This window comes from Rhipicephalus microplus, unplaced genomic scaffold (assembly GCF_043290135.1).
Source record: "Rhipicephalus microplus isolate Deutch F79 unplaced genomic scaffold, USDA_Rmic scaffold_13, whole genome shotgun sequence".
NCBI lineage: Eukaryota > Metazoa > Arthropoda > Arachnida > Ixodida > Ixodidae > Rhipicephalus > Rhipicephalus microplus.
Window position 1 is genome coordinate 23975200 of NW_027464586.1, and position 144179 is coordinate 24119378.

The window sequence follows — 144179 nt, forward strand, 5'->3', positions numbered from 1 at the left end:
TCCACAAGGCGGTGTTTTGAGTCCAACACTTTTCAACCTGGTTCTAGTGGGGCTCACCGAAATGCTGCCACAAACGGCTTATATATATCTCTACGCTGACGATATCTGCATTTGGGCGTCCGGCGTGACACGGCCTCAAGTGCGCGCAGAAGTACAGAAAGCGGCAACAATGACATCGACATACCTTCGCCAGCAAGGTTTGACTATCACCACAGAAAAATGCGCAGCGGTGGCATTTACACGCAAACCGATGTCTTTTTACTCATTGTGCATCGATGGCAGATCAATCCCATATAGCAGCACTCATGATTCTTAGGCGTCATCGTAGATCGTGACCTAACCTGGAGCCCGCATGTCACATACCTGAAGAAAAAGCTAATTGGCATTGAGAATGTATTCAAGTTCATTGCCGGGAAATCATGGGGCCCGTCCGTGCACTCCATGTTGCAGCTTTATGCAGCCCTCTTTCTCCGAACTCTCCGGTACAGCCTTTCTGTCCTGTCCAACACGTGCAAGACTAATATCCGTGCACTGCAAAGTGTACAAGCCCAAGCACTTCGGACATGCCTCGGCCTTCCAAGATGCTCATCGACAGTGTCATTTATTGTTATTGCACAAGAACAACCGGTCACAACGCACATCTTTGTCGAGACGCTGAGAGCGCACATTCGGCATTCATCACGGCTACCGTCACATCATTTAGCGTGTTCGACAGATCGGAGGCCCCATTCCTCGTACGGCAGTATCGTGACAAAATATCACGACATACTACCGCCTGGCTTCAAACTTGCGTTGCATCCAGCAACTGCGCCATGGAGTCTTCGTCAACCTGACGTGCGCTTATCAGTTCCGGAATCTTTAAGAAGGCACGCATGTCAACGCTAGCCCTGAAGCAATTGACTTTGCGTCTGTTGGACGAAAGGTACGACCGCATACATGTTTACACCGATGGCTTCACTAACTCCAACAGCTCCACAGGAGCAGTGGTTGTTCTATCTGAAAATGTGTTGCTTCAGTACAAGTTTTCTCACACCACGACGTCGACAGCAGCAGAGCTCGCAGCATTTCAAGGTGCAGTAAAGTACATTCTTCACCAGCAACATAACTAATGGGCCATCTTTTGTGACTCCAGGTCAGCCTTACAGTCACTACGGTTTGTTATGCAGCACGGGACATGAACAGTCAGTATATCAGATAAGGCACGACTACCACGAAGCGCTCACGGAAGGTCACGATATTGTATTTCAGTGGTTGCCGAGTCATTGCGGAATCGTCGGCAATGACCGCGCGGATGAAGCTGCTCGATCGGCTCATGACCAAGACCAGCGCACGCCCATACCACTCTTGAGAACGGACGCTGCAAGGCTACTACAATCCCTTGCTCGCCGTATATCTCTGCTACAATGGAATACGCACGGTTTCTCCAACACGCACCTGTATTAAATCGACCCAAACTTGCAACTTCGTTTGCCTTCCGGGCTCCCACGATGTGCTGATACTTTACTGTGTCGCATGAGGTTAAGCGTGGCATTTATGAATTCGTACTCTCGTATCCTTGGAATGGCGAGCACTTCGGCATGCAACATCTGCGCCTGCGAGGAAACGCTTGAGCACATTCTATGTCATTGCCCAGCATACCAGACCGAACAACGTATATAGAGGCCAAGCTCTGTCAGCTGGATTCACGGCCGCTTACAGAAGAGAAGATTCTAGGACCTTGGCCGACGGCTTCTCCTACGCGCAAAGCCACGAAAGCCCTCTTGTACTTTTTAAGGACCACCAATCTTCACGACCGCTTGTGAAAGAACTGTGCGAGGCCACGCTGTGTAGTCTCGAGCTGACTATTTATGCTTCTCTTTCTTTCTCGTCTTCTTTTATGTCTCTTTCGGTTTTATTATTCCCCTTTTCCCCCAGCCGCAGTGTAGGGTAGCCAAACGAGCCAAGCTTGGTTAACCTCCTTGCCTTTCCTCTCTATTTATCTCTCTCTCTGTTATATGAGAATAAAACGTGGAAGTGTCTGTCAGCGCCACCAGTAGCCATGGCGGCGAGTGTGGCACACTCTTGCAAGCCTTTTGGCGTCAAATAGCACGTGAACATGTTACGCGTGGGCAGTTGACCAACAGTCCTTCGCATTCAACCTAAAGGCACTAAGTCTGCCAGTACGAGACCCTCGTTAAATAATAAGAAAACAAGTGTACACATAAGGGCTCGTTCTTCCGTGCTTTTACACAAAAATAATAGTTATAGGAGACAATTTTACCAAGGAATGCGTAGGGGAAGATATTAGACCAAGTTATAATGTAAATATGATGGAAAGTGGGTGAAAAGATAGCTTTCCGTGGGCAGGATCCAAACCTGCGACCTTTTAAACGTGGGAGTGTCAGTCAGCGCCACCAATAGCCTTGGCGGCGTGTGTGGCACACTATTTTGAGCCTGTTTGGCGTCACGTCGCGCGTGAACTTGTTATGAGAGGGCAGCTGACAAATAGTCCCTCGTATACAACCTAAAAGCACTAAGTCTGCCAGTACGATACCCTCGTTATTGAATAAGGAAAGACGGGTATACATAAGGGCTTGTTCTTCCGTGTTTTTACACAACAGTAATGAGATATAACAGACAATATTACCAAGGAAAGTATAGAGGAGGATATTAGACCAAATTGTAATGTAAATATGAAGAAAAGTGGGCGAAAAGATAATTTGTTGTGGGCGGGATCCGAGCCTGCGACCTTCGAATGACGCGTTTAGTGCTCTACCACTGAGCTACCACGACAGCCATCCCCCAGCCCCTTTATAAGGTTTATATGAGAATTAATTGTGAGTGTGTCAGTCAGCGCCACCAGTAGCCATGGCGGCGAATGTGGCACACTCTTTTGAGCCGGTTTGGCGTCACGTAGCATGGGAACTTGTTACCAGTGGGCAGCTGACCAATAGTCCCTCGTATACAACGTAAAGGCACTAAGTCTGCCAGTACGAGATCCTCGTTATTAAATAAGGGAAGAAGTGTATACCTAAGGGCTCATCTTTCCGTAGTTTTACACAATAATATTGAGATTTAACAGACAATAATGCCAAGGAAAGTATAGAGGAGGATATTAGACCAAATTGTAATGTAAAAATGAAGAAAAGCGGGTGAAAAGTTAACTTGCCGTGGGCAGGATCCAAACCTGCGACCTTCGAATGACACGTTCGATGCTCCACCATTGAGCTACCACGTCAGCCATCCCCCCAGCCACTTTAAAGGGTCTATATGAGAATTAAACGTGGGAGTGTCAGTCAGCGCCACCAGTAGCCTTGGCGGCATCTGTGGCACACTCTTTTGAGCCTGTTTGGTGTCACGTAGCACGTTAACTTGTTACAAGTTGACAGCTGACCAATAGTCTCTCGTATACAACCTAAAGGCACTAAGTCTGCCAGTACAAGACATTCGTTATTGAATAAGGGAAGAAGTGTATACCTAAGGGCTTGTCTTTCCGTATTTTTACACAATAATATAGAGATCTAACAGACAATAATGCCAAGAAAAGTTTTGGAGAAGATATTAGATCAAGTTTAATGTAAATATGAAGAAAAGTGGGTGAAAAGATAACTTGCCGTGGTCAGGATCCAAACCTGCGACCTTTTAACGAACGCGTTCGATGGTCTACCACTGAGCTACCACGACAGCCATACCCCAGACCCTTTATAAGGTTTATATGAGAAAGTAACCTATGAGTGTCAGTCAGCGCCATCAGTAGCCATGGCGGCGAGTGTGGCACACTCTTTTGAGCCTGTTTGGCATGACGTAGCACGTGAACTTGTGACGAGTGGGCAGCTGACCAATAGTTCCTGCTATAAAACCTAAAGGCACTAAGTGTGCCTGTATGAGACCCTCGTTAATTAATAAGGAAAGAAGTGTATACCTGAAGTCTCGTTTTTTTCTTCTTTTACACAATAATAATGAGATCTAACAGCCAATATTGCCAAGGAAAGTATAGGGAAAGATATTAGGCCAAATTGTATTGTAGTTATGAACGGCTGCATTTCCGAAGGAGGCGGAAAGGTTGTAGGCCCGTGTGCTCAGATTTCGTTGCATGTTAAGGAACCCCAGGTGGTGAAGCTTTCCGGAGCCCTCCACTACGGCGTCTGTGATAATCATATGGAGGTTTTGGGACGTCAAACACCACATATCGATCAATCATTCAATTAATCATTGTATATATTGTTACGGGGTGAAGGCGTCTGAAAAATGCCTTTACTTTCGGTAACCAGGCAGGCATACAATATGGAGCCCGGTCTGCACGAGCTCGCCCTAAACATCGTCCTCTTTTCTACAATGTTCATTTGTGGCGCCCCGTAGCATCACCCCCGGCGGCGAAGGCACCGTCTCGGTGCCTGGTTGGTCTGAGTAAAATCGTTTCAGCCGAGTGACGTGAACAACGTCAGAACACGATCGCGCGCTGGTGGCGTTAAGAGGTTCAATTTCATATGTCACGTCGGTGACTTGGCGCACCACACGGTACGGACCCGAGTACGGTGAAGTCAGTTTTTCGCACAGGCCAACTCGCCGCGACGGCGTCCAGAGAAGGACTGTGTCACCTTGACTGAAGTGGACATCACGATGGCACGCGTTGTAGACCTGTCGTTGTCGTTCCTGGGAATCGCTCAGACGCTGGCGAGCAATCTCACGTGCCTCTAGAGCTCTAGAAATCACATCGCGGGCATATTCTGACGTGTGGCCAACGGCAGGAAGGAGCGTGTCGAAAGGCAACGTAGGTTCTCGTCCGTACAGGAGGAAAAATGGCGAGAAACCTGCAGTGTCATGCCGAGACGTATTATAGGCAAATGTTACAAATGGAAGGGCGGTGTCCCAGTCACGATGGTCGGAAGAAACATACATGGCGAGCATGTCCGTGATGGTTCTATTCAGCCGCTCCGTGAGCCCGTTGGTTTGAGGATGATACGCCGTTGTGAACTTGTGCTTTGTAGCGCAAGAGTGCAATATGTCTTGGATAACTTGTGATAAAAAGTAGCGACCCCGATCGGTAAGCAGTTGCCGAGGAGCGCCGTGGTGTAATATGACGTCTTCTAGAAGAAAGTCAGCGACGTCGGTCGCACAACTGGTAGGAAGGGCCCGTGTGATGGCATACCGAGTGGTGTAATCCGTGGCGACTGCTATCCACTTGTTTCCGCTGGCCGATAAAGGAAACGGTCCTAGTAAGTCAACACCTATCCTATAAAATGGTTCGGATGGGATCTGAATGGGTTGAAGGTGTCCCGCTTTAAGTGTTGCTGGTTTTTTGCGGTGTTGACAGGATTTGGATGAGGCGACGTAACGGCAGACGGATCGGTAAATACCGGGCCAAAAAAGCGACGTCGAACGCGGTCATAAGTTCTTGAAACTCCCAGGTGACCAGCTGTCGGAATATCATGCAGCTGTGCAAGGACAGTCTGACGCATATGTTGTGGTATGACCAACAGCAGCTCAGGTCCGTCAGGATGCATGCTGTAGCGATATAAGACGCCATCTTGGAGCAGGAACATACGGAGAGACGGAGGAGTTGTGGGACCACTAAGCCGAAGGATTATATCTCTGAGGTGAGGATCACGGCGTTGATGATCTCCGATGTTGCTAAACGCGGAAAGTGCCAAAACGCAAGTAGCGTCATCGCTCTCAGAAAGGTCTGCTGGGTATACTGGATGACGCGACAAGCAATCAGCATCCTCATGGTGGCGACCTGATTTGTAGACAACCGTGTAGGAATATTCCTGTAGCCGTAGAGCCCACCGGCCGAGACGTCCACAAGGATCTTTTAAGGACGACAACCAGCATAAGGCGTGGTGATCAGTGACAACCGTGAACGGGCGTCCATACAAATACGGCCGATATTTAGCCACTGCCCAGACGAGTGCGAGGCATTCGCGTTCTGTGATGGAGTAATTTCGCTCTGCTGGCGATAAAAGACGGCTAGCGTATGCAATAACGCGCTCGCAGCCATGCTGTCGTTGTGCCAAAACGGCTCCGATTCCGTGGCCGCTGGCGTCGGTACGCACTTCTGTTGGAGCGCATATATCAAAGTGGCCGAGAATCGGTGGCGTCGTAAGTCTACTCGTCAGTTCAACGAATGCTCTGGTTTGTTCAGGTCCCCACACAAAAGTCACATTTTTTTTAGTAGTTCCGTGAGCGGTCGTGCGACGTCAGCAAAATTCCGCACAAATCTACGAAAGTAAGAACAAAGGCCCACAAAGCTTCGAACATCGTTCGCAGAGGTCGGCACAGGGAAATCTTTGACGGCACGGATTTTCTCAGGATCGGGACGAACACCAGAAGAATCGACAAGGTGTCCAAGGACAGTGAGCTGCCGGCGGCCGAAGTGACATTTGGACGAGTTTAGTTGGAGTCCTGCTTTGCGGAAAACCGAAAGAATTGTTGAGAGACGCTCGAGGTGAGTTTCGAAAGTTGGCGAAAAAACAATGGCGTCATCAAGGTAACATAAGCAGATTGACCACTTGAAACCGTAAAGAAGAGCGTCCATCATTCGTTCTAATGTAGCTGGGGCATTGCATAACCCGAACGGCTTTACTTTGAACTAATAGAGCCCGTAGGGAGTTATAAATGCCGTCTTTTCACGGTCAAGATCATCAACTGATATCTGCCAGTACCCGGAACGGAGGTCGATGGAAGAGAAATAATTTGCTCCACTAAGGCAGTCAAGAGCGTCGTCTATCCGCGGTAGAGGATACACGTCTTTTTTTGTAACCTTGTTAAGATTTCTGTAGTCGAAACAGAAGCGCCAGCTGTTATCCTTCTTTCTCACAAGCACAACGGGCGAAGCACAAGGACTTGAAGAAGGTTCAATGATGTCTCGGGCAAGCATCTTGTCGACTTCTTGCTGAATCACGTGGCGCTCGGTGGAGGAAACTCGATAGGGTCGCCGGTGTACTGGATTTGCATCACCAGTGTTGATCCGATGCTTTACGACGGTCGTTTGACCTAGGGGTCGGTCGCAGAAATCAAAGACGTCTTGATACGACGCAAGAAGGCCACGAAGCGCAGACACATGCTCTGCCGGGAGATCAGAGGCAATCATTCCAGTTATGCAGTCTAGTGTACTACGCGACTGAATACTTGCAGATGACAGTGTATCCTCTGTTAGGGCCGATATGTGGTAGTCGCCGGCCGGGGCAAGGGTTGCAAGGGATATTCCTCGTGGCAGCACTTCAGGGCAAAGTCCAAAGTTTACAATAGGGAGACATGCCACGTTGTTCTTCATTGTGATGATGGTGTGGGGGAACGTAACATTGAGCGAACAGAGTACTGTAGGATTAGGCGAAATGACATAATCGCCGTCAGCCACAGGTGGATCAGAAGAGACGTCGATATACGTCACAGCTCGACAAGATAGGCGAACAAAGTCGGCGGAGCATAGCTTTGGCGGCGCAGGATCAGGAGGGTCAACGGCGTGTGGTAGGACAAGCTGAACAACACCAGCAGAACAGTCAATTAGGGCGGAATGCTCCGACAGAAAATCGAGTCCCAGTATGATGTCATGTGGGCAGTGGTCCAGTACGTAAAACAGAACAGTGGTATGACGTCCAGCAACAGTGACACGGGCGGCACACATCCCGGTGACCGCTGGTGTTGCACCATCAGCTACTCGGACAAGAGTGATCGGAGCAGGAGTGAGCACTTTCTTGAGTCGAGCACAAAGGTTGGAGTTCATGACTGATATGTGAGCGCCGGTGTCAATGAGTGCTGCCACAGAAGTACCGTCAACATTTACTTCAATCAAGTTGTTGTGTCCGGGTATCGTTTGCAAAGGAATTTTGGGTCGGGTCGTCGAAGCAGGCTCACCTCTAGGAGCTGCGCCCGTCAGTTTTCCGAGGACTGGTGGTAGGAGGGTGAGGGGGAGCGACGTCGGTTAGTTGAGCGGGACATGCGTCCAGAGGGCGACGGGGAGCGGCTTGGTCGGGCGGGCCTGGATGGCGAAGCATCATCTTGTGCCGTGTAGATCGGCATCCGAGAGCCAGAAGGGGGGCGTCGGGTGTTGGCATAATGCGACCATGGCTGCCAACCCCAGGAAGTGCGGCAATGACGTGAAATATGGCCCACTCGTCCACAGTTGAAGCAGATCGGCCTGTCATCGGAAGTTCGCCATTCTGCCGGGTTCCGGTAACGTGGGCGGTTGTTCAGTCCGCGGGACATATTAGGTGTACTGGGCAATCGGTAGTCAGGTCGGTTAACGGGGCATAGCGTCTGAAGTCCGGCGTTGGCCAGTTCCTGGCGTACGACACTCTTGATTAAAGAAATCATGGCGCGAGAATCGTCAGGGGCCTCGACTTGGTCAGACAGGGGAGATGCTGCCTCGATTTCGTGGCGCACAATGCGCACGATATTGTCGGAAGCAGCAGGGGCTGGTGCCAAACGGGCGTCCTCGCAGGTTGATGTTGCAGCCGTGTTGGGAAGACGTGAAAAGTGTGGAGTGATACGGCGACTTTTCGCGTCTTCGAAGCGTCGGCATTCATTAATAACGTCGTCTACGGTCGATGAGTTGCGAAATACGAGGAGATTAAAGGCGTCATCGGCGTTCCTTTGAGGATGTGCGCGACCTTTTCAGATTCCGGCATCTTGTCATCAACCTTCCGGCAGAGGGCGAGCACATGCTGTATGTATGTGACGTACGACTCGGTGCCGGACTGGAGTCGGGACGCTAGTTCTTTTTGCGCAGCACGACGGCGCCCGATGGGCTTGCCGAAGAGATCGATGAGTTTCTGCTTACAGATGTCCCAACTCGTGATATCTTCCTCGTGGTTGGAAAACCAAACTTTAGCTGTACCGTCAAGGCAGAAAATAATATTGGCCAACATGAGCGTCGGATCCCAGTTGTAAAGAGCGCTCACCCTTTCGTACAGCTGAAGCCATTCCTCCACGTCGGTACTGTCACTGCCCGAAAATGTGCCTGGGTCACGCGGTTGAGTCAGGACGACGGTGCAGTTAGTTGCAGCTGGATGCGGTGCTGTTGGTTGCTGCGTAGTTGGACGAAGCACGGTTGGGGTAGTCTCCGAAGAATCCTCGTGTTCGTTTTGATCAGGCATCGCACAGGCAGCCAAGGAACGTCCGCTGCGTAGAATCGTCGTGGTGTTGACTGTGGAAAGACCCGCACTCTCCACCAAAATGTTACGGGGTGAAGGCGTCTGAAAAATGCCTTTACTTTCGGTAACCAGGCAGGCATACAATATGGAGCCCGGTCTGCACGAGCTCGCCCTAAACATCGTCCTCTTTTCTACAATGTTCATTTGTGGCGCCCCGTAGCAATATCAAGCAAAGTGGGTGAAAAGATAACTTGCCGTGGGCAGGATCCCGACCTGCGACCTTCGAATGACGTGTTCGATGCTCTACCACTTACATACCATGACAGCCATCTCCCCAGCCACATTATAAGGGTTTATGTGAGAATTAAATGTAGAAGTGTCAGTCAGCACCACCAGTAGCCATGGCGGCGAGTGTGGCACACTCTTTTAAGCCTGTTTGGCGTCACGTAGCACGTGAACTTGTTATGCGTGGGCAGTTGACTAATACTCCCTCGTATTCGAAATAAAGGCACCAAGTCTGCCAGTACGAGACCCTCGTTAATGAATAAGGAAATAAGTGTACACCTAAGGCTCGTTCTTCCGTGTTTTTACACCATAATAATGAGATATAACAGACAATATTACCAAGGAAAGTATAGGGGAAAATATTAGACCAAGTTACAATGTAATGATGAAGAAAAGTGGGTGAAAAGATAACTTGCTGTAGGTGGGATCCGAACCTGCGACCTTCGGATGATGCGTTTGGTGCTCTACCACTGAGCTACCACGACAGCCATCCCCCCAGGCAACTTTATAGGTTTTATATGAGAGTTAAACGTAGGAGCGTCAGTCAGCGCCACCAGTAGCCATGGTGGCGTGTGTGGCACACTCTTTCGGCCTGTTTGGCGTCATGTAGCACGTGAACTTGTTACGCGTGGGCAGTTGACCAATGCTCCCTCGTATTCAACCTAAAGGCACTAAGTCTGCCAGTACGAGACCCTCGGTAATGAATTAGGAAAGAAGTGTACACCTAAGGGCTCGTTCTTCCGTGTTTTTACACATTATTATTGAGATATAAGAGACAACTTTACCAAGGAATGTAAAAGGGAAGATATAGACCAAGTTATAATGTAAATGTGAAGAAAAGTGGGCGAAAGATAACTTGCCGTGGGCGGTAGCTGATCCTGCGACCTTCGAATGACGCGTTCGATGCTCTACCACTGAGCTACCACGACAGCAATCCCCCCAGCCACTTTAAAGGGTTCATACGAGAATTAAACGTGGAAGTTTCAGTCAGCGCCACCAGTAGGCATGGCGAAGAGTGTGGCGCACTCTTTTGAGCCTGTTTGGCGTCACTTAGCCCGTTAACTTGTTACGAGCGGGCAGCTGACCAATAGTTTCTCGTATACAACCTAAAGGCACTAAGTCTGCTAGTACGAGACCCTCGTTAATAAATAACGAAAGAAGTGTATACCTAAGGGCTCGTTTTTCCTTGTTTTCGCACAATATTAATGAGATCTAACAGACATTATTACCAAGAAAAGTATACGGGAAGATATTAAACCAAAAGCTAAGGTAATTATGAACGGCTGCATTTCTGATGGAGGCGGAAATGTTGTATGCCCGTGTGCTCAAATTTGGAGCACGTTAAAAAACCCCAGGTGGTAAAAATTTCCGGAGCCCGAAACTACGGCGTCTCCCATAATCATATGGTGGTTTTGGGACGTTAAACACTACATATCAATCAATGTATATATGAAGAAAAGTGGGTGTAAAGATAACTGGCCGTGGGCGGGATCCGAGCCTGCGACCTTCGAATGACGCGTTCGATGCTCTACCACTGAGCTACCACGACAGCCACCCACCCAGCCATTTTATTAGGTTTATATGAGAATTAAACGTGAAAGTGTCAGTCAGCGCCACCAGTAGCCATGGAGGTGAGTGTGGCACACTCTTTTGAGCCTGTTTGGCGTCACGTAGCACGTGAACTTGTGACGAGTGGGCAGCTGACCAATAGTTTCTCGTATACAACCTAAAGGCACTAAGTCTGCCGTTACGAGACCCTCGTGAATGAATAAGGAAAGAAGTGTACACCTAAGGGCTCGTTCTTCCGTGTTTTTACGCAATGTTAATGAGATCGAACAGACAATAATGCCAAGGAAAGTATAGAGGAGGATATTACACCGAATTGTAAAGTAAAATGAAGAAAAGTGACTGCAAAGATAACTTGCCGTGGGCAGAATCCGAACCTGTGACCTTTTATAGGACGCATTCGATGCTCTACCACTGAGCTACCACGACAGCCATCCCCCCAGCCACATTAAAAGGTTTATATGAGAATTAAACGTGAGAGTGTCAGTTAGCGACACCAGTAGGCATGGCGGAGAGTGTGGCACACTCTTTCCAGCCTGTTGGCGTCACGTAGCACGTCAGCTTTTGATGAGTGGGCAGCTGACCAGTAGTTCCTCGTATACAACCTAAAGGCACTAAGTCTGCCAGTACGAGACCCTCGTGAATGAATAAGGAAAGAAGTGTACACCTAAGGGCTCGTTCTTCCGTGTTTTTACGCAATATTAATGAGATATAACAGACAATTTTACCAAGGAATGTATAGGAAAATATATTAGACCAAATTGTAATGTAAATATAAAGAAAAGTTGGTGAAAAGATAACTTGCCGTGGGCAGGATCCGAATCTGCGACCTTTTAACGGACGCGTTCGATGTTCTACCACTGAGTTACTACGACCGCCATACCCCAGCCCCTTTATGAGGTTTATATGAGAATTACCTGTGGGAGTGTCAGTCAGCGCCACCAGTAGCCATGGCGGCGAGTGTGGCAGACTCTTTTAGCCTGTTTGGCGTAACGGAGGACGTGAACTTCTTACGAGGTGGCAGCTGACGAATTGTACCTCGTATACAATCTAAAGGCACCAAGTCTGCCAGTACGAGACCCTCATTAAAGAATAACGCAAGAAGTGTGTATCTAAGGGCTCGTTTTTCCTTGTTTTTACACAATAATAATTACATCTAACAGACAATATTACCAAGGAAATATAGCGGAAGATATTAAACCAAATGCTAATGTAAATATGGACGGCTGCATTTCTGTTGGAGGCGGAAATGTTGTAGGCCCGTGTGCTCAGATTTGGGTGCACGTTAAAAAACCCCAGGTGGTAACAATTTCCGGAGCCTTCCACTACGGCGTCTCTCATAATCATATGGTGGTTTTGGGACGTTAAACACCACATATCAATCAATCAATGTATATATGAAGAAAAGTGGATAAAGAGATAACTTGCCGTGGGCAGGATCCGAACCTGCCACCGTCGATCGAAGCGTTCGATTCTCTACCTTTGAGCTACCAGGACAGCCATCACTCCAGCCACTTTATAAGGTTTATATGAGATTTAAACGTGAAAGTCACTGTCAGCGCCACCAGTAGCCATGGCAGCGAGTGTGGCACACTCTTTTAAGCCTGTTTGGCGTCACGTAGCACGCGAAGGTGTTACGCGTGGGCAGTTGACCACTAGTCTATCGTATTCAACCTAAAGGCACTAAGTCTGCGAGTACAAGAACCTCGTTAATGAATAAGGAAAGAAGTGTACACCTAAGGGCTTGCTCTTCCATGTTTTACACAATACTAATGAGATATAACAGACAATTTTACCAAGGAATGTATAGGGAAAAATATTAGACGAAGTTATAATGTAAATATGAAGAAAAGTGGGTGAAAAGATAACTTGCCGTGGGCAGGATCCGAACTTGCGACTTTTCAACGGACGCGTTCGATGCTCTACCACTGAGCTACCACGACAGCCAACCCCCAGCCCCTTTATTAGGTTTATATGAGAAATAAATGTCAAAGTGTCAGTCAGTGCCACCAGCAACCATGGCGCCGAGTCTGGCACACTCTTTTGAGTCTGTTTGGCATCACGTAGCACGTGAACTTGTTACGAGTGGGTAGCTGACCATTAGTCCCTCGTATACAACCTAAAGGCATTAAGTCTGCCTGTACGAGACCCTCGTTACTGAATGAGGGAAGAAGTGTATACCTAAGGGTCGTCTTTCCGTATTTTTACACAATAATAAAGAGATTTAACAGAAAAAAGAGCCAAGGAAATTATAGAGGAGGATATTAGACCGAATTTTAATGTAATTGTGAAAAAAAGTGGGTGAAAAGATAACTTGGCGTGGGCAGGATCCGAACCTGCGACCTTCGATTGACGCGTTGGATGCTATACCAGTGAGCTACCACGACAGCCATCCCCCAGCCCCTTTATAGGGTTTATATGAGAATTATTTGTGGGAGTGTCAGTCAGCGTCACCAGTAGCCATGGCGCCGAGTCTGGCACACTCTTTTGAGCCTGTTTCGCGTCACGTAGCACGTCAGCTTATGATGAGTGGGCAGCTGACCAATAGGTCCTCGTATAGAACCTAAAGGCACTAAGTCTGCCAGTTGGAGAGCTTCGTTATTGAATAAGGGAAGAAGTGTATAACTAAGGGCTCGTCATTCCGTATTTTTACACAATATAATGAGATATAACAGACAATTATGCCAAGGAAAGTATAGAAGAAGACATTAGACCAAATTTTAATGTAAATATGAAGAAACTTTGGAGAAAAGATAACTTGCCGTGGGCACGTTCCGAACCTGCGACCTTCGAATGACGCGTTCGATGCGCTACCACTGAGCTACCACGACAGCCATACCCCAGCCGCTTTATAAGGTTATTCTAAGAATTATTTGTGGGAGTGTCAGTCAGCGCCAGCAGTAGCCATGGTGGCGTGTGTGGCACACTCTTTTGGCCTGTTTGGCGGCACGTAGCACGTGAACTTGTTACGAGTGGGCAGCTTACTAATAGTCCCTCGTATACAACCATAAGGCACTAAGTGTGTCTGTATGAGACCCTCGTTATTAAATAAGTAAAGAAGTGTATACCTAAGGGCTCGTTTTTCCGTGTTTTTACACAATAATGAGATCTAACAAACAATAATGCCAAGGAAACTTTAGGGGAAGAAATTAGACCAAATAGTAATGTAAAATGAAGAAAAGTGGGTGAAAAGATAACTGGCCGTGGGCGGGATCTCAGCCTGCGACCTTGGAATGACGCGTTCGATGCTCTGCCACTGAGCTACAACAATAGCCATCCACCCAGCCACTTTATTAGGTTTATATGAGAATTAAAGGTGAAAGTGTCAGTCAGCGCCACCAGTAGCCATGGCAGCGAGAATGGCACACTCTTTTGAGCCTGTTTGGCGTCACGTAGCACGTCAACTTATGATGAGTGGGCAGTTGACCAATAGTCCCTCGTTATCAACCTAAAGGCACTAAGTCTGCCAGTACGAGACCCTCGTTAATGAATTAGGAAAGACGTGTACACCCAAGGGCTCGTTCTTCCGTGTTTTTACACAATATTATTGAGATATAAGAGACAATTTTACCAAGGAATGTAAAGGGGAAGATATTAGACCAAGTCATAATGTAAATGTGAAGAAAAGTGGGTGAAAGATAACTTGCCGTGGGCGGTATCCGATCCTGCGACCTTCGAATGACGCGTTCGATGCTCTACCACGGAGCTACCACAACAGCCATCCCCCCAGCCACTTCAAAGAGTTTATACGAGAATTAAACGTAGAAGTTTCAGTCAGCGCCACCAGTAGGCATGGCGTAGAGTGTGGTGCACTTTTTTGAGCGTGTTTGGCGTCACTTAGCACGTTAACTTGTTACGAGCGGGCAGCTGACCGATAGTTCCTCGTATACAACCTAAAGGCACTAAGTCTGCCAGTACAAGACTCTCGTTAATGAATCACGAAAGAAGTGTATACCTAAGGGCTCGTTTTTCCTTGTTTTTGCACAATAATAATGAGATCTAACAGACATTATTACCAAGGAAAGTATACGGGAAGATATTAAACCAAAAGCTAATGTAAATATGAACGGCTGCATTTCAGATGTAGGCGGAAATTTTGTAGGCCCGTGTGCTCAAATTTGGGAGCACGTTAAAAAACCCCAGGTGGTAAAAAGTTCCGGAGCCCAAAACTACGGCGTCTCACATAATCATATGGTGGTTTTGGGACGTTAAACACTACATATCATTCAATGTATATATGAAGAAAAGTGGGTGTAAAGATAAGTGGCCATGGGCGGGATCCGAGCCTGCGACCTTCGAATGACACGTTCGATGCTCTACCACTGAGCTACCACGAAGCTATCCACGCAGCCACTTTATTAGGTTTATATGAGAATTTAACGTGAAAGTGTAAGTCAGCGCCAGCAGTAGCAATGGCGGCGAGCGTGGCACACTCTTTTAGGCTGTTTGACGTCACGTAGCACGTGAGCTTGTGACGAGTGGGCAGCTGACCAATAGTTTCTCGTATACAACCTAAAGGCACTAAGTCTGCCATTACGAGACCCTCGTGAATGAATGAGGAAAGAAGTGTACACCTAAGGGCTCGTTCTTCCGTGTTTTTACGTAATAATAATGAGATCGAACAGACAATAATGCCAAGGAAAGTATAGAGGAGGATATTAGACCGAATTGTAAAGTAAAATGAAGAAAAGTGAGTGCAAAGACAACTTGCCGTGGACAGAATCCGAACCTGCGACCTTTTATAGGACGCGTTCGATGCTCTACCACTGAGCTACCACGACAGCCATCCCCCCAGCCATATTAAAAGGTTTATATGAGAATTAAACGTGAGAGTGTCAGTCAGCGCCACCAGTAGGCATGGCGGAGAGTGTGGCACACTCTTTTCAGCCTGTTTGCGTCACGTAGCACGTCAGCTTATGATGAGTGGGCAGCTGACCAATAGTTCCACGTATGCAACCTAAAGGCACTAAGTCTGCCAGTACGAGACCCTCGTGAATGAATAAGGAAAGAAGTGTACACCTAAGGGCTCGTTCTTCCATGTTTTTACGCAATAAGAATGAGATATAACAGACAATTTTACCAAGGAATATATAGGGGAAGATATTAGACCAAATTGTAATGTAAATATACAGAAAAGTGGGTGAAAAGATAAATTGCCGTGGGCAGGATCCGAACCTGCGACCTTTTAACGGATGCGTTCGATGTTCTGCCACTGAGCTACCACGACAGCCATACCCCAGCCCCTTCATGAGGTTTATAAGAGAATTTCCTGTGGGAGTGTCAGTCAGTGCCACCAGTAGCCATGGCGGCGAGTGTGGCACACTCTTTTAGCCTGTTTGGCGTCACGTAGGACGTGAACTTGTTACGAGGTGGCAGCTGACGAATTGTACCTCGTATACAATCTAAAGGCACTAAGTCTGCCAGTACGAGACCCTCATTAAAGAATAACGCAAGAAGTGTGTACCTAAGGGCTCGTTTTTCCTTGTTTTTACACAATATTAATTAGATCTAACAGACAATAGTACCAAGGAAGTATAGGGGAAGATATTAAACCAAATGCTAATGTAAATATGAACGGCTGCATTTCTGATGGAGGCGGAAATGTTGTAGGCCCGTGTGCTCAGATTTGGTGCATGTTAAAAAACCCCAGGTGGTAACAATTTCCGGAGCCTTCCACTACGGCGTCTCTCATAATAATATGGTGGTTTTGGGACTTAAACACCACATATCAATCAATCAATCAATGTATATATGAAGAAAAGTGGATGAAAAGATAACCTGCCGTGGGCAGGATCCGAACCCGCGACTTTTCAACGGACGCGTTCGATGCTCTACCACTGAGCTACCACGACAGCCAACCCCCAGCCCCTTTATAAGGTTTATATGAGAAATAAATGTGAAAGTGTCAGTCAGTGCCACCAGTAACCATTGCGCCGAGTCTGGCACACTCTTTCGAGTCTGTTTGGCATCACGTAGCACGTGAACTTGTTACGATGGGGCAGCTGACCATTAGTCCCTAGTATACAACCTAAAGGCACTAAGTCTGCCTGTACGAGACCCTCGTTATTGAATAAGGGAAGAAGTGTTTACCTGACGGCTCGTCTTTCCGTATTATTACACTATAATAAAGAGATTTAATAGAAAATAATGCCAAGGAAAGTATAGAGGAGGATATTAGACCAAATTGTAATGTAAATGTGAGGAAAAGTGGGTGAAAAGATAACTTGCCGTGGGCTGGATCCAAAGCTGCGACCTTCGAATGACGTGTTCGATGCTCTACCAATGAGCTACCACGACAGCCATCCCCCCGCCCTTTATAAGGTTTATATGAGATATAATTGTGGGAGTTTCAGTCGTCAGTCAGCGCCACCAGTAGCCATGGAGGCAAGTCTGGTACACTCTTTTGAGCCTGTTTGGCGTCACGTAGCCTTTGAACTTGTTACGAAGGGGCAGCTGACGAATTGTCCTTCGTATACAACCTAAAGGCACTAAGTGTGCCAGTACGAGACCCTCGTGAATGAATAAGGAAAGAAGTGCATACCTAAGAGCTCGTTTTTCCGTGTTTTTACACAATAATGAGATCTAAGAGGCAATATAGCCAAGGAAACCTTAGGGGAAGAAATTAAACCAAATAGTAATGTAAAATGACGAAAAGTGGGTGAAAAGATAACTGGCCGTGGGCGGGATCCGAGCCTGCGACCTTCGAATGACGCGTTCGATGCTCTACCACTCAGCTACCACGACAGCCATCCACCCAGCCACTTTATTAGGTTTACATGCGAATCAAACGTGAAAATGTCAGTCAGCGCCATCAGTAGCATTGGCGGCGAGTGTTGCACACTCTTTTGAGCCTGTTTGGCGTCACGTAGCACGTCAACTTATGATGGGTGGGCAGCTGACCAATAGTTCCTCGTATACAACCTAAAGGCACTAAGTCTGCCAGTACGAGACCCTCGTTAATAAATAACAAAAGAAGTGTATACCTAAGGGCTCGTTTTTCCTTGTTTTTACACAATATCAAGGAGATCTAACAGAACATAATGCCAAGGAAAGTATAGGGGAAGATATTTAAACAAATTGTAAAATAAAATGATGAAAAGTGGGTGAAAAGATAACTTGCCATGGGCAGAATCCGAACCTGCGACCTTCAAATGACGCATTCGATGCTCTACCAATGAGCTACCACGGCAGCCATCCCCCAGCCCCTTTATAAGGTTTATATGAGAATTAATTGTGGGAGCATCAGTCAGCGCCACCAGTAGCCCTGTCGGCGAGTCTGGCACATTCTTTGAGCTTGATTGGCGTCACATAGCACGTGAACTTGTTACGAGTGGGCAGCTGACCCATGGTCCATCGTATATACCTAAAGGCACTAAGTCTGCCAGTACGAGACCCTTGGTAATGAAAAAGGAAAGAAGTGTACACCTAGGGTCTCGTTTTTCTGTGTTTTCACACAATAATAATGAGATATAAGAAACAATATTACCAGAAAAAGTATAGGGGAAGATAATAAACTAAATTTTAATGTAAATATGTACGGCTGCATTTCTGATGGAGGCGGAAATGTTGTAGGCCCGTGTGCTCAGATGTGGGTGCACGTTAAAAAACCCAAGGTGGTAAAAGTTTCCGAAGCCCTCCACTACGGCGTCTCTCATATTCATATGGTGGTTTTGGGACGTTAAACACCACATAATCAATCAATCAATGTATATATGAAGAAAAGTGGGTGAAAAGATAACTTGCCGTGGGCAGGATTCGAACCTGCGACCTTCGAATGGAGCGTTCGATGCTCTACCTTTGAGCTACTAGGACAGCCATCTCCCAGCCACTTTATAAGCTTTATATGAGAATAAAACCTAGAAGTTTCAGTCAGCGCGACCAGTAGGAATGGCGGAGAGTGTGGCGCACTCTTTTGAGCCTGTTTGACGTCACTTAGCACGTTAACTTGTTACGAGCGGGCAGCTGACCGATAGTTCCTCGTATACAACCTAAAGGCACTAAGTCTGCCAGTACGAGACCCTCGTTAATGAATAACGAAAGAAGTGCATACCTAAGGGCTCGTTTTTCATTGTTTTTGCACAATATCAATGAGATCTAACAGACATTATTACCGAGGAAAGTATACGGGAAGATATTAAACAAAGAGATAATTTAAATATGAACGGCTGCATTTCTGTGTGAGGCGGAAATGTTGTAGGCCCATGTGCTCAAATTTGGGAACACGTTAAAAACCCCAGGTGGTAAAAATTTCCGGAGCCCAAAACTACGGCGTCTCACATAATCATATGGTGGTTTTCGGACGTTAAACACTACATATCAATCAATGTATATATGAAGAAAAGTGGCTGTAAGGATAACTGGCCGAGGGCGGCATCCGAGCCTGCGACCTTCGAATGACGCGTTCGATGCTCTACCACTGAGCTACCACGACAGCCATCCACCCAGCCACTTTATTAGGTTTATATGAGAAATAAATGTCAAAGTGTCAGTCAGTGCCACCAGTAACCACGGCGCCGAGTCTGAAACACTCTTTTGAGTCTGGCATAACGTAGCACGTGAACTTGTTACGACTGGGTAACTGACCATTAGTCCCTCGTATACAACCTAAAGGAACTAAGTCTGCCAGTACGAGAGCTTCGTTATTGAATAAGGGAAGAAGTGTATACCTAAGGTCTCGTCATTCCGTATTTTTACACAATATAATGAGATATAACAGACAATAATGCCAAGGAAAGTATAGAAGAGGATATTAGACCAAATGTTAATGTAAATGTTTATTTATTTTATTTATTTATTATACCCTCAGGGCCAGAGGCATTACAGAGTGGAGTGGTACAGTACAAAGGCATAACATGAGGTAGCATGGTTACAAAAAACGCGTTGTACATAAAAAGGAAAAGGAAAGACAAAACAAATTAGTATTATCGCAACAATGTGGTCACACAAACACAGATTAAACATCAGATATTTCTGCATATACAATATTGGCTAAGGCAGCACGGAACAGTTGGTTATCGGTGATAGCCGCAATTTCAGCGGGAAGGTGGTTCCATTCCCGGGACGAACGGGGCAAGAATGACTGAGTGGCAGATTTTGTATGATAATAGTTAATGCCAACCTTGTGACGGTGGTCAATGCGATGGGAAATGTATAGTGGTTGGGGTAAGAGTTCGTTGCGCAGGAAGGAATGATAATATATTTTATGTAGCATGGTTAACCGAAAAAGTTTCCTGCGTGATGATAAAGAGGGAAGGGAAAGGCTGCTTTTCATTGAAGATATGCTGGCAGTACGGTTATAGTTTGACAGGATAAAGCGAGCGGAATTATTTTGAACAAGCTCGAGAGAAGCAATTAGATTTTTTTGGCTTTGATCCCATACTGATCCTGCGTACTCTAACTTGGGGCGTATTAAGGATTTGTAAAGCGATAATTTTAGTGACGATGGGGCTCTAGAAAAATTGCGGCGTAAACACCCTAACATGCTATTAGCGTTGTTGATGATATGTTCAATATGTGTTGACCAGCTGAGATTAGTTGTAATGTGCACTCCAATGTACTTATATGATGTAACTAGTTCTAAAGCTATGTTGTTTAGGTAATAAGTTGACTGATGCTTGGGGTTGCGGGATACATGCATAACCTTACATTTGTTAATGTTTAATTCCATCAGCCAAGTTTGGCACCAGTTAGAAACAGTGGTTAGGTCAGACTGAAAGATTCTAATGTCGTCACTATTATTAATTTTACGAAATATCAAACAGTCGTCTGCAAACAAATGAATATTAGAGCACAATTTTGAAGGGAGGTCATTAATATAGATAAGAAATAGAAGGGGCCCTAGGACGGATCCTTGTGGGACCCCAGAGCGCACTTCGCGGAAAGAAGAGTTAAAGCCATTAGCATGAACAAATTGGGTGCGGCGGGTAAGGAATGATTCAATCCATTGTAGCACCTTTCTATCAAGGTTGAGGTTACTTAGTTTGTGAAGTAGAAGTTGATAACAGACGTTATCGAATGCTTTAGAAAAATCTAAATAAATGCAGTCTGCTTGAGACGAACTGTCCAGGATAGTGTGCAGTTTTTCAGTGAAGGTTATGAGCTGTGTTTCACAGGAGTATGTTTTACGAAACCCGTGTTGCGCAGGAGTGAAAAAGGAGTTTGATTGGAGGAAATTTACAAGATTTGTGAATAATACATGTTCTAGAAGCTTGCAGCAGGTGCTAGTAAGGGAAATGGGGCGATAGTTAGTAGGAGAACATTTATTTCCGGATTTATAGATAGGAACCACCTTCCCGATTTTCCATTGAAGAGGTAGCGTAGATTGATCGAGTGATTGCTGAAAAATTTTTGCCAAGATGATTGAGCTAGTTGCAGATGTATTTTTCAAAAATTTAGCGTCAACGCTGTCATAACCAGGTGAAGAATGAAACTTCAAATTGCTTATAAGGGTGGCAATACCAGGAGCGTCCATGTTCACTGGTGGCATTTGGACGTAATTGCAGTAAGGTAGGTGTGGCAAAGAGCTGTTGGATTTATGCGAAAAATTGTTTACAAATGTTTCATTAAGGACACCAGCACATTCACTTTCAGAATTATAATCACCATACATATCTAGGAGAGAGATGGAATCATTAGACGTCGGGTTAATAGTGCGCCAATATTGTTTACATTTGATTTTAGCATGGAAGGTAATACATTCGACATGAAATTTTCTTTAGCATTTTTTTAGAACTGTCACATAGCTATCAGAAGCTTCTTTGTAGGCAGCCCATTTTGCATTAGTCTGAGAAAGTTTAGCAGCACGATATAAACGTTTCTTTTTGTTTGATAGGCGTTTGATGCTTGGGTTGTACCATGGGCATTGTGCATGAGTCGTAATGAATTTCGTGGGAATGTACTTATCGGTTAGTCGGCGAACTTCGGAAGAAAACATATCCTAGTTAGTTTGAACAGTTCGCTCATCATAATCCTTCAAAAAACATCAAGGAATACAGCAAGTTCATCATTTATGGCCTCAAAATTTGCTTTTCTGTAGTTCCTTATTATTTTTCTTTTCTTGCTACATGTGTGGGATGGCGCATTGATACAGAATGTGAGTAATGAATGGTCACTTATATCCGGTAAGCAGGTAATGTTGGATGCAAGGTCAGGTGTATTTGTTAAAATTAAATCAAGGGTGTTGGCGGCGTGATATGTTACCCGCGTGGGTAGTGTAACTAATTGTGTAAGCGAAAAAGTCGATAATAGTTGCAGGAATTCGCTAGCTTCGCTTGAAGATGGTGACAAAAAGGGTGGGGCGGCATGCCCCTTTATGTTTGGAAGATTAAAATCACCAAAAAGAAACAAAGGACACGAAGGGAAACGGGTATGAATGATGTTGAGAACATCGTGTAATTCATTAACGAAAGTCGGTGATAAGGAAGGAGGGCGATAACATACACCAACAACGTACTTTTGGTGGCCTACTGTAAGTGAGCTAAATATTATTTCTAGATTGCTGCGCACATGCACAGGCGAAGAAGGAATGTCCTTTGATATTGCCAACAAAACACCCCCTCCACGTTTTTCAGTGCGGTCGCAGCGATAAATTGAGAAGCGGGAGGAATTCAGAAAAAGTTCAGAATCACGCACATGCGCATTAAGCCAGGTTTCAGTTAGGGCGATTATATGGGTGAAAAAGTATCTATGGCAGAAGATAGAGCGTTATGTTTGTTAAGGATGCTTCTTATATTTGTAAAGAGAACAGATACATAAGATAAGATCGGTTGTCCACTGCCCCTCTCGTTTTCTTACAGCGAGGAACTCGAGGCAGGATTAGAAGAATGACGTACACGTGCCGCTTGCGGCCGTATTTCTTGAACGGCATCGGTAACAGGGTCGTACATGTATTGTTTGTTACCGATTGACAACTTTTTATAGTGAAGTTTGAAAAGTGGTGAGCCGGGTTGCCTTTTTCCAAATTCTATTAGCTTTTTCCGCGCTGTACGAGTGTTTGTTGAGAAGTCTTCGGTTACCGAGATATTGTCTTCTTTGAGGCGATTGCGCATAGAAAGTAGTTTTTCTTTAGTCTTATAATTTGCAAATTTCGCTATAACTGGGTGACACTTGTTAGGCGAGTAAGTACCCAGGCGGTGCGCTCTTTCAATGACGCCGGACGGGAGAGTATAATCCGAGGTGTTTAGTATGCCGATTAATTTGGATTCAGTTTGTTGCCATGTTTCTTTGGAATCAGTGATGCCATGAAAAATTAGATTGTTCCGACGGGACCGATCTTCGATTCCGTCAAGGCGGGACTGTAGAAGGTTATTCCGGGAAGTTAATTCTTCAATGGACTTTTGGGCTTCCGATAAACCCTCACTGAGCCTATACTTCTTTTAGAATGAATATGAAGAAATATGAAGAAACTTGGGTGAAGAGATAGCTTGCCGTGGGCAGGATCCAAACCTGCAACCTTTGAATGACGCGTTCGATGCGCTACCACTGAGATACCACGACAGCCATCCCCCCAGCCACATTAAAAGGTTTATATGAGAATTAAACGTGAGAGTGTCAGTCAGCGCCACCAGTAGGCATGGCGGAGAGTGTGGCACACTCTTTTCAGCCTGTTTGCGTCACGTAGCACGTCAGCATATGATGAGTGAGCAGCTGACCAATAGTTCCACGTATGCAACCTAAAGGCACTAAGTCTGCCAGTACGAGACCATCGTGAATGAATAAGGAAAGAAGTGTACACTTAAGGGCTCGTTCTTCCATGTTTTTACGCAATATTAATAAAATATAACAGACAATTTTACCAAGGAATGTATAGGGGAAGATATTAGACCAAATTGTAATGTAAATATACAGAAAAGTGGGTAAAAAGATAACTTGCCGTGGGCAGGATGCAAACTTGCGACCTTTTAACGGATGCGTTCGATGTTCTACCACTGAGCTACCACGACAGCCATACCCCAGCCCCTTCATGAGGTTTATATGAGAATTTTCTGTGGGAGTGTGAGTCAGTGCCAACAGTAGTCTTGGCGGCGAGTGTGGCACACTCTTTTAGCCTGTTTGGCGTCACGTAGGACGTGAACTTGTTACGAGGTGGCAGCTGACGAATTGTCCCTCGTATACAGTCTAAAGGCACTAAGTCTGCCAGTACGAGACCCTCATTAAAGAATAACGCAAAAAGTGTGTACCTAAGGGCTCGTTTTTCCTTGTTTTTACACAATATTAATTAGATCTAACAGACAATATTACCAAGGAAGTATAGGGGAAGATAATAAACTAAATGCTAATGTAAATATGCACGGCTGCATTTCTAATGGAGGCGGAAATGTTGTAGGCCCATGTGCTCAGATTTGGGTGCACGTTAAAAAACCCCAGGTGGTAACAATTTCCGGAGCCTTCTACTATGGCGTCTCCAATAGTCATATGGTGGTTTTGGGACTTAAACACCACATATCATAGAATCAATCAATATATATATGAAGAAAAGTGGATGAAAAGATAACTTGCCGTGGGCAGGATCCGAACCTGCCACCGTCGAATGAAGCGTTCGATGTTCTACCTTTGATCTACCAGGACAGCCATCACCCCAGCCACTTTATAAGGTTTATATGAGATTTAAACGTGAAAGTGACTGTCAGCGCCACCAGTAGCCATGGCAGCGAGTGTGGCACACTCTTTTAAGGCTGTTTGGCGTCACGTAGCACGCGAACTTGTTACGCGTGGGCAGTTGACCAATAGTCTCTCGTATTCAACCTAAAGGCACTAAGTCTGCGAGTACAAGAACCTCGTTAATGAATAAGGAAGGAAGTGTACACCTAAGGGCTCGCTCTTCCATGTTTTTACACAATACTAATGAGATATAACAGACAATTTTACCAAGGAATGTATAGGGAAAAGTATTAGACGAAGTTATAATGTAAACATGAAGAAAAGTGGGTGAAAAGATAACTTGCCGTGGACAGGATCCGAACCCGCAACTTTTCAACGGACGCGTTCGATGCTCTACCACTGAGCTACCACGACAGCCAACCCCACGCCCCTTTATAAGGTTTATAAGAGAAATAAATGTGAAAGTGTCAGTCAGTGCCACCAGTAACCATTGCGCTGAGTCTGGCACATTCTTTTGAGTCTGTTTGGCATCACGTAGCACGTGAACTTGTTACGAGGGGGCAGCTGACCATTAGTCCCTCGTATACAACCTAAAGACACTAAGTCTGCCTGTACGAGACCCTCGTTATTGAATAAGGGAAGAAGTGTATACCTAAGGGCTCGTCTTTCCGTATTATTACACTATATTAAAGAGATTTATTAGAAAATAATGCCAAGGAAAGTATAGAGGAGGATATTAGACCAAATTGTAATGTAAATGTGAAGAAAAGTGGGTGAAAGGATAACTTGCCATGGGCAGAATCCGAACCTGCGATCTTCAAATGACGCATTCGATGCTCTACCAATGAGCTACCACGGCAGCCATCCCCCAGCCCCTTTATAAGGTTTATATGAGAATTATTTGTGGGAGCGTCAGTCAGCGCCACCAGTAGCCATGGCGGCGAGTCTGGTACACTCTTTTGAGCCTGTTTGGCGTCACGTAGCCTTTGAACTTGTTACGAAGGGGCAGCTGACGAATTGTCCTTCGTATACAACCTAAAGGCACTAAGTGTGCCAGTACGAGACCCTCGTGAATGAATAAGGAAAGAAGTGCATACCTAAGGGCTCGTTTTTCCGTGTTTTTACACAATAATGAGATCTAAGAGGCAATATAGCCAAGGAAACCTTAGGGGAAGATATTAAACCAAATAGTAATGTAAAATGACGAAAAGTGGGTGAAAAGATAACTTGTCTTGGGCGGGATCCGAGCCTGTGACCTTCGAATGACGCGTTCGATGCTCTACCACTGAGCTACCACGACAGCCATCCACCCAGCCACTTGATTAGGTTTATAATCAAACGTGAAAATGTCAGTCAGCGCCACCAGTAGCATTGGCGGCGAGTGTTGCACACTCTTTTGAGCCTGTTTGGCGTCACGTAGGACGTCAACTTATGATAAGTGGGCAGCTGACCAATAGTTCCTCGTATACAACCTAAAGGCACTAAGTCTGCCAGTACGAGACCCTCGTTAATGAATAACAAAAAAAGTGTATACCTAAGGGCTCGTTTTTCCTTGTTTTTACACAATATTAAGGAGATCTAACAGAACACAATGCCAAGGAAGGTATAGGGGAAGATATTTGACCAAATTGTAAAGTAAAATGAAGAAAAGTCGGTGAAAAGATAAATTGCCGTGGGCAGGATCCGAACCTGTGACCTTCGAATGACGCGTTCGAAGCTCTACCACTGAGCTACCATGAGAGCCATCCCTCCAGCCACTTTATGGGGTTTATATGAGAATTAAACGTGGGAAAGTCAGTCAGCGCCACCAGTAGCCATGGCGGCGATTCTGGCACACTCTTTTGGGCCTGTTTTGCGTCACGTAGCACGTCAGCCTATGATGAGTGGGCAGCTGACCAATTGTTTCTCGTATACAACCTAAAGGCACTAAGTCTGCCAGTACGAGACCTTCGTTATTGAATAAGGCAAGAACTGTATACCTAAGGGCTCGTCATTCCAAATTTTTACACAATAATAATGAGATATAACAGACAATAATACCAAGGAAAGCATAGAGTAGGATATTAGACCTAATTTTGATGTAAATATGTAGAAAATTGGGTGACAAGATAACTTGCCGTGGGCAGGATTCGAACCTGCGACCTTCGAATGACGCGTTCCATGCGCTACCACTGAGCTGTTATGTCAGCCATTCCCCTAGCCACTTTATAGGGTCTATATGAGAAATTAACCCGGGAGTGTCAGTCAGCGCCACCAGTAGCCATGGCGGCGGGTGTGGCACACTCTTTTGAGCCTGTTTGGCATCACTTAGCACGTGGGCAGTATCCAAACCTGCGACCTTTTACCTGACGCGTTCGATGCTCTACCACTGAGATACCACGACATCCAACCCCCCAGCCAGTTTATAAGGTTTATATGAGAATTGCACGTGGAAGTGTCAGTCAGCGCCACCAGTAGCCATGGCGGCGAGTGTTGCACACTCTTTTGAGCCTGTTTGGCGTCACGTAGCACGTCAACTTATGATGGGTGGGCAGCTGACCAATAGTTCCTCGTATAAAACCTAAAGGCACTAAGTCTGCCAGTACGAGACCCTCGTTAATGAATAACAAAAGAAGTGTATACCTAAGGGCTCGTTCTTCCATGTTTTTACACAATACTAATGAGATATAACAGACAATTTTACCAAGTAATGTATAGGGAAAAATATAAGGTGAAGTTATAATGTAAATATGAAGAAAAGTGGATGAAAAGATAACTTGCCGTGGGCAGGATCCGAACTTGCGACTTTTCAACGGACGCGTTCGATGCTCTACCACTGAGCTACCACGACATCAACCCCCAGCCCCTTTATAAGGTTTATATGAGAAATAAATGTGAAAGTGTCAGTCAGTGCCACCAGTAACCATGGTGCCGAGTCTGGCACACTCTTTTGAGTCTGTTTGGCATCACGTAGCAGGTGAACTTGTTCCGAGTGGGTAGCTGACCATTAGTCCCTCGTATACAACCTAAAGGCACTAAGTCCGCCAGTACGAGAGCTTCGTTATTGAATAAGGGAAGAAGTGTATACATAAGGGCTCGTCATTCCGTACTTTTACACAATATAATGAGATATAACAGACAATAATGCCAACGAAAGTATAGAAGAGGATATTAGACCAAATTTTATTGTAAATATGAAGAAACTTGGGTGCAAAGATAACTTGCCGTGGGCAGAATCTGAACCTGCGACCTTTTATAGGACGCATTCGACGCTCTACCACTGAGCTACCACGACAGCCATCCCCCCAGCCACATTAAAAGGTTTATATGAGAATTAAACGTGAGAGTGTCAGTCAGCGCTACCAGTAGGCATGGCGGAGAGTGTGGCACACTCTTTTCAGCCTGTTGGCGTCACGTAGCACATCAGCTTTTGATGAGTGGGCAGCTGACCAATAGTTCCTCATATACAACCTAAAGGCACTAAGTCTGCCAGTACGAGACCCTCGTGAATGAATAAGGAAAGAAGTGTAAACCTAAGGGCTCGTTCTTCCGTGTTTTTACGCAATATTAGTGAGATATTACAAACAATTTTACCAAGGAATGTATAGGGGAAGATATTAGACCCAAATTTTTACGTAAATATAAAGAAAAGTGGGTCAAAAGATAACTTGCCGTGGGCAGGATCCGAACCTGCGACCTTTTAACGGACGCGTTCGATGTTCTACCGCTGAGTTACCACGACAGCCATACCCCAGCCCCTTTATGAGGTTTATATGAGAATTACCTGTGGGAGTGTCAGTCAGCGCCACCAGTAGCCATGGCGGCGAGTGTGGCACACTCTTTTAGCCTGTTTGGCGTCACGTAGGACGTGAACTTGTTACGAGGTGGCAGCTGACGAATGATACCTCGTATACAATCTAAAGCCACTAAGTCTGCCAGTACGAGACCCTCATTAAAGAATAACGCAAGAAGTGTGTACCTAAGGGCTCGTTTTTCCTTATTTTTACACAATAATTATTACATCTAACAGACAATATTACCAAGGAAGTATAGGGGAAGATATTGAACCAAATGCTAATGCAAATATGAACGGCTGCATTTCTGATGGAGGCGGTAATGTTGTAGGCCCGTGTGCTCAGATTTGGGTGCACGTTAAAAAACCCCAGGTGGTAACAATTTCCGGAGCCTTCCCCTATGGCGTCTCTCATAATCATATGGTGGTTTTGGGACGTTAAACACCACATATCAATCAATCAATCAATGTATATATGAAGAAACGTGGATGAAAAGATAACTTGCTGTGTGGAGGATCCGAACCTGCCACCGTCGAATGAAGCGTTCGATGCTCTACCTTTGAGCTACCAGGACAGCCATCACCCCAGCTACTTTATAAGGTTTTTATAAGGTTTATATAAGTGGGCTTGGCAGCACCGTGTTCGGGCGGTTGCTCATGGATTTCTACTTTTTCGTCCAGATCGCCCTGCTGCGGGTGGATTCCGTCGTTGGCCCGGCGGAACTCTTCCCACCACGGGGACGAAGAACCATCATGGAAAGCAGCGCCTCAAGTGCCCCTCCCCTACCATGTTGTCAACCGAGTGACGTCAGCAGACACGCTTGAGCTTCAGCATAAAACCCGGAGCCATCTTCAGCAGTCTTTCAGTGGGCTCAGCAGCACCGTGTTCGGGCGGTTGCTCATGAATTTCTACTTTTTCGTCCAGATCGCCCTGCTGCGGGTGGATTCCGTCATTGGCCCGGCGGAACTCTTCCCACCACGGGGAAACATCGCCGCGCCTGCGCCGGACAGCCCCCTCTACGAAGAACCATCATGGAAAGCAGCGCCTCAAGTGCCCCTCCCCTACCATGTGGTCAACCGAGTGACGTCAGCGGACACGCTTGAGCTTCAGCATAAAACCCGGAGCCATCTTCAGCAGTCTTCCAGTGGGCTTGGCAGCACCATGTTCGGGCGGTTGCTCATGAATTTCTACTTTTTCGTCCAGATCGCCCTGCTGCGGGTGGATTCCGTCGTTGGCCCGGCGGAACTCTTCCCACCACGGGGAAACATCGCCGCGCCTGCGCCGGACAGCCCCGTCGACGAAAAACCATCATGGAAAGCAGTGCCTCAAGTGCCCCTCCCCTACTATGTGGTCAACCGAGTGACGTCAGCGGACACGCTTGAGCTTCAGCATAAAACCCGGAGCCATCTTCAGCAGTCTTTCAGTGGGCTTGGCAGCACCGTGTTCGGGCGGTTGCTCATGAATTTCTACTTTTTCGTCCAGGTGGGTGACAAACATTCTGTGTGCTCTATTAGAGACGATTCGCTCACTTTAGTAGTGCTGCCGGGCCCACAGAGTCTGCTTTCTTCATTTTGTGATTGTTTTCTTGTTATTAGGCTACTGCTGTTAACATCAGGTGATGTGGAGTTAAACCCTGGACCCCGCTCAGACTCAGAGTCTGGTTCAGAAGCCACTTTAAATAGCCAGCTCCTCAAGAAAATTCTAAAAGAACAAACAAAGACGAATAAAGTGCTCACTGCTCTTTCTGAAAACTTAAAACACGTAGAAACTACAGTAAGCAACGTACAGGAAAGATTGACCGCCATGGAAAAAGAGTTAGCGCGCCTACAGCAATTTGAGGATAAACTCGCCGAGCATGAGGTGATGACCGTAGAAACAAATAAACTGGTGCGAGAGCTATCAGTTAAGGTAGAAGATTTGGAAAACAGGAGCCGCCGCAATAACATAATAATCTATGGCGTGGAAGAGGGTGATAGCGAACAAAATGCAGATTTACAACAGCGTATTGTTAAGGGCATTTTTAAAGACATCCTCAAGGTGAATGTTACATCTGTAGAACGCATGCATTGAATCGGCAGGAAAACACAAAATCGAGAGCGGCCAGTAATTCTTAAGCTGTACAATTTCTCTGAAAAAATGTTAGTCCTTCGTAAATGCAACAAACTGAAGGGAACAGCGATATCGATATCCGAAGACTTTTCCGCACGAGTTCGGGACCTGCGCAAAAAGCTATGGCAATCAGCAAAGAAAGATCGGGACAATGGTGCTAAGGTCACTCTTGTATTCGATAAACTAAAGATAGATGACGACTTGTACGTATGGGATGAAGCAAAAAATGCAAGAGTTTCCATGAGAAGGGCACGTCACGATGGTCGCGCGGAAAGCAACGCGTGACACCCGCAAGCCGCCACACCGTTTTCATTGGTATGTTTGAATGCCTGTAGCATTGTTAACAAAACTGACAAGCTAGAAGAATTGTTATTTTCGTACACTCCTGATATTGTCGTGATAACTGAAACGTGGCTGCACCCAGACATTCTTGATTTTGAAATTGTTCCTTCTTCATACTGCCTACTGCGGTCAGATCGTGACGGTCGCGGGGGCGGGGACGCCATTGCAATAAAACGTGGTTTGCAATATCGTAGAGAAAAGGGTATCGCGAATCACGAAAGCGTTTGGTGCACAATATTTGCTCACGATGCTCCAGTACTGATCGGTGGCATCTACAGAAAGCCAAATGCGTCTGATGATTACCTTTTACAAATACATGACTATCTGGTTGATAAGGTTACCCCCCGTAGCAAATTGATACTTACTGGAGATTTCAATCTCGCTATTGACTGGGAAAACTTAACAAGTACTAGAAATACCGCCAACAGCGAGCTATTATACGATTTAATGTTCAATTTTTCATTGTCCCAGTTGGTCCAGGAACCAACCCGAATTCAAGGAAACACTCGCTCCATACTAGACGTAGCTTTTCTTTCCGATAAGCTATCCGGTAAAGCCACTGTAGAAGATGAAATATCTGACCACAAAACGTTAATCATAACTTTTAACCTTGAATGCTTAAATACCAAACCCGATGGCACAAATTCACGGATAGCCGTGAAAGACTACACCAGAGCTAATGATGTTTGTGTTATTGATTACCTCGACACAGCACTAGAGACTTTTTCTCTAGAGGAATGTGAGGGTGTTAATGGTATGTGGATTCAACTGAAAAAAATAATTACGTACTGTGAACAAAATTTTATCCCAACGAAACTAAAACGCACACAAAGAAAAACACCATGGATCAATCGCCGTATTATTCACCTTAAAAGAAGGGTACAGAGAATGCGTAAGAAAAAGAGGAATCCAATCATCTTAAAGGAACTTGCATCTCAGCTTAAGGCGGAAGTTAGAAATACAAGACAAACTTTTTTTTTCACATACGTTACCTCGCTTCATGACGGATCAGCCGCAAAAATTTCGGCGTTTCTTGGCACGGCCTGAAAACCCAACAACTGAAGTAGAAATTGAGGGTACTATCGTAAAGGACGCGCAGACCGTTTCCAATGCTTTCAATAGGTATTTTCAGTCGGTATTTACACGAGCATGCGCACCAAGCAGCCCTGTTGCTCCGGTGCATCCTTTTTTAATGCCCGATGTCGTTGTCACTACGGAAGGTATTCTGAACCTGCTGTTGCAGATCGATGATAAGAAATCAGTGGGTCCTGACAATATTTCAAATGTATTCCTTCGACGCTACGCAGAGCAACTATGTCCCTTCCTTGAAGCAATTTTTAAAGCATCCCTGCTAACAGCTTCTTTACCTGCCGACTGGTTGTGTGCAAAAGTTATTCCAATTCATAAAGGCGGGAGCAAGCTGTCCATAGAAACATTCAGGCCTATCTCGCTAACTAGCTGCTGCTGTAAATTATTGGAACATGTAATCAACAAGGCAATAATTACTGATTTAGAAGACAACAACTTATTGCACCCAAACCAACACGGATTCCGTAAAAACCTGTCTACCGTTACTCAACTCTTGGAAATAACGCATGACTTCGTAACTACTATTAACTCACAATTGCAAACCGGCTCCATATTTATAGACTTCGCCAAAGCTTTTGATAAGGTGCCTCACAGTAAATTGATTGACAAACTTGTGTCTATTGGTATTAACAGTAACATAATAGCATGGATAAAAATGTATCTATCAAATCGAAGCCAGTATGTAACCATAAACAACACAGCCTCTGATTCATTGGAAGTTTTTTCCGGAGTACCACAAGGTTCTGTTTTAGGACCCACCTTGTTCCTAATATATGTTAATGATATCTATATGTGCCTTGAGCCTAACGTTAAAATGAGATTATTCGCTGACGACTGCGTGATCTACACCACTATCCGCACAACTGATGACCAGCTTAGACTTAATACCACACTAGCTAATATTGCATGTTGGTGTCTTGAGTGGGGAATGGAAATTAACGTGTCAAAAACAGCTTGCCTTAGCATAACTCGCAGAAAAACAATCCAGCATTTTAGTTACAATTTGGTCGGCACAAACATTGCAACAAACGACGCTGTTAAATACTTGGGCGTTACCTTTACAAGTAAACTGAAGTGGGATGCACATATAAGCAGCACATACACAAAAGCCTATCGCCAGCTGGGGTTCCTGCGTCGAAAACTTGCATTGGCGCCTCCTAATGTAAAGATGATAGCATATAAATCTCTCATAAGGCCGATCCTCGAGTACGCCAGCATTGTTTGGAACCCCCACCAAAAATATCTTTCCGACAAATTAGAAATGGTCCAACGCAAGGCCCTTCGCTTTATCTATTCTAAGTATTCGAGGCATGACAGTGTCACTGAGCTGCACAGGCGCGCATGCTTGCCGACCCTTGCAGCCCGTCGCCGTGTCTCTTCCTTAAAGTTTATTTTTCTTTTGTATCACAACGGTTTAAACATAGATAAAGACAACTATATAAAGCCGCCTAACCATCACTCCCGTCGTACCAACCACAATAAGTGCATTAGACCATTTATGTCACGCTGTGACACTTTTAAATATTCATTCTTCCCGTCAGCAGTGGAAGAGCGGAACAAATTGCCACGTGAATGCGTTAATCATTCCTCTGTAGATTCATTTGTGCGGAATGTAGAAAGCCTGTTTTATGAAGACTAAAAGCAACTTTTGTTTTTTTATGTTTGTGAGCGCTTCCTCTGTAGATTCATTTGTTCGGAATGGAGAAAGCCTGTTTTATGAAGACTAAAAGCAACTTTTGTTTTTTTTATGTTTGTGAGCGCTTCCGAACACACTGATCACAGTACCCCCTGCTGATACCTTGATGTTTTGTGACCTGTCCATGATTTTGTACAATTGCTTTCATCGTACAAGTTTTATTTTCACCATCATCTTGTGATTCTGTTTCTTCCGCTATGTGCGATATTGCCTGGTTTGTACGCGACTGTGTATATTTGCTCGCCCACCCTGTATGAGCCTGAGAAAGGCTTACAGTATTAAATAAATAAAAAAAAATATGAGACTTAAACGTGAAAGTCAATGTCAGCGCCACCAGTAGCCATGGCAGCGAGTTTGGCACAATCTTTTAAGCCTGTTTGGCGTCACGTAGCACGCGAACTTGTTACGCGTGGGCAGTTGACCAATATTCTCTCGTAGTCAACCTAAAGGCACTAAGTCTGCGAGTACAAGAACCTCGTTAATGAATAAGGAAAGAAGTGTACACCTAAGGGCTCGCTCTTCCATGTTTTACACAATACTAATGAGATATAACAGACAATTTTACCAAGGAATGTACAGAGAAAAATATTAGACGAAGTTATATTGTAAATATGAAGAAAAGTGGGTGAAAAGATAACTTGCCGTGGGCAGGATCCGAACTTGAGACGTTTCAACGGACGCGTTTGATGCTCTACCACTGAGCTACCACAACAGCCAACCCCCAGCCCCTTTATAAGGTTTATATGAGAAATAAATGTGAAAGTGTCAGTCAGTGCCACCAGTAACCATGGCGCCGAGTCTGGCACACTCTTTTGAGTCTGTTTGGCATCACGTAGCACGTGAACTTGTTACGAGTGGGTAGCTTACCATTAGTCCCTCGTATACAACCTAAAGGCATTAAGTCTGTCTGTACGAGACCCTCGTTATTGAATAAGGGAAGAAGTGTATACCTAAGGGCTCGTCTTTCCGTATTTTTACACAATATTAAAGAGATTTAATAGAAAATAATGCCAAGGAAAGTATAGAGGAGGATATTAGACCAAATTGTAATGTAAATGTGAAGAAAAGTGGGTGAAAAGATAACTTGCCGTGGGCAGGATCCAAACCTGCGACCTTCGAATGACGTGTTCGATGCTCTACCAATGAGCTACCACGACAGCCATCCCCTCAGCCCTTTATAAAGTTTATATGAGATATAATTGTGGGAGTGTCAGTCATCAGTCAGCGCCACCAGTAGCCATGGCGGCAAGTCTGGTACACTCTTTTGAGCCTGTTTGGCGTCACGTAGCCTTTGAACTTGTTACGAAGGGGCAGCTGACAAAGTGTCCCTCGTATACAACCTAGAGGCACTAAGTGTGCCAGTACGAGACCCTCGTGAATGAATAAGGAAAGAAGTGCATACCTAAGAGCTCGTTTTTTCGTGTTTTTACGCAATAATGAGATCTAACAGGCAATATAGCCAAGGAAACTTTAAGGGAAGAAATGAAACAAAATAGTAATGTAAAATGACGAAAAGTGGGTGAAAAGATAACTGGCCGTGGGCGGGATCCGAGCCTGCGACCTTCGAATAACGCGTTCGATGCTCTACCACTGAGCTACCACGACAGCCATCCAACCAGCCACTTGATTAGGTTTATATGAGAATCAAACGTGAAAATGTCAGTCAGCGCCACCAGTAGCCATGGCAGCGAGTGTTGCACACTCTTTTGAGCCTGTTTGGCGTCACGTAGCACGTCAACTTATGATGGGTGGGCAGCTGACCAATAGTTCCTCGTATACAACCTAAAGGCACTAAGTCTGCCAGTACGAGACCGTCTTTAATGAATAACAAAAGAAGTGTATACCTAAGGGCTCGTTTTTCCTAGTTTTTACACAATATTGAGGAGATTTAACAGAACATAATGCCAAGGAAAGTATAGGGGAAGATACTTAAACAAATTGTAAAGTAAAATGATGAAAAGTGGGTGAAAAGATAACTTGCCATGGGCAAAATCTGAGCCTGCGACCTTCAAATGACGCATTCGATGCTCTACCAATAGCTACCACGGCAGCCATCCCCCAGCCACTTTAGAGGGTTTATATGAGAATTAAACGTGGGAGTGTCAGTCAGCGTCACCAGTAGCCATGGCGGCGATTCTGACACACTCTTTTGAGCCTGTTTGGCGTCACGTAGCACGTCAGCCTAAGATGAGTGGGCAGCTGACCAATAGTTTCTCGTACACAACCTAAAGGCACTAAGTTTGCCAGTACGAGACCTTCGTTATTGAATAAGGCAAGAAGTGTATACCTAAGGGCTCGTCATTCCGTATTTTTACACAATATAATGAGATATAACAGACAATAATGCCAAGGAAAGTATAGAAGAGGATATTAGACGAAATTTTAATGTAAATATGAAAAAACTTGGGTGAAAAGATAACTTGCCGTGGGCAGGATCCGAACCTGCGACCTTTGAATGACACGTTCGATGCGCTACCACTGAGCTACCACGACAGCCATCCACCCAGCCACTTGATTAGGTTTATATGAGAATCAAACGTGAAAATGTCAGTCAGCGCCACCAGTAGCCATGGCGGCGAGTGTTGCACACTCTTTTGAGCCTGTTTGGCGTCACGTAGCACTTCAACTCATGATGGGTGGGCAGCTGACCATTAGTCCCTCGTATACAACCTAAAGGCACTAAGTCTGCCAGTACGAGAGCTTCGTTATTGAATAAGGGACGAAGTGTATACCTAAGGGCTCGTCATTCCGAATTTTTACACAACATAATGAGATATAACAGACAATAATGCCAAGGAAAGTATAGAAGAGGATATTAGACCAAATTTTAGTGTAAATATGAAGAAACTTGGGTGAAAAGATAACTTGCCATGGGCATGATCCGAACCTGCGACTTTTGAATGACACGTTCGATGCGCTACCACTGAGCTACCACGACAGCCATCCACCCAGCCACTTGATTAGGTTTATATGAGAATCAAACGTGAAAATGTCAGTCAGCGCCACCAGTAGGTATGGCGGCGAGTGTTGCACACTCTTTTGAGCCTGTTTGGCGTCACGAAGCACTTCAACTCATGATGGGTGGGCAGCTGACCAATAGTTCCTTGTATACAACCTAAAGACACTAAGTCTGCCAGTACGAGACCCTCGTTAATGAATAACAAAAGAAGTGTATACCTAAGGGCTCGTTTTTCCATGTTTTTACACAATATTAAGGAGATCTAACAGAACATAATGCCAAGGAAAGTATACGGGAAGATATTTGACCAATTTGTAAAGTAAAATGAAGAAAAGTCGGTGAAAAGATAACTTGCCGTGGGCAGGATCCGAGCCTGTGACCTTCAAATGACGCGTTCGAAGCTCTACCACTGAGCTACCACGAGAGCCATCCCCCCAGCCACTTTATAGGGTTTATAGGAGAATTAAACGTGGGAGTGTCAGTGAGCGTCACCAGTAGCCATGGCGGCATCTGTGGCACAATCTTTTGAGCCTGTTTGGTGTTACGTAGCACGTGAACTTGTTACAAGTTGGCAGCTGACCAATAGTCTCTCGTATACAACCAAAAGGCACTAAGTCTGCCAGTACAAGACATTCGTTATTGAATAAGGGAAGAAGTGTATACCTAAGGGCTCGTCTTTCCGTATTTTTACACAATATTATAACGATCTAACAGACAATAATGCCAAGGAAAATTTCGGAGAAGATCTTAGATCAAGTTATATTGTAAATATAAAGAAAAGTGGGTGAAAAGATAACTCGCCGTGGGCAGGATCCATACCTACGACCTTTTAACGAACGCGTTCGATAGTCTACCACTGAGCTACCATGTCAGCTATTCCCCTAGCCACTTTATAGGGTCTATATGAGAAATTAACCTGGGAGTTTCAGTCAGCGCCACCAGTAGCCATGGCGGCGGGTGTGGCACACTCTTTTGAGCCTGTTTGGCATCACGTAGCACGTGAACTTGCGACGAGTCGGTAGCTGACAAATAGTTCCTCGTATACAACCTAAGCATCAAGTGTGCCAGTATGAGACACTCGATAATGAATAAGGAAACAAGTGTATACCTAAAGGCTCGTTTTCCTTGTTCTTACACAATAATAATGAGATATAACAGACAATTTTACCAAAGAAAGTATAGGGGAAGATATTGAACCAAATTGTAATGTAAATATGAAAAAAGTGGGTGTAAAGATAACTGGCCGTGGGCGGGATCCGAGCCTGCGACCTTCGAATGACGCGTTAGATGCTCTACCACTGAGCTACCACGACAGCCATCCACCCAGCCACTTTATTAGGTTTATATGAGAATTAAACGTGAAAGTGTCAGTCAGCGCCACCAGTAGCCATGGAGGCGAGGGTGGCACACTTTTTTGAGCCTGTTTAGCGTCACGTAGCACGTGAACTTGTGACAAGTGGGCAGCTGACCAATAGTTTCTCGTATACAACCTAAAGGGACTAAGTCTGACTTTACGAGACCCTCGTGAATGAATAAGGAAAGAAGTGTACACCTAAGGGCTCGTTCTTCCATGTTTTTACACAATACTAATGTGATATAACAGACAATTTTACCAAGGAATGTATAGGGAAAAATATTAGACGAAGTTATAATGTAAATATGAAGAAAAGTGGATGAAAAGATAACTTGGCTTGGGCAGGATCCGAACTTGCGACTTTTCAACGGACGCGTTCGATGCTCTACCACTGAGCTACCACGACAGCCAACCCCCAGCCCCTTTATAAGGTTTATATGAGAAATAAATGTGAAAGTGTCAGTCAGTGCCACCAGCAACCATGGCGCCGAGTCTGGCACACTCTTTTGAGTCTGTTTGGCATCCCGTAGCACGTGAACTTGTTACGAGTGGGTAGCTGACCATTAGTTCCTCGTATACAACCTAAAGGCACTAAGTCTGCCAGTACGAGAGCTTCGTTATTGAATAAGGGACGAAGTGTATACCTAAGGGCTCGTCATTCCGTATTTTTACACAACATAATGAGATATAACAGACAATAATGCCAAGGAAAGTATAGAAGAGGATATTAGACCAAATTTTAATGTAAATATGAAGAAACTTGGGTGAAAAGATAACTTGCCATGGGCAGGATCCGAACCTGCGACCTTTGAATGACACGTTCAATGCGCTACCACTGAGCTACCACGACAGCCATCCACCCAGCCACTTGATTAGGTTTATATGAGAATCAAACATGAAAATGTCAGTCAGCGCCACCAGTAGCCATGGCGGCGAGTGTTGCACACTCTTTTGAGCCTGTTTGGCGTCACGTAGCACTTCAACTCATGATGGGTGGGCAGCTGACCAATAGTTCCTCGTATACAATCTAAAGGCACTAAGTCTGCCAGTACGAGACCCTCGTTAATGAATAACAAAAGAAGTGTATACCTAAGGGCTCGTTTTTCCTTGTTTTTACACAACATTGAGGAGATCTAACGGAACATAATGCCGAGGAAAGTATAGGGGAAGATATTTGACCAAATTGTAAAGTAAAATGAAGAAAAGTCGGTGAAAAGATAACTTGCCGTGGGCAGGATCCGAACCTGTGACCTTCGAATGACGCGTTTGAAGCTCTACCACTGAGCTACCACGAGAGCCATCCCCCAGCCACTTTAGAGGGTTTATATGAGAATTAAACGTGGGAGTGTCAGTCAGCGTCACCAGTAGCCATGGCGGCGATTCTGACACACTCTTTTGAGCCTGTTTGGCGTCACGTAGCACGTCAGCCTAAGATGAGTGGGCAGCTGACCAATAGTTTCTCGTACACAACCTAAAGGCACTAAGTTTGCCAGTACGAGACCTTCGTTATTGAATAAGGCAAGAAGTGTATACCTAAGGGCTCGTCATTCCGTATTTTTACACAATATAATGAGATATAACAGACAATAATGCCAAGGAAAGTATAGAAGAGGATATTAGACGAAATTTTTAATGTAAATATGAAAAAACTTGGGTGAAAAGATAACTTGCCGTGGGCAGGATCCGAACCTGCGACCTTTGAATGACACGTTCGATGCGCTACCACTGAGCTACCACGACAGCCATCCACCCAGCCACTTGATTAGGTTTATATGAGAATCAAACGTGAAAATGTCAGTCAGCGCCACCAGTAGCCATGGCGGCGAGTGTTGCACACTCTTTTGAGCCTGTTTGGCGTCACGTAGCACTTCAACTCATGATGGGTGGGCAGCTGACCATTAGTCCCTCGTATACAACCCCAAAGGCACTAAGTCTGCCAGTACGAGAGCTTCGTTATTGAATAAGGGACGAAGTGTATACCTAAGGGCTCGTCATTCCGAATTTTTACACAACATAATGAGATATAACAGACAATAATGCCAAGGAAAGTATAGAAGAGGATATTAGACCAAATTTTAGTGTAAATATGAAGAAACTTGGGTGAAAAGATAACTTGCCATGGGCATGATCCGAACCTGCGACCTTTGAATGACACGTTCGATGCGCTACCACTGAGCTACCACGACAGCCATCCACCCAGCCACTTGATTAGGTTTATATGAGAATCAAACGTGAAAATGTCAGTCAGCGCCACCAGTAGGTATGGCGGCGAGTGTTGCACACTCTTTTGAGCCTGTTTGGCGTCACGAAGCACTTCAACTCATGATGGGTGGGCAGCTGACCAATAGTTCCTTGTATACAACCTAAAGACACTAAGTCTGCCAGTACGAGACCCTCGTTAATGAATAACAAAAGAAGTGTATACCTAAGGGCTCGTTTTTCCATGTTTTTACACAATAATAAGGAGATCTAACAGAACATAATGCCAAGGAAAGTATACGGGAAGATATTTGACCAATTTGTAAAGTAAAATGAAGAAAAGTCGGTGAAAAGATAACTTGCCGTGGGCAGGATCCGAGCCTGTGACCTTCAAATGACGCGTTCGAAGCTCTACCACTGAGCTACCACGAGAGCCATCCCCCCAGCCACTTTATAGGGTTTATAGGAGAATTAAACGTGGGAGTGTCAGTCAGCGTCACCAGTAGCCATGGCGGCATCTGTGGCACACTCTTTTGAGCCTGTTTGGTGTTACGTAGCACGTGAACTTGTTACAAGTTGGCAGCTGACCAATAGTCTCTCGTATACAACCAAAAGGCACTAAGTCTGCCAGTACAAGACATTCGTTATTGAACAAGGGAAGAAGTGTATACCTAAGGGCTCGTCTTTCCGTATTTTTACACAATATTATAACGATCTAACAGACAATAATGCCAAGGAAAATTTCGGAGAAGATCTTAGATCAAGTTATATTGTAAATATAAAGAAAAGTGGGTGAAAAGATAACTCGCCGTGGGCAGGATCCATACCTACGACCTTTTAACGAACGCGTTCGATAGTCTACCACTGAGCTACCATGTCAGCTATTCCCCTAGCCACTTTATAGGGTCTATATGAGAAATTAACCTGGGAGTTTCAGTCAGCGCCACCAGTAGCCATGGCGGCGGGTGTGGCACACTCTTTTGAGCCTGTTTGGCATCACGTAGCACGTGAACTTGCGACGAGTCGGTAACTGACAAATAGTTCCTCGTATACAACCTAAGCACCAAGTGTGCCAGTATGAGACACTCGATAATGAATAAGGAAAGAAGTGTATACCTAAAGGCTCGTTTTCCTTGTTCTTACACAATAATAATGAGATATAACAGACAATTTTACCAAAGAAAGTATAGGGGAAGATATTGAACCAAATTGTAATGTAAATATGAAAAAAGTGGGTGAAAAGATAACTTGCCGTGGGCAGGATTCGAACATGTGACCTTCGAATGACGCGTTCGATGCTCTACCACTAAGCTACCACGACAGCCATCCACCCAGCCACTTTATTAGGTTTATATGAGAATCAAACGTGAAAATGTCAGTCAGCGCCACCAGTAGCCATGGCGGCGAGTGTTGCACACTCTTTTGAGCCTGTTTGGCGTCACGTAGCACGTCAACTTATGATGGGTGGGCAGCTGACCAATAGTTCCTCGTATAAAACCTAAAGGCACTGAGTCTGCCAGTACGAGACCCTCGTTAATGAATAACAAAAGAAGTGTATACTAAGGGCTCGTTTTTCCTTGTTTTGCACAATATTAAGGAGATCTAACAGAACATAATGCCAAGGAAAGTATAGGGGAAGATATTTAAACAAATTGTAAAGTAAAATGATGAAAAGTGGGTGAAAAGATAACTTGCCATGGGCAGAATCCGAGCCTGCGACCTTCAAATGACGCATTTGATGCTCTACCAATGAGCTACCACGGCAGCCATCCCCCAGCCCCTTTATAAGGTTTATATGAGAATTATTTGTGGGAGCGTCAGTCAGCGCCACCAGTAGCCATGGCGGCGAGTCTGGCACCTGGCACACTTTTTTGAGCCTGTTTGGCGTCACGTAGCACGTGAACTTGTTACGAGTGGGCAGCTGACCCATAGTCCGTCGTATATACCTAAAAGCACTAAGTCTGCCAGTACGAGACTCTTGTTAATGAAAAAGGAAAGAAGTGTACACCTAGGGTCTCGTTTTTCTGTGTTTACACACAATAATAATGAGATATAAGAAACAATATTGCCAAAAAAGGTATAGGGGAAGATAATAAACTAAATTTTAATGTAAATATGTACGGCTGAATTTCTGATGGAGGCGGAAATGTTGTAGGCCCGTGTGCTCAGATGTGGGTGCACGTTAAAAACCCCTGGTGGTAAAAGTTTCCGAAGCCCTCCACTACCGCGTCTCTCATATTCATATGGTGGTTTTGGGACGTTAAACACCACAAAATCAATCAATGTATATATAAAGAAAAGTGGGTGAAAAGATAACTTGCCGTGGGCAGGATTCGAACCTGCGACCTTCGAATGGAGCGTTCGATGCTCCACCTTTGAGCTACTAGGACAGCCATCCCCCAGCCACTTTATAAGCTTTATGTGAGAATAAAACCTAGAAGTTTCAGTCAGCGCCACCAGTAGGCATGGCGGAGAGTGTGGCGCACTCTTTTCAGCCTGTTTGGCGTCACTTAGCACGTTAACTTGTTACGAGCGGGCAGCTGACCGATAGTTCCTCGTATACAACCTAAAGGCACTACGTCTGCCAGTACGAGACCCTCGTTAATGAATAACGAAAGAAGTGTATACCTAAGAGCCCGTTTTTCCTTGTTTTTGCACAATATCAATGAGATCTAACAGACATTATTACCAAGGAAAGTTTACGGGAAGATATTAAACCAAAAGCTAATGTAAATATGAACGGCTGAATTTCTGATGGAGGCCGAAATGTTGTAGGCCCGTGTGCTCAAATTTGGAAGCACGTTAAAAAACCCCAGGTGGTAAAAATTTCCGGAGCCCAAAACTACCGCGTCTCACATAATCTTATGGTGGTTTTGGGACGTTAAAGACTACATATCAATCAATGTATATATGAAGAAAAGTGGGTGTAAAGATAACTGGCCGTGGGCGGGATCCGAGCCTGCGACCTTCGAATGACGCGTTCGATGCGCTACCACTGAGCTATCACCACAGCCATCCACCAAGCCACTTTATTAGGTTTATATGAGAATTAAACGTGAAAGTGTCAGTCAGTGCCACCAGTAGCCATGGAGGTGAGGGTGGCACACTTTTTTGAGCCTGTTTGGCATCACGTAGCACGTGAACTTGTTATGAGTGGGTAGCTGACCATTTGTCCCTCGTATACAACCTAAAGGCACTAAGTCTGCCAGTACGAGAGCTTCGTTATTGAATAAGGGACGAAGTGTATACCTAAGGGCTCGTCATTCCGTATTTTTACACAACATAATGAGATATAACAGACAATAATGCCAAGGAAAGTATAGAAGAGGATATTAGACCAAATTTTAATGTAAATATGAAGAAACTTGGGTGAAAAGATAACTTGCCATGGGCAGGATCCGAACCTGCGACCTTTGAATGACACGTTCAATGCGCTACCACTGAGCTACCACGACAGCCATCCACCCAGCCACTTGATTAGGTTTATATGAGAATCAAACATGAAAATGTCAGTCAGCGCCACCAGTAGCCATGGCGGCGAGTGTTGCACACTCTTTTGAGCCTGTTTGGCGTCACGTAGCACTTCAACTCATGATGGGTGGGCAGCTGACCAATAGTTCCTCGTATACAATCTAAAGGCACTAAGTCTGCCAGTACGAGACCCTCGTTAATGAATAACAAAAGAAGTGTATACCTAAGGGCTCGTTTTTCCTTGTTTTTACACAACATTGAGGAGATCTAACGGAACATAATGCCGAGGAAAGTATAGGGGAAGATATTTGACCAAATTGTAAAGTAAAATGAAGAAAAGTCGGTGAAAAGATAACTTGCCGTGGGCAGGATCCGAACCTGTGACCTTCGAATGACGCGTTTGAAGCTCTACCACTGAGCTACCACGAGAGCCATCCCCCAGCCACTTTAGAGGGTTTATATGAGAAATAAACGTGGGAGTGTCAGTCAGCGTCACCAGTAGCCATGGCGGCGATTCTGACACACTCTTTTGAGCCTGTTTGGCGTCACGTAGCACGTCAGCCTAAGATGAGTGGGCAGCTGACCAATAGTTTCTCGTACACAACCTAAAGGCACTAAGTTTGCCAGTACGAGACCTTCGTTATTGAATAAGGCAAGAAGTGTATACCTAAGGGCTCGTCATTCCGTATTTTTACACAATATAATGAGATATAACAGACAATAATGCCAAGGAAAGTATAGAAGAGGATATTAGACGAAATTTTTAATGTAAATATGAAAAAACTTGGGTGAAAAGATAACTTGCCGTGGGCAGGATCCGAACCTGCGACCTTTGAATGACACGTTCGATGCGCTACCACTGAGCTACCACGACAGCCATCCACCCAGCCACTTGATTAGGTTTATATGAGAATCAAACGTGAAAATGTCAGTCAGCGCCACCAGTAGCCATGGCGGCGAGTGTTGCACACTCTTTTGAGCCTGTTTGGCGTCACGTAGCACTTCAACTCATGATGGGTGGGCAGCTGACCATTAGTCCCTCGTATACAACCCCAAAGGCACTAAGTCTGCCAGTACGAGAGCTTCGTTATTGAATAAGGGACGAAGTGTATACCTAAGGGCTCGTCATTCCGAATTTTTACACAACATAATGAGATATAACAGACAATAATGCCAAGGAAAGTATAGAAGAGGATATTAGACCAAATTTTAGTGTAAATATGAAGAAACTTGGGTGAAAAGATAACTTGCCATGGGCATGATCCGAACCTGCGACCTTTGAATGACACGTTCGATGCGCTACCACTGAGCTACCACGACAGCCATCCACCCAGCCACTTGATTAGGTTTATATGAGAATCAAACGTGAAAATGTCAGTCAGCGCCACCAGTAGGTATGGCGGCGAGTGTTGCACACTCTTTTGAGCCTGTTTGGCGTCACGAAGCACTTCAACTCATGATGGGTGGGCAGCTGACCAATAGTTCCTTGTATACAACCTAAAGACACTAAGTCTGCCAGTACGAGACCCTCGTTAATGAATAACAAAAGAAGTGTATACCTAAGGGCTCGTTTTTCCATGTTTTTACACAATAATAAGGAGATCTAACAGAACATAATGCCAAGGAAAGTATACGGGAAGATATTTGACCAATTTGTAAAGTAAAATGAAGAAAAGTCGGTGAAAAGATAACTTGCCGTGGGCAGGATCCGAGCCTGTGACCTTCAAATGACGCGTTCGAAGCTCTACCACTGAGCTACCACGAGAGCCATCCCCCCAGCCACTTTATAGGGTTTATAGGAGAATTAAACGTGGGAGTGTCAGTCAGCGTCACCAGTAGCCATGGCGGCATCTGTGGCACACTCTTTTGAGCCTGTTTGGTGTTACGTAGCACGTGAACTTGTTACAAGTTGGCAGCTGACCAATAGTCTCTCGTATACAACCAAAAGGCACTAAGTCTGCCAGTACAAGACATTCGTTATTGAACAAGGGAAGAAGTGTATACCTAAGGGCTCGTCTTTCCGTATTTTTACACAATATTATAACGATCTAACAGACAATAATGCCAAGGAAAATTTCGGAGAAGATCTTAGATCAAGTTATATTGTAAATATAAAGAAAAGTGGGTGAAAAGATAACTCGCCGTGGGCAGGATCCATACCTACGACCTTTTAACGAACGCGTTCGATAGTCTACCACTGAGCTACCATGTCAGCTATTCCCCTAGCCACTTTATAGGGTCTATATGAGAAATTAACCTGGGAGTTTCAGTCAGCGCCACCAGTAGCCATGGCGGCGGGTGTGGCACACTCTTTTGAGCCTGTTTGGCATCACGTAGCACGTGAACTTGCGACGAGTCGGTAACTGACAAATAGTTCCTCGTATACAACCTAAGCACCAAGTGTGCCAGTATGAGACACTCGATAATGAATAAGGAAAGAAGTGTATACCTAAAGGCTCGTTTTCCTTGTTCTTACACAATAATAATGAGATATAACAGACAATTTTACCAAAGAAAGTATAGGGGAAGATATTGAACCAAATTGTAATGTAAATATGAAAAAAGTGGGTGAAAAGATAACTTGCCGTGGGCAGGATTCGAACATGTGACCTTCGAATGACGCGTTCGATGCTCTACCACTAAGCTACCACGACAGCCATCCACCCAGCCACTTTATTAGGTTTATATGAGAATCAAACGTGAAAATGTCAGTCAGCGCCACCAGTAGCCATGGCGGCGAGTGTTGCACACTCTTTTGAGCCTGTTTGGCGTCACGTAGCACGTCAACTTATGATGGGTGGGCAGCTGACCAATAGTTCCTCGTATAAAACCTAAAGGCACTGAGTCTGCCAGTACGAGACCCTCGTTAATGAATAACAAAAGAAGTGTATACTAAGGGCTCGTTTTTCCTTGTTTTGCACAATATTAAGGAGATCTAACAGAACATAATGCCAAGGAAAGTATAGGGGAAGATATTTAAACAAATTGTAAAGTAAAATGATGAAAAGTGGGTGAAAAGATAACTTGCCATGGGCAGAATCCGAGCCTGCGACCTTCAAATGACGCATTTGATGCTCTACCAATGAGCTACCACGGCAGCCATCCCCCAGCCCCTTTATAAGGTTTATATGAGAATTATTTGTGGGAGCGTCAGTCAGCGCCACCAGTAGCCATGGCGGCGAGTCTGGCACCTGGCACACTTTTTTGAGCCTGTTTGGCGTCACGTAGCACGTGAACTTGTTACGAGTGGGCAGCTGACCCATAGTCCGTCGTATATACCTAAAAGCACTAAGTCTGCCAGTACGAGACTCTTGTTAATGAAAAAGGAAAGAAGTGTACACCTAGGGTCTCGTTTTTCTGTGTTTACACACAATAATAATGAGATATAAGAAACAATATTGCCAAAAAAGGTATAGGGGAAGATAATAAACTAAATTTTAATGTAAATATGTACGGCTGAATTTCTGATGGAGGCGGAAATGTTGTAGGCCCGTGTGCTCAGATGTGGGTGCACGTTAAAAACCCCTGGTGGTAAAAGTTTCCGAAGCCCTCCACTACCGCGTCTCTCATATTCATATGGTGGTTTTGGGACGTTAAACACCACAAAATCAATCAATGTATATATAAAGAAAAGTGGGTGAAAAGATAACTTGCCGTGGGCAGGATTCGAACCTGCGACCTTCGAATGGAGCGTTCGATGCTCCACCTTTGAGCTACTAGGACAGCCATCCCCCAGCCACTTTATAAGCTTTATGTGAGAATAAAACCTAGAAGTTTCAGTCAGCGCCACCAGTAGGCATGGCGGAGAGTGTGGCGCACTCTTTTCAGCCTGTTTGGCGTCACTTAGCACGTTAACTTGTTACGAGCGGGCAGCTGACCGATAGTTCCTCGTATACAACCTAAAGGCACTACGTCTGCCAGTACGAGACCCTCGTTAATGAATAACGAAAGAAGTGTATACCTAAGAGCCCGTTTTTCCTTGTTTTTGCACAATATCAATGAGATCTAACAGACATTATTACCAAGGAAAGTTTACGGGAAGATATTAAACCAAAAGCTAATGTAAATATGAACGGCTGAATTTCTGATGGAGGCCGAAATGTTGTAGGCCCGTGTGCTCAAATTTGGAAGCACGTTAAAAAACCCCAGGTGGTAAAAATTTCCGGAGCCCAAAACTACCGCGTCTCACATAATCTTATGGTGGTTTTGGGACGTTAAAGACTACATATCAATCAATGTATATATGAAGAAAAGTGGGTGTAAAGATAACTGGCCGTGGGCGGGATCCGAGCCTGCGACCTTCGAATGACGCGTTCGATGCGCTACCACTGAGCTATCACCACAGCCATCCACCAAGCCACTTTATTAGGTTTATATGAGAATTAAACGTGAAAGTGTCAGTCAGTGCCACCAGTAGCCATGGAGGTGAGGGTGGCACACTTTTTTGAGCCTGTTTGGCATCACGTAGCACGTGAACTTGTTATGAGTGGGTAGCTGACCATTTGTCCCTCGTATACAACCTAAAGGCACTAAGTCTGCCAGTACGAGAGCTTCGTTATTGAATAAGGGACGAAGTGTATACCTAAGGGCTCGTCATTCCGTATTTTTACACAACATAATGAAATATAACAGACAATAATGCCAAGGGAAGTATAGAAAAGGATATTAGACCAAATTTTAATGTAAATATCAAGAAACTTGGGTGAAAAGATAATTTGCCATGGGCAGGATCCGAACCTGCGACCTTTGAATGACACGTTCGATGCGCTACCACTGAGCTCCCACGACAGCCATACCCCAGCCGCTTTATAAGGTGTATATGAGAATTATTTCTGGGAGCGTCAGTCAGCGCCACCAGTAGCCATGGCGGCGAGTCTGGCCCACTCTTTTGAGCCTGTTTGGCGTCACGTAGCACGTCAGCCTAAGATGAGTGGGCAGCTGACCAATAGTTTCTCGTACACAACCTAAAGGCACTAAGTTTGCCAGTACGAGACCTTCGTTATTGAATAAGGCAAGAAGTGTATACCTAAGGGCTCGTCATTCCGTATTTTTACACAATATAATGAGATATAACAGACAATAATGCCAAGGAAAGTATAGAAGAGGATATTAGACGAAATTTTAATGTAAATATGAAAACACTTGGGTGAAAAGATAACTTGCCGTGGGCAGGATCCGAACCTGCGACCTTTGAATGACACGTTCGATGCGCTACCACTGAGCTACCACGACAGCCATCCACCCAGCCACTTGATTAGGTTTATATGAGAATCAAACGTGAAAATGTCAGTCAGCGCCACCAGTAGTTATGGCGGCGAGTGTTGCACACTCTTTTGAGCCTGTTTGGCGTCACGTAGCACTTCAACTCATGATGGGTGGGCAGCTGACCATTAGTCCCTCGTATACAACCTAAAGGCACTAAGTCTGCCAGTACGAGAGCTTCGTTATTGAATAAGGGACGAAGTGTATACCTAAGGGCTCGTCATTCCGTATTTTTACACAACATAATGAGTTATAACAGACAATAATGCCAAGGGAAGTATAGAAAAGGATATTAGACCAAATTTTAATGTAAATATGAAGAAACTTGGGTGAAAAGATAACTTGCCATGGGCAGGATCCGAACCTGCGACCTTTGAATGACACGTTCGATGCGCTACCACTGAGCTACCACGACAGCCATACCCCAGCCGCTTTATAAGGTGTATATGAGAATTATTTCTGGGAGCGTCAGTCAGCGCCACCAGTAGCCATGGCGGCGAGTCTGGCCCACTCTTTGAGCTTGTTTGGCGTCACGTAGCACGTGAACTCGTTACGAGTGGGCAGCTGACCCATGGTCCGTCTTATATACCTAAAGGCACTAAGTCTGCCATTACGAGACCCTTGGTAATAAAAAAGGAAAGAAGTGTACACCTAGGGTCTTGTTTTTCTGTGTTTTCACACAATAATAATGAGATATAGGAAACAATATTACCAGAAGAAGTATAGAAAAGATATTAAACTAAATTTTAATGTAAATATGTACGGCTGCATTTATGATGGAGGCGGAAATGTGTTAGGCCCGTGTGCTCAGATGTGGGTGCACGTTAAAAAAACCCAGGTGGTAAAAGTTTCCGAAGCCCTCCACTACCACGTCTCTCATATTCATATGGTGGTTTTGGGACGTTAAACGCCACAAAATCAATCAATCAATGTATATATAAAGAAAAGTGGGTGAAAAGATAACTTGCCGTGGGCAGGATTCGAACCTGCGACCTTCGAATGGAGCGTTCGATGCTCTACCTTTGAGCTACTAGGACAGCCATCCCCCAGCCACTTTATAAGCTTGATATGAGAATAAAACCTAGAAGTTTCAGTCAGCGCCACCAGTAGGCATGGCGGAGAGTGTGGCGCACTCTTTCAGCCTGTTTGGCGTCACTTAGCACGTTAACTTGTTACGAGCGGGCAGCTGACCGATAGTTCCTCGTATACAACCTAAAGGCACTAAGTCTGCCAGTACGAGACCCTCGTTAATGAATAACGAAAGAAGTGTATACCTAAGGGCTCGTTTTTCCTTGTTTTTGCACAATATCAATGAGATCTAACACACATTATTACCAAGGAAAGTTTACGGGAAGATATTAAACCAAAAGCTAATGTAAATATGAACGGCTGCATTTCTGATGGAGGCGGAAATGTTGTAGGCCCGTGTGCTAAAATTTGGGAGCACGTTAAAAGACCCCAGGTGGTAAAAATTTCCGGAGCCCAAAACTACGGCGTCTCACATAATCATATGGTGGTTTTGGGACGTTAAACACTACATATCAATCAATGTATATATGAAGAAAAGTGGGTGTAAAGATAACTGGCCGTGGGCGGGATCCGAGCCTGCGACCTTCGAATGACGCGTTCGATGCTCTACCACTGAGCTACCACGACAGCCATCCACCCAGCCACTTTATTAGGTTTATATGAGAATTAAACGTGAAAGTGTCAGTCAGCGCCACCAGTAGCCATGGAGGCGAGGGTGGCACACTTTTTTGAGCCTGTTTAGCGTCACGTAGCACGTGAACTTGTGACAAGTGGGCAGCTGACCAATAGTTTCTCGTATACAACCTAAAGGGACTAAGTCTGACTTTACGAGACCCTCGTGAATGAATAAGGAAAGAAGTGTACACCTAAGGGCTCGTTCTTCCATGTTTTTACACAATACTAATGTGATATAACAGACAATTTTACCAAGGAATGTATAGGGAAAAATATTAGACGAAGTTATAATGTAAATATGAAGAAAAGTGGATAAAAAGATAACTTGGCTTGGGCAGGATCCGAACTTGCGACTTTTCAACGGACGCGTTCGATGCTCTACCACTGAGCTACCACGACAGCCAACCCCCAGCCCCTTTATAAGGTTTATATGAGAAATAAATGTGAAAGTGTCAGTCAGTGCCACCAGCAACCATGGCGCCGAGTCTGGCACACTCTTTTGAGTCTGTTTGGCATCCCGTAGCACGTGAACTTGTTACGAGTGGGTAGCTGACCATTAGTTCCTCGTATACAACCTAAAGGCACTAAGTCTGCCAGTACGAGAGCTTCGTTATTGAATAAGGGACGAAGTGTATACCTAAGGGCTCGTCATTCCGTATTTTTACACAACATAATGAGATATAACAGACAATAATGCCAAGGAAAGTATAGAAGAGGATATTAGACCAAATTTTAATGTAAATATGAAGAAACTTGGGTGAAAAGATAACTTGCCATGGGCAGGATCCGAACCTGCGACCTTTGAATGACACGTTCAATGCGCTACCACTGAGCTACCACGACAGCCATCCACCCAGCCACTTGATTAGGTTTATATGAGAATCAAACATGAAAATGTCAGTCAGCGCCACCAGTAGCCATGGCGGCGAGTGTTGCACACTCTTTTGAGCCTGTTTGGCGTCACGTAGCACTTCAACTCATGATGGGTGGGCAGCTGACCAATAGTTCCTCGTATACAATCTAAAGGCACTAAGTCTGCCAGTACGAGACCCTCGTTAATGAATAACAAAAGAAGTGTATACCTAAGGGCTCGTTTTTCCTTGTTTTTACACAACATTGAGGAGATCTAACGGAACATAATGCCGAGGAAAGTATAGGGGAAGATATTTGACCAAATTGTAAAGTAAAATGAAGAAAAGTCGGTGAAAAGATAACTTGCCGTGGGCAGGATCCGAACCTGTGACCTTCGAATGACGCGTTTGAAGCTCTACCACTGAGCTACCACGAGAGCCATCCCCCAGCCACTTTAGAGGGTTTATATGAGAATTAAACGTGGGAGTGTCAGTCAGCGTCACCAGTAGCCATGGCGGCGATTCTGACACACTCTTTTGAGCCTGTTTGGCGTCACGTAGCACGTCAGCCTAAGATGAGTGGGCAGCTGACCAATAGTTTCTCGTACACAACCTAAAGGCACTAAGTTTGCCAGTACGAGACCTTCGTTATTGAATAAGGCAAGAAGTGTATACCTAAGGGCTCGTCATTCCGTATTTTTACACAATATAATGAGATATAACAGACAATAATGCCAAGGAAAGTATAGAAGAGGATATTAGACGAAATTTTAATGTAAATATGAAAAAACTTGGGTGAAAAGATAACTTGCCGTGGGCAGGATCCGAACCTGCGACCTTTGAATGACACGTTCGATGCGCTACCACTGAGCTACCACGACAGCCATCCACCCAGCCACTTGATTAGGTTTATATGAGAATCAAACGTGAAAATGTCAGTCAGCGCCACCAGTAGCCATGGCGGCGAGTGTTGCACACTCTTTTGAGCCTGTTTGGCGTCACGTAGCACTTCAACTCATGATGGGTGGGCAGCTGACCATTAGTCCCTCGTATACAACCTAAAGGCACTAAGTCTGCCAGTACGAGAGCTTCGTTATTGAATAAGGGACGAAGTGTATACCTAAGGGCTCGTCATTCCGAATTTTTACACAACATAATGAGATATAACAGACAATAATGCCAAGGAAAGTATAGAAGAGGATATTAGACCAAATTTTAGTGTAAATATGAAGAAACTTGGGTGAAAAGATAACTTGCCATGGGCATGATCCGAACCTGCGACCTTTGAATGACACGTTCGATGCGCTACCACTGAGCTACCACGACAGCCATCCACCCAGCCACTTGATTAGGTTTATATGAGAATCAAACGTGAAAATGTCAGTCAGCGCCACCAGTAGGTATGGCGGCGAGTGTTGCACACTCTTTTGAGCCTGTTTGGCGTCACGTAGCACTTCAACTCATGATGGGTGGGCAGCTGACCAATAGTTCCTTGTATACAACCTAAAGACACTAAGTCTGCCAGTACGAGACCCTCGTTAATGAATAACAAAAGAAGTGTATACCTAAGGGCTCGTTTTTCCATGTTTTTACACAATATTAAGGAGATCTAACAGAACATAATGCCAAGGAAAGTATACGGGAAGATATTTGACCAATTTGTAAAGTAAAATGAAGAAAAGTCGGTGAAAAGATAACTTGCCGTGGGCAGGATCCGAGCCTGTGACCTTCAAATGACGCGTTCGAAGCTCTACCACTGAGCTACCACGAGAGCCATCCCCCCAGCCACTTTATAGGGTTTATAGGAGAATTAAACGTGGGAGTGTCAGTCAGCGTCACCAGTAGCCATGGCGGCATCTGTGGCACACTCTTTTGAGCCTGTTTGGTGTTACGTAGCACGTGAACTTGTTACAAGTTGGCAGCTGACCAATAGTCTCTCGTATACAACCAAAAGGCACTAAGTCTGCCAGTACAAGACATTCGTTATTGAATAAGGGAAGAAGTGTATACCTAAGGGCTCGTCTTTCCGTATTTTTACACAATATTATAACGATCTAACAGACAATAATGCCAAGGAAAATTTCGGAGAAGATCTTAGATCAAGTTATATTGTAAATATAAAGAAAAGTGGGTGAAAAGATAACTCGCCGTGGGCAGGATCCATACCTACGACCTTTTAACGAACGCGTTCGATAGTCTACCACTGAGCTACCATGTCAGCTATTCCCCTAGCCACTTTATAGGGTCTATATGAGAAATTAACCTGGGAGTTTCAGTCAGCGCCACCAGTAGCCATGGCGGCGGGTGTGGCACACTCTTTTGAGCCTGTTTGGCATCACGTAGCACGTGAACTTGCGACGAGTCGGTAGCTGACAAATAGTTCCTCGTATACAACCTAAGCACCAAGTGTGCCAGTATGAGACACTCGATAATGAATAAGGAAAGAAGTGTATACCTAAAGGCTCGTTTTCCTTGTTCTTACACAATAATAATGAGATATAACAGACAATTTTACCAAAGAAAGTATAGGGGAAGATATTGAACCAAATTGTAATATAAATATGAAAAAAGTGGGTGAAAAGATAACTTGCCGTGGGCAGGATTCGAACATGTGACCTTCGAATGACGCGTTCGATGCTCTACCACTAAGCTACCACGACAGCCATCCACCCAGCCACTTTATTAGGTTTATATGAGAATCAAACGTGAAAATGTCAGTCAGCGCCACCAGTAGCCATGGCGGCGAGTGTTGCACACTCTTTTGAGCCTGTTTGGCGTCACGTAGCACGTCAACTTATGATGGGTGGGCAGCTGACCAATAGTTCCTCGTATAAAACCTAAAGGCACTGAGTCTGCCAGTACGAGACCCTCGTTAATGAATAACAAAAGAAGTGTATACTAAGGGCTCGTTTTTCCTTGTTTTGCACAATATTAAGGAGATCTAACAGAACATAATGCCAAGGAAAGTATAGGGGAAGATATTTAAACAAATTGTAAAGTAAAATGATGAAAAGTGGGTGAAAAGATAACTTGCCATGGGCAGAATCCGAGCCTGCGACCTTCAAATGACGCATTTGATGCTCTACCAATGAGCTACCACGGCAGCCATCCCCCAGCCCCTTTATAAGGTTTATATGAGAATTATTTGTGGGAGCGTCAGTCAGCGCCACCAGTAGCCATGGCGGCGAGTCTGGCACCTGGCACACTTTTTTGAGCCTGTTTGGCGTCACGTAGCACGTGAACTTGTTACGAGTGGGCAGCTGACCCATAGTCCGTCGTATATACCTAAAAGCACTAAGTCTGCCAGTACGAGACTCTTGTTAATGAAAAAGGAAAGAAGTGTACACCTAGGGTCTCGTTTTTCTGTGTTTACACACAATAATAATGAGATATAAGAAACAATATTGCCAAAAAAGGTATAGGGGAAGATAATAAACTAAATTTTAATGTAAATATGTACGGCTGAATTTCTGATGGAGGCGGAAATGTTGTAGGCCCGTGTGCTCAGATGTGGGTGCACGTTAAAAAACCCCTGGTGGTAAAAGTTTCCGAAGCCCTCCACTACCGCGTCTCTCATATTCATATGGTGGTTTTGGGACGTTAAACACCACAAAATCAATCAATGTATATATAAAGAAAAGTGGGTGAAAAGATAACTTGCCGTGGGCAGGATTCGAACCTGCGACCTTCGAATGGAGCGTTCGATGCTCCACCTTTGAGCTACTAGGACAGCCATCCCCTAGCCACTTTATAAGCTTTATGTGAGAATAAAACCTAGAAGTTTCAGTCAGCGCCACCAGTAGGCATGGCGGAGAGTGTGGCGCACTCTTTTCAGCCTGTTTGGCGTCACTTAGCACGTTAACTTGTTACGAGCGGGCAGCTGACCGATAGTTCCTCGTATACAACCTAAAGGCACTACGTCTGCCAGTACGAGACCCTCGTTAATGAATAACGAAAGAAGTGTATACCTAAGAGCCCGTTTTTCCTTGTTTTTGCACAATATCAATGAGATCTAACAGACATTATTACCAAGGAAAGTTTACGGGAAGATATTAAACCAAAAGCTAATGTAAATATGAACGGCTGAATTTCTGATGGAGGCCGAAATGTTGTAGGCCCGTGTGCTCAAATTTGGAAGCACGTTAAAAAACCCCAGGTGGTAAAAATTTCCGGAGCCCAAAACTACCGCGTCTCACATAATCTTATGGTGGTTTTGGGACGTTAAAGACTACATATCAATCAATGTATATATGAAGAAAAGTGGGTGTAAAGATAACTGGCCGTGGGCGGGATCCGAGCCTGCGACCTTCGAATGACGCGTTCGATGCGCTACCACTGAGCTATCACCACAGCCATCCACCAAGCCACTTTATTAGGTTTATATGAGAATTAAACGTGAAAGTGTCAGTCAGTGCCACCAGTAGCCATGGAGGTGAGGGTGGCACACTTTTTTGAGCCTGTTTGGCATCACGTAGCACGTGAACTTGTTATGAGTGGGTAGCTGACCATTTGTCCCTCGTATACAACCTAAAGGCACTAAGTCTGCCAGTACGAGAGCTTCGTTATTGAATAAGGGACGAAGTGTATACCTAAGGGCTCGTCATTCCGTATTTTTACACAACATAATGAAATATAACAGACAATAATGCCAAGGGAAGTATAGAAAAGGATATTAGACCAAATTTTAATGTAAATATCAAGAAACTTGGGTGAAAAGATAACTTGCCATGGGCAGGATCCGAACCTGCGACCTTTGAATGACACGTTCGATGCGCTACCACTGAGCTCCCACGACAGCCATACCCCAGCCGCTTTATAAGGTGTATATGAGAATTATTTCTGGGAGCGTCAGTCAGCGCCACCAGTAGCCATGGCGGCGAGTCTGGCCCACTCTTTTGAGCCTGTTTGGCGTCACGTAGCACGTCAGCCTAAGATGAGTGGGCAGCTGACCAATAGTTTCTCGTACACAACCTAAAGGCACTAAGTTTGCCAGTACGAGACCTTCGTTATTGAATAAGGCAAGAAGTGTATACCTAAGGGCTCGTCATTCCGTATTTTTACACAATATAATGAGATATAACAGACAATAATGCCAAGGAAAGTATAGAAGAGGATATTAGACGAAATTTTAATGTAAATATGAAAACACTTGGGTGAAAAGATAACTTGCCGTGGGCAGGATCCGAACCTGCGACCTTTGAATGACACGTTCGATGCGCTACCACTGAGCTACCACGACAGCCATCCACCCAGCCACTTGATTAGGTTTATATGAGAATCAAACGTGAAAATGTCAGTCAGCGCCACCAGTAGTTATGGCGGCGAGTGTTGCACACTCTTTTGAGCCTGTTTGGCGTCACGTAGCACTTCAACTCATGATGGGTGGGCAGCTGACCATTAGTCCCTCGTATACAACCTAAAGGCACTAAGTCTGCCAGTACGAGAGCTTCGTTATTGAATAAGGGACGAAGTGTATACCTAAGGGCTCGTCATTCCGTATTTTTACACAACATAATGAGTTATAACAGACAATAATGCCAAGGAAAGTATAGAAGAGGATATTAGACCAAATTTTAATGTAAATATGAAGAAACTTGGGTGAAAAGATAACTTGCCATGGGCATGATCCGAACCTGCGACCTTTGAATGACACGTTCGATGCGCTACCACTGAGCTACCACGACAGCCATCCACCCATCCACTTGATTAGGTTTATATGAGAATCAAACGTGAAAATGTCAGTCAGCGCCACCAGTAGCCATGGCGGCGAGTGTTACACACTCTTTTGAGCCTGTTTGGCGTCACGTAGCATGGGAACTTGTTACCAGTGGGCAGCTGACCAATAGTCCCTCGTATACAACCTAAAGGCACTAAGTCTGCCAGTACGAGACCCTCGTTAATGAATAACAAAAGAAGTGTATACCTAAGGGCTCGTTTTTCCATGTTTTTACACAATATTAAGGAGATCTAACAGAACATAATGCCAAGGAAAGTATAGGGGAAGATATTTGACCAATTTGTAAAGTAAAATGAAGAAACGTCGGTGAAAAGATAACTTGCCGTGGGCAGGATCCGAGCATGTGACCTTCAAATGACGCGTTCGAAGCTCTACCACTGAGCTACCACGAGAGCCATCCCCCCAGCCAATTTATAGGGTTTATAGGAGAATTAAACGTGGGAGTGTCAGTCAGCGTCACCAGTAGCCATGGCGGCATCTGTGGCACACTCTTTTGAGCCTGTTTGGTGTTACGTAGCGCGTGAACTTGTTACAAGTTGGCAGCTGACCAATAGTCTCTCGTATACAACCAAAAGGCACTAAGTCTGCCAGTACAAGACATTCGTTATTGAATAAGGAAAGAAGTGTATACCTAAGGGCTCGTCTTTCCGTATTTTTACACAATATTATAACGATCTAACAGACAATAATGCCAAGGAAAATTTCGGAGATCTTAGATCAAGTTATATTGTAAAGATAAAGAAAAGTGGGTGAAAAGATAACTCGCCGTGGGCAGGATCCATACCTACGACCTTTTAACGAACGCGTTCGATGGTCTACCACTGAGCTACCACGTCAGCCATCCCCCCAGCGACTTTATAGGGTCTATTGAGAAATTAACCTGGGAGTGTCAGTACGCGCCACCAGTAGCCATGGCGGCGAGTGTGGCACACCTTCTTGAGCCTGTTTGGCCTCACGTAGCACGTGAACCTGTGACGAGTGGGCAGCTGACCAATGTTCCTCGTATACAACCTAAAGGCACTAAGTGTGCCTGTATGAGACCCTCGTTAATGAATAAGGAAAGAAGTGTATACCTGAAGGCTCGTTTTTCCTTGTTTTTACACAATAATAATGAGATCTAACAGCCAATATTTCCAAGGAAAGTATAGGGGAAGGTATTATGCCGAATTGTATTGTAATTATGAACGGCTGCATTTCCGATGGAGGCGGAAATGTTGTAGGCTCGTGTGCTCATATTTGGGTGCACGTTAAGGAACCCCAGGTGGTGAAACTTTCCGGAGCCATCCACTACGGCATCTGTGATAATCATATGGTGGTTTTGGGACGTTGAACACCACATATCAATCAATCATTTAATCAATCAATGTATATATCAAGAAAAGTGGGTGAAAAGATAACTTGCCGTGGGCAGGATTTGAACCTGCGACCTTCGAATGATGCGTTCGATGCACTACCACTTAGCTACCATGACAGCCATCTCTCAGCCACTTTATAAGGTTTATGTGAGATTTAAACGTGGAAGTGTCAGTCCGTGCCACCAGTAGCCATGGCGGCGAGTGTGGCACACTCTTTTAAGCGTGTTTGGCGTCACGTAGCACGTCCACTTGTTACGCATGGGCAGTTGACAAATAGTCCCTCGTATTCAAAATAAAGGCACTAAGTCTGCCAGTACGAGACCCTCGGTAATTAATAAGGAAAGAAGTGTTCACCTAAGGGCTCGTTCTTCCGTGTTTTTACACAATAATAATGAGAAATAACAGACAATATTACCAAGGAAGGTATAGGGGAAAATATTAGACCAAGTTATAATGTAATGATGAAGAAAAGTGGGTGAAAAGATAAATTGCTGTGGGTGGGATCCGAAGCTGCGACCTTAGGATGATGCGTTTGGTGCTTCACCACTGAGCTACCATGAGAGCCATCCCCCGGGCAACTTTATAAGTTTTACATGAGAGTTAAACGTAGGAGTGTCAGTCAGCGCCACCAGTTGCCATGGCGGCATCTGTGGCACACTCTTTTGAGCCTGTTTGGTGTCACGTAGCACGTGAACTTGTTACAAGTTGGCAGCTGACGAATTGTCCCTCGTATACAACCTACAGGCACTAAGTCTGCCAGTACAATACATTCGTTATTGAATAATGAAAGAAGTGTATTCCTAAGGGCTCGTCTTTCCGTATTTTTACACAATATTATCGAGACCTAACAGACAATAATGCCAAGGAAAGTTTTGGAGAAGGTATTAGATCAAGTTATATTGTAAATATGAAGAAAAGTGGGTGAAAAGATAACTTGCCGTGGGCAGGATCCAAACCTGCGACTTTTTAACGAACGCGTTCGATGGTTCACCACTGAGCTACCACGACAGCCATACCCCAGACCCTTTATAAGGTTGATATGAAAAATTAACCTATGAGTGTCAGTCAGCGCCAACAGTAGCCATGGCGGCGAGTTTGGCACACTCTTTTTAGCCTGTTTGGCGTCACGTAGCATGTGAACTTGTTACGAATGGGCAGTTTACCAATAGTCCCTCTTATACAACTTAAAAGCACTAAATATGCCAGTACGAGACCCTCGTTATTGAATAAGGGAAGAAGCGTATACCTAAGGGCTCCTCATTCTGTATATTATCACAATATTATTGAGATATAACAGACAATAATGCCAAGGAAAGTATAGAGAAGGATATTAGACCAAATTGTAATGTAAATATGAAGAAAAGTGGATGAAAAGATAACTTGCCGTGGGTAGGATCCATACCTGCGACCTTCGAATGACGCGTTCGATGCTTTAGCACTGAGCTACCACGTCAGCTATCCCCCCAGCGACTTTATAGGGTCTATTGAGAAATTAACCTGTTAGTGTCAGTACGCGCCACCAGTAGCCATGGCGGCGAGTGTGGCACACTCTTTTGAGCCTGTTTGGCATGACGTAGCACGTGAACTTGTGACGAGTGAGCCGCTGACCAATTGTTCCTCTTATACAACCTAAAGGCACTAAGTGTGCCTGTATGAGACCCTCGTTAATGAATAAGGAAAGAAGTGTATATCTGAAGGCTCGTTTTTTCTTCTTTTACACAATAATAATGAGATCTAACAGCCAATATTGCCAAGAAAATTATAGGGGAAGATATTATGCCAAATTGTATTGTAATTATGAACGGCTGTTTTCCGATGGAGGTGGAAATGTTGTAGGCTCGTGTGCTCATATTTGGGTGCACGTTAAGGAGCCCCAGGTGGTGAAACTTTCCGGAGCCCTCCACTACGGAATCTGTGATAATGATATGATGGTTTTGGGACGTTAAACACCACATATCAATCAATCATTCAATCAACCAATGTATATATCAAGAAAAGTGGGTGAAAAGATAACTTGCCGTAGGCAGGATTCGAACCTGCGACCTTCGAATGACGCGTTCGATGCTCTACCACTTAGCTACCATGACAGCCATCTCCCCTGCCACTTTATAAGGTTTATGTGAGAATTAAACGTGGAAGTGTCAGTCCGTGGCACCAGTAGCCATGGCAGCGAGTGTGGCACACTCTTTTAAGCCTGTATGGCGTCACGTAGCACTTCAACTCATGATGGGTGGGCAGCTGACCAATAGTTCCTTGTATACAACCTAAAGGCACAAAGTCTGCCAGTACGAGACCCTCGTTAATGAATAACAAAAGAAGTGTATACCTAAGGGCTCGTTTTTCCATGTTTTTACACAATATTAAGGAGATCTAACAGAACATAATGCCAAGGAAAGTATAGGGGAAGATATTTGACCAATTTGTAAAGTAAAATGAAGAAAAGTCGGTGAAAAGATAACTTGCCGTGGGCAGGATCCGAGCCTGTGACCTTCAAATGACGCGTTCGAAGCTCTACCACTGAGCTACCACGAGAGCCATCCCCCCAGCCACTTTATAAGGTTTATAGGAGAATTAAACGTGGGAGTGTGCGTCAGCGTCACCAGTAGCCATGGCGGCATCTGTGGCACACTCTTTTGAGCCTGTTTGGTGTTACGTAGCACGTGAACTTGTTACAAGTTGGCAGCTGACCAATAGTCTCTCGTATACAACCAAAAGGCACTAAGTCTGCCAGTACAAGACATTCGTTATTGAATAAGGGAAGAAGTGTATACCTAAGGGCTCGTCTTTCCGTATTTTTACACAATATTATAACGATCTAACAGACAATAATGCCAAGGAAAATTTCGGAGAAGATCTTAGATCAAGTTATATTGTAAATATAAAGAAAAGTGGGTGAAAAGATAACTCGCCGTGGGCAGGATCCATACCTACGACCTTTAACGAACGCGTTCGATGGTCTACCACTGAGCTACCACGTCAGCCACCCCCCCAGCGAATTTATAGGGTCTATTGAGAAATTAACCTGGGAGTGTCAGTACGCGCCACCAGTAGCCATGGCGGCGAGTGTGGCACACTCTCTTGAGCCTGTTTGGCCTCACGTAGCACGTGAACTTGTGACGAGTGGGCAGCTGACCAATGTTCCTCGTATACAACCTAAAGGCACTAAGTGTGCCTGTATGAGACCCTCGTTAATGAATAAGGAAAGAAGTGTATACCTGAAGGCTCGTTTTTCCTTGTTTTTACACAATAATAATGAGATCTAACAGCCAATATTTCCAAGGAAAGTATAGGGGAAGGTATTATGCCGAATTGTATTGTAATTATGAACGGCTGCATTTCCGATGGAGGCGGAAATGTTGTAGGCTCGTGTGCTCATATTTGGGTGCACGTTAAGGAACCCCAGGTTGTGAAACTTTCCGGAGCCTTCCACTACGGCATCTGTGATAATCATATGGTGGTTTTGGGACGTTGAACACCACATATCAATCAATCATTCAATCAATCAATGTATATATCAAGAAAAGTGGGTGAAAAGATAACTTGCCGTGGGCAGGATTTGAACCTGCGACCTTCGAATGATGCGTTCGATGCTCTACCACTTAGCTACCATGACAGCCATCTCTCAGCCACTTTATAAGGTTTATGTGAGATTTAAACGTGGAAGTGTCAGTCCGTGCCACCAGTAGCCATGGCGGCGAGTGTGGCACACTCTTTTAAGCGTGTTTGGCGTCACGTAGCACGTCCACTTGTTACGCATGGGCAGTTGACAAATAGTCCCTCGTATTCAAAATAAAGGCACTAAGTCTGCCAGTACGAGACCCTCGGTAATTAATAAGGAAAGAAGTGTTCACCTAAGGGCTCGTTCTTCCGTGTTTTTACACAATAATAATGAGATATAACAGACAATATTACCAAGGAAGGTATAGGGGAAAATATTAGACCAAGTTATAATGTAATGATGAAGAAAAGTGGGTGAAAAGATAAATTGCTGTGGGTGGGATCCGAAGCTGCGACCTTAGGATGATGCGTTTGGTGCTTCACCACTGAGCTACCATGAGAGCCATCCCCCCAGGCAACTTTATAAGTTTTACATGAGAGTTAAACGTAGGAGTGTCAGTCAGCGCCACCAGTTGCCATGGCGGCATCTGTGGCACACTCTTTTGAGCCTGTTTGGTGTCACGTAGCACGTGAACTTGTTACAAGTCTGCAGCTGACGAATTGTCCCTCGTATACAACCTAAAGGCACTAAGTCTGCCAGTACAATACATTCGTTATTGAATAATGAAAGAAGTGTATTCCTAAGGGCTCGTCTTTCCGTATTTTTACACAATATTATCGAGACCTAACAGACAATAATGCCAAGGAAAGTTTTGGAGAAGGTATTAGATCAAGTTATATTGTAAATATGAAGAAAAGTGGGTGAAAAGATAACTTGCCGTGGGCAGGATCCAAACCTGCGACTTTTTAACGAACGCGTTCGATGGTTCACCACTGAGCTACCACGACAGCCATACCCCAGACCCTTTATAAGGTTGATATGAAAAATTAACCTATGAGTGTCAGTCAGCGCCAACAGTAGCCATGGCGGCGAGTTTGGCACACTCTTTTTAGCCTGTTTGGCGTCACGTAGCATGTGAACTTGTTACGAATGGGCAGTTTACCAATAGTCCCTCTTATACAACCTAAAAGCACTAAATATGCCAGTACGAGACCTTCGTTATTGAATAAGGGAAGAAGCGTATACCTAAGGGCTCCTCATTCTGTATATTTACACAATATTATTGAGATATAACAGACAATAATGCCAAGGAAAGTATAGAGAAGGATATTAGACCAAATTGTAATGTAAATATGAAGAAAAGTGGATGAAAAGATAACTTGCCGTGGGTAGGATCCATACCTGCGACCTTCGAATGACGCGTTCGATGCTTTAGCACTGAGCTACCACGTCAGGTATCCCCCCAGCGACTTTATAGGGTCTATTGAGAAATTAACCTGTTAGTGTCAGTACGCGCCACCAGTAGCCGTGGCGGCGAGTGTGGCACACTCTTTTGAGCCTGTTTGGCATGACGTAGCACGTGAACTTGTGACGAGTGGGCCGCTGACCAATTGTTCCTCTTATACAACCTAAAGGCACTAAGTGTGCCTGTATGAGACCCTCGTTAATGAATAAGGAAAGAAGTGTATACCTGAAGGCTCGTTTTTTCTTCTTTTACACAATAATAATGAAATCTAACAGGCAATATTGCCAAGAAAATTATAGGGGAAGATATTATGCCAAATTGTATTGTAATTATGAACGGCTGTTTTCCGATGGAGGTGGAAATGTTGTAGGCTCGTGTGCTCATATTTGGGTGCACGTTAAGGAGCCCCAGCTGGTGAAACTTTCCGGAGCCCTCCACTACGGCATCTGTGATAATGATATGATGGTTTTGGGACGTTAAACACCACATATCAATCAATCATTCAATCAACCAATGTATATATCAAGAAAAGTGGGTGAAAAGATAACTTGCCGTAGGCAGGATTCGAACCTGCGACCTTCGAATGACGCGTTCGATGCTCTACCACTTAGCTACCATGACAGCCATCTCCCCAGCCACTTTATAAGGTTTATGTGAGAATTAAACGTGGAAGTGTCAGTCCGTGGCACCAGTAGCCATGGCAGCGAGTGTGGCACACTCTTTTAAGCCTGTATGGCGTCACGTAGCACGTGAACTTGTTACGCATGGGCAGTTGACTAATAGTCCCTCGTATTCAAACTAAAGGCACTAAGTCTGCCAGTACGAGACCCTCGTTAATTAATAAGGAAAGAAGTGTTCACCTAAGGGCTCGTTCTTTCGTGTTTTTACACAATAATAATGAGATATAACAGACAATATTACGAAAGAAAGTATAGGGGAAAATATTAGACCAAGTTATAATGTAATTATGAAGAAAAGTGGGTGAAAAGATAAATTGCTGTGGGTGGGATCCGAACCTGCGACCTTAGGATGATGCGTTTGGTGCTCTACCATTGAGCTACCACGAGAGCCATCCCCCCAGGCAACTTTATAAGTTTTATATGAGAGTTAAACATTGGAGGGTCAGTACGCGCCACCAGTAGCCATGGCAGCGAGTGTGGCACACTCTTTTGAGCCTGTTTGGCATGACGTAGCACGTCAACTTGTGACGAGTGGGCAGCTGACCAATGTTCCTCGTATACAACCTAAAGGCACTAAGTGTGCCTGTATGAGACCCTCGTTAATGAATAAGGAAAGAAGTGTATACCTGAAGGCTCGTTTTTCCTTGTTTTTACACAATAATAATGAGATCTAACAGCCAATATTTCCAAGGAAAGTATAGGGGAAGGTATTATGCCGAATTGTATTGTAATTATGAACGGCTGCATTTCCGATGGAGGCGGAAATGTTGTAGGCTCGTGTGCTCATATTTGGGTGCACGTTAAGGAACCCCAGGTTGTGAAACTTTCCGGAGCCTTCCACTACGGCATCTGTGATAATCATATGGTGGTTTTGGGACGTTGAACACCACATATCAATCAATCATTCAGTCAATCAATGTATATATCAAGAAAAGTGGGTGAAAAGATAACTTGCCGTGGGCAGGATTTGAACCTGCGACCTTCGAATGATGCGTTCGATGCTCTACCACTTAGCTACCATGACAGCCATCTCTCAGCCACTTTATAAGGTTTATGTGAGATTTAAACGTGGAAGTGTCAGTCCGTGCCACCAGTAGCCATGGCGGCGAGTGTGGCACACTCTTTTAAGCGTGTTTGGCGTCACGTAGCACGTCCACTTGTTACGCATGGGCAGTTGACAAATAGTCCCTCGTATTCAAAATAAAGGCACTAAGTCTGCCAGTACGAGACCCTCGGTAATTAATAAGGAAAGAAGTGTTCACCTAAGGGCTCGTTCTTCCGTGTTTTTACACAATAATAATGAGATATAACAGACAATATTACCAAGGAAGGTATAGGGGAAAATATTAGACCAAGTTATAATGTAATGATGAAGAAAAGTGGGTGAAAAGATAAATTGCTGTGGGTGGGATCCGAAGCTGCGACCTTAGGATGATGCGTTTGGTGCTTCACCACTGAGCTACCATGAGAGCCATCCCCCCAGGCAACTTTATAAGTTTTACATGAGAGTTAAACGTAGGAGTGTCAGTCAGCGCCACCAGTTGCCATGGCGGCATCTGTGGCACACTCTTTTGAGCCTGTTTGGTGTCACGTAGCACGTGAACTTGTTACAAGTTGGCAGCTGACGAATTGTCCCTCGTATACAACCTAAAGGCACTAAGTCTGCCAGTACAATACATTCGTTATTGAATAATGAAAGAAGTGTATTCCTAAGGGCTCGTCTTTCCGTATTTTTACACAATATTATCGAGACCTAACAGACAATAATGCCAAGGAAAGTTTTGGAGAAGGTATTAGATCAAGTTATATTGTAAATATGAAGAAAAGTGGGTGAAAAGATAACTTGCCGTGGGCAGGATCCAAACCTGCGACTTTTTAACGAACGCGTTCGATGGTTCACCACTGAGCTACCACGACAGCCATACCCCAGACCCTTTATAAGGTTGATATGAAAAATTAACCTATGAGTGTCAGTCAGCGCCAACAGTAGCCATGGCGGCGAGTTTGGCACACTCTTTTTAGCCTGTTTGGCGTCACGTAGCATGTGAACTTGTTACGAATGGGCAGTTTACCAATAGTCCCTCTTATACAACCTAAAAGCACTAAATATGCCAGTACGAGACCTTCGTTATTGAATAAGGGAAGAAGCGTATACCTAAGGGCTCCTCATTCTGTATATTTACACAATATTATTGAGATATAACAGACAATAATGCCAAGGAAAGTATAGAGAAGGATATTAGACCAAATTGTAATGTAAATATGAAGAAAAGTGGATGAAAAGATAACTTGCCGTGGGTAGGATCCATACCTGCGACCTTCGAATGACGCGTTCGATGCTTTAGCACTGAGCTACCACGTCAGCTATCCCCCCAGCGACTTTATAGGGTCTATTGAGAAATTAACCTGTTAGTGTCAGTACGCGCCACCAGTAGCCGTGGCGGCGAGTGTGGCACACTCTTTTGAGCCTGTTTGGCATGACGTAGCACGTGAACTTGTGACGAGTGGGCCGCTGACCAATTGTTCCTCTTATACAACCTAAAGGCACTAAGTGTGCCTGTATGAGACCCTCGTTAATGAATAAGGAAAGAAGTGTATACCTGAAGGCTCGTTTTTTCTTCTTTTACACAATAATAATGAAATCTAACAGGCAATATTGCCAAGAAAATTATAGGGGAAGATATTATGCCAAATTGTATTGTAATTATGAACGGCTGTTTTCCGATGGAGGTGGAAATGTTGTAGGCTCGTGTGCTCATATTTGGGTGCACGTTAAGGAGCCCCAGCTGGTGAAACTTTCCGGAGCCCTCCACTACGGCATCTGTGATAATGATATGATGGTTTTGGGACGTTAAACACCACATATCAATCAATCATTCAATCAACCAATGTATATATCAAGAAAAGTGGGTGAAAAGATAACTTGCCGTAGGCAGGATTCGAACCTGCGACCTTCGAATGACGCGTTCGATGCTCTACCACTTAGCTACCATGACAGCCATCTCCCCAGCCACTTTATAAGGTTTATGTGAGAATTAAACGTGGAAGTGTCAGTCCGTGGCACCAGTAGCCATGGCAGCGAGTGTGGCACACTCTTTTAAGCCTGTATGGCGTCACGTAGCACGTGAACTTGTTACGCATGGGCAGTTGACTAATAGTCCCTCGTATTCAAACTAAAGGCACTAAGTCTGCCAGTACGAGACCCTCGTTAATTAATAAGGAAAGAAGTGTTCACCTAAGGGCTCGTTCTTTCGTGTTTTTACACAATAATAATGAGATATAACAGACAATATTACGAAAGAAAGTATAGGGGAAAATATTAGACCAAGTTATAATGTAATTATGAAGAAAAGTGGGTGAAAAGATAAATTGCTGTGGGTGGGATCCGAACCTGCGACCTTAGGATGATGCGTTTGGTGCTCTACCATTGAGCTACCACGAGAGCCATCCCCCCAGGCAACTTTATAAGTTTTATATGAGAGTTAAACATTGGAGGGTCAGTACGCGCCACCAGTAGCCATGGCAGCGAGTGTGGCACACTCTTTTGAGCCTGTTTGGCATGACGTAGCACGTCAACTTGTGACGAGTGGGCAGCTGACCAATGTTCCTCGTATACAACCTAAAGGCACTAAGTGTGCCTGTATGAGACCCTCGTTAATGAATAAGGAAAGAAGTGTATACCTGAAGGCTCGTTTTTCCTTGTTTTTACACAATAATAATGAGATCTAACAGCCAATATTTCCAAGGAAAGTATAGGGGAAGGTATTATGCCGAATTGTATTGTAATTATGAACGGCTGCATTTCCGATGGAGGCGGAAATGTTGTAGGCTCGTGTGCTCATATTTGGGTGCACGTTAAGGAACCCCAGGTTGTGAAACTTTCCGGAGCCTTCCACTACGGCATCTGTGATAATCATATGGTGGTTTTGGGACGTTGAACACCACATATCAATCAATCATTCAATCAATCAATGTATATATCAAGAAAAGTGGGTGAAAAGATAACTTGCCGTGGGCAGGATTTGAACCTGCGACCTTCGAATGATGCGTTCGATGCTCTACCACTTAGCTACCATGACAGCCATCTCTCAGCCACTTTATAAGGTTTATGTGAGATTTAAACGTGGAAGTGTCAGTCCGTGCCACCAGTAGCCATGGCGGCGAGTGTGGCACACTCTTTTAAGCGTGTTTGGCGTCACGTAGCACGTCCACTTGTTACGCATGGGCAGTTGACAAATAGTCCCTCGTATTCAAAATAAAGGCACTAAGTCTGCCAGTACGAGACCCTCGGTAATTAATAAGGAAAGAAGTGTTCACCTAAGGGCTCGTTCTTCCGTGTTTTTACACAATAATAATGAGATATAACAGACAATATTACCAAGGAAGGTATAGGGGAAAATATTAGACCAAGTTATAATGTAATGATGAAGAAAAGTGGGTGAAAAGATAAATTGCTGTGGGTGGGATCCGAAGCTGCGACCTTAGGATGATGCGTTTGGTGCTTCACCACTGAGCTACCATGAGAGCCATCCCCCCAGGCAACTTTATAAGTTTTACATGAGAGTTAAACGTAGGAGTGTCAGTCAGCGCCACCAGTTGCCATGGCGGCATCTGTGGCACACTCTTTTGAGCCTGTTTGGTGTCACGTAGCACGTGAACTTGTTACAAGTTGGCAGCTGACGAATTGTCCCTCGTATACAACCTAAAGGCACTAAGTCTGCCAGTACAATACATTCGTTATTGAATAATGAAAGAAGTGTATTCCTAAGGGCTCGTCTTTCCGTATTTTTACACAATATTATCGAGACCTAACAGACAATAATGCCAAGGAAAGTTTTGGAGAAGGTATTAGATCAAGTTATATTGTAAATATGAAGAAAAGTGGGTGAAAAGATAACTTGCCGTGGGCAGGATCCAAACCTGCGACTTTTTAACGAACGCGTTCGATGGTTCACCACTGAGCTACCACGACAGCCATACCCCAGACCCTTTATAAGGTTGATATGAAAAATTAACCTATGAGTGTCAGTCAGCGCCAACAGTAGCCATGGCGGCGAGTTTGGCACACTCTTTTTAGCCTGTTTGGCGTCACGTAGCATGTGAACTTGTTACGAATGGGCAGTTTACCAATAGTCCCTCTTATACAACCTAAAAGCACTAAATATGCCAGTACGAGACCTTCGTTATTGAATAAGGGAAGAAGCGTATACCTAAGGGCTCCTCATTCTGTATATTTACACAATATTATTGAGATATAACAGACAATAATGCCAAGGAAAGTATAGAGAAGGATATTAGACCAAATTGTAATGTAAATATGAAGAAAAGTGGATGAAAAGATAACTTGCCGTGGGTAGGATCCATACCTGCGACCTTCGAATGACGCGTTCGATGCTTTAGCACTGAGCTACCACGTCAGCTATCCCCCCAGCGACTTTATAGGGTCTATTGAGAAATTAACCTGTTAGTGTCAGTACGCGCCACCAGTAGCCGTGGCGGCGAGTGTGGCACACTCTTTTGAGCCTGTTTGGCATGACGTAGCACGTGAACTTGTGACGAGTGGGCCGCTGACCAATTGTTCCTCTTATACAACCTAAAGGCACTAAGTGTGCCTGTATGAGACCCTCGTTAATGAATAAGGAAAGAAGTGTATACCTGAAGGCTCGTTTTTTCTTCTTTTACACAATAATAATGAAATCTAACAGGCAATATTGCCAAGAAAATTATAGGGGAAGATATTATGCCAAATTGTATTGTAATTATGAACGGCTGTTTTCCGATGGAGGTGGAAATGTTGTAGGCTCGTGTGCTCATATTTGGGTGCACGTTAAGGAGCCCCAGCTGGTGAAACTTTCCGGAGCCCTCCACTACGGCATCTGTGATAATGATATGATGGTTTTGGGACGTTAAACACCACATATCAATCAATCATTCAATCAACCAATGTATATATCAAGAAAAGTGGGTGAAAAGATAACTTGCCGTAGGCAGGATTCGAACCTGCGACCTTCGAATGACGCGTTCGATGCTCTACCACTTAGCTACCATGACAGCCATCTCCCCAGCCACTTTATAAGGTTTATGTGAGAATTAAACGTGGAAGTGTCAGTCCGTGGCACCAGTAGCCATGGCAGCGAGTGTGGCACACTCTTTTAAGCCTGTATGGCGTCACGTAGCACGTGAACTTGTTACGCATGGGCAGTTGACTAATAGTCCCTCGTATTCAAACTAAAGGCACTAAGTCTGCCAGTACGAGACCCTCGTTAATTAATAAGGAAAGAAGTGTTCACCTAAGGGCTCGTTCTTTCGTGTTTTTACACAATAATAATGAGATATAACAGACAATATTACGAAAGAAAGTACAGGGGAAAATATTAGACCAAGTTATAATGTAATTATGAAGAAAAGTGGGTGAAAAGATAAATTGCTGTGGGTGGGATCCGAACCTGCGACCTTAGGATGATGCGTTTGGTGCTCTACCATTGAGCTACCACGAGAGCCATCCCCCCAGGCAACTTTATAAGTTTTATATGAGAGTTAAACATTGGAGGGTCAGTACGCGCCACCAGTAGCCATGGCAGCGAGTGTGGCACACTCTTTTGAGCCTGTTTGGCATGACGTAGCACGTCAACTTGTGACGAGTGGGCAGCTGAGCAATAGTTCCTCTTATACAACCTAAAGGCACTAAGTGTGCCTGTATGAGACACTCGTTAATGAATAAGGAAAGAAGTGTATACTTGAAGGCTCGTTTTTTCTTCTTTTACACAATAATAATGAGATCTAACAGCCAATATTGCCAAGGAAAGTATAGGGGAAGATATTATGCCAAATTGTATTGTAATTATGAACGGCTGCATTTCCGATGGCCGCGGAAATGTTGTAGGCTCGTGTGCTCAGATTTGGGTGCACGTTAAGGAACCCCACGTGGTGAAACTTTCTGGAGCCCTCCACTACGGCGTCTGTGATAATCATATGGCGGTTTTGGGACGTTAAACACCACATATCGATCAATCATTCAATCAATCATTGTATATATCAAGAAAAGTGGATTAAAAGATAACTTGCCGTGGGCAGGATCCGGACCTGCGACCTTCGAATGACGCGTTCGATGCTCTACCACTTCGCTACCATGACAGCCATCTCCCCAGCCACTTTATAAGGGTTTATGTGAGAATTAAACGAAGAAGTGTCAGTCAGCGCCACCAGTAGCCATGGCGGCGAGTGTGGCACACTCTTTTGAGCCTGTTTGGGGAAGATATTAAACCAAAGGGGGAAGATATTAAACCAAATTGTAAAGTAAATAGGAATAAAAGCGGGTGAAAAGATAACTTGTCGTGGGCAGGATCCAAACCTGCGTCCTTCGATTGACGCGTTCGAGGCTCCACCACTGAGCTACCACGTCAGCAATCCCCCCAGCCCACATTACAGGGTCTATATGAGAAATTAACCTGGGAGTGTCAGTACGCGCCACCAGTAGCCAAGGCGGCGAGTGTGGCACACCCTCTTGAGCCTGTTTGGCATCACGTAGCACGTGAACTTGTGACGAGTGGGCAGCTGACCAATAGTTCCTCGTATACAACCTAAAGGCACTAAGTGTGCCTGTATGAGACCCTCGTTAATGAATAAGGAAAGGAGTGTACACCTAAGAGCTCGTTCTTCCGTGTTTTTACACAATAATAATGAGATATAACAGACAATATTACCAAGAAAAGTATAGGGGGGAATATTAGACCAGGTTTTATTGTAAATATGAAGAAGAGTGGGTGCAAAATAACTTGCCGTGGGCAGGATCCAAACCTGCCACCTTTTAACGGACGCGTTCGTTGTTCTACCACTGAGCTACCACGACAGCCATACCCCAGCCCGTTGATAAGGTTTATATGAGAATTAATTGCGGGAGTGTCAGTCAGCGCCACCAGTAGCTATGGCGGCGAGTGTGGCACAGTTTTTTAGCCTGTTTGGCGTCACGTAGCACGTGAACTTGTTACGAGGTGGCAGCTGACGAATTGTCCTTCGTATACAACCTAAAGGCACTAAGTGTGCCAGTACGAGACCCTCGTTAATGAATAAGGAAAGAAGTGTATACCTAAGTGCTCGTATTTCCGTGTTTTCACACATCATTGAGATCTAACAGACAATAATGCCAAGGAAAGTATACAGGAAGATATTAGACCAAATTGTAAAGTAAAAAGAAGAAAAGTGGGTGAGAAGATAACTTACCGCGGGCGGGATCCGAACCTGCGACCTTCGAATGACGCGTTTGGTGCTCTACCACTGACCTACCACGACAGCCAACCCCCCGCCGCTTTGTAAGGTTTATATGAGAATTAAATGTGGGAGTGTCACTTAGCGCCACCAGTAGCCATGGCGGCGAGTCTGGCACACTCTTTTGAGCCTGTTTGGCATCACGTAGCACGTCAACTTGTGACGAGTGGGCAGCTGACCAATAGTTCCTCGTATACAACCTAAAGGCACTAAGTCTGCCAGTACGAGACCCACGTTAATGCATAAGAAAAGAAGTGTACACCTAAGGGCTCGTTTTTTCGTGTTTTTACACAATAATAATGAGATCTAGCACACAATAATGTCAAGGAAAATATAGGGGAGGATAATAAACCCAACTGTAAAGTAAATATGAAGAAAAGTGGATGAAAATATAACTTGCCGTTTGCAGGATCAGAACCTGCGACCTTTTAACGGACGCGATTGATGTTCTACCACTGACCTTCACGACAGCCATACCCCCGCCCATTTATAAGGTTTGTATGAGAAATAATTGTGGGAGTTTCAGTCAGCGCCACCAGTAGCCATGGCAGCGGGTGTGGCACACTCTTTTGAGCCTGTTTGGCATCACGTAGCACGTGAACTTGTGATGAGCGCGCAGCTGACCAATAGTTCCTCGTATACAACCTAAAGGCACTAAGTGTGCCAGTATGAGACCCTAGCTAATGAATAAAGAGAGAAATGTATACCAAAAGGCTCGTTTTCCTTGTTTTTATACAATAATAATGAAATTCAACAGACAATTTTACCAAGAAAAGTATTGGAGAAGATATTAGACCAAATTGTAATGTAAATGTGAAGAAAAGTGGGTGAAAAGATAACTTGCCGTGGGCAGGATCCAAACCTGCGACCTTCGAATGACGCGTTCGATGCTCTACCACTGAGCTACAACGTCAGCCATCCCCCCAGCGACTTTATAAGGTTTATATGAGAAATAAACGTAGGAGTGTCAGTACGCGCCATCAGTAGCCATGGCAGGGAGTGTGGCACACTCTCTTGAGCCTGTTTGGCATCACGTAGCACGTGAACTTGTGACGAGTGGGCAGCTGACCAATAGTTCCTCGTATACAACCTAAAGGCACTGAGTCTGCCAGTACGAGACCCTCGTTATTGAATAAGGGAAGAAGTGTATAACTAAGGGCTCGTCATTCTGTATTTTTACACAATATTATTGAGTTATAACATGCAATAATGCTAAGGAAAGTATAGAGGAGGATATTAGACCAAATTGTAATGTAAATATGAAGAAAAGTGGGTGCAAAGATAAGTTGCCGTGGGCAGGATCCAAACCTGCGACCTTCAAATGACGCATTCGATGCTTTAGCACTTAGCTACCACGTCAGCCATCCCCCCAGCGACTTTATAGGGTCTATTGAGAAATCAACCTGTTAGTGTCAGTACGCGCCTCCAGTAGCCATGGCGGCGAGTGTGGCACACTGTTTTGAGCCTGTTTGGCATGACCTAGCACGTGAACTTGTGACGAGTGGGCAGCTGACCAATAGTTCCTCTTATACAACCTAAAGGCACTAAGTGTGCCTGTATGAGACACTCGTTAATGAATAAGGAAAGAAGTGTATACTTGAAGGCTCGTTTTTTCTTCTTTTACACAATAATAATGAGATCTAACAGCCAATATTGCCAAGGAAAGTATAGGGGAAGATATTATGCCAAATTGTATTGTAATTATGAACGGCTGCATTTCTGATGGCCGCGGAAATGTTGTAGGCTCGTGTGCTCAGATTTGGGTGCACGTTAAGGAACCCCAGGTGGTGAAACTTTCCGGAGCCCTCCACTACGGCGTCTGTGATAATCATATGGCGGTTTTGGGACGTTAAACACCACATATCGATCAATCATTCAATCAATCATTGTATATATCAAGAAAAGTGGATTAAAAGATAACTTGCCGTGGGCAGGATCCGGACCTGCGATCTTCGAATGACGCGTTCGATGCTCTACCACTTCGCTACCATGACAGCAATCTCCCCAGCCACTTTATAAGGGTTTATGTGAGAAATTAACGTAGAAGTGTCAGTCAGCGCCACCAGTAGCCATGGCGGCGAGTGTGGCACACTCTTTTAAGCCTGTTTGGGGAAGATATTAAACCAAAGGGGGAAGATAATAAACCGAATTGTAAAGTAATTAGGAATAAAAGTGGGTGAAAAGATAACTTGTCGTGGGCAGGATCCAAACCTGCGTCCTTCGATTGACGCGTTCGAGGCTCCACCACTGAGCTACCACGGCAGCCATCCCCCCAGCCCACAATACAGGGTCTATATGAGAAATTAACCTGGGAGTGTCAGTCAGCGCCACCAGTAGCCATGGCGGTGGGTGTGGCACACTCTTTTGAGCCTGTTTGGCATCACGTAGCACGTGAACTTGTGACGAGTGGGCAGCTGACCAATAGTTCCTCGTATACAACCTAAAGGCACTAAGTGTGCCAGTATGAGACCCTCGTTAATGATTAAGGAAAGAAATGTATACCAAAAGGCTCGTTTTCCTTGTTTTTATACAATAATAATCAAATCTAACTGACAATTCTACCAAGGAAAGTATAGGGGAAGATATTAGACCAAATTGTAATGTGAATATGAAGAAAAGTGGGTGAAAAGATCACTTGCCGTGGGCCGGATTCAAACCTGCGACCTTTGAATGACGCGTTCGATGCTTTACCACTGAGCTACCACGTCAGCCATCCCCCCAGCGACTTTATAGGGTCTATTAGGAAATTAACCTGGGAGTGTCAGTACGCGCCACCAGTAGCCAAGGTGGCGAGTGTGGCACACCCTCTTGAGCCTGTTTGGCATCACGTAGGACGTGAACTTGTGACGAGTGGGCAGCTGACCACTAGTTCCTCGTATACAACCTAAAGGCACTAAGTGTGCCTGTATGAGACCCTCGTTAATGAATAAGAAAAGGAGTGTACACCTAAGAGTTCGTTCTTCCGTGTTTTTACACAATAATAATGAGATATAACAGACAATATTACCAAGAAAAGTATAGGGGGAAATATTAGACCAGGTTTTATTGTAAATATGAAGAAAAGTGAGTGCAAAATACTTTGCCGTGGGCAGGATCCAAACCTGCCACCTTTTAACGGACACGTTCGATGTTCTACCACTGAGCTACCACGACAGCCATACCCCAGCCCGTTGATAAGGTTTATATGAGAATTAATTGTGGGAGTGTAAGTCAACGCCACCAGTAGCTATGGCGGCGAGTGTGGCACAGTTTTTTAGCCTGTTTGGCGTCACGTAGCACGTTAACTTGTTACGAGGTGGCAGCTGACGAATTGTCCTTCGTATACAACCTAAAGGCACTAAGTGTGCCAGTACGAGACCCTCGGTAATGAATAAGGAAAGAAGTGTATACCTAAGTGCTCGTATTTCCGTGTTTTCACACATCATTGAGATCTAACAGACAATAATGCCAAGGAAAGTATACAGGAAGATATTAGACCAAATTGTAAAGTAAAAAGAAGAAAAGTGGGTGAGAAGATAACTTACCGTGGGCGGGATCCGAACCTGCGACCTTCGAATGACGCGTTTGGTGCTCTACCACTGACCTACCACGACAGCCAACCCCCCGCCGCTTTGTAAGGTTTATATGAGAATTAAATGTGGGAGTGTCACTTAGCGCCACCAGTAGCCATGGCGGCAAGTCTGGCACACTCTTTTGAGCCTGTTTGGCATCACGTAGCACGTCAAATTGTGACGAGTGGGCAGCTGACCAATAGTTCCTCGTATACAACCTAAAGGCACTAAGTCTGCCAGTACGAGACCCACGTTAATGCATAAGAAAAGAAGTGTACACCTAAGGGCTCGTTTTTTCGTGTTTTTACACAATAATAATGAGATCTAGCACACAATAAAGTCAAGGAAAATATAGGGGAGGATAATAAACCCAACTGTAAAGTAAATAGGAAGAAAAGTTGATGAAAATATAACTTGCCATTTGCAGGATCCGAACCTGCGACCTTTTAACGGACGTGTTTGATGTTCTACCACTGAGCTACCACGACAGCCATACCCCCGCCCCTTTATAAGGTTTGTATGAGAAATAATTGTGGGAGTGTCAGTCAGCGCCACCAGTAGCCATGGCAGCGGGTGTGGCACACTCTTTTGAGCCTGTTTGGCGTCACGTAGCACGTGAACTTGTTACGAGAGGGCAGTTTACCAATTGTCCCTCGTATACAACCTAAAGGCACTAAGTCTGCCAGTACGAGACCCTCGTTATTGAATGAGAGAAGAAGTGTATACCCAAGGGCTCGTCATTCCGTAATTTTACACAATATTATTGAGATATAACAGATAATATTGCAAAGGAAAGTATATGGCAAGATATTAGACCAAGTTATACTGTAAATATGAAGAAAAGTGGGTGAACGGATAAATTTCTGTGTGCGGACTCCGAACCTGCGACCTTCGGATGATGCGTTTCGTGCTTTACCACTGAGCTACCACGACAGCCATCCCCCCAGCCACTTTATACGGTTGATATGAGAATTAAACGTGGGATTGTCACTCAGCGCCACAACTAGCCATGGCGGCGGGTGTGGCACACTTTTTGAGCCTGTTTGGTGTCACATAGCACGTGAACTTGTTGCGAGTGGGCAGCTGACCAATAGTCCCTCATATACAACCTAAAGGCACTACGTCTGCCAGTACGAGACCCTCCTTAATGAATAAGGAAAGAAGTGTACACCTAAGGGCTCGTTTTTCTGTGTTTTTACACAATAATAATGAGATATAACAGACAATAATACCAAGGAAAGTATAGCGGAAGATATTAAACCAAAATGTATTGTATATATGAAAAAAAGTGGATGAAAATATAACTTGCCGTGGGCAGGATCCCAACCTGCGTCTTTCGAATGACGCGTTCGATGCTCTACCACTGAGCTATCACGACAGCCATCCCCCCAGCCACTCTATAGGGTTTATATGGGAATTAAACGTGGGTTTGACACTAAGCGCCACAACTAGCCATGGCGGCGAGTGTGGCACACTCTTTTGAGCCTGTTTGGCGTCACGTAGCACGTGAATTTGTTACGAGTGGCCAGCTGACTAATAGTCCCTCGTACTTAACCTAAAGGCACTAAGTCTTCCAGTACGAGACCCTCGTTAATGCATAAGGAAAGAAGTGTACACCTAAGGGCTCGTTTTTTCGTGTTTTTACACAATAATAATGAGATCTAACAGACAATAATGCCAACAAATTATAGGGAAAAATAATAAACCAAATTGTAATGTAAATATGAAGAAAAGTGGATGAAAATATAACTTGCCCAGGGCAGGATCGGAACCTACGTCTTTCCAATGACGCGTTCGATGCTCTACCACTGAGCTATCACGACAGCCATCCCCCAGCCAATTTATAGGGTTTATAAGAGAAATAAACGTGGGATTGTCAGTCAGCGCCACCACTAGCCTTGGCGGCGAGTGTGGCACACTCTTTTGAGCCTGTTTGGCGTCACGTAGCACGTGAACTTGTTACGAGTGGCCAGCTGACCAATAGTTACTCGTAATCAACCTAAAGGCTCTAAGTCTGCCAGTACGAGACCCTCGTTATTGAATAAGGAAAGAAGTGTACACCTAAGGACTCGTTTGTCCGCGTTTTTACAGAATAATAATGAGTTGTAAGAGACAATAAAACCAAGGTAAGTGTAGGGGAAGATATAAAACCAAATTTTATTCTAAATATGAAGAAAAGTAGATGAAAATATAACTTGCCGTGGACAGGATCCGAACCTGCGTCTTTCGAATGACGCGTTCGATGCTCTACCACTGAGTTACCACAACAGCCATCCCCCCAGCCACTTTATAGGGTTTACATGACAGTTAAACGTGGCAGTGTCAGTCAGCGCCACCAGAAGCCATGGCGGCGAGTGTGGCACACTTTTTGAGCCTGTTTGGCGTCACGTAGCACGTGAACTTGTTACGAGTGGGCAGCTGACCAATAGTCCCTCGTATACAACCAAAAGACACTAAGTGTGCCAGTACGAGACCCTCGTTATTGAATAAGGAAAGACGTGTACACCTAAGTACTCGTTGTTCCGTGTTTTACACAATAATAATGAGATATAACAGACAATAATACCAAGGAAAGTATAGAAGAAGATATTACACCAAATAGTATTGTAAATATGAAGAAAAGTGGATGAAAATATAACTTGCCGTTGGCAGGATCCAAACCTGCGTCTTTCGAAAGACGTGTTCGATGCTCTACCACTTAGCTACCATGACAGCCATTCCCCAGCCACTTTATAGAGTTTATATGAGAACAAAACTTTGGAGCATCAGTCAGTGCCACCAGTAGCCATGGCGGCGAGTGGGGCACAGCTCTTTTGAGCCTGTCTGGCGTCACGGAGCACGTGACCTTGTTACGAGTAGGCCGCCGACCAATGGTCCCTCATACACAACCTAAAGCGACTACGTCTGCCAGTACGAGACCCTCGTTAATGAATAGGAAAAGAAGTCTACACCTGAGGGCTCGTTTTTTCGTGTTTTTACACAAAAATAATGAGATATAACAAACAATAATACCAAGGAAAGTATAGGGGAAGATATTTGACCAAATTGTATTGTAAATATGAAGAAAAGTGGATGAAAATATAACTTGCCGTGGGCAGGATCCAAACCTGCGTCTTTAGAATGACGCGTTCGATGCTCTACCACTGAGCTATCATGACAGCCATCCCCCCAGCCACTCTATAGGGTTTATATGGGAATTAAACGTGGGTTTGTCACTCAGCGCCACAACTAGCCATGGAGGCGAGTGTGGCACACTCTATTGAGCCTATTTGGTGTCACATAGCACGGTAATATGTTACGAGTGGGCAGCTGACTGATAGTCCCTCGTATACAACCAAAAGGCACTAAGTGTGCCAGTACGAGACCCTCGTTAATGAATAAGGAAATAGGTGTACACCTAAGGGCTCGTTTTTCCGTGTTTTACACAAGAACAATGAGATATAACAGACAATAATACCAAGGAAAGGATTGGGGAAGATATCAGACCAATTTTTTATTGTAAATATGAAGAAAAGTGGATGAAAATATCACTTGCCGTGGACAGGATCCAAACTTGCGTCTTTCGAATGACGCGTTCGATGCTGTACCACTTAGCTACCATGACAGCCCTTCCCCGGCCACTTTATAGAGATTATATGAGAAATGAACGTTGGAGTATCAGTCACCGCCACCAGTAGCCATGGCGGCGAGTGGGGACACTCTTTTGAGCCTGTTTGGCGTCACGTAGCACGTGACCTTGTAACGAGTAGGCCGCTGACCAATAGTCCCTCATACACAACCTAAAGCGACTACGTCTGCCAGTACGAGACCCTCGTTAATGAATAGGAAAAGAAGTGTACACCTGAGGGCTCGTTTTTTCGTGTTTTTACACAATAATAATGAGGTATAACAGACAATAATACCAAGAAAAGTACAGCGGAAGATATTAGATTAAATTGTATTGTAAATATGAAAAAAGTGGATGAAAATATAACTTGCCTTGGGCAGGATCCAAACCTGCGTCTATCGAATGACGCGTTCGATGCTCTACCACTGAGCTATCACGACAGCCATCCCCCCAGCCACTCTATAGGGTTTATATGGGAATTAAACGTGGGTTTGTCACTCAGCGCCACAACTAGCCATGGCGGCGAGTGTGGCACACTCTATTGAGCCTATTTGGTGGCACGTAGCACGGTAATATTTTACGAGTGGGCAGCTGGCCAATAGTCCCTCGTATACAACCAAAAGGCACTAAGTGTGCCAGTACGAGACCCTCGTTAATAAATAAGGAAATAGGTGTACACCTAAGGGCTCGTTTTTCCGTGTTTTACACAAGAACAATGAGATATAACAGACAATAATACCAAGGAAAGGATTGGGGAAGATATCAGACCAATTTTTTAATGTAAATATGAAGAAAAGTGGATGAAAATATAACTTGCCGTGGGCAGGATCCAAACCTGCGTCTTTCGAATGACGCGTTCGATGCTCTACCACTGAGCTACCACGACAGCCATCCCCCTAGCCACATTATAGCGTTTATATGACAATTAATTGTGGGAGTGTCAGTCTGCGCCACCAGTAGCCATGGTGGCAAAAGTGGCACACTCCTTGAGCCTGTTTGGCGTCACGTAGCGCGTTAACTTGCTACGAGTGGGCAGCTGACCAGTAATCCCTCCTATTCAACCTAAAGGCACTGGTTTGCCAGTACGAGACCCTCATTAATGAATACGGAAAGAAGTGTACACCTAAGGGCTCGTTTTTCTGTGTTTTCACACAATAATACTGAGATATAACAGACAATAATAGTAAGGAAAGTATAGAAGAAGATATTATACCAAATAGTATTGTAAATATGAAGAAAAGTGGATGAAAATTTAACTTGCCGTGCGCAGGATCCAAACCTGCGTCTTTCGAATGACGCGTTTGATGCTCTACCACTTAGCTACCATGACAGCCATTCGCCAGCCACTTTATAGAGTTTATATGAGAATTAAACGTTTGAGTATCAGTCAGCGCCACCAGTAGCCATGGCGGCGAGAGGGGCACAGCTCTTTTGAGCCTGTCTGGCGTCACGTAGCACGTGACCTTGTTATGAGTAGGCCGCTGACCAATGGTCCCTCATATACAACTTAAACGGACTACGTCTGCCAGTACGAGACCCTCGTTAATGAATAAGAAAAGAAGTGTACACCTAAGGGCTCGTTTTTTCGTGTTTTTACACAAAAATATTGAGATATAAAAAACAATAATACCAAGCAAAGTATAGGGAAAGATATTAAACCAAATTGTAATGTAATTATGAAGCAAGGTGGAAGAAAAGATAACTTGCCGTGGGCAGGGTCCGAACCTGCGAGCACGAATAACACGTTCGATGCTCTACCACTGAGTTACCACGACAGCCACCCCCCAGCCACTTTCTAGGGTTTATATGACAATTAAATGTGGGAGGGTCAGTCAGCGCCACCAGTAGCCATGGCGACAAAGTGGCACACTCTTTTGAGCCTGTTTGGCGTCACGTAGCACGTTAACTTGTTAATAGTGGGCAGCTGAGCAATAGTCCCTCGTATTCAGCCTAAAGGCACCAAGTCTGCCAGTACGAGACCCTCGTTAATGCATAAGGAAAGAAGTGTACACATAAGGGCTCGTTTTTCCGTGTTTTTACACAATAATAATGAGATCTAACAGACAATACTGCCAAGTAAAGTATAGGGGAAGATAATAAACCAAATTGTAGTGTAAACATGAAGAAAAGTGGATGAAAATAAAACTTTTCTGGGCAGGATCAGAACCTGCGTCTTTCCAATGACGCCTTGGATGCTCTACCACTGAGCTATCACGACAGCCATCCACCAGCCAATTTATAGGGTTTATATGAGAAATAAACGTGGGATTGTCAGTCAGCGCCACCACTAGCCTTGGCGGCGAGTGTGGCACACTCTTTTGAGCCTGTTTGGTGTCACGTAGCACGCGAATATGTTACGAGTGGGCAGCTGACCAATAGTTCCTTGTATACAACCTAAAGGCACTAAGTCTGCCAGTACGAGACCCTCGTTAATGATTAACGAAAGAAGTGTACACCTAAGGGCTCGTTTTTCCGTCTCTTACACAACAATAATGAAATCTGAAAGACAATAATGCCAAGAAAGGTATAGAAGAGATATTAGACCAAATTGTGTTCTAAATATGAAGAAAAGTAGATGAAAATATAACTTGCCGTGGGCAGGATCCGAACCTGCGTCTTTCGAATGACGCGTTCGATGCTCTACCACTGAGTTACCACAACAGCCATCCTCCCAGGCACTTTATAGGGTTTACATGACAGTTAAACGTGGGAGTATCAGTCAGCGCCACCAGTAGCCAAGGCGGCGAGTGAGGCACGCTCTTTTCAGCCTGTTTGGTGTCACGTAGCACGTGACCTTAATACGAGTAGGCCGCTTACCAGTAGTCCCTCTTATACAGCCTAAAGGCACTACGTCTGCCAGTACGAGACCCTCGTTAATGAATAAGGAAAGAAGTGTACACATAAGGGCTCGTTTGTCCGTGTTTTTACACAATAATATTGAGATATAACAGACAATAATACCAAGGAAAATATTGAAGAAGATATCAGACCGAATTGCAATGATTATATGAAGAAAGGTGGGTGAAAAGATAACTTGCCGTGGGCAGGATTCGAATCTGCCACCCACGAATGACACGTTCGATGCTCTACCACTGAGTTAACACGACAGCCATCCCCCCAGCCACTTTATAGGGTTTGTAAGACAATTAAACGTGGGAGTGTCAGTCAGCGCCACCAGACCATGGCGGCGAGAGTGGCACACTCTTTTGAGCCTGTTTGGCGTCACGTAGCACGTTAACTTGTTACGAGTAGGCCGCTGACAAATAGTCCCTCGTATACAAAATAAAGGGACGACATCAGCCAGTACGAGACCCTCGTTAATGAATAAAAAAAGAAGTGTACACCTATGGGCTCGTTTTTCCTTGTTCTTACACAATATTATTGAGATATAACAGACAATAATACCAAGGAAAGTATTGGGGAAGATATCAGACCGAATTGTAATTAATATATGAAGAAAGGTGGGTGAAAAGATAACTTGCCGTGGGCAGGATCCGAACCTGCGTCTTTTGAATGACGCGTGTGATGCTCTACCACTGAGCCAGCACGACAGCCATACCCCCAGCCACTTTATACGGTTTATAAGAGAATTAAACGTGGGATTGTCACTCAGCGCCACAACTAGCCATGGCTGCGGGTGTGGCACACTTTTTGAGCCTGTTTGGTGTCACGTAGCACGTGAGCTTGTTACGAGTGGGCAGCTGACCAATAGTCCCTCGTATACAACCTAAAGGCACTAAGTGTGCCAGTACGAGACCCACGTTAATGCATAAGGAAAGAAGTGTGCACCTAAGGGCTCGTTTTTCCGTGTTTTACACAATAATAAGGAGATCTAACAGACAATATTGCCAAGCAAAGTATAGGGGAAGATATTTAACGAACTTTTAATGTAAATATTAAGCAAGGTGGAAGAAAAAATAACTTGCCGTGGGCAGGGTCCGAACCTACGAGCACGAATGACACGTTCGATGCTCTACCACTGAGTTACCACGACAGCCATCCCCCCAGCCACTTTGTACGATTTATATAACAATTAAATGTGGGAGTGTCAGTCAGCGCCACCAGTAGCCATGGCGGCGAGCGTGGAACACTCTTTTGAGCCTGTTTGGCGTCACGTAGCTCGTTAACTTGTTACGAGTGGGCAGCTGACCAATAGTCCCTCGTATTCAACCTAAAGGCACTAAGTCTGCCAGTACGAGACCCTCATTAATGCATAAGGAAAGAGGTGTACATCTAAGAGCTCGTTTTTCCGTGTTTTTACACAATAATAATGAGAACTAACAAACAATGATGCCAAGAAAAGTATAGGGGAAGATAATAAACCAAATTGTAATGTAAATATGAAGAAAAGTGGATGAAAATATAACCTGCCCTGGGCAGGATTGGAACCTGCGTCTTCTTAATGACGCGTTCGATGCTCTACCACTGAGCTATCACCACAGTCATCCCTCAGCCAACTTATCGGGTTTAAATGAGAAATAAACGTGGGATTGTCAGTCAGCACTACCACTAGCTTTGGCGGCGAGTGTGGCACACTCTTTTGAGCCTGTTTGGTGTCACGTAGCACGCGAATATGTTACGAGTGGGCAGCTGACCAATAGTTCCTCGTGTACAACCAAAAGGCACTAAGTGTGCCAGTACGAGACCCTCGTTAATGAATAAGGAAAGAAGTGTACACCTAAGGGCTCGTTTTCCCGTGTTTTACACAATAACAATGAGATATAACAGACAATAATTCGAAGGAAAGGATTGTGGAAGATATCAGACCAATAGTTTAATGTAAATATGAAGAAAGGTGGGTGAAAAGATAAGTTGCCGTTGGCAGGATCCAAACCTGCGACCCACGAATTACGCGTTTCATGCTCTACTACTGAGTTACCACAACAGCCATCCCCCCAGCCACTTTATAGGGTTTATATGACAATTAAAAGTGGAAGAGTCAGTCTGCGCCACCAGTGGTCATGGCGGTGGAATCGGCACACTCTTTTGAGCCTGTTTGGCGTCACGTAGCACGTTAACTTGTTACGAGTAGGCCGCTGACCAATAGTCCCTCGTTTACAACCTAAAGGTACTAAGTCTGCCAGTACGAGACCCTCGTTATTGAATAAGGAAAGATGTGTACACATAAGGGCTCGTTTTTCCATGTTTTTACACAATAATAATGAGACATAACAGACAATAATACCAAGGAAAAAATTGGGGAAGATATCAGACCGAATTTTAATGAATATATGAAAAAAGGTGGGTGAAAAAATACCTTGCCGTGGGCAGGATACGAACCTGCATCTTACGAATGGCGCGTTCGATACTCTACCATTGAGCTACCATGACAGCCATCCCCCCCGCCACTTTATAGCGTTTATATGACAATTATTGTGGGAGTGTCAGTCAGCGACACCAGTAGCCATGGCGGCGAGAGTGGCACACTCTTTTGAGCCTTTTTGGCGTCACGTAGCACGTTAACTTTTTACGAGTGGGCAGCTGACCAATAGTCCTTCGTATTCAACCTAAAGGCACTAAGTCTGCCTGTACGAGACCCACGTTCATGCATAAGGAAAGAAGTGTACACTTAAGGGCTCGTTGTTCCGTGTTTTTACACAATAATAATGAGAAATAACACACACAAATGCAAAGGAAGTATAGGGGAAGATATTAGACCGAATTGTTTTCTACATATTAAGAGAACTGCACGAAAATATAACTTGCCGTAGGCAGGATTCAAACCTGCGTCTTTCGAATGACGCATTTGATGCTCTACCGCATAGCTTCCACGACAGCCATCCCCCAGCCAATTTATAGGGTTTATATGAGAAATAAACGTGGGATTGTCAGTCAGCGCCAGCACAAGCCATGGGGGCGAGTGTGGCACACTGCTTTGAGCCTGTTTGGTGTCACGTAGCACGGAAATATGTTATGAGTGGCCAGCTGACCAATAGTCCCTTGTATACAACCTAAAGGCACTAAGTCTGCCAGTACGAGACCCTCGTTAATGAATAAGGAAAGAAGTGTACACCTAAGGGCTCGTTTTTCCGCCTTTTACACAACAATAAAGAAATCTAAAAGACAATAATGCCAAGGAAGGTATAGAGGAAGATATTAGACCAAATTGTATTCTAAATATGAAGAAAAGTGGATGAAAATAGAACTTGCCGTGGGCAGGATCCGAACCAGCGTCTTTCGAATGAGGCGTTCGATGCTCTACCACTGAGTTACCACAACAGCCATTCCCCCAGCCACTTTATAGGGTTTACATGACAGTTAAACGTGGGAGTGTCAGTCAGCGGCACCAGTAGCCATGGCGGCGAGAGTGGCACACTCTTTTGAGGCTGTTTGGCGTCACGTAGCACGGTAATATGTTACGAGTGGGCAGCTGACCAATAGTCCCCCGTATTCAACCTAAAGGCACTAAGTCTGCCAGTACGAGACCCATGTTAATGCACAAGAAAAGAAGTAAACACCTAAGGGCTCGTTTATTCATGTTTTTACACAATAATAATGAGATCTAACAGAATATAATGCCAAGAAAAATATAGGGGAATATAATAAACCAAATTGTAATGTAAGTATGAAGAAAAGTGGATGAAAATATAAGTTGCCGTGGGCAGGATTCGAACATTCGTCTTTCGAAATACGCGTTCGATACTCTACCACAGAGCTATCAGGACAGCCATCCCCCCAGCCACTTTATAGGGTTTATATGTGAATTAAACGCGGGATTGTCACTCAGCGTCACAACTAGCCATGGCGGCGAGTGTGGCACACTCTATTGAGCCTGTTTGGTATCACATAGCACGTTAATTTGTTTCGAGTGGGCAGCTGACCAATAGTACCTCGTATACAACCTAAAGGCACTATGTGTGCCAGTTCGAGACCCCCGTTAATGAATAAGGAAAGCAGTGTACACCTAAGGGCTCATTTTTCCGTGTTTTACACAATAACAATGAGATATAACAGGCAATAATACCAAGGAAAGTATAGGGGAAGATATTAGACCAAATTGTATTGTAAATATGAAAAAAATTGGATGAAAATATAACTTGCCATTGGCAGGATCCAAACCTGCGTCATTCGAATGACGCGTTTGATGCTCTAACACTGAGCTACCACGACAGCCATCCCCCCAGCCACTCTATAGGGTTTATATGAGAATTAAACGTGTGAATGCCACTCAGCGTCACCACTAGACATCACAGCGAGGGTGGCACACTCTTTTGAGCCTTTTTGGCGTCACGTAGCACGTTAGCTTGTTACGAGTGGGCAGCTGACCAATAGTCCCTCGTATTCAATCTAAAGACACTGAGTCTGCCAGTACGAGACCCTCGTTAATGAATGAGAAAAGAAGTGTACACCCAAGCGCCCGTTTGTCCGTGTTTTTACACAATAATAATGAGATCTAACTGGAAATATTGCCAAGCAAAGTATAAGGGAAGATATTAAACCAAAGTGTAATGCAATTATGAAGCAAGGTGGAAGAAAAGTAAACTTGCCGTGGGCAGGATCCGAACCTGCGAGCCACGAATGACACGTTCGATGCTCTACCACTGAGTTACCACGATAGCCATCCCCCCCGCCACTTTATAGCGTTTATATGACAAATAAATGTGGGAGTGTTAGTCAGCGCCAACAGTAGCCATGGCGGCGAGAGTGGCACACTCTTTTGAGCCTGTTTGGCGTCACGTAGCACGGTAATATGTTATTAGTGGGCAGCTGACCAATAGTCCCTTGTATACAACCAAAAGGCACTAAGTGTGCCAGTACGAGACCCTCGTTAAGGAATAAGGAAAGAAGTGTACACGTAAGGGCTCGTTTTTTCGTGTTCTTACACAATAATAGTGAGATATAACAGACAATAATACCAAGGAAAGTATTGGGGAAGATATCAGACCAATTTTTAATATATATATGAAGAAAGGTGGGTGAAAAGATAAGTTTCCGTTGGCAGGATCCGAATCTGCGACCCACGAATAACGCGTTCTATGCTCTACTACTGAGTTATCACGACAGCCATCCCCCCAGCCACTTTATAGGGTTTATATGACAATTAAACGTGGGAAAGTCAGTCAGCGACACCAAAGGCTATTGCAGCGGGATTGGCACACTCTTTTGAGCCTGTTTGGCGTCATGTAGCGCGTAAACTTGTTACGAGTGGGCAGCTGACCAGTAATCTCTCGTATTCAACCTAAAGACACTAAATCTGCCAGTACGAGACCTTCGTTAATGAATAAGGAAAGAAGTGTACACCTAAAGGCCCGTTTTCCGTGTTTTTGCACAAATATAATGAGATATAACAGACAATAATACCAAGGAAAGTATAGGGGAAGATATTAGACGAAATTGTATTGTAAATAAGAAGAAAAGTGGATGAAAATATAACTTGCCGTGGGCAGGATTCAAACCTGCGTCTTTCGAATGTCGCGTTCGATGCTCTACCACTGAGATACCACGACAGCCATCCCCCCAGCCACTTTATAGCGTTTATATGACAATGAATTGTGGGAGTGTCAGTCAGCGCCACCACTAGCCATGGCAGCGAGTGTGGCACACTCTTTTGAGCCTGCTTGGTGTCACGTAGCACGGTAATATGTTACGAGTGGGCAGCTGTCAGATAGTCCCTTGTATACAACCAAAAGGCACAAAGTGTGCCAGTACGAGACCCTCGTTATGAAAAAAGAAAGAATTGTACAACTAAGGGCTCGTTTTTTCATGTTTTTACACAATATTATTGAAACAAAACAGAAAATATTACCAAGAAAAGCATAGGGGAAGATATTAGATGAAATTATTTTGTAAATACGAAGAAAAAGAAGAAAAGTGGATGAAAATATAACTTGCCGTGGGCAGGATTCAAACCTGCTTCTTTCGAATGACGCGTTTGATGCTCTACCACATAGCTTCCACGACAGCCATCCCCCCAGCCACTCTATAGGATTTATATGAGAATTAAACGTAGGATTGTCACTCAGTGCCACAACTAGCACTGGCGGCGAGTGTGGCACACTCTATTGAGCCTATTTGGCATCACGTAGCACGGTAATAAGTTACCGGTGGGCAGCTGACCAGTAGTCCCTCGTATACAACCAAAAGGCACTAAGTGTGCCAGTACGAGACACTCGTTAATGAATAAGGAAAGAAGTGTACACCTAAGGGCTTGTTTTTCGGTGTTTTACACAAAAACAATGAGATATAACAGACAATAATACCAAGGAAAGGATTGGGGAAAATATCAGACCAATGTTTTATTGTAAATATGAAGAAAGGTGGGTGAAAAGATAACTTTCCGTGAGCAGGATCCGAACTTGCGACCGACGAATCACGCGTTCCATGATCTACTACTGAGTTACCACGACAGCCATCCCTCCAGCCACTTTATAGGGTTTATATGACATTTAAACGTCGGATTGTCAGTCAGCGCCACCACAAGCCATGGCGGCGAGTGTGGCACACTCTTTTGAGCCTGTTTGGTGTCACGTAGCACGGTAATATGTTATGAGCGGGCAGCTGACCAATAGACCCTTGTATTCAACCTAAAGGCACTACGTCTGTCAGTACGAGACCCTCGTTAATGAATAAGGAAAGAAGTGTACACCTAAAGGCCCGTTTCCATGTTTTTGCACAAATATAATGAGATATAACAGACAATATACCAATGAAAGTATAGGGGAAGATATTAGACGAAATTTTATTGTATATATGAAGAAAAGTGGATGAAAATATAGCTTGCCGTGGGCAGGATTCGAACCTGCATCTTTCGAATGACGCGCTCAATGCTCTACCACTGAGCTACCACGACAGCCATCCCCCCAGCCACTTTATAGCGTTTATAAGACAATTATTTGTGGGAGTGTCAGTCAGCGCCACCGTAGCCTTGGTGGCGAGAGTGGCACACTCTTTTGAGCCTGTTTGGCGTCATGTAGCTCCATAACTTGTTACGAGTGCGCAGCTGACCAGTAATCCCTCGTATTCAACCTAAAGCCACTAAGTGTGCCAGTACGAGACCCTCGTTAATGAATAAGGAAAGAAGTGTACACCTAAGTGCTCGTTTTTCCATATTTTTACTCAATAATATTGAGATATAACAGACAATATTGCTAATCAAAGTATAGGGGAAGATATTAAACCAAATTGTAGTGTAATTATGAAGCAAGGTGGAAGAAAAGTTAACTTGCCGTGGGCAGGATCCGAACCTGCGAGCCACGAATGACACGTTCGATGCTCTACCACTGAGTTACCACGACAGCCATCCCTCCGCCACTTTATAGGGTTTATATGACAATTAAATGTGGGAGTGTCAGTCAGCGCCACCAGTAGCCATGGCGGCGAGTGTGGCACACTCTATTGAGCCAATTTGGTGTCACGTAGCACGGTAATATGTTATGAGTGGGCTGCTGACCAATAGTCCCTTGTATACAACCTAAAGGCACTAAGTCTGCCAGTACGAGACCCCGTTAATGAATAAGGAAAGAAGTGTACACCTAAGGGCCCGTTTTTCCGTCTTTTACAATACAATAATAAAATCTAAAAGGCAATAATGCCAAGGAAGATATAGGGGAAGATATTACACCAAATCGTATTCTAATTATGTAGAATATTTGATGAAAATATAACTTGCCGAGGGCAGGATCCGAACCTGCGTCTTTCGAATGACGCGTTCGATGCCCTACCACTGAGTTACCACAACAGCCATATTCCCAGCCACTTTATAGGGTTTACATGACAGTTAAACGTGGGAGTGTCAGTCAGCGCCACCAGTAGCCATGGCGGTGAGAGTGGCACACTCTTTTGAGCCTGTTTGGCGTCACGTAGCACGGTAATATGTTACGAGTGGGCAGCTGACCAATAGTCCCTCGTATTCAACCTAAAGGCACTAAGTCTGCCAGTACGAGAACCTCATTAATCAATAAGGAAAGAAGTGTACACCCAAGGGCTCGTTTTTCCGTGTTTTACACAATAACAATCAGATATAACAGACAATAATACCAAGGAAAGTATAGGGGAAGATATTAGACGAAATTTTATTGTATATATGAAGAAAAGTGGATGAAAATATAACTTGCCGTGGGCAGGATTTGAACCTGCATCTTTCGAATGACGCGCTCGATGCTCTACCACTGAGCTACCACGACAGCCATCCCCCCAGCCACTTTATAGCGTTTATATGACAATTAATTGTGGGAGTGTCAGTCAGCGCCACCGTAGCCATGGTGGCGAGAGTGGCACACTCTTTTGAGCCTGTTTGGCGTCATGTAGCACCATAACTTGTTTTGAGTGGGCAGCTGACCAGTAATCCCTCGTATTCAACCTAAAGGCACTAAGTGTGCCAGTACGAGACCCTCGTTAATGAATAAGGAAAGAAGTATACACCGAAGGGCTCGTTTTTCCACGTTTTTACACAATAATATTGAGATATAACAGACAATATTACCAAGAAAAGCATAGGGGGAGATATTAGACGAAATTATTTTGTAAATATGAAGAAAAGTGGATGAAAATATAACTTGCTGTGGTCAGGATCCGAACTTGCGTCTTTCAAGTGACGCGTTCGATGCTCTACCACTGAGCTACCACGAGAGCCATCCCGACAATTAATCGTGGGAGTGTCAGTCAGCGCCACCAGTAGCCATAGCGGCGAGAGTGGCACACTCTTTTGAGCCTGTTTGGCGTCACGTAGCACGTTAACTTGTTACAATTGGGCAGCTGACAAACAGTCCCTCGTATTCAACCTAAATGCACTAAGTCTGCCAGTACGAGACCCTCGTTAACGAATAAGGAAAGAAGTGTACTCCTAAAGGCCCGTTTCCGTGTTTTTGCACAAATATAATGAGATATACCTGGCAATAATACCAAGGAAAGTATAGGGGAAGATATTACACCAAATTGTATTGTAAATAAAAGAAAAGTGGATGAAAATATAACTTGCCGTGGGCAGGATCCAAACCTACGTCCTTCGAATGACGCGTTCGATGCTCTACCACTGAGCTATCACGAAAGCCATCCCCCCAGCCACTCTATAGGGTTTATATGAGAATTAAACGTGGGATAATCACTCAGTGCCACAACTAGCCCTGGCGGCGAGTGTGGCACTCTCTATTAAGCCTATTTGGTGTCACGTAGCACGGTAATATGTTACGGGTGGGCAGCTGACCAGTAGTCCCTCGTATACAACCAAAAGGCACTAAGTGTGCCAGTACGAGACCCTCGTTAATGAATAAAGAAAGAAGTGTACACCTAAGGGCTTGTTTTTCAGTGTTTTACACAAAAACAATGAGATATAACCGACAATAATACCAAGGAAAGGATTGGGGAAAATATCAGACCAATGTTTTGATGTAAATATGAAGAAGGTTGGGTGAAAAGATAACTTGCCGTGAGCAGGATCCGAACCTGCGACCCACGAATGACAAGTTCGATGCTCGACCACTGAGTTACCACGACAGCCATCCCCCAGCCACTTTATTGGGTATATATGACAATTAAACGTGGGAGTGTCAGTCAGCGCCACCAGTAGCCATGGCGGCGAGAGTGGCACACTCTTTTGAGCCGATTTGGCGTCACGTAGCACGTTAACTTGTTACGAGTGGGCAGCTGACCAGTAATCCCTCGTATTCAACCTAAAGACACTAAGTCGGCCCGTACGAGACCCTCGTTAATGAATAAGAAAAACCGTGTACACCTAAAGGCCCGTTTTTCGTGTGTTTGCACAAATATAATGAGATATAACAGACATTATACCAAGGAAAGTGTAGGGGAAGATATTAGACCAAATTGTATTGTAAATATGAAGAAAAGTGGATGAAAATATAGTTTGCCGTGGGCAGGATTTAAACCTGCGTCTTTCGAATGACGCGTTCGATGCTCTACCACATAGCTTCCACGACGGCCATCCCCCCAGCCACTTTATAGGGTTTATATGAAGATTAAACGTGGGATGGTTAGTCAGCGCCACCACTAGCCATGGCAGCGAGTGTGGCACACTCTTTTGAGCCTGTTTGGTGTCACGTAGCACGGTAATATGTTAAGAGTGGGCAGATGACCAATAGTACCTCGTATACAACCTAAAGGCACTAAGTGTGCCAGTACGAGACCCTCGTTAATGAATAAGGAAAGAAGTGTACACCTAAGAGCTCGTTTTTCCATGTTTTTACACAATAATATTGAGATATAACAGACAATAATACCAAGGAAAGTATAGGGGAAGATATTAGACCAAATTGTATTTTAAATAAGAAGAAAAGTGGATGAAAATGGAACTTGCCGTAGGCAGGATCCAAACCTGCGTCTTTCGAATGACGCGTTCGATGCTCTACCACTGAGCTATCACGACAGCCATCCCCCCAGCCACTCTATAGGGTTTATAAGAGAATTAAACGTGGGATTGTCACTCAGTGCCACAACTAGCCATGGCGGCGAGTGTGGCACACTCTATTGAGCCTATTTGGTGTCACGTAGCACGGTAATATGTTATGAGTGGGCAGCTTACCAATAGTCCCTCGTATACAACCAAAAGGCACTAAGTGTGCCAGTACGAGACCCTCGTTAATGCATAAGGAAAGAAGTGTACACCTAAGGGCTCGATTTTTCGTGTTCTTACACAATAATAATGAGATATAACAGACAATAATACCAAGGAAAGTATTGGGCAAGATATCAGACAAAATTGTAATGATTATATGAAGAAAGGTGGGTGAAAAGATAAGTAGCCGTTGGCAGGATCCGAACCTGCGACCCACGAATTACGCGTTCCATGCTCTACTACTGAGTTACCACGACAGCCATCCCCCCAGCCACTTTATAGGGTTTATAAGACAATTAAACGTGGGAGTGTCAGTCAGCGCCACCAGTGGCCATTGCGGCGGGATTGGCACGCTCTTTTGAGCCTGTTTGGCGTCATGTAGCGCGTAAACTTGTTACGAGTGGGCAGCTGACCAGTAATCTCTCGTATTCAACCTAAAGACACTAAATCTGCCAGTACAAGACCCTCGTTAATGAATAAGGAAAGAAGTGTACACCTAAAGGCCCGTTTTCCGTGTTTTTGCACAAATATAATGAGATATAACAGACAATATACCAATGAAAGTATAGGGGAAGATATTAGACGAGATTTTATTGTATATATGAAAAAAAGTGCATGAAAATATAGCTTGCCGTGGGCAGGATTCGAACCTGCATCTTTCGAATGACGCGCTCAATGCTCTACCACTGAGCTACCACGACAGCCATCCCCCCAGCCACTTTATAGCGTTTATATGACAATTATTTGTGGGAGTGTCAGTCAGCGCCACCGTAGCCTTGGTGGCGAGAGTGGCACACTCTTTTGAGCCTGTTTGGCGTCATGTAGCACCATAACTTGTTACGAGTGCGCAGCTGACCAGTAATCCCTCGTATTCAACCTAAAGCCACTAAGTGTGCCAGTACGAGACCCTCGTTAATGAATAAGGAAAGAAGTGTACACCTAAGTGCTCGTTTTTCCATATTTTTACACAATAATATTGAGATATAACAGACAATATTGCTAATCAAAGTATAGGGGAAGATATTAAACCAAATTGTAGCGTAATTATGAAGCAAGGTGGAAGAAAAGTTAACTTGCCGTGGGCAGGATCCGAACCTGCGAGCCACGAATGACACGTTCGATGCTCTACCACTGAGTTACCACGACAGCCATCCCTCTGCCACTTTATAGGGTTTATATGACAATTAAATGTGGGAGTGTCAGTCAGCGCCACCAGTAGCCATGGCGGCGAGTGTGGCACACTCTATTGAGCCAATTTGGTGTCACGTAGCACGGTAATAGGTTATGAGTGGGCTGCTGACCAATAGTCCCTTGTATACAACCTATAGGCACTAAGTCTGCCAGTACGAGACCCCGTTAATGAAGAAGGAAAGAAGTGTACACCTAAGGGCCCGCTTTTCCGTCTTTTACAATACAATAATCAAATCTAAAAGGCAATAATGCCAAGGAAGATATAGGGGAAGATATTACACCAAATCGTATTCTAATTATGTAGAATATTGGATGAAAATATAACTTGCCGAGGGCAGGATCCGAACCTGCGTCTTTCGAATGACGCGTTCGATGCTCTACCACTGAGTTACCACAACAGCCATATTCCCAGCCACATTATAGGGTTTACATGACAGTTAAACGTGGGAGTGTCAGTCAGCGCCACCAGTAGCCATGGCGGTGAGAGTGGCACACTCTTTTGAGCCTGTTTGGCGTCACGTAGCACGGTAATATGTTACGAGTGGGCAGCTGACCAATAGTCCCTCGTATTCAACCTAAAGGCACTAAGTCTGCCAGTACGAGACCCTCATTAATCAATAAGGAAAGAAGTGTACACCCAAGGGCTCGTTTTTCCGTGTTTTACACAATAACAATCAGATATAACAGACAATAATACCAAGGAAAGTATAGGGGAAGATATTAGACGAAATTTTATTGTATATATGAAGAAAAGTGGATGAAAATATAACTTGCCGTGGGCAGGATTCGAACCTGCATCTTTCGAATGACGCGCTCGATGCTCTACCACTGAGCTACCACGACAGCCAACCCTCCAGCCACTTTATAGGGTTTATATGACATTTAAACGTGGGAGTGTCAGTCAGCGCCACCAGTGGCCATGGCGGCGGGATTGGCACACTCTTTTGAGCCTGTTTGGGGTCATGTAGCACGGTAATATGTTACGAGTGGGCAGCTGGCCAATAGTCTCTCGTATACAACCAAAAGGCACTAAGTGTGCCAGTACGAGACCCTCGTTAATGAATAAGGAAAGAAGTGTACACCTAAGGGCTCGTTTTTCCGTGTTTTACACAATAACAATGAGATATAACAGACAATAATACCAAGGAAAGGATTGGGGAAGATATCAGACCAATTTTTCAATTTATATATGAAGAAAGGTAGGTGAAAAGATAGGTTGCCGTGGGCAGGATCCAAACCTGCGACCCACGAATGACAAGTCCGATGCTCTACCACTGAGTTACCACGACAGCCATCCCCCCAGCCACTTTATAGCGTTTATATGACAATTAATCGTGGGAGTGTCAGTCAGCGCCACCAGTAGCCATGGCGGCGAGAGTGGCACACTCTTTTGAGCCTGTTTGGCGTCACGTAGCACGTTAACTTGTTACAATTGGGCAGCTGACTAACAGTCCCTCGTATTCAACCTAAAGGCACTAAGTCTGCCAGTACGAGACCCTCGTTAACGAATAAGGAAAGAAGTGTACTCCTAAAGGCCCGTTTCCGTGTTTTTGCACAAATATAATGAGATATACCTGGCAATAATACCAAGGAAAGTATAGGGGAAGATATTACACCAAATTGTATTGTAAATAAAAGAAAAGTGGATGAAAATATAACTTGCCGTGGGCAGGATCCCAACCTACGTCCTTCGAATGAGGCGTTCGATGCTCTACCACTGAGCTATCACGAAAGCCATCCCCCCAGCCACTCTATAGGGTTTATATGAGAATTAAACGTGGGATAGTCACTCAGTGCCACAACTAGCCCTGGCGGCGAGTGTGGCACTCTCTATTAAGCCTATTTGGTGTCACGTAGCACGGTAATATGTTACGGGTGGGCAGCTGACCAGTAGTCCCTCGTATACAATCAAAAGGCACTAAGTGTGCCAGTACGAGACCCTCGTTAATGAATAAAGAAAGAAGTGTACACCTAAGGGCTTGTTTTTCAGTGTTTTACACAAAAACAATGAGATATAACCGACAATAATACCAAGGAAAGGATTGGGGAAAATATCAGACCAATGTTTTGATGTAAATATGAAGAAGGTTGGGTGAAAAGATAACTTGCCGTGAGCAGGATCCGAACCTGCGACCCACGAATGACAAGTTCGATGCTCGACCACTGAGTTACCACGACAGCCATCCCCCAGCCACTTTATTGGGTATATATGACAATTAAACGTGGGAGTGTCAGTCAGCGCCACCAGTAGCCATGGCGGCGAGAGTGGCACACTCTTTTGAGCCGATTTGGCGTCACGTAGCACGTTAACTTGTTACTTGTGGGCAGCTGACCAGTAATCCCTCGTATTCAACGTAAAGACACTAAGTCGGCCCGTACGAGACCCTCGTTAATGAATAAGAAAAACCGTGTACACCTAAAGGCCCGTTTTTCGTGTGTTTGCACAAATATAATGAGATATAACAGACATTATACCAAGGAAAGTGTAGGGGAAGATATTAGACCAAATTGTATTGTAAATATGAAGAAAAGTGGATGAAAATATAGTTTGCCGTGGGCAGGATTTAAACCTGCGTCTTTCGAATGACGCGTTCGATGCTCTACCACATAGCTTCCACGACGGCCATCCCCCCAGCCACTTTATAGGGTATATATGAGGATTAAACGTGGGATGGTTAGTCAGCGCCACCACTAGCCATGGCAGCGAGTGTGGCACACTCTTTTGAGCCTGTTTGGTGTCACGTAGCACGGTAATATGTTAAGAGTGGGCAGATGACCAATAGTACCTCGTATACAACCTAAAGGCACTAAGTGTGCCAGTACGAGACCCTCGTTAATGAATAAGGAAAGAAGTGTACACCTAAGAGCTCGTTTTTCCATGTTTTTACACAATAATATTGAGATATAACAGACAATAATACCAAGGAAAGTATAGGGGAAGATATTAGACCAAATTGTATTTTAAATAAGAAGAAAAGTGGATGAAAATGGAACTTGCCGTAGGCAGGATCCAAACCTGCGTCTTTCGAATGACGCGTTCGATGCTCTACCACTGAGCTATCACGACAGTCATCCCCCCAGCCACTCTATAGGGTTTATAAGAGAATTAAACGTGGGATTGTCACTCAGTGCCACAACTAGCCATGGCGGCGAGTGTGGCACACTCTATTGAGCCTATTTGGTGTCACGTAGCACGGTAATATGTTATGAGTGGGCAGCTTACCAATAGTCCCTCGTATACAACCAAAAGGCACTAAGTGTGCCAGTACGAGACCCTCGTTAATGCATAAGGAAAGAAGTGTACACCTAAGGGCTCGTTTTTTCGTGTTCTTACACAATAATAATGAGATATAACAGACAATAATACCAAGGAAAGTATTGGGCAAGATATCAGACAAAATTGTAATGATTATATGAAGAAAGGTGGGTGAAAAGATAAGTAGCCATTGGCAGGATCCGAACCTGCGACCCACGAATTACGCGTTCCATGCTCTACTACTGAGTTACCACGACAGCCATCCCCCCGCCACTTTATAGGGTTTATATGACAACTAAACGTCGGAGTGTCAGTCAGCGCCACCAGTGGCCATGGCGGCGGGATTGGCGCACTCTTTTGAGCCTGTTTGGCGTCATGTAGAACGTTAACTTGTTACGAGTGGGCAGCTGACCAGTAATCCCTCGTATTCAACCTAAAGGCACTTGGTCTGCCAGTACGAGACCCTCGTTAATGAATAAGGAAAGAAGTGTACACATAAAGGCCCGTATTCCGTGTTTTTGTACAAATATAATGAGATATAACAGACAATAATACCAAGGAAAGTATAGGGGAAGATATTAGACAAAATTGTATTGTAAACATGAAGAAAAGTGGTTGAAAAAATAATTTGAGGTGGGCAGGATTCAAACCTGCGTCTTTCGAATGACGCGTTCGATGCTCTACCACATAGCTTCCACGACAGCCATCCCCCCAGCCACTTTATAGGGTTTATATGAGAATTAAACGTGGGATTGTCACTCAGTGCCACAACTAGCTATGACGGCGAGTGTGGCACACTCTATTGAGCCTATTTGGTGTCACGTAGCACGGTAATAAGTTACGAGTGGGCAGCTGACCAATAGTCCCTCGTATACAACTAAAAGGCAATAAGTGTGCCAGTACGAGACCATCGTAATTGAATAAAGAAAGAAGTGTACACCTAAGGGCTCGCTTTTCGGTGTGTTACAGAAGAACAATGAGATATAACAGACAATAATACCAAGGAAAGGATTGGGGAAAATATCACACCGATGTTTTGATGTAACTATGAAGAAAGGTGGGTGAAAAGATAAGTTGCCGTGGGCAGGATCCGAACCTGCGACCCATGAAATACGCGTTCCATGCTCTACTACTGAGTTACCACGACAGCCATCCCCCCAGCCACTTTTTAGGGTTTATATGACAACTAAACGTGGGAGTGTCAGTCAGCGCCACCAGTGGCCGTTGCGGCGGGATTGGCACACTCTTTTGAGCCTGTTTGGCGTCACGTAGCACGTTAACTTTTTACGAGTGGGAGGCTGACCAATAGTCCTTCGTATTCAACCTAAAGGCACTAAGTCTGCCTGTACGAGACCCACGTTAATGCATAAGGAATGAAGTGTACACCTAAGGGCTCGTTGTTCCGTGTTTTTACACAATAATAATGAGAAATAACAGACACAAATGCCAAGAAAGTATAGGGGAAGATATTAGACAGAATTGTTTTCTACATATGAAGAAAAGTGCACGAAAATATAACTTGCCGTGGGCAGGATTTAAACCTGCGTCTTTCGAATGACGCGTTCGATGCTGTACCACATAGCTTCCACGACAGCAATCCCCCCCAGCCACTTTATAGGGTTTATATGAGGATTAAACGTGGGATGTTTAGTAAGCGCCACCACTAGCCTTGGCAGCGAGTGTGGCACACTCTTTTGAGCCTGTTTGGTGTCACGTAGCATGGTAATATGTTACGAGTGGGCAGCTGACGAAAAGTCCCTCGTATACAACCTAAAGACACAATGTGTGCCAGTACGCGACCCTCGTTAATGAATAAGGAAAGAAGTGTACACCTAAGGGCTCGTTTTTTCGTGTTTTACACAATAACAATTAGATATAACACACAATAATACCAAGGAAAGGACTGGGGAAGATATCAGACCAGTTTTTCAATTTAAATATGAAGAAAGGTGGGAGAAAAGATAAGTTGCCGTTGGCAGGATCCGAACCTGCGACCCACGAATTACGCGTTCCATGCTCCACTACTGAGTTACCATGACAGCCATCTCCCCAGCAACTTTATAGGGTTTATATGACAATTAAACATGGGAGTGTCAGTCAGCGCCACCACTAGCCATGGCGGCTAGTATGGCACACTCTTTTGAGCCTGTATGGTGTCAGGTAGCACGGTAATAAGTTTCGAGTGAGCAGCTGACCAGTAGTCACTTGTATACAACCTAAAGGCACTACGTCTGCCAGTACGAGACCCTCGTTAATGAATAAGGAAAGAAGTGTACACCTAAGGGCTCGTTTTTCCGTGTTTTTCACAACAATAATGAAATCTGAAAGCCAATAATGCCAAGGAAGGTATCGGGAAAGATGATAAACGAAATTGTATTCTAAATATGAAGAAAAGTTGATGAAAATATAACTTGCCGTGGGCAGGATCCGAACCTGCGTCTTTCGAATGACGCGTTCGATGTTCTACCACTGAGATATCACGACAGCGATCCTCCCAGCCACTTTATAGGGTTTATATGAGAATTAAACGTGGGATTGTCACTCAGTGCCACAACTAGCTATGGCGGCGAGTGTGGCACACTCTTTTGAGCCTGTTTGGCGTCACGTAGCACGTTAACTTTTTACGAGTGGGCAGCTGACCAATAGTCCTTCGTATTCAACCTAAAGGCACTAAGTGTGCCAGTACGAGACCCTCAATAATAAATAAGGAAAAAAGTGTACACCTAAGGGCTGGTTTTTCCGTGTTTTACAATATAACAATGAGATATAACAGACAATATTACCAAGGAAAGGATTGGGGAAAATATCCGACCAATGTTTTATTGTATTTATGAAGAAAGGTGGGTGAAAAGATAAGTTGCCGTGGGCAGGATCCGAACCAGCGACTCATGAATTACGCGTTCCATGCTCTACTACTGAGTTACCACGACAGCCATCCCCCCAGCCACTTTATAGGGTTTATATGACAACTAAACGTCGGAGTGTCAGTCAGCGCTACCAGTGGCCATTGCGGCGGGATCGGCACACTCTTTTGAACCTGTTTCGCGTCACGTAGCACGTGACCTTGTTACGAGTAGGCCGCTGACCAATAGTCCCTCGTATACAAAATAAAGGGACGACGTCTGCCAGTACGAGACCCTCGTTAATGAATAAGGAAAGAAGTGTACACCTATGGGCTCGTTTTTCCGTGTTCTTGCACAATATGAGATATAACAGACAATAATACCAACGAAATTATTGGGGAAGATATCAGACCAAATTGAAATGATTAAATGAAGAAAGGTGGGTGAAAAGATAAGTTGCCGTGAGCAGGATCCGAACCTGCGACCCACGAATGACAAGTTCGATGCTCTACCACTGAGTTACCACGACAGCCCTCTCCCCATCTACTCTATAGGGTTTATATGACAAATAAACATGGGAGTGTCAGTCAGCGCCACCACTAGCCATGGCGGCTAGTGTGGCACACTCTTTTGAGCCTGTATGGTGTCAGGTAGCACGGTAATATGTTACGAGTGAGCAGCTGACCAGTAGTCCCTTGTATACAACCTAAAGGCACTACGTCTGCCAGTACGAGACCCTCGTTAATGAATAAAGAAAGAAGTGTACACCTAAGGGCTCGTTTTTCCGTGTTTTTCACAACAATAATGAAATCTAAAAGACAATAATGCCAAAGAAGGTATCGGGGAAGATATTAAACGAAATTGTATTCTAAATATGAAGAAAAGTGGATGAAAATATAACTTGCCGTGGGCAGGATCCGAACCTGCGTCTTTCGAATGACGCGTTCGATGCTCTACCACTGAGCTATCACGACAGCCATCCCCCTAGGCACTTTATAAGGTTTATACGAGAATGAAACGTGTGATTGGCACTCAGCGCCACAACTAGCCATGGCAGCAAGTATGGCACACTCCATTGAGCCTGTTTGGTGTCACGTATCACGGTAATATGTTACGAGTGGGCAGCTGACCAATAGTCCCTCGTATACAACCAAAAGGCACTAAGTGTGCCAGTACGAGACCCTCGTTAATGAATAAGGAAAGAAGTGTACACCTAAGGGCTCATTTTTTCGTGTTTTACACAATACAATGAGATATAACCGACAATAATACCAAGGAATGGATTGGGGAAAATATTAGACAAATTTTTTAATGTAAATATGAAGAAAGTTGGGTGAAAAGATAAGTTGCCGTGGGCAGGATCCAAACCTGCGACCCAGGAATTAGGCGTTCCATGCTCTACCACTGAACTACCACGACATCCATCCCCCAGCCACCTTATAAGGTTTATATGAGAATTAAACGTGGAATTGTCAGTCAGCGCCACCACTAGCCATGGCGGCGAGTGTGGCACACTCTATTGAGCCTGTTTGGTGTCACGTAGCACGGTAATATGTTACGAGTGGGCAGCTGACCAATGGTCCCTCGTATACAACATAAAGGCACAATGTGTGCCAGTACGAGACCCTGGTTAATGAATAAGGAAAGAAGTGTACACCTAAGGGCTCGTTTTTCCGTGTTTTACACAATATTAATGAGATCTAGCAGACAATATTACCAAGGAAAGTATAGGGGAAAATATTAAACCAAATTGTAATGTAAACATGAAGCAAGGTGGAAGAAAAGATAACTTGCCGTGGGCAGGATCCGAACCTGCGAGCCACGAATGACACGTTCGATGCTCTACCACTCAGTTACCATGACAGCCATCCCCCCAGCCACTTAATAGGGTTTATATGACAATGAAATGAGGGAGTGTCAGTCAGCGCCACCAATAGCCATGGCAGCGAGAGTGGCACACTCATTTGAGCCTGTTTGGCGTCACGTAGCACGTTAACTTGTTACGAGTGGGCAGCTGACCAACAGTCCCTCGTATTCAACTTAAAGGCACTAAGTTTGCCAGTACGAGACCGACGTTAATGCATAAGGAAAGAAGTGTACACCTAAGGGCTCGTTTTTCCGTGTTTTTACACAATAATGATGAGATCTAACAGACAATAATGCTAAGGAAAGCATAGGGGAAGATAATCAACCAAATCGTAATGTAAATATGAAGAAAAGTAAATGAAAATATAAATTGCCCTCGGCAGGATTGGAACCTGCGTCTTTCGAATGACGCGTTCGATGCTCTACCACTGAGCTATCACGACAGCCATCCCCCAGCCAATTTTACGGTTTATATGAGAAATAAACGTGGGATTATCACTCAGCGCTACAACTAGCCATGGCGGTGAGTGTGGCACACTCAATTGAGCCTGTTTGGTGTCACGTAGCACGGTAATATGTTACGAGTGGGCAGCTGACCAATAGTCCCTCGTATACAACAAAAAAGAACTAAGTGTGCCAGTACGAGACCCTCGTTAATGAGTAAGGAAAGAAGTGTACACCTAAGGGCTCGTTTTTCTGTGTTTTGCACAATAACAATGAGATATAACAGACAATAATACCAAGGAAAGTATAGTGGAAGATATTAGACCAGATTGTATTTTACATACGAAGAAAAGTGCACGAAAATATAACTTGCCCTGGGCAGGATTCAAACCTGCGTCTTTCGAGTGACGCGTTTGATGCTTTACCACATAGCTTCCACGACAGCCATCCCCCCAGCCAATTTATAGTGTTTATATGAGAATTAAACGTGGGAATGTCAGTCAGCGCCACCACTAGACATGGCAGCGAGGGTGGCACACTCATTTGAGCCTGTTTGGTGTCACGTAGTACGGTAATATGTTACGAGTGGGCAGCTGACCAATAGTCCCTCGTATACAACCAAAAGACACTAAGTGTGCCAGTACGAGACCCTCGTTAATGAATAAGGAAAGAAGTGTACACCTAAGGGCTCGTTTTTCCGTGTTTTTACACAATAATGATGAGATCTAAAAGACAATAATGCCAAGGAAAGTATGGGGGAAGATAGAAGACGAAATTGTATTGTAAATATGAAGAAAAGTGGATGAAAATATAACTTTCTGTGGGCAGGATTCAAACCTGCGTCTTTCAAATGACGCGTTCGATGCTCTACCAGTGAGCTATCACGACAGCCATCCCCCAGCCATATTATAGGGTTTATATGAGAATTAAACGTGGGAGTGTCAGTCAGCACCACCAGTGGCCATGGCGGCGAGAGTGGCACACTCTTTTGAGCCTGTTTGGCGTCACGTAGCACGTTAACATTTTACGAGTGGGCAGCTGACCAATAGTCCTTCGTATTCAACCTAAAGGCACTAAGTCTGCCTCTACGAGACCCACGTTAATGGATAAGGAAAGAAGTGTACACCTAAAGGCTCGTTGTTCCGTGTTTTTACACAATAATAATGAGATATAACAGACACAAATGCCAAGGAAGGTATAGGGGAAGATATTAAACCGAATTGTATTCTACATATGAAGAAAAGTGCACGAAAATATAACTTGCCGTAGGCAGGATTCAAACCTGCGTCTTTCGAATGACGCGTTTGATGCTCTACCACATAGCTTCCACGACAGCCATCCCCCAGCCACTTTATAGGGTTTATATGAGATTTAAACGTGGGATTGTCAGTCAGCGCCACCACTTGCAATGGCGGCGAGTGTGGTACACTCTTTTGAGCCTGTTTGGTGTCACGTAGCACGGTAATATTTTACGAGTAGGCCGCTGACCAATAGTCCCTCGTATACAACCTAAAGGCACTACATCTGCCAACACGAGACACTCGTGAATGAATAAGGAAAGAAGTGTACACCTAAGGGCTCGTTTTTCCGTGTTTTACACAATAATATTGAGGTATAACAGACAATAATACCAAGGAAAGTATTGGGTAAGATATCAGACCAAATTGAAATGATTATATGAAGAAAGGTGGGTGAAAAGATAACTTGCCGTGGGCAGGATCTAAACCTGCGACCCACGAATGACAAGTTCGATGCTCTACCACTGAGTTACCACGACAGCCACCCCCCCAGCCACTTTATAGGGTTTATAAGACAACTAAACGTTGGAGTGTCCGTCAGCGCCAGCAGTGGCCATGGCGGCAGGATTGGCACACTCTTTTGAGCCTGTTTGGCATCACGTAGCACGTTGACTTGTTACGAGTGGGCAGCTGACCAATAGTCCTTCGTATTCAACCTAAAAGCACTAAGTCTGCCTGTACGAGACCCACGTTAATGCATAAGGAAAGAAGTGTACACCTAAGGGCTGGTTGTTCCGTGTTTTTACACAATAATAATGAGATATAACAGACACAAATGTCAAGGAAGGTATAGGGGAAGATATTAGACCGAATTTATTCTACATATGAAGAAAAGTGCACGAAAATATAACTTGCCGTAGGCAGGATTCAAACCGGCGTCTTTCGAATGACGCGTTCGATGCTCTACCACATAGCTTCCACGACAGCCATCCCCCAGCCACTTTATAGGGTTTATATGAGATTTAAACGTGGGATTGTCAGTCAGCGCCACCACTAGCAATGGCGGCGAGTGTGGTACACTCTTTTGAGCCTGTTTGGTGTCACGTAGCACGGTAATATGTTACGAGCGGGCAGCTGACCAATAGTCCCTCGTATACAACCTAAAGGCACAATGTGTGCCAGTACGAGGCCCTCGTTGATGAATAAGGAAACAAGTGTACACCTAAGGGCTCGTTTTTGCGTGTTTTACACAATATTAATGAGATCTAACAGACAATAATACGAAGGAAAATATAGGAAAAGTTATTAAACCGAATTTTAATGTAAACATGAAGCAAGGTGGAAGAAAAGATAACTTGCCGTGCGCAGGTTCCGAACCTGCGAGCCACGAGAGACACGTTCGGTGCTCTACCACAGAGTTACCACGACAGCCATCCCCCCAGCCACATTATAGGGTTCATAAGACAATTAAACGTGGGAGTGTCAGTCAGCGCCACCAGTAGCCATGGCGGCGAGAGTGACACACTTTTTTGAGCCTGTTTGGCGTCACGTAGCACGGTAATATGTTACGAGTGGGCAGCTGACCAATAGTCCCTCGTATTCAACCTAAAGGCACTAAGTCTGCCAGTACGAGACACACGTTAATGCACAAGGAAAGAAGTGTACACCTAAGGGCTCGTTTTTCCGTGTTTTTCACAACAATAATGAAATCTAAAAGACAATAAGGCCAAGGAAGGTATAGGGGAAGATATTAGACCAAAATGTATTCTAAATATAAAGAAAAGGGAATGAAATTATAACTTGCCGTGGGCAGGATCCGAACCTGCGTCTTTCGAATGACGCGTTCGATGCTCTACCACTGAGTTACCACAACAGCCATCCCCCAGCCACTTTATAGGGTTCATATGAGAATTTAACATGGAAGTGTCAGTCAGCGCCACCAGTAGCCATGGCGGCGAGAGTGGCACATTCTTTTGAGCCTCTTTGGTGTGACGTAGCACGGTAATATGTTACGAGTGCGCAGCTGACCAATAGTCCCTCGTATTCAACCTAAAGGCACTAAGTCTGCCAGTACGAGACCCACGTTAATGCATAAGGAAAGAAGTGTACACATAAGGGCTCGTTTTTTCGTGTTTTTACACAATAATAATGAGATCTAACAGACAATAATGCCAAGTAAAGTATAGGGGAGGATAATAAACCAAACTCTAATGTAAATATGAAGAAAAGTGGATGAAAATATAACTTGCCGTGGGCAGGATCTGAGCCTGCGTCTTTCGAATGACGCGTTCGATGCTCTACCACTGAGCTATCACGACAGCCATCCCCCCAGCCACTTTATAGGGTTTATATGAAAATTAAACGTGGGATTGTCACTCAGCGTCACAACTATCCATGGCGGCGAGTGTGGCACACTCTATTGAGCCTATTTGGTGTCACGTAGCACGGTAATATGTTACGAGTGGGCAGCTGACCAATAGTCCCTCGTATACAACCAATAGGCACTAAGTGTGCCAGTACGAGACCCTCGTTAATGAATAAGAAAGGAAGTGTACATTTAAGGGCTCGTTTTTCCGTGTTTTACACAATAACAATGAGATATAACCGACAATAATACCAAGGAAAGTATAGGGGAAGATATTAGACCAAATTGTATTGTAAATATGAAGAAAAGTGGAAGAAAATATAATTTGCCGTGGGCAGGCTTCAAACCTGCGTCTTTCGAATGACGCGTTCGATGCTCTACCACATAGCTTCCACGACAGCCATCCCCCCAGCCACTTTATAGGGTTTATATGAGAATTAAACGTGGGATTGTCACTCAGTGCCACAACTAGCTATGGCGGCGAGTGTGGCACACTCTATTGAGCCTATTTGGTGTCACGTAGAACGGTAATAAGTTACGAGTGGGCAGCTGACCAATAGTCCCTCGTATACAACCAAAAGGCACTAAGTGTGCCAGTACGAGACCCTCGTTAATGAATAAGGAAAGAAGTGTACACCTAACGGCTCGTTTTTCGGTGTGTTACACAAAAACAATGAGATATAACAGACAATAATACCAAGGAAAGGATTGGGGAAAATATCAGACCGATGTTTTTATGTAATTATGAAGAAAGGTGGGTGAAAAGATAAGTTGCCGTGGGCCGGATCCGAACCTGCCACCCATGAATTATGCGTTCCATGCTCTACTACTGAGTTACCACGACAGCAATCCCCCCAGCCACTTTATAAGGTTTATATGACAACTAAACGTGGGAGTGTCAGTCAGCGCCACCAGTGGCCATTGCGGTTGGATTGGCACACTCTTTTTAGCCTGTTTGGCGTCACGTAGCACGTGACCTTGTTACGAGTAGGCCGCTGACTAATAGTCCCTCGTATTCAGCCTAAAGGCACTAAGTCTGCCTTTACGAGACCCACGTTAATGCATAAGGAAAGAAGTGTACACCTAAGGGCTCGTTGTTCCGTGTTTTTGCACAATAATAATGAGAAATAACAGACACAAATTGCAAGAAAGTATAGGGGAAGATATTAGACCGAATTGTTTTCTACATATGAAGAAAAGTGCACGAAAATATAACTTGCCGTAGGCAGGGTTCAAACCTGCGTCTTTCGAATGACGCATTTGATGCTTTACCACTTAGCTTTCACGACAGCCATCCCCCCAGCCACTTTATAGGGTTTATATGAGAATTAAACGTGGGATTGTCACTCAGCGCCACAACTAGCCATGGCGGCGAGTGTGGCACACTCTATTAAGCCTGTTTGGTGTCACGTAGCACGGTAATATATTACGAGTGGGCAGCTGGCCAATAGTCCCTCGTATAGAACAAAAAGGCACTAAGTGTGCCAGTACGAGGCCCTCGTTAATGAATAAGGAAAGAAGTGTACACCTAAGGGCTCGTTTTTTCGTGTTTTACACAATAGTAATGAGATATAACCGACAATAATACCAAGGAAAGGATTGGGGAAAATATTAGACCAAATTGTATTGTAAATATTGCCACGTTCCATTTCCCAAGTTTTTGTTATCGTCCGAAAACACCGCACGATTCTCAGCGCAAACCGCGCCTGCAGTTTTCTAGAAGGTTTCGGACTGTAGTAGATCATTTCGATAAGATCACGCCCACTGTGCGAACGGTACAGATTGTTCTGGAAGCTACGCCACCGCCAGCGATAACGCTAGAACACTCGACGGCAAGAGTATAAATGCCGACGCGCTTCGCCGCTTGGCAGTTGTTGATCGAAGGCCGACGCTCCGTTCGCCGCTATCAGTCTGAGACTGCTATCTGTGCGAGACTGCTGCTGTAATTGGACTTTCTGTTTACCGGGCACGGGTTCGCCCAAATAAACAGTTACTTCCCAACAAGAAGTCTCCTGTCTTCGGCCACGTCACGACCCCGTGACATCTGGTGGAGGTGCTGCTTCGTTCATGTACCGGACGCCCCCGTCAAGCCGTGAACCCAGCCCACGTCGCGGAGAAGACAGCGACGCCAACCAAGAGCAGCGAACAAGCCGCCGACAGCAAGGGCTACCACCGGAGTACGGGCTTCTCCAAGACAAGGCGCGGAAGACCAAGGCCATGACCGCGACTGCAGCGACAATGACAACCGCAGCGTCCCAGCCCACGATGGTCATGCATCAACCCAGGGAACCACCAATTTTCCATGGGTCATCGTTCGAAGACCCGGAGTCCTGGCTGGAGACATACGACCATGTGGCCGCCCTCAACCACTGGGACCATGACGAAAAGCTGCGTCGTGTGTTCTTCTATTTGGAAGACACCGCAAGGACTTGGCTTGAAAATCGGGAGTCCACGCTCCGAACGTGGGATGTTTTCTGCGGCGCATTCCTTCAAACGTTCGCGAGCGTCGCTCGCAAAGAGAGGGCCGCTGCTTTATTAGAGACTCGGGTTCAGCTACCAAATGAAAATGTCGCCATTTTCACAGAAGAAATGACCCGACTATTCCGTCACGCTGATCCAGACATGCCTGAGGAGAAAAAAGTTCGTTTCCTCATGCGAGGGGTCAAACAGGAGCTCTTCGCGGGACTGATGAGAAACCCACCGATAACCGTCCAAGAATTTGTAGCAGAAGCGACCACTATCGAAAAGACCCTGGACATGCGCCCCACACAGTATAATCGTCGCCTGACTGCAGACTGCGCTGCTGCTCAAGCCAGTAACTCCGGAGACCTGCGTGAAACGATCCGAGCGATCGTGCGGGAAGAGCTGCGCAAGCTGTTGCCTTCGGCCCAGCCTCAAGTGGATTCAATTGCCGACATTGTGGGAGAAGAAGTTCGGCAATCGCTTCAAATTCCCCACGCACCGCTGCCCGAGCCGGAAGCTATGAGCTACGCCGCTGCACTGCGCCACAACGCTCCTCCCCGTCCACGCCAAAACGCCCCCCATCGCACTTCTGTCGACAGACGCCACCGCCGCCACCACCCCCACCGACGTCATACCGTTCGCCAGCGGCCCAGCGCAGTGCACCGAGGAAGACTGACGTCTGGCGCACCCCTGACCATCGCCCGCTCTGCTACCACTGCGGCAAGGCCGGACACACATACCGCCGTTGCCAGTACCGACAGATGGGACTGCGTGGCTTCGCCGTCAATGCACCGCGTCCACAGCCAGGAGAACGACCACGTGACATCGCCGACTACCTGACAGGAACTCGGTGGACACCACGAAGCCCTTCGCGTTCGCCGTCGCCCAGCCGCCGCACGTCACCGCACCACCGGCAGTACTCTGGCCCAACGCGGGGCCGGTCTCCTAGCCCGTATCCGGGAAACTAAGGGCAGCAACCGGTGGAGGTGCGGTTGCTGGGCGACGAACTACCGAAGATCCTCCGACGACGACGCCGACGCGACGGAGCTTTTTGAACACAACCCCAACCAGGCAAAGCCCTGAAGGCGAAAGCTCATTTACCGAAGGTGGCCTGACGACGCAGCATGGAAGCAGCGGAACAAGCCGACGCAGCCGTGACCCGACGCCACGCCCTAACTGTAATGCGAGACGGCGAACTAGCGACCTCGACGTTCTTATCGACGGCCACAGTGTGACTGCTCTCGTCGATACTGGAGCCGACTATTCTGTCATCAGTGGGTCGTTCGCCGCGAAGTTAAAGAAAGTTAGGACAGCTTGGAAAGGCCCTGAAATCCGCACAGCCGGAGGTCATCTCGTAACGCCTGCAGGAATCTGCACAGCGAGAGTCACCATTAACGGCCGTATTTATCCTACAGACTTCGTAGTCCTACAGCGTTGCTCGAGAGATGTCATCCTTGGCATGGACTTCTTATGCCTCCATGGTGCGGTCATCAACCTAAAAACAAAGTCGATAACGTTATCCACAGAAGAAGCACTACCGCCGCACACGCCGTCAGGACACCATGCCTTGAATGTGCTGGAAGAACAAGTCACCATTCCGCCTCGCTCAAGCGTCATTATTTCAGTCGGCGCTCCTAAATCACCTGACTTGGAAGGCGTCGTTGAAGGCAGTCAGCATCTCTTGGTCACCCGAAATATTTGCGTCGCAAGAGGAATTGCAGAGCTGCGGGGAGGCAAAGCAACGGTTTTGCTCACGAATTTCAGCAATGAGTACAAACATGTGAACAAAGGAACAACGGTCGCATACATCGAAGAAATTGTCGAAGCCACCAGTGCTTTAGCCCTCGCCGATTCTGCGGAACCTGCTCAGAGGAACCAAGCCCCTCCCATAGCTTTCGACGTCAATCCCAGACTTCCGAACGATAAGCAAGAACAGCTCAAGACCCTGCTCCTGCAATACGAAGATTGCTTTTCGTCGTCATCGAAAATTCGGCAGACCCCAATCACGAAACATCGCATCATAACCGAAGAAAATGCCAGACCACTCCGTCAGAGTCCGTACAGGGTTTCGACGCGAGAACGTGAGGCCATGAAGAGACAAGTTGATGAAATGCTGCGGGATGACATTATCCAGCCGTCCAAGAGTCCATGGGCATCCCCCGTGGTGTTAGTGAAGAAAAAGGATGGGACCCTACGTTTCTGCGTCGATTATCGCCGCCTGAACAAAATCACAAGAAAAGACGTGTATCCCCTCCCACGAATAGACGATGCACTTGATCGGCTCCATAACGCCAAGTACTTTTCGTCAATAGACCTTAAGACTGGCTATTGGCAAATCGAAGTCGACGAAAGAGACCGAGAGAAGACGGCGTTCATAACACCGGACGGCCTCTTCGAGTTTAAGGTGATGCCCTTCGGCCTTTGCTCAGCGCCTGCAACGTTTCAACGCGTTATGGATACAGTACTGGCAGGATTGAAGTGGCAGACTTGCCTTGTGTACTTGGACGACGTCGTCGTGTTTTCCTCGAGTTTCGACGAGCATCTTCGGCGCCTTGAAGCTGTACTTCAAGCCATAAAGACTTCCGGACTCACACTGAAGCCAGAAAAGTGCAGATTTGCGTATGAGGAGCTCTTGTTTCTGGGGCACGTTATCAGCAAGTCTGGAGTTCGTCCCGATCCACGGAAAACAGCCGCCATCGCCGACTTCCCGCCGCCCACTGACAAGAAAGCCGTGCGCCGATTTTTGGGCCTGTGTGCCTACTATAGGCGGTTCGTTAAAACTTCGCCCGCATCGCCGATCCTCTCACTAACCTTACCAAGGCCGACGTGGAGTTTAAGTGGGAAACGCCGCAGGAACACGCTTTCCAGGAGCTTAAACATCGCCTCCAGACGCCTCCGTTACTTGCCCATTTCGACGAATTCGCCGAGACAGAAATACATACTGACGCAAGCAGCGTAGGTCTTGGCGCCGTTCTTGTGCAGAGGGCTGACGGACTTAAAAGGGTTATTAGTTACGCCAGCCGATCGCTATCCAAAGCAGAAGCAAATTATTCCACAACAGAAAAGGAGTGCCTCGCCACCATCTGGGCTACGTTGAAATTTCGCCCCTACCTCTACGGCAGGCCCTTCAAAGTTGTGAGCGACCACCACGCATTGTGTTGGCTAGCCACCTTGAAGGACCCCTCAGGTCACCTAGCACGATGGAGCCTGAGACTTCAAGAATATGACATTACTGTCATTTACAAGTCCGGCAAAAAACACTCCGACGCCGACTGTCTCTCTCGTGCGCCTGTCGACCAACCGCTACCCGACGACCCGGATGACGACTACTTCTTAGGAACGATAACTACCGACGACTTCGCTGAACGACAGAGGGCCGACCCGGAACTTAAGGCCCTAATAGAATACCTCGAAGGCAGGACCGCCGAAGTCCCGAAGATATTCAAGCGCGCACTTGCGTCGTTCTTTCTACGAAACGGTCTTCTACAAAAGAAAAACTTTTCACCGCTTCGAGCTAAGTACCTTCTTGTGGTGCCTTCAGCTCTGCGACCAGAACTCCTGCAGGCCCTTCACGACGATCCGACGGCAGGGCACCTCGGTGTTTCTCGCACGCTCGCGCGGATACAAGAAAGGTACTACTGGCCACGTCTTACCACCGACGTCACTCGTTATGTGAGAACATGCCGGGACTGTCAGCGACGCAAGACACCGCCGACAAGGCCAGCGGAACTTCTGCAGCCAATTGATCCACCTTGCCGACCTTTCCAGCAGATTGGTATGGACCTACTGGGGCCGTTCCCGACGTCGGCTTTCGGAAACAAGTGGATCGTGGTAGCTACCGACTACCTCACCCGCTACGCCGAGACAAAAGCCCTGCCAAAAGGCAGTGCATCCGAAGTAGCCAAATTCTTCGTCGAAAATATCGTCCTACGTCATGGCGCCCCAGAGGTCCTTATCACCGACAGAGGAACGGCATTCACTGCCGACTTAACTCAAGCAATCTTGGCATACAGCCAAACAAACCACCGCCGGACGACAGCGTACCACCCACAGACCAACGGCCTCACCGAGCGGCTTAACAAGACGATCGCCGACATGCTGTCAATGTACGTCGATGTCGAACACAAGACGTGGGACGCCATTCTTCCGTATGTGACCTTCGCATACAACACGGCGGTGCAGGAGACGACGCAGATATCGCCATACAAATTGGTCTACGGAAGGAGCCCGGCAACGACGCTCGATGCCATGTTACCCAACGTCACCGACGAAGAAAACCTCGATGTGAGCGAGTACATTCAACGCGCCGAAGAAGCCCGACAGCTTGCGCGTCTCCGTATCAAGAATCAACAGACGACCGACAGCCACCGTTACAACCTTCGACGACGCTTCGTGGAATACCAGCCCGGTGAACGTGTTTGGGTGTGGACGCCGATACGCCGACGTGGACTAAGTGAAAAGCTTCTGCGACGGTACTTCGGACCGTACAGGGTGGTTCGACGGCTCGGCCCACTTGATTACGAGGTTGTCCCCGACGGCATCACGAACTCTCAACGACGCCGATCGCGACCTGAAGTCGTCCATGTCGCGCGCCTCAAGCCGTTTCATGCGCGTTAACAAACTGAACTAGTGTTTTTTTGTATTATTGTTGTATCGTAATTTATTCATTGTACTTTCTTGCATTATTGTTGTACTTTCATCTTTAGTTAAAGCATCGGGACGATGCCTTTTTTCAGAGGGGGGCAATGCCACGTTCCATTTCCCAAGTTTTTGTTATCGTCCAAAAACACCGCACGATTCTCAGCGCAAACCGCGCCTGCAGTTTTCTAGAAGGTTCCGGACTGTAGTAGATCATTTCGATAAGATCACGCCCACTGTGCGAACGGTACAGATTGTTCTGGAAGCTACGCCACCGCCAGCGATAACGCTAGAACACTCGACGGCAAGAGTATAAATGCCGACGCGCTTCGCCGCTTGTCAGTTGTTGATCGAAGGCCGACGCTCCGTTCGCCGCTATCAGTCTGAGACTGCTATCTGTGCGAGACTGCTGCTGTAATTGGACTTTCTGTTTACCGGGCACGGGTTCGCCCAAATAAACAGCTACTTCCCAACAAGAAGTCTCCTGTCTTCGCCCACGTCACGACCCCGTGACATTATGAAGAAAAGTGGAAGAAAATATAATTTGCCGTGGGCAGGCTTCAAACCTGCGTCTTTCGAATGACGCGTTCGATGCTCTACCACATAGCATCCACGACAGCCATCCCCCCAGCCACTTTATAGGGTGTATATGAGAATTAAACGTGGGATTGTCACTCAGTGCCACAACCAGCTATGGCGGCGAGTGTGGCACACTCTATTGAGCCTATTTGGTGTCACGTAGCACGGTAATAAGTTACGAGTGGGCAGCTGACCAATAGTCCCTCGTGTACAACCAAAAGGCACTAAGTGTGCCAGTACGAGACCCTCGTTAATGAATAAGGAAAGAAGTGTACACCTAACGGCTCGTTTTTCGGTGTGTTACACAAAAACAATGAGATATAACAGACAGTAATACCAATGAAAGGATTGGGGAAAATATCAGACCGATGTTTTTATGTAATTATGAAGAAAGGTGGGTGAAAAGATAAGTTGCCGTGGGCCGGATCCGAACCTGCGACCCATGAATTACGCGTTCCATGCTCTACTACTGTGTTACCACGACAGCCATCCCCCCAGCCACTTTATAGGGTTTATATGACAACTAGACGTGGGAGTGTCAGTCAGCGCCACCAGTGGCCATTGCGGCGGGATTGGCACACTCTTTTGAGCCTGTTTGGCGTCACGTAGCACGTGACCTTGTTACGAGTAGGCCGCTGACTAATAGTCCCTCGTATACAACCTAAAGGTACGACATCTGCCAGTACGAGACCCTCGTTAATGAATAAGGTAAGACGTGTACACCTATGGGCTCGATTTTCCGTGTTCTCACACAATATAATGAGATATAACAGACAATATTACCAAGGAAAGTATTGGGGAAGATATCAGACCGAATTGATATGATTATATGAAGAAAGGTGGGTTAAAAGGTTACTTGCCGTGAGCAGGATCCGAACCTGCGACCCACGAATGACATGTTCGATGCTCTATCACTGAGTTACCACGACAGCAATCCCCCCAGCCACATTATAGGGTTTATATGACAATTAAACGTGGGAGTGTCAGTCAGCGCCACCAGTAGCCATGGCGGCGAGAGTGGCACACTCTTTTGAGCCTGTTCGGCGTCACGTAGCACGTTAACTTTTTAGGAGTGGGCAGCTGACCAAGAGTCCTTCGTATTCAACCTAAAGGCACTAAGTCTGCCTTTACGAGACCCACGTTAATGCATAAGGAAAGAAGTGTACACCTAAGGGCTCGTTGTTCCGTATTTTTGCACAATATTAATGAGAAATAACAGACACAAATTGCAAGAAAGTATAGGGGAAGATATTAGACCGAATTGTTTTCTACATATGAAGAAAAGTGCACGAAAATATAACTTGCCGTAGGCAGGATTCAAACCTGCGTCTTTCGAATGACGCATTTGATGCTTTACCACATAGCTTCCACGAAAGCCATCCCCCCAGCCACTTTATAGGGTTTATATGAGAATTGAACGTGGGATTGTCACTCAGCGCCACAACTAGCCATGGCGGCGAGTGTGGCACACTCTATTAAGCATGTTTGGTGTCACGTAGCACGGTAATATATTACGAGTGGGCAGCTGACCAGTAATCCCTCGTATTCAACCTAAAGGCACTTGGTCTGCCAGTACGAGACCCTCGTTAATGAATAAGGAAAGAAGTGTACACATAAAGGCCCGTATTCCGTGTTTTTGTACAAATATAATGAGATATAACAGACAATAATACCAAGGAAAGTATAGGGGAAGATATTAGACAAAATTGTATTGTAAACATGAAGAAAAGTGGTTGAAAAAATAATTTGAGGTGGGCAGGATTCAAACCTGCGTCTTTCGAATGACGCGTTCGATGCTCTACCACATAGCTTCCACGACAGCCATCCCCCCAGCCACTTTATAGGGTTTATATGAGAATTAAACGTGGGATTGTCACTCAGTGCCACAACTAGCTATGACGGCGAGTGTGGCACACTCTATTGAGCCTATTTGGTGTCACGTAGCACGGTAATAAGTTACGAGTGGGCAGCTGACCAATAGTCCCTCGTATACAACTAAAAGGCAATAAGTGTGCCAGTACGAGACCATCGTAATTGAATAAAGAAAGAAGTGTACACCTAAGGGCTCGCTTTTCGGTGTGTTACAGAAGAACAATGAGATATAACAGACAATAATACCAAGGAAAGGATTGGGGAAAATATCACACCGATGTTTTGATGTAACTATGAAGAAAGGTGGGTGAAAAGATAAGTTGCCGTGGGCAGGATCCGAACCTGCGACCCATGAAATACGCGTTCCATGCTCTACTACTGAGTTACCACGACAGCCATCCCCCCAGCCACTTTTTAGGGTTTATATGACAACTAAACGTGGGAGTGTCAGTCAGCGCCACCAGTGGCCGTTGCGGCGGGATTGGCACACTCTTTTGAGCCTGTTTGGCGTCACGTAGCACGTTAACTTTTTACGAGTGGGAGGCTGACCAATAGTCCTTCGTATTCAACCTAAAGGCACTAAGTCTGCCTGTACGAGACCCACGTTAATGCATAAGGAATGAAGTGTACACCTAAGGGCTCGTTGTTCCGTGTTTTTACACAATAATAATGAGAAATAACAGACACAAATGCCAAGAAAGTATAGGGGAAGATATTAGACAGAATTGTTTTCTACATATGAAGAAAAGTGCACGAAAATATAACTTGCCGTGGGCAGGATTTAAACCTGCGTCTTTCGAATGACGCGTTCGATGCTGTACCACATAGCTTCCACGACAGCAATCCCCCCCAGCCACTTTATAGGGTTTATATGAGGATTAAACGTGGGATGTTTAGTAAGCGCCACCACTAGCCTTGGCAGCGAGTGTGGCACACTCTTTTGAGCCTGTTTGGTGTCACGTAGCACGGTAATATGTTACGAGTGGGCAGCTGACGAAAAGTCCCTCGTATACAACCTAAAGACACAATGTGTGCCAGTACGCGACCCTCGTTAATGAATAAGGAAAGAAGTGTACACCTAAGGGCTCGTTTTTTCGTGTTTTACACAATAACAATTAGATATAACACACAATAATACCAAGGAAAGGACTGGGGAAGATATCAGACCAGTTTTTCAATTTAAATATGAAGAAAGGTGGGAGAAAAGATAAGTTGCCGTTGGCAGGATCCGAACCTGCGACCCACGAATTACGCGTTCCATGCTCCACTACTGAGTTACCATGACAGCCATCTCCCCAGCAACTTTATAGGGTTTATATGACAATTAAACATGGGAGTGTCAGTCAGCGCCACCACTAGCCATGGCGGCTAGTATGACACACTCTTTTGAGCCTGTATGGTGTCAGGTAGCACGGTAATAAGTTTCGAGTGAGCAGCTGACCAGTAGTCACTTGTATACAACCTAAAGGCACTACGTCTGCCAGTACGAGACCCTCGTTAATGAATAAGGAAAGAAGTGTACACCTAAGGGCTCGTTTTTCCGTGTTTTTCACAACAATAATGAAATCTGAAAGCCAATAATGCCAAGGAAGGTATCGGGAAAGATGATAAACGAAATTGTATTCTAAATATGAAGAAAAGTTGATGAAAATATAACTTGCCGTGGGCAGGATCCGAACCTGCGTCTTTCGAATGACGCGTTCGATGTTCTACCACTGAGATATCACGACAGCGATCCTCCCAGCCACTTTATAGGGTTTATATGAGAATTAAACGTGGGATTGTCACTCAGTGCCACAACTAGCTATGGCGGCGAGTGTGGCACACTCTTTTGAGCCTGTTTGGCGTCACGTAGCACGTTAACTTTTTACGAGTGGGCAGCTGACCAATAGTCCTTCGTATTCAACCTAAAGGCACTAAGTGTGCCAGTACGAGACCCTCAATAATAAATAAGGAAAAAAGTGTACACCTAAGGGCTGGTTTTTCCGTGTTTTACAATATAACAATGAGATATAACAGACAATATTACCAAGGAAAGGATTGGGGAAAATATCCGACCAATGTTTTATTGTATTTATGAAGAAAGGTGGGTGAAAAGATAAGTTGCCGTGGGCAGGATCCGAACCAGCGACTCATGAATTACGCGTTCCATGCTCTACTACTGAGTTACCACGACAGCCATCCCCCCAGCCACTTTATAGGGTTTATATGACAACTAAACGTCGGAGTGTCAGTCAGCGCTACCAGTGGCCATTGCGGCGGGATCGGCACACTCTTTTGAACCTGTTTCGCGTCACGTAGCACGTGACCTTGTTACGAGTAGGCCGCTGACCAATAGTCCCTCGTATACAAAATAAAGGGACGACGTCTGCCAGTACGAGACCCTCGTTAATGAATAAGGAAAGAAGTGTACACCTATGGGCTCGTTTTTCCGTGTTCTTGCACAATATGAGATATAACAGACAATAATACCAACGAAATTATTGGGGAAGATATCAGACCAAATTGAAATGATTAAATGAAGAAAGGTGGGTGAAAAGATAAGTTGCCGTGAGCAGGATCCGAACCTGCGACCCACGAATGACAAGTTCGATGCTCTACCACTGAGTTACCACGACAGCCCTCTCCCCATCTACTCTATAGGGTTTATATGACAAATAAACATGGGAGTGTCAGTCAGCGCCACCACTAGCCATGGCGGCTAGTGTGGCACACTCTTTTGAGCCTGTATGGTGTCAGGTAGCACGGTAATATGTTACGAGTGAGCAGCTGACCAGTAGTCCCTTGTATACAACCTAAAGGCACTACGTCTGCCAGTACGAGACCCTCGTTAATGAATAAAGAAAGAAGTGTACACCTAAGGGCTCGTTTTTCCGTGTTTTTCACAACAATAATGAAATCTAAAAGACAATAATGCCAAAGAAGGTATCGGGGAAGATATTAAACGAAATTGTATTCTAAATATGAAGAAAAGTGGATGAAAATATAACTTGCCGTGGGCAGGATCCGAACCTGCGTTTTTCGAATGACGCGTTCGATGCTCTACCACTGAGCTATCACGACAGCCATCCCCCTAGGCACTTTATAAGGTTTATACGAGAATGAAACGTGTGATTGGCACTCAGCGCCACAACTAGCCATGGCAGCAAGTATGGCACACTCCATTGAGCCTGTTTGGTGTCACGTATCACGGTAATATGTTACGAGTGGGCAGCTGACCAATAGTCCCTCGTATACAACCAAAAGGCACTAAGTGTGCCAGTACGAGACCCTCGTTAATGAATAAGGAAAGAAGTGTACACCTAAGGGCTCATTTTTTCGTGTTTTACACAATACAATGAGATATAACCGACAATAATACCAAGGGAAGGATCGGGGAAAATATTAGACCGAATGGAAATGATTATATGAAGAAAGGTGGGTTAAAAGAAAACTTTCCGTGAGCAGGATCCGAACCTGCTACCCACGAATGACAAGTTCGAAGCTCTACCACTGAGTTACCACGACAGCCATCCCCCCAGTCACTTTATAGGGTTTATATGACAATTAAACGTGGGAGTGTCAGTCAGCGCCACCAGTAGCCATGACGGCGAGAGTGGCACACTATTTTGAGCCTGTTTGGCGTCACGTAGCACGTTAACATTTTACGAGTAGGCAGCTGACCAATAGTCCTTCGTATTCAACCTAAAGGCACTAAGTCTGCCTGTACGAGACCCACGTTAATGCATAAGGAAAGAAGTGTACACCTAAGGCCTCGTTGTTCCGTGTTTTTACACAACAATAATGAGATATAACAGACACAAATGCCAAGGAAGGTAAAGGGGAAGATATTAGACCGAATTGTATTCTACATATGAAGAAAAGTGCACGAAAATATAACTTGCCGTAGGCAGGATTCAAACCTGCGTCTTTCGAAAGACGCATTTGATGCTCTACAACATAGCTTCCACGACAGCCTTCCCTCAGCCACTTTATAGGGTTTATATGATAATTAAACGTGGGAATGTCAGTCAGCGCCATCACTAGCCATAGCAGCGAGGGTGGCACACTCTTTTGTGCCTGTTTGGCGTCACGTAGCACGTTAACTTGTTACGAGTGGGCAGCTGACCAATAGTCCTTCGTATTCAACCTAAAGGCACTAAGTCTGCCAGTACGAGACCCTCGTTGATGAATAACAAAAGAAGTGTACACCTAAAGGCTCGTTTTCCGTGTTTTCACACAATCATAATGAGATATAACAGACAATTATACCAAGGAAAGTATAGGGGAAGATATTAGACCGAATTGTATTGTAAATATGAAGAAAAGTGGGTGAAAATATAACTTGCCGTTTGCAGGAGGCGAATGCGCGTCTTTCGAATGACGCGTTCGATGCTCTACCACTGAGTTGCCACGACAACCATCCCCCCAGCCACATTATAGGGTTTATATGACAATTAAACGGGGGAGTGTCCGTCAGCGCCACCAGTAGCCATGGCGGCGAGAGTGACACACTTTTTTGAGCCTGTTTGGCGTCACGTAGCACGGTAATATGTTACGAGTGGGCAGCTGACCAATAGTCCCTCGTATTCAACCTAAAGGGACTAAGTGTGCCAGTACGAGACCCTTGTTAATGAATAAGGAAAGAAGTGTACACCTAAGGGCTCGTTTTTCCTTGTTTTACACAATAATATTGAGATATAACAGACAATAATACCAAGGAAAGTATTGGGGAAGATATCAGCCCAACTTGAAATGATTTTATGAAGAAAGGTGGGTGAAAAGATAACTTGCCGTGGGCAGGATCCGAACCTGGGACCCACGATTTACGCGTTCCATGCTCTACAACTGAGTTACCACGACAGCCATCCCCCCAGCCACTTTGTAGGGTTTATATGACAATTAAACGTGGGAGTGTCAGTCAGCGCCACCAGTGGCCTTGGCGGCGGGATCGGCACAATCTTTTCAGCCTGTTTGGCGTCATGTAGCACGTTAACTTGTTACGACTGCGCAGCTGACCAGTAATCCCTCGTATTCAACCTAAAGGCACTTGGTCTGCCAGTACGAGACCCTCGTTAATGAATAAGGAAAGAAGTGTACACATAAAGGCCCGTATTCCGTGTTTTTGCACAAATATAATGAAATATAACAGACAATAATACCAAGGAAAGTATAGGGGAAGATATTAGACCAAATTGTATTGTAAATATGAAAAAAGTGGTTGAAAATATAATTTGAGGTGGGCAGGATTCAAACCTGCGTCTTTCGAATGACGCGTTCGGTGCTCTACCACTGAGCCATCACGACAGCCATCCCCCCAGCCACTCTATAGGGTTAATATGAGAATTAAACGTGGGATTGTCACTCAGTGCCGCAACTAGCCATGGCTGCGAGTGTGGCACACTCTATTGAGCCTAAGTGGTGTCACGTAGCATGGTAATATGTTACGAATGGGCAGCTGACCAATAGTCCCTCGTATACAACCAAACGGCACTAAGTGTGCCACTAGGAGACCCTCGTTAATGTATAAGGAAAGACGTGTACACCTAAGGGCTCGTTTTTCGGTGTTTTAAACAAAAACAATGAGATATAACAGACAATAATACCAAGGAAAGGGTTTGGGGAAAATATCAGACCAATGTTTTAATGTAAATAAGAAGAATGTTGGGTGAAAAGATAAGTTGCCGTGAGCAGGATCCGAACCTGCGACCCAAGAATTACGCGTTCCATGCTCCACTACTGAGTTACTACGACAGCCATTCTCCCAGCCAATTTTTAGGGTTTATATGACAACTAAACGTGGGAGTGTCAGTCAGCGCAACCTGTTGCCATTGCGGAGGGGTCGGCACACTCTTTTGAGCCTGTTTGGCGTCACGTAGCACGTAACCTTGTTACGAGTAGGCCGCTGACCAGTAGTCCCTCGTATACAACCTAAAGGCACGACGTCTGCCAGTACGAGACCCTCGTTAATGAATAAGGAAAGAAGTGTACACCTATGGGCTCGTTTTTCCGTGTTCTTACACGATATTACTGAGATATAACAGACAATAATACCAAGGAAAGTATTGGGGATGATATCAGACCAAATTGAAAAGAATAAATGAAGAAAGGTGGGTGAAAAGATAACTTGCCCTGAGCAGGATCCGAACCTGCGACCCACGAATGAAAAGTTCGATGCTCTACCACTGAGTTACCACGACAGCCCTCTCCCCAGCCACTTCATAGGGTTTATATGACAAATAAACGTGGGAGTGTCAGTCAGCGCCACGAGTGGCCATGGTGGCGGGATTGGCACACTCTTTTGAGCCTGTTTGGCGTCATGTAGCACGTTAACTTGTTACGAGTGGGCAGCTGACCAGGAATCCCTCGTATTCAACCTAAAGGCACTTAGTCTGCCAATACGAGAACCTCGTTAATGACTAAGGAAAGAAGTGTACACCTAAAGGCCCGTTTCCCGTGTTTTTGCACAAATATAATGAGATATAACAGACAATAATACCAAGGAAAGTATAGGGGAAGATATTAGACCAAATTGTATTGTAAATATGAAGAAAAGTGGAAGAAAATATAATTTGCCGTGGGCAGGCTTCAAACCTGCGTCTTTCGAATGACGCGTTCGATGCTCTACCACATAGCTTCCACGACAGCCATCCCCCCAGCCACTTTATAGGGTTTATATGAGAATTAAACGTGGGATTGGCACTCAGCGCCACAACTAGCCATGGCGGCGAGTGTGGCACACTCTATTGAGCCTGTTTGGTGTCACGTAGCACGGTAATATGTTACGAGTGGGCAGCTGACCAATAGTCCCTCGTATACAACCAAAAGGCACTAAGTGTGCCAGTACGAGACCCTTGTTAATGAATATGAAAGAAGTGTACACCTAAGGGCTCGTTTTTTCGTGTTTTACACAATAGCAATGAGATATAACCGACAATAATACCAAGGAATGGATTGGGGAAAATATTAGACAAATTTTTTAATGTAAATATGAAGAAAGTTGGGTGAAAAGATAAGTTGCCGTGGGCAGGATCCAAACCTGCGACCCAGGAATTAGGCGTTCCATGCTCTACCACTGAACTACCACGACATCCATCCCCCAGCCACCTTATAAGGTTTATATGAGAATTAAACGTGGAATTGTCAGTCAGCGCCACCACTAGCCATGGCGGCGAGTGTGGCACACTCTATTGAGCCTGTTTGGTGTCACGTAGCACGGTAATATGTTACGAGTGGGCAGCTGACCAATGGTCCCTCGTATACAACATAAAGGCACAATGTGTGCCAGTACGAGACCCTGGTTAATGAATAAGGAAAGAAGTGTACACCTAAGGGCTCGTTTTTCCGTGTTTTACACAATATTAATGAGATCTAGCAGACAATATTACCAAGGAAAGTATAGGGGAAAATATTAAACCAAATTGTAATGTAAACATGAAGCAAGGTGGAAGAAAAGATAACTTGCCGTGGGCAGGATCCGAACCTGCGAGCCACGAATGACACGTTCGATGCTCTACCACTCAGTTACCATGACAGCCATCCCCCCAGCCACTTAATAGGGTTTATATGACAATGAAATGAGGGAGTGTCAGTCAGCGCCACCAATAGCCATGGCAGCGAGAGTGGCACACTCATTTGAGCCTGTTTGGCGTCACGTAGCACGTTAACTTGTTACGAGTGGGCAGCTGACCAACAGTCCCTCGTATTCAACTTAAAGGCACTAAGTTTGCCAGTACGAGACCGACGTTAATGCATAAGGAAAGAAGTGTACACCTAAGGGCTCGTTTTTCCGTGTTTTTACACAATAATGATGAGATCTAACAGACAATAATGCTAAGGAAAGCATAGGGGAAGATAATCAACCAAATCGTAATGTAAATATGAAGAAAAGTAAATGAAAATATAAATTGCCCTCGGCAGGATTGGAACCTGCGTCTTTCGAATGACGCGTTCGATGCTCTACCACTGAGCTATCACGACAGCCATCCCCCAGCCAATTTTACGGTTTATATGAGAAATAAACGTGGGATTATCACTCAGCGCTACAACTAGCCATGGCGGTGAGTGTGGCACACTCAATTGAGCCTGTTTGGTGTCACGTAGCACGGTAATATGTTACGAGTGGGCAGCTGACCAATAGTCCCTCGTATACAACAAAAAAGAACTAAGTGTGCCAGTACGAGACCCTCGTTAATGAGTAAGGAAAGAAGTGTACACCTAAGGGCTCGTTTTTCTGTGTTTTGCACAATAACAATGAGATATAACAGACAATAATACCAAGGAAAGTATAGTGGAAGATATTAGACCAGATTGTATTTTACATACGAAGAAAAGTGCACGAAAATATAACTTGCCCTGGGCAGGATTCAAACCTGCGTCTTTCGAGTGACGCGTTTGATGCTTTACCACATAGCTTCCACGACAGCCATCCCCCCAGCCAATTTATAGTGTTTATATGAGAATTAAACGTGGGAATGTCAGTCAGCGCCACCACTAGACATGGCAGCGAGGGTGGCACACTCATTTGAGCCTGTTTGGTGTCACGTAGTACGGTAATATGTTACGAGTGGGCAGCTGACCAATAGTCCCTCGTATACAACCAAAAGACACTAAGTGTGCCAGTACGAGACCCTCGTTAATGAATAAGGAAAGAAGTGTACACCTAAGGGCTCGTTTTTCCGTGTTTTTACACAATAATGATGAGATCTAAAAGACAATAATGCCAAGGAAAGTATGGGGGAAGATAGAAGACGAAATTGTATTGTAAATATGAAGAAAAGTGGATGAAAATATAACTTTCTGTGGGCAGGATTCAAACCTGCGTCTTTCAAATGACGCGTTCGATGCTCTACCAGTGAGCTATCACGACAGCCATCCCCCAGCCATATTATAGGGTTTATATGAGAATTAAACGTGGGAGTGTCAGTCAGCACCACCAGTGGCCATGGCGGCGAGAGTGGCACACTCTTTTGAGCCTGTTTGGCGTCACGTAGCACGTTAACATTTTACGAGTGGGCAGCTGACCAATAGTCCTTCGTATTCAACCTAAAGGCACTAAGTCTGCCTCTACGAGACCCACGTTAATGGATAAGGAAAGAAGTGTACACCTAAAGGCTCGTTGTTCCGTGTTTTTACACAATAATAATGAGATATAACAGACACAAATGCCAAGGAAGGTATAGGGGAAGATATTAAACCGAATTGTATTCTACATATGAAGAAAAGTGCACGAAAATATAACTTGCCGTAGGCAGGATTCAAACCTGCGTCTTTCGAATGACGCGTTTGATGCTCTACCACATAGCTTCCACGACAGCCATCCCCCAGCCACTTTATAGGGTTTATATGAGATTTAAACGTGGGATTGTCAGTCAGCGCCACCACTTGCAATGGCGGCGAGTGTGGTACACTCTTTTGAGCCTGTTTGGTGTCACGTAGCACGGTAATATTTTACGAGTAGGCCGCTGACCAATAGTCCCTCGTATACAACCTAAAGGCACTACATCTGCCAACACGAGACACTCGTGAATGAATAAGGAAAGAAGTGTACACCTAAGGGCTCGTTTTTCCGTGTTTTACACAATAATATTGAGGTATAACAGACAATAATACCAAGGAAAGTATTGGGTAAGATATCAGACCAAATTGAAATGATTATATGAAGAAAGGTGGGTGAAAAGATAACTTGCCGTGGGCAGGATCTAAACCTGCGACCCACGAATGACAAGTTCGATGCTCTACCACTGAGTTACCACGACAGCCACCCCCCCAGCCACTTTATAGGGTTTATAAGACAACTAAACGTTGGAGTGTCCGTCAGCGCCAGCAGTGGCCATGGCGGCAGGATTGGCACACTCTTTTGAGCCTGTTTGGCATCACGTAGCACGTTGACTTGTTACGAGTGGGCAGCTGACCAATAGTCCTTCGTATTCAACCTAAAAGCACTAAGTCTGCCTGTACGAGACCCACGTTAATGCATAAGGAAAGAAGTGTACACCTAAGGGCTGGTTGTTCCGTGTTTTTACACAATAATAATGAGATATAACAGACACAAATGTCAAGGAAGGTATAGGGGAAGATATTAGACCGAATTTATTCTACATATGAAGAAAAGTGCACGAAAATATAACTTGCCGTAGGCAGGATTCAAACCGGCGTCTTTCGAATGACGCGTTCGATGCTCTACCACATAGCTTCCACGACAGCCATCCCCCAGCCACTTTATAGGGTTTATATGAGATTTAAACGTGGGATTGTCAGTCAGCGCCACCACTAGCAATGGCGGCGAGTGTGGTACACTCTTTTGAGCCTGTTTGGTGTCACGTAGCACGGTAATATGTTACGAGCGGGCAGCTGACCAATAGTCCCTCGTATACAACCTAAAGGCACAATGTGTGCCAGTACGAGGCCCTCGTTGATGAATAAGGAAACAAGTGTACACCTAAGGGCTCGTTTTTGCGTGTTTTACACAATATTAATGAGATCTAACAGACAATAATACGAAGGAAAATATAGGAAAAGTTATTAAACCGAATTTTAATGTAAACATGAAGCAAGGTGGAAGAAAAGATAACTTGCCGTGCGCAGGTTCCGAACCTGCGAGCCACGAGAGACACGTTCGGTGCTCTACCACAGAGTTACCACGACAGCCATCCCCCCAGCCACATTATAGGGTTCATAAGACAATTAAACGTGGGAGTGTCAGTCAGCGCCACCAGTAGCCATGGCGGCGAGAGTGACACACTTTTTTGAGCCTGTTTGGCGTCACGTAGCACGGTAATATGTTACGAGTGGGCAGCTGACCAATAGTCCCTCGTATTCAACCTAAAGGCACTAAGTCTGCCAGTACGAGACACACGTTAATGCACAAGGAAAGAAGTGTACACCTAAGGGCTCGTTTTTCCGTGTTTTTCACAACAATAATGAAATCTAAAAGACAATAAGGCCAAGGAAGGTATAGGGGAAGATATTAGACCAAAATGTATTCTAAATATAAAGAAAAGGGAATGAAATTATAACTTGCCGTGGGCAGGATCCGAACCTGCGTCTTTCGAATGACGCGTTCGATGCTCTACCACTGAGTTACCACAACAGCCATCCCCCAGCCACTTTATAGGGTTCATATGAGAATTTAACATGGAAGTGTCAGTCAGCGCCACCAGTAGCCATGGCGGCGAGAGTGGCACATTCTTTTGAGCCTCTTTGGTGTGACGTAGCACGGTAATATGTTACGAGTGCGCAGCTGACCAATAGTCCCTCGTATTCAACCTAAAGGCACTAAGTCTGCCAGTACGAGACCCACGTTAATGCATAAGGAAAGAAGTGTACACATAAGGGCTCGTTTTTTCGTGTTTTTACACAATAATAATGAGATCTAACAGACAATAATGCCAAGTAAAGTATAGGGGAGGATAATAAACCAAACTCTAATGTAAATATGAAGAAAAGTGGATGAAAATATAACTTGCCGTGGGCAGGATCTGAGCCTGCGTCTTTCGAATGACGCGTTCGATGCTCTACCACTGAGCTATCACGACAGCCATCCCCCCAGCCACTTTATAGGGTTTATATGAAAATTAAACGTGGGATTGTCACTCAGCGTCACAACTATCCATGGCGGCGAGTGTGGCACACTCTATTGAGCCTATTTGGTGTCACGTAGCACGGTAATATGTTACGAGTGGGCAGCTGACCAATAGTCCCTCGTATACAACCAATAGGCACTAAGTGTGCCAGTACGAGACCCTCGTTAATGAATAAGAAAGGAAGTGTACATTTAAGGGCTCGTTTTTCCGTGTTTTACACAATAACAATGAGATATAACAGACAATAATACCAAGGAAAGTATAGGGGAAGATATTAGACCAAATTGTATTGTAAATATGAAGAAAAGTGGAAGAAAATATAATTTGCCGTGGGCAGGCTTCAAACCTGCGTCTTTCGAATGACGCGTTCGATGCTCTACCACATAGCTTCCACGACAGCCATCCCCCCAGCCACTTTATAGGGTTTATATGAGAATTAAACGTGGGATTGTCACTCAGTGCCACAACTAGCTATGGCGGCGAGTGTGGCACACTCTATTGAGCCTATTTGGTGTCACGTAGAACGGTAATAAGTTACGAGTGGGCAGCTGACCAATAGTCCCTCGTATACAACCAAAAGGCACTAAGTGTGCCAGTACGAGACCCTCGTTAATGAATAAGGAAAGAAGTGTACACCTAACGGCTCGTTTTTCGGTGTGTTACACAAAAACAATGAGATATAACAGACAATAATACCAAGGAAAGGATTGGGGAAAATATCAGACCGATGTTTTTATGTAATTATGAAGAAAGGTGGGTGAAAAGATAAGTTGCCGTGGGCCGGATCCGAACCTGCCACCCATGAATTATGCGTTCCATGCTCTACTACTGAGTTACCACGACAGCAATCCCCCCAGCCACTTTATAAGGTTTATATGACAACTAAACGTGGGAGTGTCAGTCAGCGCCACCAGTGGCCATTGCGGTTGGATTGGCACACTCTTTTTAGCCTGTTTGGCGTCACGTAGCACGTGACCTTGTTACGAGTAGGCCGCTGACTAATAGTCCCTCGTATTCAGCCTAAAGGCACTAAGTCTGCCTTTACGAGACCCACGTTAATGCATAAGGAAAGAAGTGTACACCTAAGGGCTCGTTGTTCCGTGTTTTTGCACAATAATAATGAGAAATAACAGACACAAATTGCAAGAAAGTATAGGGGAAGATATTAGACCGAATTGTTTTCTACATATGAAGAAAAGTGCACGAAAATATAACTTGCCGTAGGCAGGGTTCAAACCTGCGTCTTTCGAATGACGCATTTGATGCTTTACCACTTAGCTTTCACGACAGCCATCCCCCCAGCCACTTTATAGGGTTTATATGAGAATTAAACGTGGGATTGTCACTCAGCGCCACAACTAGCCATGGCGGCGAGTGTGGCACACTCTATTAAGCCTGTTTGGTGTCACGTAGCACGGTAATATATTACGAGTGGGCAGCTGGCCAATAGTCCCTCGTATAGAACAAAAAGGCACTAAGTGTGCCAGTACGAGGCCCTCGTTAATGAATAAGGAAAGAAGTGTACACCTAAGGGCTCGTTTTTTCGTGTTTTACACAATAGTAATGAGATATAACCGACAATAATACCAAGGAAAGGATTGGGGAAAATATTAGACCAAATTGTATTGTAAATATTGCCACGTTCCATTTCCCAAGTTTTTGTTATCGTCCGAAAACACCGCACGATTCTCAGCGCAAACCGCGCCTGCAGTTTTCTAGAAGGTTTCGGACTGTAGTAGATCATTTCGATAAGATCACGCCCACTGTGCGAACGGTACAGATTGTTCTGGAAGCTACGCCACCGCCAGCGATAACGCTAGAACACTCGACGGCAAGAGTATAAATGCCGACGCGCTTCGCCGCTTGGCAGTTGTTGATCGAAGGCCGACGCTCCGTTCGCCGCTATCAGTCTGAGACTGCTATCTGCGCGAGACTGCTGCTGTAATTGGACTTTCTGTTTACCGGGCACGGGTTCGCCCAAATAAACAGTTACTTCCCAACAAGAAGTCTCCTGTCTTCGGCCACGTCACGACCCCGTGACATCTGGTGGAGGTGCTGCTTCGTTCATGTACCGGACGCCCCCGTCAAGCCGTGAACCCAGCCCACGTCGCGGAGAAGACAGCGACGCCAACCAAGAGCAGCGAACAAGCCGCCGACAGCAAGGGCTACCACCGGAGTACGGGCTTCTCCAAGACAAGGCGCGGAAGACCAAGGCCATGACCGCGACTGCAGCGACAATGACAACCGCAGCGTCCCAGCCCACGATGGTCATGCATCAACCCAGGGAACCACCAATTTTCCATGGGTCATCGTTCGAAGACCCGGAGTCCTGGCTGGAGACATACGACCATGTGGCCGCCCTCAACCACTGGGACCATGACGAAAAGCTGCGTCGTGTGTTCTTCTATTTGGAAGACACCGCAAGGACTTGGCTTGAAAATCGGGAGTCCACGCTCCGAACGTGGGATGTTTTCTGCGGCGCATTCCTTCAAACGTTCGCGAGCGTCGCTCGCAAAGAGAGGGCCGCTGCTTTATTAGAGACTCGGGTTCAGCTACCAAATGAAAATGTCGCCATTTTCACAGAAGAAATGACCCGACTATTCCGTCACGCTGATCCAGACATGCCTGAGGAGAAAAAAGTTCGTTTCCTCATGCGAGGGGTCAAACAGGAGCTCTTCGCGGGACTGATGAGAAACCCACCGATAACCGTCCAAGAATTTGTAGCAGAAGCGACCACTATCGAAAAGACCCTGGACATGCGCCCCACACAGTATAATCGTCGCCTGACTGCAGACTGCGCTGCTGCTCAAGCCAGTAACTCCGGAGACCTGCGTGAAACGATCCGAGCGATCGTGCGGGAAGAGCTGCGCAAGCTGTTGCCTTCGGCCCAGCCTCAAGTGGATTCAATTGCCGACATTGTGGGAGAAGAAGTTCGGCAATCGCTTCAAATTCCCCACGCACCGCTGCCCGAGCCGGAAGCTATGAGCTACGCCGCTGCACTGCGCCACAACGCTCCTCCCCGTCCACGCCAAAACGCCCCCCATCGCACTTCTGTCGACAGACGCCACCGCCGCCACCACCCCCACCGACGTCATACCGTTCGCCAGCGGCCCAGCGCAGTGCACCGAGGAAGACTGACGTCTGGCGCACCCCTGACCATCGCCCGCTCTGCTACCACTGCGGCAAGGCCGGACACACATACCGCCGTTGCCAGTACCGACAGATGGGACTGCGTGGCTTCGCCGTCAATGCACCGCGTCCACAGCCAGGAGAACGACCACGTGACATCGCCGACTACCTGACAGGAACTCGGTGGACACCACGAAGCCCTTCGCGTTCGCCGTCGCCCAGCCGCCGCACGTCACCGCACCACCGGCAGTACTCTGGCCCAACGCGGGGCCGGTCTCCTAGCCCGTATCCGGGAAACTAAGGGCAGCAACCGGTGGAGGTGCGGTTGCTGGGCGACGAACTACCGAAGATCCTCCGACGACGACGCCGACGCGACGGAGCTTTTTGAACACAACCCCAACCAGGCAAAGCCCTGAAGGCGAAAGCTCATTTACCGAAGGTGGCCTGACGACGCAGCATGGAAGCAGCGGAACAAGCCGACGCAGCCGTGACCCGACGCCACGCCCTAACTGTAATGCGAGACGGCGAACTAGCGACCTCGACGTTCTTATCGACGGCCACAGTGTGACTGCTCTCGTCGATACTGGAGCCGACTATTCTGTCATCAGTGGGTCGTTCGCCGCGAAGTTAAAGAAAGTTAGGACAGCTTGGAAAGGCCCTGAAATCCGCACAGCCGGAGGTCATCTCGTAACGCCTGCAGGAATCTGCACAGCGAGAGTCACCATTAACGGCCGTATTTATCCTACAGACTTCGTAGTCCTACAGCGTTGCTCGAGAGATGTCATCCTTGGCATGGACTTCTTATGCCTCCATGGTGCGGTCATCAACCTAAAAACAAAGTCGATAACGTTATCCACAGAAGAAGCACTACCGCCGCACACGCCGTCAGGACACCATGCCTTGAATGTGCTGGAAGAACAAGTCACCATTCCGCCTCGCTCAAGCGTCATTATTTCAGTCGGCGCTCCTAAATCACCTGACTTGGAAGGCGTCGTTGAAGGCAGTCAGCATCTCTTGGTCACCCGAAATATTTGCGTCGCAAGAGGAATTGCAGAGCTGCGGGGAGGCAAAGCAACGGTTTTGCTCACGAATTTCAGCAATGAGTACAAACATGTGAACAAAGGAACAACGGTCGCATACATCGAAGAAATTGTCGAAGCCACCAGTGCTTTAGCCCTCGCCGATTCTGCGGAACCTGCTCAGAGGAACCAAGCCCCTCCCATAGCTTTCGACGTCAATCCCAGACTTCCGAACGATAAGCAAGAACAGCTCAAGACCCTGCTCCTGCAATACGAAGATTGCTTTTCGTCGTCATCGAAAATTCGGCAGACCCCAATCACGAAACATCGCATCATAACCGAAGAAAATGCCAGACCACTCCGTCAGAGTCCGTACAGGGTTTCGACGCGAGAACGTGAGGCCATGAAGAGACAAGTTGATGAAATGCTGCGGGATGACATTATCCAGCCGTCCAAGAGTCCATGGGCATCCCCCGTGGTGTTAGTGAAGAAAAAGGATGGGACCCTACGTTTCTGCGTCGATTATCGCCGCCTGAACAAAATCACAAGAAAAGACGTGTATCCCCTCCCACGAATAGACGATGCACTTGATCGGCTCCATAACGCCAAGTACTTTTCGTCAATAGACCTTAAGACTGGCTATTGGCAAATCGAAGTCGACGAAAGAGACCGAGAGAAGACGGCGTTCATAACACCGGACGGCCTCTTCGAGTTTAAGGTGATGCCCTTCGGCCTTTGCTCAGCGCCTGCAACGTTTCAACGCGTTATGGATACAGTACTGGCAGGATTGAAGTGGCAGACTTGCCTTGTGTACTTGGACGACGTCGTCGTGTTTTCCTCGAGTTTCGACGAGCATCTTCGGCGCCTTGAAGCTGTACTTCAAGCCATAATGACTTCCGGACTCACACTGAAGCCAGAAAAGTGCAGATTTGCGTATGAGGAGCTCTTGTTTCTGGGGCACGTTATCAGCAAGTCTGGAGTTCGTCCCGATCCACGGAAAACAGCCGCCATCGCCGACTTCCCGCCGCCCACTGACAAGAAAGCCGTGCGCCGATTTTTGGGCCTGTGTGCCTACTATAGGCGGTTCGTTAAAACTTCGCCCGCATCGCCGATCCTCTCACTAACCTTACCAAGGCCGACGTGGAGTTTAAGTGGGAAACGCCGCAGGAACACGCTTTCCAGGAGCTTAAACATCGCCTCCAGACGCCTCCGTTACTTGCCCATTTCGACGAATTCGCCGAGACAGAAATACATACTGACGCAAGCAGCGTAGGTCTTGGCGCCGTTCTTGTGCAGAGGGCTGACGGACTTGAAAGGGTTATTAGTTACGCCAGCCGATCGCTATCCAAAGCAGAAGCAAATTATTCCACAACAGAAAAGGAGTGCCTCGCCACCATCTGGGCTACGTTGAAATTTCGCCCCTACCTCTACGGCAGGCCCTTCAAAGTTGTGAGCGACCACCACGCATTGTGTTGGCTAGCCACCTTGAAGGACCCCTCAGGTCACCTAGCACGATGGAGCCTGAGACTTCAAGAATATGACATTACTGTCATTTACAAGTCCGGCAAAAAACACTCCGACGCCGACTGTCTCTCTCGTGCGCCTGTCGACCAACCGCTACCCGACGACCCGGATGACGACTACTTCTTAGGAACGATAACTACCGACGACTTCGCTGAACGACAGAGGGCCGACCCGGAACTTAAGGCCCTAATAGAATACCTCGAAGGCAGGACCGCCGAAGTCCCGAAGATATTCAAGCGCGCACTTGCGTCGTTCTTTCTACGAAACGGTCTTCTACAAAAGAAAAACTTTTCACCGCTTCGAGCTAAGTACCTTCTTGTGGTGCCTTCAGCTCTGCGACCAGAACTCCTGCAGGCCCTTCACGACGATCCGACGGCAGGGCACCTCGGTGTTTCTCGCACGCTCGCGCGGATACAAGAAAGGTACTACTGGCCACGTCTTACCACCGACGTCACTCGTTATGTGAGAACATGCCGGGACTGTCAGCGACGCAAGACACCGCCGACAAGGCCAGCGGAACTTCTGCAGCCAATTGATCCACCTTGCCGACCTTTCCAGCAGATTGGTATGGACCTACTGGGGCCGTTCCCGACGTCGGCTTTCGGAAACAAGTGGATCGTGGTAGCTACCGACTACCTCACCCGCTACGCCGAGACAAAAGCCCTGCCAAAAGGCAGTGCATCCGAAGTAGCCAAATTCTTCGTCGAAAATATCGTCCTACGTCATGGCGCCCCAGAGGTCCTTATCACCGACAGAGGAACGGCATTCACTGCCGACTTAACTCAAGCAATCTTGGCATACAGCCAAACAAACCACCGCCGGACGACAGCGTACCACCCACAGACCAACGGCCTCACCGAGCGGCTTAACAAGACGATCGCCGACATGCTGTCAATGTACGTCGATGTCGAACACAAGACGTGGGACGCCATTCTTCCGTATGTGACCTTCGCATACAACACGGCGGTGCAGGAGACGACGCAGATATCGCCATACAAATTGGTCTACGGAAGGAGCCCGGCAACGACGCTCGATGCCATGTTACCCAACGTCACCGACGAAGAAAACCTCGATGTGAGCGAGTACATTCAACGCGCCGAAGAAGCCCGACAGCTTGCGCGTCTCCGTATCAAGAATCAACAGACGACCGACAGCCACCGTTACAACCTTCGACGACGCTTCGTGGAATACCAGCCCGGTGAACGTGTTTGGGTGTGGACGCCGATACGCCGACGTGGACTAAGTGAAAAGCTTCTGCGACGGTACTTCGGACCGTACAGGGTGGTTCGACGGCTCGGCCCACTTGATTACGAGGTTGTCCCCGACGGCATCACGAACTCTCAACGACGCCGATCGCGACCTGAAGTCGTCCATGTCGCGCGCCTCAAGCCGTTTCATGCGCGTTAACAAACTGAACTAGTGTTTTTTTGTATTATTGTTGTATCGTAATTTATTCATTGTACTTTCTTGCATTATTGTTGTACTTTCATCTTTAGTTAAAGCATCGGGACGATGCCTTTTTTCAGAGGGGGGCAATGCCACGTTCCATTTCCCAAGTTTTTGTTATCGTCCAAAAACACCGCACGATTCTCAGCGCAAACCGCGCCTGCAGTTTTCTAGAAGGTTCCGGACTGTAGTAGATCATTTCGATAAGATCACGCCCACTGTGCGAACGGTACAGATTGTTCTGGAAGCTACGCCACCGCCAGCGATAACGCTAGAACACTCGACGGCAAGAGTATAAATGCCGACGCGCTTCGCCGCTTGTCAGTTGTTGATCGAAGGCCGACGCTCCGTTCGCCGCTATCAGTCTGAGACTGCTATCTGTGCGAGACTGCTGCTGTAATTGGACTTTCTGTTTACCGGGCACGGGTTCGCCCAAATAAACAGCTACTTCCCAACAAGAAGTCTCCTGTCTTCGCCCACGTCACGACCCCGTGACATTATGAAGAAAAGTGGAAGAAAATATAATTTGCCGTGGGCAGGCTTCAAACCTGCGTCTTTCGAATGACGCGTTCGATGCTCTACCACATAGCATCCACGACAGCCATCCCCCCAGCCACTTTATAGGGTGTATATGAGAATTAAACGTGGGATTGTCACTCAGTGCCACAACCAGCTATGGCGGCGAGTGTGGCACACTCTATTGAGCCTATTTGGTGTCACGTAGCACGGTAATAAGTTACGAGTGGGCAGCTGACCAATAGTCCCTCGTGTACAACCAAAAGGCACTAAGTGTGCCAGTACGAGACCCTCGTTAATGAATAAGGAAAGAAGTGTACACCTAACGGCTCGTTTTTCGGTGTGTTACACAAAAACAATGAGATATAACAGACAGTAATACCAATGAAAGGATTGGGGAAAATATCAGACCGATGTTTTTATGTAATTATGAAGAAAGGTGGGTGAAAAGATAAGTTGCCGTGGGCCGGATCCGAACCTGCGACCCATGAATTACGCGTTCCATGCTCTACTACTGTGTTACCACGACAGCCATCCCCCCAGCCACTTTATAGGGTTTATATGACAACTAGACGTGGGAGTGTCAGTCAGCGCCACCAGTGGCCATTGCGGCGGGATTGGCACACTCTTTTGAGCCTGTTTGGCGTCACGTAGCACGTGACCTTGTTACGAGTAGGCCGCTGACTAATAGTCCCTCGTATACAACCTAAAGGTACGACATCTGCCAGTACGAGACCCTCGTTAATGAATAAGGTAAGACGTGTACACCTATGGGCTCGATTTTCCGTGTTCTCACACAATATAATGAGATATAACAGACAATATTACCAAGGAAAGTATTGGGGAAGATATCAGACCGAATTGATATGATTATATGAAGAAAGGTGGGTTAAAAGGTTACTTGCCGTGAGCAGGATCCGAACCTGCGACCCACGAATGACATGTTCGATGCTCTATCACTGAGTTACCACGACAGCAATCCCCCCAGCCACATTATAGGGTTTATATGACAATTAAACGTGGGAGTGTCAGTCAGCGCCACCAGTAGCCATGGCGGCGAGAGTGGCACACTCTTTTGAGCCTGTTCGGCGTCACGTAGCACGTTAACTTTTTAGGAGTGGGCAGCTGACCAAGAGTCCTTCGTATTCAACCTAAAGGCACTAAGTCTGCCTTTACGAGACCCACGTTAATGCATAAGGAAAGAAGTGTACACCTAAGGGCTCGTTGTTCCGTATTTTTGCACAATATTAATGAGAAATAACAGACACAAATTGCAAGAAAGTATAGGGGAAGATATTAGACCGAATTGTTTTCTACATATGAAGAAAAGTGCACGAAAATATAACTTGCCGTAGGCAGGATTCAAACCTGCGTCTTTCGAATGACGCATTTGATGCTTTACCACATAGCTTCCACGAAAGCCATCCCCCCAGCCACTTTATAGGGTTTATATGAGAATTGAACGTGGGATTGTCACTCAGCGCCACAACTAGCCATGGCGGCGAGTGTGGCACACTCTATTAAGCATGTTTGGTGTCACGTAGCACGGTAATATATTACGAGTGGGCAGCTGGCCAATAGTCCCTCGTATACAACAAAAAGGCACTCAGTGTGCCAGTACGAGACCCTCGTTAATGAATAAGGAAAGAAGTGTACACCTAAGGGCTCGTTTTTTCGTGTTTTACACAATAGCAATGAGATATAACCGACAATAATACCAAGGAAAGGATTGGGGAAAATATTAGACCAAATTGTATTGTAAATATGAAGAAAAGTGGAAGAAAATATAATTTGCCGTGGGCAGTCTTCAAACCTGCGTCTTTCGAATGACGCGTTCGATGCTCTACCACATAGCATCCACGACAGTCATCCCCCCAGCCACTTTATAGGGTGTATATGAGAATTAAACGTGGGATTGTCACTCAGTGCCACAACTAGCTATGGCGGCGAGTGTGGCACACTCTATTGAGCCTATTTGGTGTCACGTAGCACGGTAATATGTTACGAGTGGGCAGCTGACCAATAGTCCCTCGTGTACAACCAAAAGGCACTAAGTGTGCCAGTACGAGACCCTCGTTAATGAATAAGGAAAGAAGTGTACACCTAACGGCTCGTTTTTCGGTGTGTTACACAAAAACAATGAGATATAACAGACAATAATACCAATGAAAGGATTGGGGAAAATATCAGACCGATGTTTTGATGTAATTATGAAGAAAGGTGGGTGAAAGGATAAGTTGCCGTGGGCAGGATCCGAACCTGCGACCCATGAATTACGCTTTCCATGCTCTACTACTGTGTTACCACGACAGCCATCCCCCCAGCCACTTTATAGGGTTTATATGACAACTAAACGTGGGAGTGTCAGTCAGCGCCACCAGTGGCCATTGCGGCGGGATTGGCACACTCTTTTGAGCCTGTTTGGCGTCACGTAGCACGTGACCTTGTTACGAGTAGGCCGCTGACTAATAGTCCCTCGTATACAACCTAAAGGTACGACATCTGCCAGTACGAGACCCTCATTAATGAATAAGGTAAGAAGTGTACACCTATGGGCTCGATTTTCCGTGTTCTCACACAATATAATGAGATATAACAGACAATATTACCAAGGAAAGTATTGGGGAAGATATCAGACCGAACTGATATGATTATATGAAGAAAGGTGGGTTAAAAGATAACTTGCCGTGAGCAGGATCCGAACCTGCGACCCACGAATGACAAGTTCGATGCTCTATCACTGAGTTACCACGACAGCTATCCCCACAGCCACATTATAGGGTTTATATGACAATTAAACGTGGGAGTGTCAGTCAGCGCCACCAGTAGCCAAGGTGGCGAGAGTGGCACACTCTTTTGAGCCTGTTTGGCGTCACGTAGCACGTTAACTTTTTACGAGTGGGCAGCTGACCAATAGTCCTTCGTATTCAACCTAAAGGCACTAAGTCTGCCTGTACGAGACCCAGGTTAATGCATAAGGAAAGAAGTGTACACCTAAGGGCTCGTTGTTCCGTGTTTTTACAAAATAATAATGAGAAATAACAGACACAAATGCCAAGAAAGTATAGGGGAAGATATTAGACCGAACTGTTTTCTACATATGAAGAAAGGTGCACGAAATTATAACTTGCCGTAGGCAGGATTCAAACCTGCGTCTTTCGAATGACGCAGTTGATGCTCTACCACATAGCTTCCACGACAGCCATCCCCCAGCCACTTTATAGGGTTTATATGACATTTAAACGTGGGATTGTCTGTCAGCGCCACCACTAGCAATGGCCGCGAGTGTGGCACACTCTTTTGAGCCTGTTTGGTGTCACGTAGCACGGTAATATTTTACGAGTCGGCAGCTGACCATTAGTCCCTCGTATACAACCTAAAGGCACTAAGTGTGCCAGTACGAGACCCTCGATAATAAATAAGGAAAGAAGTGTACACCTAAGGGCTCGTTTTTCCGTGTTTCACACAATAACAATTAGATATAACAGACAATAATACCAAGGAAAGGATTGGGGTAGATATCAGACCAGTCTTTCAATTCAAATATGAAGAAAGGTGGGAGAAAAGATAAGTTGCCGTTGGCAGGATCCGAACCTGCGACCCACGAATTACGCGTTCCACGCTCTACTACTGAATTACCACGACAGCCATCCCCCCAGCAACTTTATAGGGTTTATATGACAATTAAACATGGGAGTGTCAGTCAGCGCCACCACTAGCCATGGCGGCTAGTTTGGCACACTCTTTTGAGCCTGTATGGTGTCAGGTAGCACGGTAATATGTTACGAGTGAGCAGCTGACCAGTAGTCCCTTGTATACAACCTAAAGGCACTACGTCTGCCAGTACGAGACCCTCGTTAATGAATAAGGAAAGAAGTGTACACCTAAGGGCTCGTTTTTCCGTGTTTTTCACAACAATAATGAAATCTAAAAGACACAAATGGCAAGAAAGTATAGGGGAAGATACTAGACCGAATTGTTTTCTACATATGAAGAAAAGTGCACGAAAATATAACTTGCCGTAGGCAGGATTCAAACCTTCGTCTTTCGAATGACGCATTTGATGCTCTACCACATAGCTTCCACGACAGCCATCCCCAGCCACTTTATAGGGTTTATCTGAGAATTAACGTGGGAATTTCAGTCAGCGCCACCACTAGCCATGGCAGCGAGGGTGGCACACTCTTTTGAGCCTGTTTGGTGTCACGTAGCACGTTAATATGTTACGAGTGGGCAGCTGACCAATAGTCCTTCGTATTCAACCTAAAGGCACTAAGTCTGCCAGTACGAGACCCTCGTTGATGAATAACGAAAAAAGTGTACACCTAAAGGCTCGTTTTCCGCGTTTTCACACAATCATAATGAGATATAACAGACAATAATACCAAGGAAAGTATAGGGGAAGATATTAGACCGAATGGTATTGTAAAAATGAAGAAACGTGGGTGAAAATATAAGTTGCCGTTGGCAGGATCCGAACCTGCGACCCACGAATTACGCGTTCCATGCTCTACTACTGAGTTACACGACAGCCATCCCCCCAGCAACTTTACAGGGTTTATATGACAATTAAACGTGGGAGTGTCCGTCAGCGCCACCAGTGGCCATGGCGGCAGGATTGGCACACTCTTTTGAGCCTGTTTGGCGTCACGTAGCACGTTAACATGTTACGAGTTGGCAGCTGACCAATAGTCCCTCGTATTCAACCTAAAGACACTTAGTCTGCCTGTACGAGACCGTCGTTAATCAATAAGAAAAGAAGTGTATTCCTAAGCGCTCGTTTTTCCGTGTTTTTACACATTAATAATGAGGTATACCAGACAATATTACCAAGGAAAGTATAGGGGAAGATATTAGACGAAATTGTATTGTAAATATGCAGAAAAGTGGATGAAAATATAACTTGCCGTTGGCAGGATGCGAATCTGCGTCTTTCGAATGACGCGTTTGATACTCTATCACTGAGCTACCACGACAGCCATCCCCCAGCCACTTTATAGGGTTTATATAAGAATTAAACGTGCGATTGTCAGTCAGTGCCACCACTAGCAATGGCGGCGAGTGTGGCACACTCTTTTGAGCCTGTTTGGTGTCACGTAGCACGGTAATATGTTACGAGTGAGCAGCTGACCAATAGTCCCTCGTATACAACCTAAAGGCACACTGTGTGCCAGTACGAGGTTCTCGTTAATAAATAAGGAAAGAAGTGTACACCTAAGGGCTCGTTTTTGCGTGTTTTACACAATATTAATGAGATATAACAGACAATTATACGAAGGAAAATATAGGGAAAGATATTAAACCAAATTTTAATGTAAACATGAAGCAAGGTGGAAGAAAAGATAACTTGCCATGGGCAGGATCCGAACCTGCGAGCCACGAATGACACGTTCGATGCTCTACCACTGAGTTACCACGACAGCCATCCCCCCAGCCACATTATAGGGTTTATACGACAATTAAACGTGGGAGTGTCAGTCAGCGCCACCAGTAGCCATGGCGGCGAGAGTGACACACTTTTTTGAGCCTGTTTGGCGTCACGTAGCACGGTAATATGTTACGAGTGGGCAGCTGACCAATAGTCCCTCGTATACAACCAAAAGGCACTAAGTGTGCCAGTACGAGACCCTTGTTAATGAATAAGAAAGGAAGTGTACATTTAAGGGCTCGTTTTTCCGTGTTTTACACAATAACAATGAGATATAACAGACAATAATACCAAGGAAAGTATAGGGGAAGATATTAGACCAAATTTTATTGGAAATATAAAGAAAAGTGGAAGAAAATATAATTTGCCGTGGGCAGTCTTCAAACCTGCGTCTTTCGAATGACGCGTTCGATGCTCTACCACATAGCATCCACGACAGTCATCCCCCCAGCCACTTTATAGGGTGTATATGAGAATTAAACGTGGGATTGTCACTCAGTGCCACAACTAGCTATGGCGGCGAGTGTGGCACACTCTATTGAGCCTATTTGGTGTCACGTAGCACGGTAATAAGTTACGAGTGGGCAGCTGACCAATAGTCCCTCGTGTACAACCAAAAGGCACTAAGTGTGCCAGTACGAGACCCTCGTTAATGAATAAGGAAAGAAGTGTACACCTAACGGCTCGTTTTTCGGTGTGTTACACAAAAACAATGAGATATAACAGACAATAATACCAATGAAAGGATTGGGGAAAATATCAGACCGATGTTTTGATGTAATTATGAAGAAAGGTGGGTGAAAGGATCAGTTGCCGTGGGCAGGATCCGAACCTGCGACCCATGAATTACGCGTTCCATGCTCTACTACTGTGTTACCACGACAGCCATCCCCCCAGCCACTTTATAGGGTTTATATGACAACTAAACGTGGGAGTGTCAGTCAGCGCCACCAGTGGCCATTGCGGCGGGATTGGCACACTCTTTTGAGCCTGTTTGGCGTCACGTAGCACGTGACCTTGTTACGAGTAGGCCGCTGACAAATAGTCCCTCGTATACAACCTAAAGGTACGACATCTGCCAGTACGAGACCCTCATTAATGAATAAGGTAAGAAGTGTACACCTATGGGCTCGATTTTCCGTGTTCTCACACAATATAATGAGATATAACAGACAATATTACCAAGGAAAGTATTGGGGAAGATATCAGACCGAACTGATTTGATTATATGAAGAAAGGTGGGTTAAAAGATAACTTGCCGTAAGCAGGATCCGAACCTGCGACCCACGAATGACAAGTTCGATGCTCTATCACTGAGTTACCACGACAGCTATCCCCACAGCCACATTATAGGGTTTATATCACAATTAAACGTGGGAGTGTCAGTCAGCGCCACCAGTAGCCAAGGTGGCGAGAGTGGCACACTCTTTTGAGCCTGTTTGGCGTCACGTAGCACGTTAACTTTTTACGAGTGGGCAGCTAACCAATAGTCCTTCGTATTCAACCTAAAGGCACTAAGTCTGCCTGTACGAGACCCACGTTAATGCATAAGGAAAGAAGTGTACACCTAAGGGCTCGTTGTTCCGTGTTTTTACAAAATAATAATGAGAAATAACAGACACAAATGCCAAGAAAGTATAGGGGAAGATATTAGACCGAACTGTTTTCTACATATGAAGAAAGGTGCACGAAAATATAACTTGCCGTAGGCAGGATTCAAACCTGCGTCTTTCGAATGACGCAGTTGATGCTCTACCACATAGCTTCCACGACAGCCATCCCCAGCCACTTTATAGGGTTTATCTGAGAATTAACGTGGGAATTTCAGTCAGCGCCACCACTAGCCATGGCAGCGAGGGTGGCACACTCTTTTGAGCCTGTTTGGTGTCACGTAGCACGTTAATATGTTACGAGTGGGCAGCTGACCAATAGTCCTTCGTATTCAACCTAAAGGCACTAAGTCTGCCAGTACGAGACCCTCGTTGATGAATAACGAAAAAAGTGTACACCTAAAGGCTCGTTTTCCGCGTTTTCACACAATCATAATGAGATATAACAGACAATAATACCAAGGAAAGTATAGGGGAAGATATTAGACCGAATGGTATTGTAAAAATGAAGAAACGTGGGTGAAAATATAAGTTGCCGTTGGCAGGATCCGAACCTGCGACCCACGAATTACGCGTTCCATGCTCTACTACTGAGTTACACGACAGCCATCCCCCCAGCAACTTTACAGGGTTTATATGACAATTAAACGTGGGAGTGTCCGTCAGCGCCACCAGTGGCCATGGCGGCAGGATTGGCACACTCTTTTGAGCCTGTTTGGCGTCACGTAGCACGTTAACATGTTACGAGTTGGCAGCTGACCAATAGTCCCTCGTATTCAACCTAAAGACACTTAGTCTGCCAGTACGAGACCGTCGTTAATCAATAAGAAAAGAAGTGTATTCCTAAGCGCTCGTTTTTCCGTGTTTTTACACAATAATAATGAGGTATACCAGACAATATTACCAAGGAAAGTATAGGGGAAGATATTAGACGAAATTGTATTGTAAATATGCAGAAAAGTGGATGAAAATATAACTTGCCGTTGGCAGGATGCGAATCTGCGTCTTTCGAATGACGCGTTTGATACTCTACCACTGAGCTACCACGACAGCCATCCCCCAGCCACTTTATAGGGTTTATATAAGAATTAAACGTGCGATTGTCAGTCAGTGCCACCACTAGCAATGGCGGCGAGTGTGGCACACTCTTTTGAGCCTGTTTGGTGTCACGTAGCACGGTAATATGTTACGAGTGAGCAGCTGACCAATAGTCCCTCGTATACAACCTAAAGGCACACTGTGTGCCAGTACGAGGTTCTCGTTAATAAATAAGGAAAGAAGTGTACACCTAAGGGCTCGTTTTTGCGTGTTTTACACAATATTAATGAGATATAACAGACAATTATACGAAGGAAAATATAGGGAAAGATATTAAACCAAATTTTAATGTAAACATGAAGCAAGGTGGAAGAAAAGATAACTTGCCATGGGCAGGATCCGAACCTGCGAGCCACGAATGACACGTTCGATGCTCTACCACTGAGTTACCACGACAGCCATCCCCCCAGCCACATTATAGGGTTTATACGACAATTAAACGTGGGAGTGTCAGTCAGCGCCACCAGTAGCCATGGCGGCGAGAGTGACACACTTTTTTGAGCCTGTTTGGCGTCACGTAGCACGGTAATATGTTACGAGTGGGCAGCTGACCAATAGTCCCTCGTATACAACCAAAAGGCACTAAGTGTGCCAGTACGAGACCCTCGTTAATGAATAAGAAAGGAAGTGTACATTTAAGGGCTCGTTTTTCCGTGTTTTACACAATAACAATGAGATATAACAGACAATAATACCAAGGAAAGTATAGGGGAAGATATTAGACCAAATTTTATTGGAAATATAAAGAAAAGTGGAAGAAAATATAATTTGCCGTGGGCAGTCTTCAAACCTGCGTCTTTCGAATGACGCGTTCGATGCTCTACCACATAGTAGAGCATCGAACGCGTCATTCGAAAGACGCAGGTTTCGAAAGACGCAGGAAAGACGATGCTCTACCACATAGTAGAGTTCGGCAGCAGTGCACAAGAAAGGCGTACCTCTGACGCTCAATCTACTGCTTTTGCAGATTTCCCTGCCAAGTCGGCCTACCGAGCCTCGTGGAAATACTGCCGTTTCTTCAACGAACAAGCAAGACACGCTGGCCCCCGGACATCGCTTCGGCGTTTCTGCGCAGCCATTTCGGCGCATGA